General features: G+C 49.0%; 2 protein-coding genes across 4 annotated transcripts; one reads left to right on the top strand and one right to left on the bottom strand.

Moving 5' to 3' along the window:
- The first annotated feature begins 25767 nt into the window (after positions 1–25767).
- CCNJL (cyclin J like) lies at positions 25768–128085 on the top strand. Of its 3 annotated transcripts, XR_009407415.1 has the most exons (8): positions 25768–25942; positions 26339–26453; positions 51601–51634; positions 54081–54294; positions 75743–76045; positions 77190–77349; positions 78801–79750; positions 128019–128085. XR_009407415.1 is itself a non-coding variant. In XM_059417291.1 (7 exons), the coding sequence occupies exons 2-7, from the start codon at positions 26395–26397 to the stop codon at positions 79222–79224; spliced, it is 1194 nt and encodes a 397-aa protein (XP_059273274.1). In that variant the 5' UTR covers positions 25768–25942; positions 26339–26394; the 3' UTR covers positions 79225–80939. The 3 variants fall into 3 exon arrangements, 2 of the variants coding, with proteins under 2 accessions (XP_059273274.1, XP_059273275.1); XM_059417291.1 differs by lacking the exon at positions 128019–128085 and having other exon boundaries at positions 78801–80939; XM_059417292.1 differs by lacking the exons at positions 51601–51634; positions 128019–128085 and having other exon boundaries at positions 78801–80939.
- Positions 88192–92810, bottom strand: FABP6 (fatty acid binding protein 6). The gene is made up of 4 exons (XM_059416548.1): positions 92741–92810; positions 91393–91568; positions 90124–90213; positions 88192–88245 (listed from the first exon to the last, which is right to left on the bottom strand). Exons 1-4 carry the CDS (start codon positions 92805–92807, stop codon positions 88192–88194), a joined length of 387 nt encoding a protein of 128 aa, XP_059272531.1. The 5' UTR covers positions 92808–92810.
- Positions 128086–142173: the final 14088 nt, after the last annotated feature.

Here is a 142173-nt window from a genome sequence, read left to right as displayed (position 1 = left end):
TGTCTCTGGCTGCACTCAGTGACCTCCGAGTTCCCTGCCAGCTTGGAGAGGCTACAGTTTCATGATCCACCAGTTGTGCTGCCAGAAGCTTCTCTCCCAAGGTGAATGGGTTTCTGGAACTGACAGATGGAGGCCAAGGGACCTTGGTAACACACATTGGCTGTAACGCCTAGGCAGCAAGAGCCAAGTCCTCAAGGCTGCATCTTAAACCCTGCCAGGCACCTTCCCCTCTGGCCCAGACCCAGCCTGCAGGCAAGCTGAGAAGAGGAAGAAAGATGGTCAGCTAGTCCCAGGTGGGCATGGCCACAGCTGGGTGTTGCTGGCTGTTGGCCCCATTACTGGGGACTGATCCACTCCTTCGAAAGCATCTAGAGCCTCAGAAGATGGGGGATCCCTCCAAAGCCAAGGCTTCCCAGAAGTCAGGGGTGACCATGCCTGAGGACTAGGTAGTGAAAAGAACCAGGAAGCATCCCTCACCGGCCCCCTTGGGGGCTCCTTGTCTTCTTGGAAGTATTGCTGCCTGGATGAATATTTGACTTCTTCCCCTTCCTCTCTCTAGCCAGGCTTGTGTGCTACCACTTGAAGCTGCCAAGTTCATGCCCCCATCCAGGCCCTGCATTTGTGATCCTTGGTAAGCTTAGAATGCCCTCGTCCAGCTATTGTCTTGGCAACTCTGGGCCTGAAACCCAGGCCTGGCCACTTGGCAGAGCTATGAGAGCAGACTGTGAGTTGCAGGGCACAGAGGCAGGCCATGCCTGAGCCCTTGCTCCTCCCACTTGCCTCTTCCCTAACATCTGGGGGGCCTTCCTCTGTCCCCAGGGAGGCCAGGCCCACCTGAACCAGCATCACGATGGCAGTCTGGGGATTCAAGTCACAAATGCTCACCTGACCCTCTCTGAGTTCAGGACTGCACAGCCATGGGAGTCTGGGAAGAGGTGGAGCAGCGAAGAATAAAACCACCACCTCACATCGGTGGGCTGCTTCCTGGCTTTTCCAGGCTCTCCTAGAACTATTGTCTCATTTATAAACATAGAATCCGACAGCCCCATGCCAACCACATATGTCTCCCTCGTTATAGAAATAAGAAACTTAGAGGACCAGAGATGGTATGCTTATTATAAAGTCATGCGATCTCAACTCCAACCCAGCCAGTTTGGATGCACCTTTGAGTCTCAGGATAACTCTGCAAGATTGGCAGAGCAGACCATCAGCCCATTGGACAGATGAGGAAGCAGAGGTGCAGAGAAGAATCAGTCCACCCAAGGTCACCCTGGACCTCACTGGTGAACAGAGACCAGAAATCTGTACTCTTGGCTCCTGCCACCATTACACTGCAGAGCCCTGGTTCTGAAGGGCAGCGAGAAGGGCGAGAAGACAGGTGGGACGTAAATAATGTGAGCGGAAGTGAGTTCAGGGGGAAAGCTGCTTTTAGGACTGTGAATTGGGAACTTCTCAGAACTAGAGTTTGCCCCCAAAGGTCAATCTCAGCCCAGTGTTTTTCCTTCACCCCATGAGTCTCAGTGTTTTCATTTATTTAAATGGCAATAAGTGATAGAACTTACTTCATAGGGTCATCATGAAGATTAAGTGAGATAAAAGCCCCCAAAATGTATGACCTATCCTTAACAAGCAATAAAGAGTAGTTGCTATTTTTATTTTAATTGCCATTATTATAATTTCCATTATAATCATAACCATTCTGGAAAACAATCCATCAAAACAGCTTCTTCCAGTAATGGGGCCTCATTTCCAGCCTGCTGGGCTCCTAGCTGGTAAATCACCCCAGAGGGAATCTATCCGTCTTTGCCCCTTCCTTGTTTCTTCCTTGAAATACAGTGGTGTGCTGGAGGCAACCAGTACTGGCTTCGAAGGCCCTATTGTTAAATTTTCAGGAATTTTCTGAGCTGGTAGTTCAACACAAACATAATTAAAATTAAATTATATAAACCGCTGGGAGCCAGTTCTTCATGGGTCTATCTCACGTTAGTGGGTCTCATAAGTAGAGGCACTGACTCTTCATTCTGGGCTGTCTTTTCAAAGTTGTTTATACAATGTCTTCTTCCAGAGGAGAGGGCAGGTTTGCTTATCATCCAGAATAAGAAAAATAACGTCCACCTCTGAGCATTGCAAAAGATGGTAACTTACCGGAAAAAGAGATTCAGGGGGCACCTGGGTGGCTCAGTGAGTTAAGCCTCTGCCTTCAGCTCAGGTCATGATCTCAGGGTCCTGGGAGTGAGCCCCGCATCGGGCTCTGTGCTCAGTGGAGAGACTGCTTCCCCCCTTCCCCTGCCTGCCTCTCTGCCTACTTGTGACCTCTCTCTTTCTGTGTTAAATAAATTTAAAAAAAAATAAAAAAGAGAGAGAGAGAGATTCAGGCCCCTAAGCTCAGGCTTCCTCTCTTGTGTTCAACCTGCTGCTTGTGCAAGTGCCAGCTGGCCCACTTTGCTTCCGCCCTGTGGGAACTGGGGCTTAGGGAACTAGTGCAAGATAATGCTGACACTCTGATTACCGCAGCTGCTGTGAGTAATAAAGGCCTTTGTCTCTGACCTGGGAGTCTCATGTCTTCTGTTGGCATCTGTGAAACTGACAATTTGTTAGTTTACCGGTAGAGTAGATTCTTAGAACTTCCGAAGTTCTTGATGTAAAATTAAATAAATTACACTGAAAACAAAGGTAATTAATACTCCAAACTCCTACTACATTTTTTTTTTATTATCTATACTTCATCTATGTAAGTGTGGAGATACAACGTATTGGTGTGCTTCTGAGCATCTCCTCCCAACTCCGCGTTCAGTGGTACAATATAGGTAGCTTGAAATCAACTATGAAAGTCGTATTTTTACCACAGAAATTGCCCTTCCTCATCTGGAACCAGTTGTGAAACATTTACTGTCACATCACTGTCGAAATCCTACAAATCTCTCCCCAGCAGTTCTCAAATCTTCACGTTCCTGAGGAGCTTGTCAAAATGCAGGCGGGGTGTCTAGGGAGCTCAGATGGTTAAGCGTCTGCCTTCAGCTCAGGTCATAATTCCAGGGTCCTGGGACACAGCCTCCCCTCAGGCTCCCAACTCAGTGGGGGTCTGCTTCTCCCTCTCCTTCTGTTGCTCCCCTGCTTGTACATATGTTCTCCAATAAATAGTCTTTTTTTTTTTTTTGGAAGATTTTATTTATTTATTCGAAGGAGGTGCAGAGGGGGAGGGGGAGGGACAAGGAGATTCCACAGGGAGCAGGGAGCCTGACAGGGGCCTCTATCTTATCACCCTGAGATCAGGAGCTGAGCCCAAATCAAGAGTCAGACACTTAACCAACTGAGCCACCCAGGCACCCCGATATTGAAGAAATTCTTAAAACTCAATAGTAAAAAAGCAAGAGATCCAATTAGACCATTGGCCAAAGACATGAAGAGACATTTCACCAAAGATAAACAGATGGCAAATAAACACACACAGAAATGATGTTCAAGATCATTTGCTATTAGAGAAGTGCAAATTAAACCCACAACATCACTAAGCACCTATCAAAATGGCTAAAATAAAAAATAGGGACGATACCAAATGGTGGCAAAGATGCTGAGAAATGATCATTCTTCATTGGTGGTGACGTAAAATGGCACAATCCCTCTGAAAAACAGTTTGGCAGTTTCTTTTGAAAAGTAAACAAGCACTTACCATACAAGCCAGCAATTGTTCATTGGTGTTTATCCCAGAGAAGTGAAGATTTGGGTTCACAAGTACAAAATTGCAGGGGCACCTGGGTGGCTCAGTCAGTTTGTGTCTGCCTTCAGCTAGGGTCATGATCCCAGGGTCTCAGGATTGAGCCCCACATCCGGCTCCCTACTTAGCAGGGAGCTTGCTTCTCCCTTTCCCTCTGCTCTTCCTTCCTGCTTGTGCTCTCTCCCTCTCTCAAATAAATATATATAAATATATATTAAAATATATAAAATATTTTTTAAAAATAAGGGAAGGGTTGAATAAACTCCATCTCATGGAACAGTACTCAGCGATAAAAAGGAACAAACCATGGATACATGCAACAACAGAGGAGAAGAACTGTAAAGAAAATATCTCATCCCTTTGGCCCAATAGTCCTACCTTGAAGAAGTGGGATGCTAAACACAGACAGATTACTTATGTAAATAAAGATTAAGATTAAATTAAGATTATTTATGTAAATAAACACTAAGTATATACATGTTCCAGGCTCTGTTCTGGACACTGGGGATAAAGCTACAAAGAGAATAAAGACTCCTGCCTTCATGGACCTTCCAGTCTAATAGAGAGAGGGGCGATAAACCAGGTAAACAGACACAGCAGTATGTTGGATGTTCCTGAGTACTATGAAGAGAAAATGAAGTGGAGGAGAAAATAGGAGGTTGGTTGGGGTGGGTTGCATGTTTGGTAAGGTGTTCAGAAAAGGTGTCACTGCAAAGGTGACATTTGAGTAAAGACCTTTTAGTAGGTGACATGCGAATATCTGAGGGTATTGTGGGGGAGGGGGGACATTTCAGCGGGAGGGAACAACACATGCAAAGGCCTGAGACAGTGTATGGCCAAAAAGCCACTGTGGCTGGAACAGAGGGTCAGGCAAATAATGGTGGCGCAGGTCATGTATGGCATCGTGTCGTGGACCACGGACCTGATACTGGCTTTTACATGGAGGTGGAGAGTGATCTGGAGTGTTTTGAACAAAGGGTTTACATAAATGATATACATGTAAACAAGAAATAGATGCAGGCCCAGGTCCCCCAGCAGAGAGCTGGCTGGGTGGGCCAGATCTGACAGCGTTCTCAAGTAGGTTTCATAGTGATCAACAAAAAAAAGGGAGTGGGGTAGAAGTCAGCTCCAGAGAAACGCACATCTTTGAACCTAGTTACAATAAATTACAGATAAGAAATAATCCTGCGGAGGAGGGAAGGGATGTTTTCCCTCTCCGTTCTCTTGCTGTGCTCTGCCAGGCTTTGGTTCTGCTGGATGACATGAAATCCACGAAGCACGTGGGACTGGGAAGTGGGACATCAGCCGGCTGCAGCTGCCCGTCCTTCCTGCTTCATCTCCACCCTAGGTCCAGATACTCCTATTCCCCTAAATGCCTTGCACACAGCTTCTCCTTTCTAATGGATGGATGGATGAATGGATGGCTTTTATTTTTTTTTAAAGATTTTATTTATTTATTTGACAGAGAGAAATTACAAGCAGGCAGAGAGGCAGGCAGAGAGAGAGAGAGAGAGGAGGAAGCATGCCCCCTGCAGAGCAGAGAGCCCGATGCGGGACTTGATCCCAGGACCCTGAGATCATGACCTGAGCCAAAGGCAGCGGCCTAATCCACTGAGCCACCCAGGCGCCCTGGATGGCTTTTATTTTTAAGTAATCGTACCTACACCCAACATGAGGCTCATTTTCAGTACTTCAATCTTCACAACAACCTCATCAGCCAGGTCCTATCTGCTTCCTTACATTTTAAATCAACACCAAGAAAAAGAATTTCTTCCATTTCATACTTTTTCCATTTAAAGACTAGCACTACCTCTTCAAATGGGTCCATTTGAAGACATATTCTCAATACCAGCGATGTTAAAAAGTGAATGACAGAATTGAGGAAATTCAGAGTTATAACCCCACTCTGAAGGTAATAAAGTTGAGGCTCCTATACTTAGAGGTGTAAAATCGGGGTGGGGGGAAGCAGCATGAAATCAGAGACTTGAACACACAATCATGGATCCTGGCCCCAGTTCCCTCGTTTTAGTAACTGGCAACCCCATCCACCTATGTGCTTAGCTCAAAATTGTTGGGAGCATTCCCTCTACCACAGTATTGAGAAGGAGAGTTCATCTTAATCCTAAATGAGCAGGACCTTGGCTGGACAGATGGAGCCTCCTACCACAACTACCATCTGTTGATTTTTCGCTCCATGGCCCAGCTCCTGAATATTGCTGATACGTTTTAATCATCAAAATCTATGTGACTTTGCCATTCAACTTATTAGCATCTCTCTAACTGTAAAACATAGGAATAAAATATTTTCCTTAGGCAAATTTTTAAATAGTATTGAAACTTGAAGGAAAATGGGCCACGGCCTTGGGGACCCAGCACGCACTGATAAGTTGATCCATTCGGTTGTGTGTTTCCAATTAGTCAACCACAGCTTGCCGCTTGGCAGATACGGGTAACAGATGAAAAGGTACTTTGTGTGTCAGCATTAATGCCTCACTGAAAGCAAGTCAGTAATGATTTGTAAGAGGAGGCAGACATCAAAGAGAAAAACCACCATATCATCGGGGTAAGCAAGGGTTTCTGTATTTAAATTGAAGGATGTGTTTGGAAGTGTTTTTGGCATGCTGCTTATTATAAATTCCTAGTGTTGAAAGCAATGATGACTTTTCACTCTTGCAGTGGTGAACTAAAAAAGATACTTTTATTTACGTATGCCTAAGATACATATATATTTATTAATTATCATCTTTGTCTTGGATTTTACTGTTTTATCTTCAAAGCCATCTCTTATTTATAGGGATTGCAGTTTAATCACAGGTGCTGGGGTGGAGGATAGTACTGCAGTTAAATTTGCCAGGTCTTTCTTGGGTTTTAGTGCACTTAGAATACTTGTGGTCATGCTAGCTCTTGTTCAATGAGCCCTTACAATGTGGGGGTCTTGTAAAAAATTCCCCCCAATGTCACCTGACCTAATTCCTCGCTCTCCAGCTTCGATTTCATGGTCCAACATTATACTCACTCCCTTCCACAAATGGCCTGAATGTCCTTATCTTCTCTTCCTATTATTCTTCACTAACAAAACCTTGATCTGGCCATGCCCAAGCCTCTCCTTTCTCCATTCACTTATTCCTAGCTGGATGTTGAAGAGAAAAAACTGTGCCGATTGACCTCACTTTATTATTTTCTTTTTCATTTGGCATCACTTTAAATTCATGTCTTCAAATCTCAAATAGCACGAAATGTAGCTTAGCAATTCCATCAGCTTCCCTCCCAGACCCCCAGCATTCTCAATGAAACGTTCTTGAGGTGGGAAACAGCACAGCTGGTTTGAGGACCTGAGTGATGGAGAAGGGAAATTGCGGGGGAGGGGTAACACAGAGGTTACAGGGGCCCAGATCATGTAGGTCCTTGTGGGACCTTAGAAAGTTGCAGCTTTTATGTTGAGTGAGTTGGAGGACCATCGGAGGAGTGGCGAAATCCAACTCAGATTTTAACAGCATCACTCCAGTTACTGTTTTGAGAACAGACTGTAAGGAGCAAGGACAAAATCAAGGAGAAGGAAGATGATTGCAAACACCCCAGCAAGAGGTGATTGTGGCTTGGTTCCAGGTGGTTGCAGGGAAGGAGGTCAGACGGAACCTGACTGATGCTGCCTTTGAAGGTAGAGCCAACAGGGTTTGCTGACGATACACACGTGGATTACGATAGAAAGTGAAGGTTTGGCCTGAGCAACTATAAGGCTAGAACTGCCCTTTCCTGAGAGGGTAGAGGCGGTGTGGGAGGAACAGTTTCAGAGGGTGAGGGCGTGGGGAGGGGAGTAACCGAAGACTGTGTTCCAGACATATCAAGTTGGAGATATCTATTAGACATCTCTCTTAGTTTCCTAGGACTTCTGTAACAAGTTAGTGCAAAGTTGGGGGCTTCAAAGAACAGAAATTTGTTCTCAGTTCTGGAGGCCGGAAGTCTGAATACTAAGTGTCAGCAGAGCCATGCTCGCTCTGAAGGCTCTGGGAGGACCTGCTCTTTGTCTCTTCTAGCTTCTGGTGGCTGGTGGCATTCTTTGATTTGTGGTCACACTGCCTGTCTCCCATAGAAGCAGGAGAGAGCCAAGGGACTATGATGCTGGAAGCCAAGTGTCTCAGTCCATTCAGACTACTGTGACCAAGTATCATACACTGGGTGTGTCATAAACAACAGAAATTTTTATCTCATGGTTCTGGAACCTGGAAACTCCAAGATCAAGGAGTCAGCAGAATCAGTGTCTGTGGAGAGCCCACTTCTTGGTTCATAGACCACCATCTTCCTGCTATGTCCTCATATGGAAAGGGCAGATGCTCTCTGGGGTCTCTTTCATAAGGGCACTAATCTCAAGTTCCTGAGGGCTCCACACTCATGACCTAATCATCTCCCAAAGGCCACATCTCCAAATACCATCACACTGAGGTTTCAATATATGAACTTGAGGTAGACACAAACATTCAGTCTACAGCACCAAGTGAAGACACTGTCACAAAAAGGAAGACATGATCCGCCATGTTGTAGCATGGATGATGCAGCAGGAAAGGTAGGCTTAGGACCAAGAGTGGACCATTGGCTTTAGCAAGATGGAGTTCAGGGGAAGTTTTTTGGAAAGAGTCATTTGGGAGGAGGAGCCATTAGAGGCAAAACATGGCTGGGGAAGATTCAAGAGATAATAGGAGGCTCCATCTTTGCTGAATCTGTTCATTAGCTCTAGTAGCTTTCTTGGAGAGTCTTTGGGATTTCCCCTGTGCAGGAAAAAATTTGGAAACCGTGGTGATGGTTGCACAACAGTGTGGATGTGATTAATGCCACTGGATCATACACTTACCATGTTTAAAGGAGCATATTCTGTGTTATATTTTAGGACAATAAAATGTTAGAAAATAAGGCTGGGTGAAAAATTAGAGGCAGTGACTACTTTGAGAAGTTTTGTTGAGAGAGATTTTGTTGAAAGCCAAGAGAGGTAGCAAGGAGGGAGATTTGAAATATTTCTTTCCTAAGATGGGAGAAGTTGTAGCATGTTTCGATGGCAATGAGGGTGCCCCCCCGCCCAGAGGGACAGTTCCTCTGTAACAACGGGCAGGAAGGCAGCAGAAAGGCAAGGAGGAATGCCAGGGAGCTTGGGCAAGTTCTTTTCTGACCGCTCTTGTTTTCCCAGTGAGATTGTGAGGCCATGTCAGCAGTCTAGAGTGAGGATAGGAATAAGGTGTTGAAGGTTGAGAAAAGGTGTGAAATTGTGGCCATGGTTCTCACAGGGGTCTTCAGACCAGCAGTGTAGTCTCACCTGGGTACTGTGAGAAATGCAAATGATCTGGCCTACCCCTTCTTATCAGGGATTCGGGACCCCACAGAGTGGGACCAGATATCTATGTTTAATAAGCCCTCCCGGAAGGTCTGAGCTTGGTCTGGTCTGGCCTGAGAAGGCCCAGCCTATTGAAATGTGTTATCATTGCTGGGCATTAGCAACCCTATGAGGTCTTCAGACCTGAGAGGCTGGTGTCCTTGTTCCAAGTGTGGGGTCTCAAGCTGGGCTCTGTTATAATTCTTCCACTTAGTTGTGTGATCCTGGGCCAGTCCCTTGACTTCTCTGGCCCTCAGTTTTCTCACCTTGAAAATGCTGATGATAATAATTCTCATGAGAATTAAATGATTTATTCTATAATAATGACTTATTCCACCCTTCATGATCTCAGGGTTCAAAGATCCAAGACCCAAGTCAGGCTCTGTGGCAGCATGGAGTCTGCTTGAGATTCTTTCCCTCTGCCCCTTCCCCTGCTCTCTCTCTCTCTCTGTCTCTCAAATAAATCTTTTAGAGTGAGGCCTTCAGCATGGTTCTCTGTTTTTATTGCAACATCTAGTTGCCCAGGGACAGAGTAGATGACAGTTGCATTCTCTGCAAGGCTGGACTCTTGCCAGGTAGAAGTCATGAAGTGAGAAAAGGCAGCAGAGTTGAGCATCTGGACAACAAAAGGGTTTAATGATAAGCTCTGGAATCTGCTGTCTACAGAAGCAATGCTTGGGCCTGATAGCAGGTGCGTGGGACAGTGAGAACGTGGAGGACCAATGGATGGAGGGCCCAGTGGGATGGAATGATTGTTGGAGTTGAGGGGCTGGAGGGGTGAGCTGGGAAGACAGGTGGGTGGTTTATAGTGTGTGATGCCTGAAATGGATGGTTTACAGTTATTAGCAATAAATTCAGGGTCTGGGCTGAGTGTGAAAGACAAGATCGTTGGAGAAGCTCTCAGGAATTGAGAGTCTTGGACCTTGGATCATGACCCACGATAATGAAGCCAATGAAATGAGCACAAACTATGATAAGACAATGGTCAGGATAGTGACGATGAGGCATGGCCTCAAGTCCTCAAGGAATGAGGAGAAATGCCTTTGGGCCTTAGGACATTGAGACAACGTGATCTAGTCGGATGATGTAAATTTCTAAGCAGTGACAGTTTATGACGGAGGGAATGAGAATGGTTTGAGTGTGCCAGTGAGGCACAAGGAGGTCACCCCCCACCATTCAGGCCCCCTGGTATGAGGGGAATAGAATAGAAAACAAATCCAAACTAAGGGGGAAAAAAATCCAGGGTAAGGAAGCTAGAGTGGAAGGACATTCTCAGAAAGGAGCCAGGTTTTAGGTAAAGGGAAAACAAGAAGAGAATACTGAAAGAGATTGATAGTATAAGTTCATTCTCTGTGCCATTCAGCTGGGTGTGGAGACAGTGAACAAAAGTGTAAAATATCCTGTCCTCATCGACTTTCTGTTCCACCTGGGGAGACAGAGTAAACAAGATTGAAAAAGTCAAATACACAGTCTATTAGTGCTTAATATTAGAAGAAAAAAATAAAGCAGTGGAGAGAGAGTACAGTGTCAGTAATTGGGAATTGAAATGATAAAGGCCCCCTGAGAAGGTGACATTGAGTAATGACTTGAAAGATATGGAAAGCTGACCAGATATCTGCGAACAAGAAGAACAACAAGTGCAAAGGCCCTGAGGTAGGAGTATACCCAGAATGTCTGAGGTAAACAGAGGCCAGTGTGGTGGGAGCAAGTGGAGGGATGGGGGTATCACGCTGGTGGATGAGATCAAGACGGAAACAGAGAAGTGGGCCAATCATATAGAGCCCTGTGGGTATCAGTAGAACTTGGCCTCTACTCAGAGGAGATGGGGAGCCACTGAAGACCTTGGGAAGAGGAGAAATGCACTTTGACGAGAAGATTCTGGCTGTTATGTGGAGGGCAAAGTGGTGGGGTAAGGGCTGATGTAAAGAGACCAGTTGAGAAATTTTGGCAAAATCCCACCAAGAGTTGGTGGTGGCTTGAACCCGGGGCAGTAATTGGGCCATGGCCTCAGGAGTCCAGACAACCAGTACATCCTTACTAAGAGCGAGCAGGTAGGGAGAGGGTGGGGGCACAGGAGCAGTAAGAGGGGGCACAGGTGTGTTGTAGAAGCACCTCCAGTTTCTTCTGGTTCATAGTGAATAAGGAAGCAAACTGCATATGAGGTGGGAGAGGAAGTATCAGGCGTTTGCAGGAAGGGAAAGTATAGTCATCGAGGAGGGGGGAGAGAAGACGGACCAGAGCATTGGTTCTCAGACCTGAGCAGCTGCGCATGTCAGCCTCACCTGGACAGCGGCTAATGCAGACCGCTGCCCTGCCCCCCAGCGTTTCTGATTCAGTAGATCTGGTCTGGGGCCTGAGACTCGCATTTCTTCCAAGCTCCCAAGTAATCCTGATGCTGCCGTCCAGGAACCACCTTTGAGAACCACCTGACAGGCGGTACAGCCAGCTTGCCCCGCAGAAGGGAGCACTCACTTGGGCTTAATGACCGTGACTTCACTGAAGGCCATCAGCGCGGCTCCATTCTTGTCCAGTCACGCTCAGCTGGCCCAGAGCAGCCAGGTGGGTTTCACCGGGTTTGAAATTTAGCCAAAAGGATGCTACAGATCATGAGAAAGGTAAATGCAAAGGAGTGGTGGGACTGATCGACCTTGGAACTAAATGCAGACAAGGTGAGAGGGATGTGAGACCGTGGAGCGGTGACAGGATCCAGGACTTTGAGGCACTGGGGTCTGAGTCCTAGCAGGAGTGAACTGGAAGTTGAGGTTAGGGATGGGGTGAGATCCTGGCAGGGGGTGGCCAAGGTGGGCTGGATGACGGGGTAAATGGAGGATGGGGGGCTCATGGGAAGTCCATCAGTCTTCTTGGGCTTTGAAAACACCAAGACTTAAAAGAGGACCTGGTTAGAGAGAGTGACAGTGAGAGACAGTGAGCCAGGAGCCAAGGTCCTCAAGCAACGAGGTGCTAACCTGGGGGCCGGGAAGTGGCCACAATAAGGAGTGGTGGCAAGAGCTGTACTCTGATGACAGGAGGTCCAAAGCCAGAAGGTTTTACAAATGACAGAGGAGGAAGGTCTGGCATGGGGGAACAAGGAGGAGCCCCCCCACTCCAGGGCCCCCAGGGCAGAGGCAGGAATGGCAGCAGGGAGCAGCTGAGTACCTGAGCCAGAGTCTATGTCCTTGTCCTCGAGGCACACATTAGAAACAGCTGGGGACTCAGGAGACCATACCCGCGCCTGGATACCAACCCCCATGTAAGATTTTAATGTTAATAGTCTGGTGAGGTGCCTGAACTTTGGAGGGTTTTCAAGCCCGGGAAGAGATTTGAATGTAGCAAGATGGGGAAGGGGACACTAAGGAGTCTGAGGATGTGGGGGCTTTGCCTGGGATGGGGGTGGGGCGCCCTGCCAGAGATGGAGAGAGGATTGGGTAAGAGCTGGCTTGAGGATCTGAGTCTGGGGGACGGAGTGGAGGCCTGGGCTGGAGGGGGCTCGAGTCCCTGATGTGGTCTCAAGACAGATCATGATGGTGGTGGGGCTCTGACTGTCGGGGAGAGGGAGAGATGGGATCTTGCCTGGAGCACAGAGAGGTCAGTGTTCCCCTCTTCACCAGCAGTGGGGGCCTGGAGGCTGGAGGGACTGGCAGTCCTAACAGAAGGCCTGGGGCTCTGGGGCCCGCTTCCCTCCAAGTTTCCTCCTCCCCACATCCGATCCTTCAGTGGGCTCTAGTGAGGCCGACAAAGTACCAGGTAGAGCCTAGCTTGTGGAGTCAGAGGGTCTTGGTTCAAGGTGACCTTAGACCTTGGTCTAGGTGACCTTAGACGAGTTACTCAATCTTTCTGTGTCTCAGTTTTCCAATCTGTAAAATGGGGCTAAGAATAGGACCCATCTGCCTAGGATTTTGAGAACATTGAATTAATTTACAGATGGTTGCTCGAAGAGTGTCTGGCAAACAGTAGGCCCTTGTTCTTTGTAAAACATACCCCAAATCTTCTCCCTTTATCCATCCCCATTATTACTACTCCCGTCTAGGCCACTGTCAGCACCCACCATCATGGCTGGGAGTCCTGTTTTCACACCCTCCCTGCAGAACCACAAAACTCCAAATCAATCCATGCCACTCCTTTGCTTAAGTCGTCCTATGGCCTCCCATCCGTGGCATTTAGAATAATGCTCCTGGATTATGATGTCCCTCACCATCTGGCCTCCTCTCCAACTCATTTCCTCCCCCACTAAATTCCTAATTCACTCACCTTCTTCTTCGGTAACAGGCCACGCACTCTCCTGCTTTGGACCTCTGCCCGCTCCTTCCACCCCAGATCATTCCTTCCCCTAGACCACGCATGGCTGCGTTCTTCTTCCCCCTCAGGTCTCAGCTGAGGCTTTCCATGACCCCAGTGTTGTGTGACCTCTGGTTATTCATTCTTTTCATGACCATTTAAATCCTGCTACATGGTACTGGCTACCCTCTTGTATTTTTTCTTTCTTCTTTTTTGAAAATGCCTGTGCTACTTTGAATTTCCCTGAAAACAGAGACTAAGACAAGGCTCTGAGTGTGGATGTGCTCTTTGGAAGATGTTACCAGAAGCAGTGGGTGAGGATGCAGGGAGAGTACATGGGCTGCCTCAGCGAGAGGAAGGTGTGAAGTCAGCATCAGCCTGTTAGCCTTACTGCTGAGGGGGAGGGGTGGCATCTCACCAGGGCGTCCGGGAAGCATGTGGAATACCTCACAGACTTGTTCTGGCTGAGGGACGGGAGGCTGGAGCCTTGAGCCCATCAAGGGGTTGATGGGCTGCCATCCCCCGTTGGCTGAGGGCTGCCTTTGGGGCATTATTTCCCTGACTTCCCGGTTGTGCTAACCTGAGGGTCAGTCTAATTCTGGCAGCCAGAAGCCCAGCAGCCCTTCCCAACACAGCTGTGGCTGAACTCAGAGACTGGCTACGCCACAGGCTCTGGGGTCTGCTGCCTGATGCATTTTGCCCTCTAGAGTGTAAGTTGTTAGTGAGTGGAGAAATCTTGTGTCCCAAGAGCCCAGCACAGTGTCAGACAGATAATCAGTATTAGTAAATACTAGTTGAAGGAATTTAATTCACCCTTTCTTCCATCTACAGGTATTTACTATTGTTATCTGCATTTTTACATTTTTTAAAGTTTTTTTTTTTTTTTTAATTTTGAAAGAGCATGCAAAAGCAGGGGGAGGGGCAGAGGGAGAGGGACAAGCACTCCCCACTGAGCAGAGCCATATTAGGGTCAATCGCAGGACCTAGAGATCATGACCTGAGCTGAAGTCAGATGCTTAACTGACTGAGCCACCCAGGCTCCCCTTAAAAATTTTTTTAAGTAATCTCTATGCCCACCAGAGGGCTTGGGCTTATCAACCTTACAACCCTGATATCAAATGTCACAATTTCTAGCTCTAAATCTGGAATCATAGAATGCCAAAGCTGGGCGTGAGCTCAGACGTCTAAACACATCTGCCCCCACCATGGACTCAAATTCCCATTGACAGATGGGGAAGCTGTGATCTGAGAGGAGATGTTACCTGCCTATGGTCAGTCACACAACAAGCTAGGGCAGAGGCTGGCCTGCGCTTGGGTTCCCAGGGCCTTTGAACATGTATGCCAATGGGTTCTGGAAGTCTATCTCGAAGGAAGAGAAAAGAGATTTGACTATATATGTCCTGTAAATTATAAAAGCCCAACATAAAACATAAAGACAGTAGGAAAAATATGTGCAATAAATTCAACAGACTAATTTCTGTTAGTTTTAGTATGTAGTCAGCTCTTCCGTTAGCAAAACCTCAAAAGAGAGATCAAGGACAGTTTGCAGAAAAACTGCAAATGACAGATAATCACATTTTTAAATTCCAGTCTCAATGAAGAGCAAAGAAATGTGAACTAAAACAATGTGTTTGATTTCATAATCAGTTTGGGGGAAAATCTAATATACTTTTCTCTCCTTATTTTGTTTGGTGAATGCTGACTTCATTTTGGTGAGGGATCAGGGAAGCAATCACTTTTCTGACATTGTATTGACAGGAATGTGTTTTGGTAGAATCTTCCTGGAGCTTGATTTATCATCTTATTTCAGAAGCCATAAAACTGTTCATACCCTTTCTCACAGCAATTTCCCTTCTAGGAGTGTCTCCTCAAGATATGATTGGAGAGCGTAAAAAAAGTATGTTTTTAGGATTTTTAACTCATTGTTGTCTATAATACACAGAGAAAAACCAGAAACAATGTAAGATTTACCAATAGCCCTTAGTCATAGTTTAAAATATCCAACAATAAAAGATTGGTTCGATACATAATGATTTATCCATCTGATAGGGACTTAATGAGATCAGGAAGGCAACGTTTAAGGGAAAGAAGCTTGCTGGGGAGAAGAAAAGTCTCACAGCTCTTCTGGTCTACCTTCTGATATTTCTGATAGCATACTACACAGCCATTACAGATATTTTTGAAAGATATTTTTTCAAGGTATCTCATGAAAAATGCTCCTAAGATACTCTGGGGCTTAGAAAGAGCAGGACACAAAACGATGTATACATGTGATTACAACTTAATGGCGACATGGTCATTTTGGCTCACACCGATCCAGTGCCCTGTAAACACCAGGTATTATCCCACTTGATCTTCATATAACTCTCTACGGGAGGGGCTGTTCTCATCCCCATTTTGCCAGTGAGGAACCTGGGGTTCAGTCACTAGCTGAGAGTAGCAACGAGAAAGAAGCAAGGCCAAGACTGAAGGCTGAGGCAGTATCACTGAGAGAGAACCTGGTCTTACCCACTGAGCTGTGGGGAGGCAGAAAGGCCAGGGTGGGGGAAGGGCAGTACCTCAGAAACGTCCCTGCTAATAGGGTTAAGGTCCTTGTATCAGTAGATAAACACTTCAGTCTTCAGGTGCTCGGAACGAAAATTGTGGAGGTCTTCCTGATTCCCCTCTTTCACACGCTACATCTGGTCCCTCAGCAGGGCCTCCTACTAGCCTTAACTTCAAAATATGCTCCGAATCTGGCCCCTTCTCACCTCCTCCACCAGGGCCACCTGGAGCCTCTGACCTAGTTTTCCTTGCCCCCATTGTCTCTGTGCACCCTGCCCCCCATACCAAGAATACCATGTGATATAACACAGTGGCCTGGTGCTGGTGGGAGGGTGGGGTTGTTTAGAATCTCAATAATATTTTTGTCGTGCTTAGGAGGAGAGTGATACTTGTGTCATCAAAAAAATTTTTAAATAGAAGACTGCCCAGCCTCCCCTCCCCCTCTCTGGCCTCAGAATCCCCAGGTGGGTGGCTGCTACCCTAATTCCCAGCCCTTCACCCTCAGGTCTCTGCCCACTTGGAAGCTTTGGAAGCACCTCACAGAAGGTGACCTATTGGCGCCCTACTGCAGGCCATCAGGACCTTCCCATCTTGAAGGCCCCACCTGCAGGCCCCAACAAGCTTGTCTGGTTGCTGTTTACTGTCCCAGTCTCAGTTTCCTTCCTGTTCATTGTCTGTCAGAGGAGGGGGTCTGGCAGGCTCAGGGGCTTTGAAGTTAATGGCTGCTTTTATTTCCTCCTCCTGGAATCTGGGTCTTTCTTAGGGTCTTGTGCCATTGTTCCCCACAGACTCCTAGTCAGTCTGGAAGGCTCCTTACCACACACCTATTCCAGAGCTCACAAACTAGGGCTGATGTGCAGTGTGGCCACATGGCATTTTTTTTCTTAAAGCCAGTGTTTTAAAAGTTAAGGGGTACCTCAATTTCTTCTTTTGTTTGAAAAATCTTACGGTCTGGCGGTACCAGGCCCAAATTCTAGAGCTGGAAGAATCAGAGAGTGTTGAAAGGGCCTCTTCCTTTGGATGCGCCCAGGCTCTGGCTTCACAACAGCCCCCCTCACCCCCATATTGCTTCCCTTCACCTACCTGGTTCCTCCGCCCTTGACCCTCACAGAGAGAAATACTTCTCTATCTCCCTCCCTTTTTCCAAGTGTGTCAGGGGTTGAGGGTCAGGGAAGGTAGACCAGGAGAGCTGGGAGACTTTTCTTCTCCTCAGCAAGCTTCTCTCCCTTAAACGTTGTCTTCCTGATCTCATTACATCCCTATCAGATGGATAAATCATTATGTATCGAACCAATCTTTTATTGTTGGATATTTTAAACCGTGACTAAAAGCCACCCAGGTGCCCAACCACCTCCTTTAAATCAGGCACTGTGCTTGTTGTCTTCAAGGAGCTGACACTGTGTGAGGGTAAGTAATAATATTGGTGGGGAAAAAGAGAAAAGTTTCCCCCAGGTGTTATCCAGGGAGGAGGAGGGGTGAGCTCAGATTAAGTGATAGGGCATAGAATGTCTTTGGGAGGAAACATTCGTGGGTGTCTTAGTCCACTTGGGGTGCGATAATACAATACCGCAGTCTGGGTCACTTACAAATGACAGGAATTTCTCACAAGTTCTGGAGGCTGGGAACACAGATCAAGATGGTCCCAGTATGGTCATGTTCTGTTGAGAGCCTTCTTCCTGATTCACAGCCAGCACTTCTCGCTGTGTCTTCACAAGATGGAAGGGGCTAGAGATCTCCCTGGGGTCTCTAATCCCCTTCATGAGGGCTCCACCCTCATGACCTAATCACCGAAGGCCCCGCCTCCTAATACCATGGCTGGTGGGGTTAGGATTTCAACATACGAATTTGGCAGGGAGGGGGCGGGTTATATGTTGGGGGACACGAACATTCAGACCATAGCTGTGGATTGTCCTCAAGGAGGACAGCGGCAGGGGTTGGGTCAGCGACATGATTTGCAGGACCCCGTGCAAAATGAAAATGGGGCTTTGGGTCATAACGCAGGAAAATGTGCTATTGAGGGTAGTAGACTATGAAGGTTTCTCCTTTCTCCTGCCATCTCTCAACTTGCCATGGATTTTCCTAGTTTCTAGTTAATGTTCTAAATAAAAAAACTTAAAATATTAGCATGGAGGTTTTTTGTTTTTGTTTTTTTAGGATTTTATTTATTTGACAGAGAGAGGAGCAAGAGAGGGAACACAAGCAGGGGGAGTGGGAGAGGTAGAAGCAGGCTTCCTGCTGAGCAGGAGGAGCCTGATGTGGGGCTCGATCCCGGCACCCTGGAATCATGACCTGAGCAGAAGGTAGACGCTAAACGATTGAGCCACCCAGAGGCCCCAAAATATTAGCATGAGTTGTACTGTTCATCTTTATATTATGCAATGTCACTTTTCAATACAAAAATAAGAGTATTTAACTCCTATGTAGAATCCCAGAAGTTACACAATTCATGTTTCATAGCTCATATGTGCACATGTATTTAGTTTGTACAATAATGGTAGAAATGCTGCAAAAAGTTAACTTAATCATTCTTAATTTCACTTCTTTTTGTTTATTTTCTTTTTTGTTCTGCTTTGCTTTTGTTTTTAATAAAAATTGTATTTAAGGTGTACAACATGATACTTGTATATATATACACACACACACATAGTGAAATGATTACTGCAAGTCAAACTAATTAACATATCTCCTCACATAATTACCTTTTTTTTTCTTGTGATGGTGAGAACACCTGAGATCTATTCTCTTACCAAATTTCCAGTATACACTGCAGTGACTATTGACTACAATCACTGTCCTATACTTTAGATCTCTAGAACTTACCTATTCTACATAGCTGCAACTTTGTACACTTTGAGCAACATCTTCCCTTTTCCCCCCACCTCCCTGACCCCAGTAACCACTATTCTAGTCTCTGCTTCTACGAATTGGACGTTTTTAGATTGCACATATAAATGATACTACATAGTTACTTTTCACTCTGTAACTGGCTCACTTCACTTTGCATTATGCCCTCTGGGTTTATCCGTTTTATCTATATGACAGCATCTCCTTCTTTAAGGCTGAATAATATTCCATTGTATGTGCGTATTCTCTATTCATTCATCCGTCCATAGACATGTAGGTTGTTCCCATGTCTTGACTATTGTAATGCTGCAATGAACTTCTTGAGATGTGCACATCTTATCAATACTCTACCTTTGGCTAACTGATGGCTAAGGAAGGGCAAAAAGGAAGAGGAGCAATCGGTCGTCCCATCTTTTCCTTTTCTTTGGTGTCACAGATGTGGTTGCCCAATACAAGGAAACAGCACTAATAAGAAAGGAAATGAGAGGGATCCTTGGTCATTCATGTGTCTTAGAACACTATTGCCTTCTGTTATAGGTTGAATTGTGTCTCTCCAACTAAAGATGTTGAAATCTTAACACCCAGGATGCCAGAATGTGACCTTATTTGGAAATAGGGTTATTCCAATGGAGTTAAGATGAGACCAGACTGGAGTAGGGTCTCAACCCTGTGTCCCTGACTGGTGTCCTCTAAGAAAACTGTGAAGGTGGAGGCAGAGATCGCATTTAGGCGGCTGCAGAACAAGTGACATGAAGGACTGACGGCCACCCCCAGAAGGCACCAGGAAGCATGGCCTCTTGGGATGCCTCCGGGAACGCCCATGTCTAATAGGTCTAATAGGTCCACTGAAATTCTGTGCTCATGAGACATGGAGAATATCATATGGGAAGGGCGGCAAGGAACAGCAGACAGTCTCCTCGGCCCACGTGCCCGCTCCACTGTCCCCTCAGACTTCATTTACAAACACCATTTTGAAAATAAAACTCCAGAATTTCCGGCAGTGACGGTAGGGTATTAAACCAAGTACAAGGCCCTTCTGAGCACTGGTCTGTGCAACCATAGGTTACACACGTGTGAACTGGCCTCCAGTGGGGAGGGAGATTTATTTGTCTACTTTTTGATCTTCTACCTTTTTTTTTGTTTAAAGATTTTGTTTATTTTACAGAGATACACAGAGAGAGGGGGAACTCAGCAGAGGGAGTGGCAGAGTTAGAAGCAGGAGCCTGATGTGGGACTCGATCCCAGGACTCCGGGATCATGACCTAAGCTGAAGGCAGCACTTAACTACTGAGCCACCCAGGTGCCCCTACCTTTCTCTTTTAATTAAAAAAGTAATATGGGCCAGCTTTCCAAATGTCCTAGGTTTTGAGCTCTGTTTGCAAAATACTGTCTTTTTATTCTTCCTGCCTGGTTCTCAGAGATAATCTATAGAGTTGTATCTCAAGAATTTCTGGCCAAGGATCATAAAGGATTTGGCCAACGTTCTTCTGATTATGTACAGCATACTTCTAGAAACAGTTTGAGAGCGTTGGCTTGGTTTCTGGTTAAAGACCAAAGGGGTAAGTAAACAAGGCTTATGTCTTTAGGTTTATGGTCCAGATGTCTTCCTTCTGTCCCTATAAACAGAGCCAGCCTTCATGAGTCGAGTTCTAAATGAAGAAATGCAAACCATTAAGACTCAAAAGAAACACTGCTCACAGTATATGCTTATCTTCCCCTGAAAAGCCGAGTGCCTGAAGAATTTTTATCACTGACCCCCTTGACCCTGCAGGGTGGTCATGCCAGCAAAAGGCTGGAAACAACCTAAATGTCCAGCAGAAGGAGACTGCTTACATGTCTCATGATGGATCCATTCGCTGGGACACGGGATAATGCGCGTCTCTGCAGCCACAGGTGTGGGACGAGGAGGAAGTAATAAGGTGCAGAGGGATGTGGACCGTAGACTGTTGTTCATGTGCAAGGAAAAAGGCAGGAATGTCTAAATTATTAAATGCACAGATCACTTCTGGAAGGAAACATAAGGCGTCAGTTTTCCTCGGGGAGGAGAACGAGTCCTGGGACCAGAGTGAGAAGACAAACATTTCGCCCTACATATTTTAATGTGAGAGCTTGTATCCCATGAAAAAATGAGAGAAAAAGAAAAATTAAAGTGAGCATCTGGTAATATTAGATTGACTTGTCCACTGAAGAAGAGGGGAAAGGCCAGAGAAATTTTCTTTTTCCTTATTTTATACAGAATATATAAAATTTATATAGGAAGATAGGATGGTCTTGCCCTGAACCTTTGATAGGTAGGATGGTCTTGCCCTGAACCTTTGGCTTCCAACCTGTGGGCTTCAGAGACTGGGGGTGGGCAGGTGTTAAGTGGCTCACAGTGAGCCCTTGATAAAGGTTTGGTTTTGAATGAATGACTGAGTGAACCAACAAATACTTCTTGGCTTGGGTGGGATGTAGTGGCGGGAGAGTAACTAATTGTGTGGTTCCGGGTTGGTGGCCGGAAACCTCTCCTGCTAGGAGCACAGACGTCATTTCTCCCTGTGGACAGGGACTGACCACCCAGACCATCCGTGCATTGCATATTTGTTCTTCAGAGATATCAGGAAAAAGAGAGTCTCCTGTGAATGATACGCAAAGGACAGCAGAGTACCCATGACTTCCTGAATCGTCTTAAAATCGCTCCTGGAGAAAAGCCAAGTATCTGCCTCCCTGGGCCATACGACAGAACTCCCGATAAGGAGAGCGGACATTCTGGAAAAGAGGAGTCCAAGTTAGTGAATCATCAAGGCCTTTCTTCATTTGGTGGACCCTGCATAGAGAGATGATAATGCAGCTATGAGGAAGGAACAACAGCAACACCGACAAAAAGCCAAATCATACCGTGACTTGTTATTCAGTGGAAGGCCCCACCAGTGAGCAAGGACATCATGTCATTTAAAAAAAAAAAAACAAAAAACATTGATGGGGCACCTGAGTGGTTCAGTTGGTTACACGTCTGCCTTCGGCTCAGGCCGTGATCTTGGGGTCCTGGGACTGAGTCCTGCATGGGGCTCCCCGATCAGCAGGGAGTCTGCTTCTCCCTCTCTCTCCCTCTGCCTTGCTCGGTCTTTCCCTCTAAACAAATAAAATCCTTTTTTAAAAAATTGGCTTTTTTTTCTGATTATAAAAGTAATACATGTTTCTTGTAGAAAAGTTAGAAAATACAGATGTTGGGGCACCTGGGTGGCTCAGTGGGTTAAGCCTCTGCCTTCAGCTCAGGTCATGATCGCAGGGTCCTGGGATCGAGCCCCACATCGGGCTCTCTGCTCAGCAGGGAGCCGGCTTCCTCCTCTCTCTCTGCCTGCCTCTCTTCCTGCTTGTGATCTCTGTCAAATAAATAAATAAAATCTTAAAAAAAAAGAAAATACAGATGTCCTAGAATAAAAAGCAAAAGAAAATTTCCCATAATCCCACCACTCTGATTATAGTTAATATTTTTACAGATATTCTTCAGTTTCTTTTGTGTATGTGTTTCACCAGTCCCTGTTCTAATAGTTTGGTACAATAGAAAAAAATGTGATAAAACTCCCTGTAAAGAAACCTTTGTACTCATCTGCTTCTTTCTTTTTAAATAAATTTCCAGGGATGCCTGGGTGGCTCAGTTGGTCAAGCTTCTCCTTCAGCTCAGGTCATGATCCCACAGTCCTGACATCGAGTCCTGCATTGGACTCCTTGCTCAGTGGGGAGCCTAGTTCTCCCTCTGCCTGCTGCTCCCCAACTTGTGCGTTCTATATCAGTCAAATAAATACAATCTTTAAATTAATTATTAAAATAAATTTCCAGAAGTGGAATAGTTAGGTCAAAGGATACATTTAAATTTTTTTGAGTTTTATCTTTTAGTAAGAGGGTGTTAATTTATATTCCCAACAACACTTACATTTGTCAAATTTACACGTTGTGTTTCTAAAAATCCTCAACAAGGATGTACCACACTGTTTCTTAAAAAAAATTTTTTTTTAAGATTTTATTTATTTATTTGAGAGAGGGTGTGACTGGGGAAGAGGCAGAGGGAGGGAGAAGCAGATTTTCTGCTGAGCAGAGAGCCCAATGTGGGCTCCATCCCAGGACCCTAGGATCATAACCTGAGCCGAAGGCAGATGCTTAACCAACTGAGCCGCCCAGGAACCCCTAAAAATTTTTTTTGTAGTGTCTTTGCTAGTGAGTATGAACATTTTCAAAATGATACTAATCCATTTGAATTTCTTCTTTCACGGCATGCCTGTTCATCCATTTCTGAATTTTGGTGTTAGTGTTTCACGTAGTACTGATTTACAAGAGGTCCAAATAGTAGTAAGACAAACTTAAGTCACGTTTGTTAAAAACATTTTCTCCAATTGTCATTTGCCTTTTCAGTGATACTCGACATGTCTAAGTCTTGCACACTCATTCAAATATATATACTCATCCTTTGGTTTCTTCCTGTGCTTTGTATCTGGGCTTTCTCCTCTGAAATAATTCACCTATGTTTTCTCTTAATTGTCTTGTGATTTTGTTGTTGTTTGCTTGTAGTACTTTGGGCTTGATAAAGCTAATTTATAGGTAGGGACCCATAAAATGGAGGCTACCCTAGTGACCTGTTCCACATCACAAACCCAAACCTAAGTCAGACTGCACTCTTCCGGAAACACCTGGCAGGGAAACCTACATACACCAATCATGAATCTCCAAATTAGCTTTAGCTAGTTTACCTTACCTTAGAAAATTCCAGGACCGGCTAGCCTTCTAAGGAAATCCCCATCCTCCTACTGAGCCAATCATACCCTGCTTCTGTATTGCCTTTTCTAACATCCTGGAAAACTTGTTCTTGCCTCAGATCCCTTCAGAAGACAGCTCCGCTGCTGGTGAGGCACTGTCTTCCCACCCCCCCACCCACCCCCCGCCCCCCACCCATGGACTGTCTTCCCTTGAATAAAGGACATCAAACTTGTCACTAAATTTTTTTAGTCATTTGACAGGTTCTTATATTTACCTTGGAGATGGTTTAAATAAATCTCTATAGTTACTAATTTCCCCAGCCTAATTTATTGAAGAATTTATCCTTTTCCCCACAAAAGTGAAATGCCACACTTATTTAAGGATGATACTTAAATATCTTGTATACGCATCTTGACTTCAATTATTCCACTGATGCTTACCTGCCCATTGTTGTACCAACACCACACTATTACAATTGCAGCTTGGCAATATGCTCTAAGATTCTTAGTTTTTCTTCACAGATATTTTTCCCTTTGAGTCTTAGAAAAAGTGTTATGTGTCCTCCCTCACCCACCGCTATCTATCTGTAATCATTAGAATTTTATTAAAAGAACTAACTTGAGGGGCATCTGAGTTGCTCAGTTGGTTGAGCATCAGACTCTTGATTTCAGCTCAGGCTTTCAGCTCAGGACTCTGAGTTCAAGGCCCAGGGTGGCCCCACGCTGGGCACAGAGCCCACTTAAAAAAAAAAAAAAAAAGTTAATTTGAGTCAAGTCAGTATTTTCACCTCCTTCTATTTCTCCAAACCTTTCTTATTATGTTTCAACTTTTCTAATTTTTTCATTAACAGCCTGCACTTAACAGTAAATTTATTCCTAGGTATCTTATACTTTCACAAGAGCATATATATATATATCATATATATACATACACATATATGTATATGTATATATATACACACACATATATATTACATATATATTATACTACAATAAATATATGTGTTACATTAAAACTGCTCTTTAAGCTCCAGTTGAAGCTTATCAATGCTGACTTAAAATTTTTTTTCCAGGTAGGTTATGTGCTTGCGGGAAATCAGAAACTAAAGATTCTTTAGGCATGCCTATTTTTTGTTGTTGTTGTTGTTCTTTTTTTTTTTTTTAAGATTTTATTTATTTATCAGAGAGAGAGAGGGAGAGAGCGAGCACAGGCAGACAGAATGGCAGACAGAGGCAGAGGGAGAAGCAGGCTCCCTGCTGAGCAAGGAGCCCGATGTGGGACTCGATCCCAGGACGCTGGGATCATGACCTGAGCCAAAGGCAGCTGCTTAACCAACTGAGCCACCCAGGCGTCCCTGTTGTTCGTTTTTTTATACTTGTCATGGCCATTATCCTTTTACACGAATTATCTTATGTGATAATACATTATCTCCAGCAGGCTGGTGCAATTTTTATTCCCATTTTACAGAAGAAGGTTCCCAGCCTCAGAGTGTGTGAGGAACTTGGCAAAAAACATACACTTTGTAGGTGTATTTGAAACACATATGTAACTCTCCAAAAGTAACACACACACACACACACACACACACACACACAAAAGTCTGCCAACAGGACAGCTCACAGATGAGCCAATAGATCAGCTGATTCATGGGAGTGCCTTTCCGAAAACAATCAGCTGAATTAAAATAACAATGCTTTCCATCCACCGTACCCTTCCAAAAGACAGGTTTTCCTCCAACCTAAGACGAGATCTACACTCTGCAGGAACCTGATAAATACCAGTTGGTATACTAATCCTCCTTTAGAATTAAGGACTCGTGGATAACCAAGAGTGGCTTTTCTCGAGCTTTCGTGGGAACTGTCCGTTTGGGAATCTACCTCCGGATAGCAGGACAAGTTTAGGGGAAAGAAAGAAAAAAAACCGGAAAGAAAAAACAGGTGAAACCTACGTAAGGCTGGCTACAGAGAAGCACGCGGGAGACAGAACTTTCTGGGGGCATCCTGCCCGCGCGTTTCACGCGTGGTGCGCGCAGGTGGCGCTGCGGTCCCTGCGCTCCGCGTGCAAGCCCACGAGGCGCCCGGGAGGCCACCCAGAGACTCCGCGAAGGTGAGAGGAAGCTTTCCACCCAGGCAGGGGAGGAGGGCGGGCAGGAAGCGGAGCCAGCCCTGGCGAAAGAAAAGACTCCAATTCCCAGCCCCCCGCCCCGCGGGGGTGCGGGCCGGCGGCGCATGCGCGACGCCCGGCCCCCAATTCCCCCAGCGAGGGAGGGAGGCCCCCGGCGGCCGGGAGGCTGCGAGCCGCGGCGGGACCCGAGCGCACACAGGGGCGCGGCGGCGGGGGCGAGCGGGGCTGCGGAAGCGGCGGCGGAGAGCCCCGCTGGTCCGCCCTGACGCGTGCAGGCACCCGAGGGCACCGCCGGCTCGGCCCTGATAGGGGCCTGGCGCCCGCAGCCCCCCACGGCCGAAGAGGGATGCGTGAGTTTCGCCCCGGCTCTAGGGCAGGATGTGGGAGCAGGACAAAGGCTGGGCGGCGGGGGAGGAGTGGGGGACGGCGAGCCGGTGGCCGCTGCCGGAGCCCCAGCCTCGGGCGACCTACCGGAGCCGACAACTTTCTCTGCAACTTTTGCAAAAAGGAAGATAAAAATTCTGCCAGTTGTTGCACAGCTCCAGGTCGTTCCGGCTCCCGCGAGCAGAGGGCAGAGGGGCACCGTACCCTCGCCGGGACCGGAGGCGACCACCAGCTCCGCCGAGCGGGGCAGGAATGGGCGCCCGTTCGGGCCGCAGCTGGGGACGAGCTAGGGTAGGGGTGCCGGGGGTCGGAGCCGGGGAAGGGGGAGTGCTGCGGCTACTCGAGTTGCCGTGTCCACACAGGGTGCGCCCTGAGGGCCCGGTAGCGTCGGATCGCTGCGCTGCAAACCCGATGATGGATGAGCCGTGGTGGGAAGGGCGCGTCGCCTCGGACGTCCACTGCACCCTGCGCGAGAAGGTCAGTTCCTCCCCGCCGCGGTCGTGGGGCTGGGCATTTAATGGGGTCTCGATTCGATGTCCTCACGTCGTCCCGCGTAGGTGCTCAAACTCCCGGTGCCTTGCCTTCGTCCTGCCCTTCCCCTTCTCCCGGAGTGTCGTGGGGGGAGACATTCGAGATTTGGAGAGTTTTAACTGGTCTTACTTATTAAGAACCCAGACGGCTCAACGGAGATAGTCACTAAACTCCTTAAAGCTGCGTTTGTATTGACAGCTGAGGTAATTTTAAACAGTGCGTTTAAAAAAAAAAAAAAAAAAAAGGCTGTGTATTTATTTTAATGTGAGATTTAAAAATGTATATCTAGCAAGTTCTGCGTAGGCTAGATGGTAATGATTCCCATTGGTTGTAACGATGTAGCAGTTTAAGATAGAAAAAGTTGTGACTCGATGTAAAGAAATAATAGGTAAATGAAAGTACGTGGTATATATAGTTATGCCCCCCTCAAAAAAAAAAAAAAATCTCTGGGATGGGACTGAATAAAATTGAAGAAACACTAGTCTAAAAGAGAGGTTGCAGAACTGGGAGAATCTAGGGAGAAAACAGACACTCCCCTCCCCCTGCCAGTTTGCCTCTGGGGGCAGCTGAAATGTGATCCCTACACTCACTCCCCTCACCTTAAAGGGAGAAGTGCTGATGGGCACGGAGAAGGTAGAACTTCCGAGGTTGGTGGCATGGCCTGTGTGTCTTGCCTCCTGTTTCTGGGCTGAGACTGGGAAGGGTGGTATGGGGAACAGGTGTGAAATAGAGGAGTGTGTTGGTTTTCTTTCTTTCTTTCTTTCTTTCTTGAGATTTTATCTATTTATTTGACAGAGAGAGAGAGCGTGCATGAGCAGGGGAGAGAGGAAAGGCAGACCCAGTGAACAGGGAACCTGATGAGGGGCTCCATGTAGGACCCTGAGATCATGACCTGAGCCACGCAGGTGCCCCCTGTGTATTGGTTTTCTAGGGCTGCTGTGACAAGGGGACTTAAAACAACAGAACTGTGTTCTCTCACAATTCTGGAGTCTAGGAATCCAAAATCAAGGTGTTGGCGGGGCCATCCTAATCCTTGGAGTTCCTTGACTTGCAGATGCGTCATTCCAGTGAGTTTGGTTGTCACAGGGAGTTCTGTTTATGTGTCTGCCTGTTTTCTCTCCTTGTAAGACCACCACTCATTGGAATAGGGTCCACTTTAATCCAGTAAGACCTCATCTTAATTAATTACGTCTGAAAAGACCCTCTTTCCAAATAGGACCACCTACAGAGATTATAGGTGGACATGAATTTGGGCCATAGGTAGATACTATTCAGCCCAATATAGGGAGGGAGAGGTCTTCCTTGTGGGGTACCTGGGTCCCTACACAGACAGGTCCCACAACCAGTGCATTTGTATCCATTGTCTATGGAGTTCTGCTTAAAAAGTCACCAGCTGTTGGGGCATCTGGATGGCTCAGTGGATTAAGCCTCTGCCTTCTGCTCAGGGTCCTGGGATCGAGCCCCACCTTGGGTTCTCTGCTCAGCAGGGAGCCTGCTTGCCCCTCTCTCTGCCTGCCTCTCTGCCTGGTTGTGATCTCTCTGTCAAATAAATAAATAAAATCTTAAAAAAAAAAAAAAGTCACCAGCTGTTGAGGATTTTTTCCCCTCAAGGAGGGAGTGGCTGTTTTCCATTATTATTATTACTAACTTTTTTTCCTGTACCTATTAATCTACCTCTGTCTGACCTTGGTTCCCCAGGCTGTAGTTTTTTTCTGCTTCCTTTGGTCCTCTTCTGGGAGGGCAGAATGGCCAGGGTGCAGCCCATTCGGGTCATCTGGAGAAGGAATCCGGGTCTTGGTGGTCAGGTAGAAAGCAGGGATAGCTGTTGGTATACCAGGCAGTCTAGTCTTGGTTCTTTCCCAGAGCTGGTGGCTAAGTGAAGTAGTGAGAACTGCCATGGAAACTGGGCTTCCTTGTCTCTCATAGGCTTGAGTGTAGTCAGTTCTGCTCAGATCTTGGGAGCAATGACTGTCCTTGATTTGTCCCTTTGATGCAGGAAGGCTTTCTGCGAGCAGCATCAACTGAACTAGCTCAGTTACCTGAGGAACCCCCCCATGTTTCATACGAGCCTTCCAGCCGCTCAGAGGAGCAGGGGCTGACAGTCCCCTGTTAACTGTGCCTCAGCCACACTGTGGTGCCATGGTAATTTCTTACGGGCTACCCACCTCAGCGAGGACACATATGTCCAGATTTTACAGGTTAGAAATAGAAGCCTCACCCAGGGGTTGATGCCCGGGGTCTTTTAAGGGCAAATCCCACGTTTCTTTGGCTATGGTGTCCTACTTCCTCAATATATTAACTATTTTTCTTCTTTATTTCTTCTCTCTGCTCAAAGAAACAGACGTCCCTTGAGACAATTTGGCTTTATGGAGAGTTTGCAGAGAAAAGTGAGGACTAGGGGGAACCCACACCAGCCTCTCACCTTTCTTAAGGAATGAGGGCTGGCCTTTAATTTTCCCCAGAGTAATTTTTTGGTAGGCGTCTATCCCAGTAATACGTTTCTAATGCTGTAGGACAACTTCGCAAGTGTCCGGCACTTAGTCGACCCTCGTTGTTTGTCACATGTTGCCAGGTGAACACAGAGCACGTTTGCTCGTGTGCTGTTGAATTGTCAGTCATTGAACCAGGCGCGGTTCTGCTCCCTGACAGATGTAGGAAGCAAGGCTGATCACAGAGATAATGGGAGCCCCACTTTGTCAGATGTGCGATTCCAGAATAACATTGTACTAGCGCGTGCAAAATGTGACCCTGTGGAAGTGAACTGTGGTGTTGGATGCGAACTAGTTACCATGGTCAGACTCTGAGCCACTTGTTTAACTTCTCGAAACTTGGAACCTGGCCCCATTGTCCATTCTCCCCACTACCACCAGAACTTAGATCGTGTCGGTTCCCTGCTTAAAGATCTCCACTGTCATCCTGTTGCACTCACAGTGACCTCTGCCTGTAGTACCTGACACGTTGGGCCCTTGCTCTCGGACCTTATCTCCTCCTCCTTCGCATACTGACCTCCTTTCTCTTCTTTGAATGAGTCCAGCTTTTTCAGCGTCTCCGGGCCTTTGCGCACTGGCTGTTCCCTGTACTTGAAGTCTGTATTCCTCTTTTACTGTTCTCTGTGTCTCTCCATCAAATCATCCTGATTTCTTTCCTTTATAGTATTTGCCAGTACCTGGCTTTCTTTATTTTCTGTTGATTATCTTATCCCCTGCACTAGAATGTATGTTCTGCAGGAATTGGCCTGTGTCTGTCTTGTTCAGTGCCAGTGTCAGTATCCAGAATAGAGTCTCCCTGATCTGAGCAGAGTGGCAAGAAGAATGAATCTCCTTTGGGATTTAAAAAAAAAAGGTTTTATTTATTTAATTGTCAGAGAGACAGGCAGAGCGAGAGAGGGAACACAAGCGGGGGAGTGAGAGAGGGAGAAGCAGGCTTCCCGCGGAGCAAGCAGCCTGATGTGGGGCTCGACCCAGGACACTGGGACCATGACCTGAGCTGAAGGCAGATGCTGAATGACTGAACCACCCAGGCGCCCCTCCTTTAGGATATTTTATAGGAATGTTAGGAGCGAGTGAGGACCTGAGAACTTGGGAGATATGTCACATGACAGGCACTGTGTCTTTCCACTTAATGATTGTTAAATGTGAAGCTCAGTGTTCACATTGATCACTGCTTTCACGTAGTGTGTGGTCAGAGTAAGGCCTGGGGCTTGTGACCACCCTCGGAAGGCTTCACAAGTGTGACAGGTAATCCTTATGAAGAAAGGCATCATTATCCCATTGGGCTTTTGGGTGGCAGGGGGTTGAGGCTGGGAAAGCCTTCAGTTTGCCAAAAGTCACGTCCTTGGGACCTGACAGCTAGACACCATCAGCAAAATCTAAGCAGTTAGCCTAAAGCATCCTGACCATGTGGGGGAGAATGGAACCCTCCTCCCGCCCACATCCCTCTGGAGAAATGTCTCCCTCTCTAGCTACTTTATTCCCATGCTCAGCCTTAAATTCCTCCCTTTGTCATCCTTCCTGGCTCTATTGCTTCTGCTGGAACCGACCTAGAACCCCTTTCTCCAGCTCCTTCCTACTGGGGGTTGGGCTGCCAGCCGGTACTGGGGTGGGGGTGGCAGTGGTGGTCAGGTTTCTTTCTTGTAACACCTGTGCCCTTGAACTTCAGTGAGCACGAGGCAGGGAACAGATCCTCACTTTTAAAGCATCACATCCTTTAATGTGTCTCTTTCAATGTCCGTGGTGGTTTTTTTCTTCCACTCATTCTTCTCCCTTAATTCCTTAAACTTCCCCACTGCAAGGCCAATGGTGACAGTGAGGCTGTTGGTGATGTTTCCCCATAACCAAGTGTATATATCCCCATGAGTATTCAGTTTAAAGCTGAGAGCCCATTAAAACCTGGGGCACCTGGGTGGCTCAGTCAGTTAAGCATCTGCCTTTGGCTCAGGTCATGATCCCTGGGTCCTGGGATCAAGCCTCACATCAGGTTCCCTACCCAGCAGGGAGCCTTCTGCTCTCCCCTGCTTGTGGTTTCTTGCTCTTGCTCATTCTCTCGAATAAAATATTAAAAAAAAAAAAAAAAAAACTGAGAGCCACCTTTTCTTTTTTCCCCAAAAGAGGAACCCACCTTAAGTTTAAAATTTAAGACCCCCACCCTCCCAAAGCCATGTGGACAAGCCCTACCTGGCATAATCTCATAGCTTTATCTTCGGGACCCTGGGGAACCTGTGTGCCAGAGGCTCCCTCCATCCTTTTCACCTCCTAGGGTCGGGGTCATGTGATATCTTGGGGGTCTTCTTGGCCTGCCCCAGACCTCCAGTCAGCCTACTTCCTGAAGCTTGCCTCATTGTGTCCTTAGAGAACTTTACCTGTCCGAGACACGTTTCATGAGCCAGTAGACTGACAGAGGACATTTTTACTGATCTGTGACTAAATTTATACAAAGCTCTTCCTATACACCATCAAGAAAAATGATGTTTAGTGATGATAATCTTGGCGGCTACTGTCTGTTGAACACTCACTGTTTCCGGTGGTGTGCCGAGCGTGCTCTGCTCCCCAAGCATTGACCCCGAGCGCTGGCATTGACCTTGTTTTTACAGATGGGTAACTACCACACTCAGAGGGTGTGAGTAATTGTTGAGAGCAAACAGATCATTGTATCAAAGCTTGTGCATTTACAAAATCATCCATTTTAACAAAGATTGGAAATCCATGGCACAAGACCATCCAGGCTCTGCCGTCCATGGCACCATAGGCTTTGGGTTTCAGTCGGTGTGATGATGACTCTCCATGTTGGGTTTTCTTTCAGCCATGCTGAGAAGCTAGCAGTCCTGGGCTTTGGCCTTGCCCTGGGCCTTGGAAGGGCTGATTGCCCGGCCGGGGCCTTCCTTATTTGGTCCTGGCCCCTCACCTCTGGGTGATGCTTCTCACCTTGAAGCGGTTTGGCCTCTGCTGTTACATGTCCCTGGGGTGGACATGGTGGTGTTCTGACTTGTCAGGGCAGGGGAGGAATGCCTCCAGGGCTTCTCTGACCTGAACTCTGACAGCTGGAGGTGGGAGAATCTCACCCCAGCTCCCCTGCCCCTGAGTTAAAGCCACATCGTTTTCTAGTGGCTTCTAAAGCATCACATCCTTTAATGTATCTCTTCCAATGTCCGTGGTTGTTTTTTTTCTTCCACTCATTCTTCTCCCTTAATTCCTTAAACTTCCCCACTGCAAGGCCGACATTTGACTTTTCATAGAAAGTGTTGATCCAAGTCCCTGCTCCGCAGTTTGACTGGGTCACGCCCTCATTGGTTTTTCTATTCCCCTCCCCTCCTTTGGGGCTTCTGCACACCCAGGAGTGAATTCTTCCCAAATCAGGAGCCCAGACTAGATCTACCAATACCAAATGCTCTTGACACTGGCCACAAGATGTGTCTGCCCAGCTTAGTTCCAGAAATGTGTCATTTAAGCCCGTCAGACCCCATTGGCTGGTTTGGATAAACCCTTACCTACTGACAGAGCTGCCTACGGTTGTGGTCTTCAAGGGAGATCCTAAGCTGTTGGCCCTTAGGGCCCCTTCCTGGAGGTCGAGGTGAGGCTTTTAGTATAAACAGACTTCCCTGCAGCACTGTTGACAAGGGTAATTGGGCTTCCCCCACTCCCCCACCCCTGGGTTGTATAGAGAGGATGGAAGACGGATTGGGAAATGGCGTGCTCAGTGGGCCCACAACACTCACCTGAGGCTTGGTCTCACTGCACCTTACCTGTGGAAGAAGCACATTATTTTGGAGTCTTCCTTTCGCCGGCCCGTCAGGATGGTGTGACACCTGCCTCCCAGGTGTCCCAGAGAAAATACATGGATATGGGCGTACTCAGTCAGCCTTTGGGGCCTCATGGATTTTGGGGTGGGGCAGGGGTTGGCAGGTGCCCCAGCTGACTGAGGAAGCCTGTGCCAAGTGAGGGAGGACGTTTCAGGCTTTGAGCTGGCCCTGTGCCTCTGCCCTTGACTTGTTCTTTGTCTTCCTAAACCACACACCCCCTTGGGTAAAGCGAGCACAGCCAACGATTCTCTCGTATGTCTGAGCACCTGGCAGGTGACACTGTGGGTCTGCAGTTTTCTCTCTTTTTGTTTTTTTAAAGTTCTTAAACCGGGTACACACACACACACACACACACACACACACAGTGGGGTGGGGTTTTTTTGCTTGTTTGTTTAGGAGACTGCAAAAACAAATAAAAGCAAGCAGAAGAAAGTCAAGTTCCTCCTCCAGTCCCAGCACTTGGAAGTAATCTCTGTTGAAACTTTGGGTTAGGTTCTTCTCTTCCTTTGTGTGGATGTCATCATCATCATGCATTTTATTTTGTTTTCTGTGTTTTGTTTTTTTGGTAAGAGCGGGGGGGGGGGAGGGGGGAGAGCTTGTCTCTAAACACTCTGTTCATTTCACAGTGTATCATGCCCACATTTCTGTATCATTCTTCTGTACCCAATTCCTGGTTATTGGACACTAGCAAAAAAAAGTAGAAACAAGTGATTGTGCTTATTTAGAATAATTAATATGAGAACATGGTAACAAAAATTAAGCTACACAAAACGGTAGATAGTGGGGCACCTGGGTGGCTCAGTTGTGTGTTGAGTGGCTGCGCTGGGCTCAGGTCATGATCCTGGAGTCCTGGATTAGGACCCTTGCTTAGCAGGGAGTCTGCTTTTCTCTCCCTCTCCCCTCCTCCTACTCATGCTCTCTATCTCTCTCTCTCTCACACACACACACACACTCCCTCTCTCAAATAAAATCTTGAAAAAAGAAAAGGGGGTAGATAGTGTATAGGCTTCTTTCCACCCTGTTCCGTTGCACTGGTCTCCCTTTCTAAAAGGTACCACTGATCCCAGCTTCTTGTGAATCCTTCCAGAGTTATTCTCTGCATAAACAAGAACACCTCTGTGTGTGTGTATGTGTGTGTGTGTGTGTGTGTGTGTTTTCTAACACAGGTGTAGTAAAATTTACACTTCTTGTACCATTTGATTTTTTTAATGTATATTTTGTAATAATTCAGATTTTATCTGTGAAACCAGTGAACAGAATCTACATGATGAGGACGGATTTTTTTTTCTGTCTTTTCTGCTCAGTTATATAATAGATACTAATAAATTTTTGTTGAATAAATGGCTGAGATATTTCTTTTTGGTCATTTTTATTTTTATTTATTTATTTATTTATTTTAAATATTTATTTATTTATTTGACAGAGAGAGATTACAAGTAGGCAGAGAGGCAGTCAGAGAGAGAGAGGAGGAAGCAGGCTCCCCGCCGAGCAGAGAGCCCAATGCGGGACTCGATCCCAGGACCCTGAGATCATGACCTGAGCCGAAGGCAGCGGCTTAACCCACTGAGCCACCCAGGCGCCCCTTTGGTCATTTTTAATCTAAATATATATATTTCATCTTACAAAATGCACTGTAGGGATGCCCGAGTAGTTCAGTCAATTAAACATCTGCCTTTGCTCAGGTCATGATCCCAGAGCCCTCCATTTGGCTCCCTGCTTAGAGGGGAGCCTGCTTCTCCCTCTGTCCCTCTCCCCTGCTCATGATTTCTTTCTCTTTCAAATAAATAAAATCTTTAAAAATAAGCCATTGTATAATATATTTCTAGAACTTAATTTTTTTCTTTCTTAACTGTATACATTAAATAACTTTTTATGTCATTAACTATTTTTCTATGATGTCATGCATTGTGTTTAATTGTGTGGATACACGGGGATTTGGTTGGCTCATCTCCTTGGATAGTTAGGTGGAGTTATTACTCATTTTGAGTTAAAACTGAGTTACAGTCTGCAGTAAGATGTACAGATCTTAAGAGTACATTCAGTTTACAGTGCACGGTGAGTTTGGGTAAATGTATGCAGTCATGTAACTACCACCATATTCAAGATACAGAACAGTGCCAGAGCACCTAGCTGGCTCAGTTGGTAGAGTATGTGGTTCTTGATTTCTGGGTCATGAGTTCGAGCCCCACTTTGGCTATTAAGATTGTTTAAATAAATGAACTTGAAAAGAAAATCGTTAAAGGGGCACCTGGGTTGCTCACTGGGTTAAGCCTTTCCCTTTGGCTCAGGTCATGGTCTCAGGGTTCTGGGATCAAGCCCTGTATCGGGCTCTCTTCTCAGTGGGGAGCTTGCTTCTCCTCTCTCTCTCTGCCTGCCTCTCTACCTACTTGTGTTCACTCAGTGTCAAATAAACAAATAAAATCTTTTTTTAAAAAAAATCCTTAAAAAAAAAAGATATAAGCATTACCAAAAAATACAGAGCATTGCCATCAACCTGGAAAGCTCCAGTGTGCTTCTTCTCAGTCAGTCACTCTCCATCCTGCTCCCCAGTCCCAGGCCATGGTCTGCTGTTTGTGGATTGTATTTGTCTTTCCTGGAGTTTCATGTAAATGTAGTTACCTGCATGGACTCTTTCCTGTCTGCCTTTTTCTATTTTGCATAATGTGTCTGAGGTCCATCCCTGTTGTTATGTCTGTTAGGAGTTTATTTTTTTCCTGCTGAGTAATACTCCATTTGTTTATGTGTATAACACAAGTCTTTGTTTGAGGCACTCCCTAGTGTACATTTGATTATAAATTGCACCGTGGTGGTGATCCTAGTCTGTCTGTGGGTATGGTCTTGGGAATAAATTCCTAAAATGAAATTGTTGGTGACAGGGTAAAATGTTAAGAAGGCACATTGCCCATTAATAAATTTCCTGAAAGATTGTGTCTGTTTGCACTTCTACCAATGGTGTGAGAGAGTGCCTGCTTCCTAGCAGCTTTGCGAGACCTAAGTATTGGATTTTATTAAAAAAAAAAAAAAAATCAATGCCCTTTGGATAGGTCAGAGGGTGTCTCCTGGCTGTGTTTGAAAGGAATGGGAACCCAGAGTGGAAGAAGCTCTGGAGGGGAGTGAGAAGGGAACTCTAAATAGATATTCCCAGGACCTGGGGAGCCCCGTCTGTAGAGGGAACCAGCCTGGGGCACGTATCAGTCTGGGTGAGGGCTGTTGAGGTCCTCTCCTACCTTGGCTGGAAAATGCACTGTGCTCCTTCTTAGACCACTCCGTGTGTGGTGCCACTGGCCCCCAAGGAGCAGTTCCTTAGAAATTGAATCCTTCTTGAGGCCAAATTTGCATTGTCCTGAGGTTTGGCTCTCTTGGAGGTCACAGGAGCAGGCAGAGCCAGAGGCTGGGCATTCTTTGGGATACAGACATCCACACTGTATCACGAGCTACCCAATCCAGAAATGACTGGGCAGTGACTTGGGTGTGTGGGCTGAGGCTACAAGGATGGGCAGGGAGGGTCATTGAAAGAGAAGCATCAGAAACTAGATGCAGTGACTGTAAGGAAAAGTTGGAAAGAACCTAAATACCCATCAGAAAGGAATTGGTTTTACTGTGATTGGTCTAGTACACTAAAATATGGGGGGCCCATGAGGTATGACATTATGGAAGACAGCTTGGCACATAAACACTGCTGGTTTTCTGATCACTGTGAAAAACCCTGACAACTCAGAGCATGTCTGACTCTGGAGTGTCCCTCTGTTTTAATTTTTTAGGATAGAGATTTTTAAAGATACACAAAAGTAGAGAACAGAGTAAAATGAATCCGCATGTACCCTCCACCAGGCTTAGTACTTGTTTCATCTCTGCTTCAGACAGCATGTCAGTTTACCCATAAATATCTGGTAACAGACTTTTTTTTTTAATGTAGCAACCATGCCATTATCACACCTAACAAAATCAACGACAATCACTGATAATCCATTACTGTCCGGTCCGTATTTACCTTCTCTACGGGTCTCAAAAATGGCTTTAATCATTGGTTTATTCAAAACATTATCCAGATAAGGTCCACATATTACATTTCTTTAAAAAAATTAACTCTTGGGGTGCCAGGGTGGCTCAGTCTGTTGAGCGTCCGACTCTTGATTTTGGCTGAGGTCATAATCTTGGGGTTGTGGGATCAAGCCCCACCATGGGCTCTGCATTCAGTGATGGATCTACTTAGGATTCCCTCTCCCTCTGCCCCCCACCAGTAAAAAAAGAATTTTTTTTTTTAATTACTCCTAAGTTTTTTATTTGCTGTGGCCTCCCTGCCCACTCTCCCTGCCCAAGTCTCTTAAAAACATTTTTTTTCCTGTAATGTTGACTTTTGGAGAAGCCAGGTCATTTGTTCTGATAAATGGCCCCTACCTTTGATTTGGCCTGTTACTTCCTCATGGTATCATTTAACTTGAGTTCACGGTTCACAGTTTGTTTCCTATACTTTCCTACTTTTGTGGGATTTGAGTATGTTGTAGCCTGCTTGCTGTCAAGCTGTCGGCTCAAACAGCACTTCTCAGAGAAGCCTTCCCTGACTCCCCGACGAGGTTGGGCCTGGGCCCCTTATTGCATTCTCAGACCACCCCGTGTTATTCCTTCATTGCTCAGCATGGTTTGCAATTACACAGTTCTTAAGGGGAATATTTGATTTAGAACCAGCTTCCCCCCATAAAGAGCAAGCCCGTCAGGGCAGTCTGGGGCTATGTCTCTTCAGTTCCAAGCAGAGTGACTGTTGCACATCAGGGATGCTTATCTGGAGTCTCTGCCCTACAGCCTACCCATTGTCTTCCCGGACTTCACTGTTGAAACAGGCTTATGGGGTGGGTAGCATGGCTCCCAGTAACTCCATCCTGCTGGTAGAGAAGAGGCCTCTGAGAGCTTAAATGCTCAGCCAGGGTTTCCCTCTTAAGTGGGAGAGCTGGGACTTGAAAACCGTGGACATGCTGTCTGGAGTCTTAGGATGGCAGGAGAACGGCAGCCAGCCTTGAAGTCAGCGATGGCGTAACATGAACTTCCCTTCAAGCGATCTGAGAATGTGCGGGTTAGTGGCCTAAAACGCTTGGCTCTGAGTTGATATCTCTTTTTTTTTTTTTTTTTAAGATTTTATTTATTTATTTGACAGAGAGAGATCACAAACAGGCAGAGAGAGAGGAGTAAGCAGGCTCCCCACTGAGCAGAGAGCGCGATGCGGGGCTTGATCCCAGGACCCCAGAGGCTTTAACCCACTGAGCCATTCAGGCACCCCTCTGAGTTGATATCTCTTGTCAGTATCTCCTTTGGAGCTCATTTTCTGTTTTGAAATAATACCAGACTTACAGAAGAGTTGCCAGCATGGTACAAAAATTGTGAACATTTTATTTAACATGTTTGCCTTACCCTTCTCTCCTTCCATCTTTATTCATTTTTTCTTCTAGAACCGAGTTGCATGGGGTGCCTGGGTGGCTCAGTGAGTTCTCTGCCTTCGGCTCAAGTCATGATCCCAGAATCCTGGGATCAAGCCCCAAGTGGGGCTCTCTGCTCAGCAGGGAGTCGGCTTCCTCCTCTCTCTCTGCCTGCCTCTCTGCCTACTTGTGATCTCTGTCTGTCAAATAAATAAATAAATAAAATCTTAAAAAAAAAAAAAAAGAACCGAGTTGTAGGCATCATACTCCATTATCCCTTAACTCTTTGGGGTTCATTTTGCATGGGATTGGCCATGAAGTGGTTTCTGGGGGGCATTTTTGTCAGGCCACTAGGGACATCTTCCTAGGTGTCAGGAACCTCCCTGGAGGCCTATTTGGGGAGGAAGGGATTTTAGTACTCTGGTGAGAAGGGAGAAAGCCTAGGGGCCACAGGTAACCTTTCTAGACCATGAGTCTGGGGAAGGCAGAATTCTGGCCGATTTCCTTGGGCCATCTCCATGACCTCATTGGCAGATAGCCTCTTTATTCAGCATTTACTGAGCCCCAAATACAGCCTGTAGACCTATAGGGGGCTCTGCCAGGGTAGTGTAGACTCAGCCATGTCCTGGGGACCCCCAACAGTAGTGTGACAATAGTCCACATTTATGGGTGCTTGCTTGACAAATACTCCCTTCCACAACCCAAGTCCTCAGCAGCCTCCTCTAGTATGTACTATAATTATCCCCTTTTTACAGCTGAGACATCCTTAAGTGTAGCTAGTTAAATGACTTACCTAAGGCCGTACAGCTAAGAAGATGGCAGAGCTGGGATTGGAAAGTACACAGCCTGGCTCCAGAGCTCACCTTGTTAACGGCTGTACAGATGGTGATACCTCGTTGCCTAGAGATGTGTGAAAAGCTTCAAAGAGGAGGTGCGGTTTGGGCTGGGTTCAAAGAATAAGCAGAAGCTTGCTAGGCGGAGGGAGGTGGAGGGAGGTGGAGGAAGTTCATCTCCCAGAGCCCAGGGCAGTGTGTGATGGCCACTCAGTGACCTGCGAAGGGCAGTCTAGTGAGTAGGGGAGGGGAGGGAGAGAGACCAGAAGCTTTGGCTCTGGGGAGGTGGGGCTCCCAAAAGTGCAGATGTATCCCATGAGTGCTCAGAGTGCTAAGAGGAGGGGAGTGCTAGATCACTGGGAAATGGCCTTGGCCTTGGAGACCTGTGTCTTCATCGTTGGTGATGATCCAAAGAAATGGCATCTGAGCTAGGGCAGGAAGTGGGGAGACGAGAGTTTTAGGAAATAGAGTCAAAGGACCAGTTAGCAAAAGGAGGGAAGGGTTTCAAGTTTCTTACTAGTTGGAACAAAGTATTTTTCCATTGCTGTGCCTGATTGGCTTTTTTCACAGTGAACATGGTTCTTGGAAAGCTCTTTCTCTGGGAGTGCCTGGGTGGCTCAGTGGGTTAAAGCCTCTGCCTTCGGCTCAGGTCATGATCTCAGGGTCCTGGAATCGAGCCCCACATCGGCCTCTCTGGTCAGCAGGGAGCCTGCTTCCCCCTCTCTCTCTGCCTGCCTCTGCCTACTTGTGATCTCTGTCTGTCAAATAAATAAATAAAATCTTTAAAAAAAAAAGAAAAGAAAAGAAAAGAAAGCTCCTCCTAGCGTGTGCTAATTTCGGTTTCTTCTTTAAAGACTTACTTTAGTTAAGGGAGTTGATGTGTTTTGGGTGCTTGTGATAGGCCAGATGCTGTTAAATGCTTGGTGCACATTCTCTCATTGATTATTAATGTTGCTTTAAAAAAAGACCAGTTGGGATGCCTGCGTGGCTCAGGTGAGTAAGCGTCTGCCTTCAGCTCAGGCCATGATCCCGGGGTCCTGGGGTCAAGCCCCACATCGGGCTACCTGCTCAGCAAAAAGCCTGCTTCTCCTTCTGCCTATCTTGTGTTCATTCTTGGATTCAACATACATTGTTTAAAAGCTGATGACATGCCAAGCAGTACCATCTCCTGGGAATAGAAGTGGTGAACACAACTATGTTCTCTACCTTCACGGAGCTTGTAGTCAAGCATCAGGCTCACATGAAGCACATGTAGAGCCCAGGTGGGTGTCCTGCTATGTCCCTGGGAAATCTGAGACGACGATAAGTCTGGAAATGGGGAATTCACTAGACCACTAGGCTGCCTCAGGCTGGGTGGTGGAAAGCAGTAGAATTTTATTCTCTCACAGTTCTGGAGGCTAGAAGTTCAAAATCAAGGTGTCTGCAGGACTGTGCTCCTACCAGAGATTCTCGGGGAGGATCCTTCCTTGCCTCTTGGTGCTCCTTGGCTTATCGCTGCGTTTGTGCATTCTTGGTCTCCATCTTCACCTGGTCTTCTCCTGCATCTCTCACTGCCCAGTCTTTCTCTGTATGTCTGTGTGTCTCCGTTTTCTGTTCTCATGAGGAAACCAGTCATTGTGAGCCCACTCTAATCTAGTACAACCTTGTTGTAACTGGGTCAAGACCCTATTTCCCAAAAAAGGTCACATTCTGAGGTTGTGGGTAGATAGGGATTTTGGGGAGAGATTACCCAACTTAGTACAGGGGGAAGCCTTAATTTTTCTGTGAATTCTCAGAAGAGTCCAGTACCTGTGATCAGCTGACCACAGTGGCAAAAATCCTGAGCAGTACGTCAGCAGGGGAAGCTGGAGAGACTCAGGGGTCGTGGTCATGCTTACCCTCTTAACCTGTTTTGGGCTCCGTGGTTGGGTCAGGGTGCCAGAGGATCCATTAGAAGGAGTCTGAAAATTGAGGAAGGGACCTGAAAGTGTCATGTGATGAGCTATTGAGGCCACCACTTAGGAATGGAGACCCAGGAGGGAAGATTGATCCAGGGTTGGACCTGTTATAGAGAACCACCCATGCACCTAAATAAAGGAGGGTGTGGGAGAATGAGGGGCACCCCCAGTTGAGAAGGTGTGAGGGATGTGGTCATATCGAGAAGCTGCCGAAGTGAAGAACTTGGAGGATGTTTTATAAAAGGCCATGAGTGTTGTCTGTGGAGGTCTTTGGAGGGGAGCAGAGTGGGAGAGGGACTGCAGAGAGGCAGGTGCACCTGTGTTTGGCCACGGCTGGATACCCAGACATTGTTGCAGGGCCTGTCACCAAATGTGCTTTGGAGGGTAGAGGCTCTGGTTTCTGGGAATAAGGTGTGTCTGGAGCTGGCCCACTCGTGGGTTCAGGGGGCCCGTGATCCATGTGGTGGCTTGTGGAGACCTTTCTGTCCACTGGAGGTACGCTACCGGCCAGAGGTCAGCAGGAGGGAATGTCACTGGCATTGTGGGCTCCATGTGCCACAGGCCACCCTCTCTGAGAGTGTTGAAATGGTTTTCTCGCAGAGATGTTGGTTCTTTACCGAAAATACCCCCTAGGGCTTTATGAAGCAATTGGGGCGGATAGGGGAAGGAAGGTGAGCCTCGGGCCTCTCAGGGCCTCCTAGGTCAGTAGCGTGCACTCCTGAGGCCTCTGAAGAACCAATCTATCCCCCTCCCCTTTCTTTTTCCCTTTCAATTTGCAAGTCTCCACTTCCTGTTGGTCACCTTGGTTACACATGGTGTTTCTTCATGTCTTGCTACTCTTTGTTCTCAGGCAGACACGATCCCTCAAGCTGTTTCCCAACCAGCTGGCCCCGTGCCTGGAGGCCCAGCCTCCCTAGGGAGGCACCAGTTGGCAGCACTGAGACGAGAGCATGGCGGGAAGCACAGAGGAGACCAGTGTGGTTTTCCCTCAGTGGCTGGTGTGGGAGAGCAGCTCAGCCCCATGCTGCCTCTTGGGCCATTTATGAAGTGGTGGTCACACACAACACAGCATCACACGCCAGGTCCCTGGGCCAGTTCCTCTGATGTCCCAGTCCAAGCTTTGCCACTAACCTGCAGGGTGGCCTCCGTTTTCTGGGTACCCGACCGATCCTGGTGGTGGTACCGCTAACTGGGCCCACCTCAGCAGGATGAGTGCCGGGATGGAGAGCCCAGGAGTAACAGTTGTCTGTAGGTGAGTGAGAGGAGTGGGGGCATGCGTGTGTAGAGAACCAGCTCTGTGTACATGCTCATGCTTACCTCTCAGTGCTGCGATTGCTGGTGAATCTAATTTTCTTTGTATTGATATATGTGTTTCCTAAAATTTCTGTAGTAATGAGTTATTTTGTAATTGGTTGAAGATAACATTACTTTGGATGGAAAACACAAACCTAAACTATCCCATGGAAGCCACAAAACCATGTTACAAGCATGGAGTCAAAAGACCAGATTCAGAGCCATCACTTACGACCTTAAGCAAGTTCCATAGCCTCTCTGAGCTGTCCTTGTCTGGAATACCAGGATGTGGAGCATCCCCACCTCACGGGTTTGTTGGAGGATGAGAGGACTGAATGCATGGGACACAGTATCTGGCAAATGAGATACATATGTATTTGAGATGATGTGTGCAACACATGTATATAAAATGGAAGCTTGTCTAGAACTATTCATCACAATGGGTGATTCCAGATACTTGTGAAGACCAGAGAGGAGTTATAAAAGCCTGGGGATACTGAATTCTAGGGGAAAGAGAAAGCTCTGTCCTTGCCTTGAGGTGGCATATGCCTCAGTCTACCCAATAGGAGATGATTTCCAAGGAAGAATCAGTTGTGGCTTTCCAAGGAGGATTGAGAGTTGAGTTTCTATAGAATATATAGAAAAGATATGTGTACATAATATATGAGGTGGGGCAGTTGGCAGGTCGAGGGCGGCATTTAATTTGGACCCGAGACCCTAGACATGGGGCAGGGCACTCAGCCCTTGGCTGCCTGGTGGCATCTGTAGCCTCTTGTGCTGGTCCTAGGCTCCTAATATCCATGGCTTTGTGGAAATTCTTACCAGGGCAATTCTGCGGGGAGAAGCAGTGGTTTTTGATCTCAGCGAGCTTTTCAGTAAATCTCTCGGCTTAGCATCATCGACTGATTGGGAGTTGAGCCAGGAATTTTCTCGGGAGTCTCACCTTGCAGATGCATTGGGGTTTAATTTCCCTGGCACACCCATGCCCAGCGGCCAGCATCCTGAAGCACCATCTCCCAGAACTCTGGGAGTTCTGGAGTTCTGGGAGTTCCCAAGCTCTCTGGGTTGTTGTTACTCTCCCTGCACCCCAAAAGGAAGGGTGGTAAGGAAGATCTGTGGGTAACCAGATTTAATTGGGAGTGTCCTAAAACTGTGTTCAAGTTTTTTCCCAAACAAGTGTTTCAGGGCTTCTAGTGAGGTCATACATGATCCCTTTTAGGAAGGAACAAAGTAGGATGCAGTATAAAGTGTGGCCCACAGATCTCTGTTCTTCAGGGAGTGAACCTTGGGTCTGGGATGTGATGGAACACACATTAGGAAACATTGCCTTGGAAATGACTGAGTGCAGAGTGCATAATTTACCATTCTTGAAGTCCCCTGTAAAACACTACCTGCTTCCTCTGTGTTCACCCTCTGCTGCTGTTGTGTAGACTGAGGCACACACCACCCCAAGGCAAGGACAGAGCTTTCTCTTTCTCCTAGAATTCAGCATCCGCAGGTTTTTACACCACCTCTCTGGTCTTCCTGAGTATTTGAAATTGCACATTATGATCGTTTCTTTCAAGCTAAGATCAGGAACAAATAATTTTTACTTACCTTTTCATTTCAAATATTTGTCTTTGTCCAAATTTGAATGTTTTGTTAATTATTAAGGGTCTTTTTTATGTCAAGTATTGGGGTCACAGAGCTGAACAAGATGAAACCATCCCTTTCCTCATGGTAATTACAGTTGAGGAGTAAAGAAAGACACTAAAAGTGGATGGATAGATGGATGGATGGATGGATGGATGGGTGGATGGATGGAGAAAAGTTCTAGATGCTTGAGGAATATCTGACAGGGCATGACTAGGATGTACTTTTCAGAGGTGACTTTTGAGCTGAGATCCAAAGGAAGAGTAGATTAATAATGAGAAGTAAAACCATAAGGCATTTAGAAACAACTCAGTGTAAGACACCAAGGGTTAAAATGAAGACTTCCCTTCCTCCCTTAATAGGAGAAACCAGGGGTGACTGGCTGAACGTTTATAGTGCATGTGACCTTCAAACTTCTCTGAGGTTAGCCTCAAAATGCCGCCAGAGCCTGTGTGTGAAGAACACAGGCTGACTTTTCTCCCCCATCTGTCCTTCAGCAATGACAGGCGAGGGTCCCTGCCTGGCTGTCCTGGCCGTGTGCTCGGGGCCTGTTTAACTAACTACACTTTAGCCTGGCCTCACCCGTTCTCCCATGCACATTTGAGCCTAGCCCAGGTGTAGAATATTTGCCACCTCTGCCAAGGTCAGTGCCTCTGTGGGGGAGGGGAGAGCAGTGGCGGCGAGATCTATGCCTGGAATCTTCGGAAGCCCGTCCAGGCAGCCCTGCTCCCTCTGTGTGCATCCCAGTTTGGGCTTTGTAGGCCTTGTGATTCACTTGTCCGCGGCCTTTCTGGGAGCACTGTCCCTCTCAGATAATCCTCCTGCTTTGCAACCCGCAGACAGAGCTCTTCTTCAGCAAGCAGAGTACTTATTAAAGGACTCAGCCTTTTCTGGACATGTACCAGCTACCTTTCCCCCAGAATGGTGCCCCTAGTCACAGAAGTGTCCTGTGTCATAGCAGTCCCCACCTCTCCCTCATTGGTTACCCTAGTGAAGGATTCAGGGCTGTATAAGGGAAACTGTGGCAAGGCAGGGATAGCCACAGGCAGAAAAAGCATTCCCCCAGCTGGTGTTGGCTGAGGTCACTCCTGTGTTCATCACGAAACACTCTCTGTCCATTCATTCATTCAAACATTCATTCACTCATTCAGCAGACACTCATTAGCCCTTGCTGTGTGCCAAGTCCCAGGGGCACGGCCAAGACATGGAGGGAAAAGTGACTCCCTCTCTCTTCCAGAGGTCACATTCTGCAGGATGGCGGGAAGAGGACAGTTACTAAGCAAGCAAACCCCTTGCTCGACAGCCACTGCGCAGTGTGGGAAGAAAGGGTCCTGTGGCATGGGAGGGAGGTCAGGGAAGACCTCTCTGATAAATGACCAGCACAGACACCGCAAGGAGGAGAAATGGCCCAAACGTCCAGAAGGGGGTTCTGGTGAAGTCATGACACAACCTTACGGTGATAAAACGCTCGGCAGCTGCTGAAAACATGGTTTCTGGAGCTGTCTTGAAGGGAAATTGGGATACCCTTGTAGGTTATGATCCCCTTTTGTGGACATTTGCAGAGAGAAAACATCTGAAGAGTCCATGTAAAACTTAACAGGACTTCTCTGTGCACGAGGGATCAGAAGTGATATTGGTTACTTTTTTCTACTTTTGGAAATTTGTTGGCGAATATATGATTTATAACTAGTAAGGAGGAAAGAAAAAGAAAGATCACTGCTTCCGGGTTAGACTTGGGTGGGATCTTACGTCTTGTGTGGACGAAATAGGCTAGTTAGCACAGTGCTGGTGTGGGGCATGGTCTTATGAAAGGGCTGATTTTCTCACAGTTAAGATGTGGGATTGCCAGGGAATCCTTGGAAATACATTTTGAGTGGGGCCTTAGTACAGTGGGTGTCTAGTCTCTGCCTCTTTTTCTTTTCAGATTGGAAACACAGTCATTGAAATTCAAACTGGTTACACATTGAATGGTTTTTTGTTGTTGTTGTTGTTTTTAATTTCAGTCGTTCTTTTGGAAGTTATTTTTAAATTTGTTTTTAAGGTTTGTTGGACATACAGCGTTCTGTTAGTTCCAGCTTGTACAACACAGTCATTGGATAGTTCTATGCATTAAGCTATGCTCACCATCATAAGTATAGTTATGTCTGTCGCCATATAACATTATTACAGTGTATTGACTGTATTCCCCATGCTGTACTTTTCATCCTCGAAATCATCTTTTTTTATTGACATTATAGTAGTTTCAGGTGTACGACATAAGGACCAAATATTTGTATATATTGGGAAATGATCACCACAGTAAGTATAGTGTTCATCACTTCACGTAGTTACATATTTATCTTATAATGAGAACTTTTAAGATTGACTCTCTCAGCAACTTTCAGAAGTACGAGCCAGTATTACTAACTCTAGTCACCATACTGCACATTACATCCCCAGGATTTATTTACTTTGTACTTGTAAGTTTGCGTCTTTTGACCATCTTCACCCATTTCGCCCATCTCCTACGCCCTCGCCTGTGGCAACCACCAGTCTTCTCTGAGTTTGTTTGTTTGCTTGTTGGTGTGTTGTACTTCAAGTGTTTTTTAAGAATCCAGTGTTGAAAGCATGAAAATAAAAATCACACAAGATCTGAGCCCTCCAGAATACTGCTGTGAACATTTTTTGTCTAATAGTTTTTTCTTGTCCTTTGTTACAATTTTTTTTTTCATTATTACTATTTTGAAAAACCAAAATAAACTGCTTTGGTAACAGAAGGGGTTTTTCGTAAAGATGGATTCCGCCTCCCGCACCTGAGCTCCTCACTGTCCTCTGTCCCTCTGTCCCATCCTGCTCCTCTCTGAATAGGGAGGACGGTGTGCTCTCCTGTCGGACTCAGGTGATGACGGGCCAGGGGCTTGGGAGGCGGAGTTTCTGGAAGCCCCTGCCTGTCCTGGTGCCCTTCGTCATTGATGCCCTCCTGCCCCCACCCCCCGGACTTCCTGCTGGCCACAGAGATGTTGCCCCTGTGCTGCTGAGAGGAAGGTCATTCTGCCTGGCCGGGTTCCTGCCCCTTTCCGCCCACACTGGCTGCTGAGCGCCTGCCAAGTGCCTGCCTAATCCGGGAGGGCTTTACAGGCCGCCCCTCTCAGGCTGCTCTTTTGTTTCTGGAATCCAGGCCCCTCCGGAGGAGGGGCTGGCTTCGTGCACCCTGGCTGCTGGCGGCCAGGGCCTTAAGCTGCCTTAGGTCAAAAGTGCTGGGGGAGGAATGCGGATCTTTAAAGCAGAGCCCTTGCAATGAAGACCTTTCCCCCTCTAATTGGGTTAGGGAAGGAATCAGCTGCGCCCTCCAACTAAACCAGGGAGGCACGCTGGCATTTCGTTTGCCAAGGAATCACCCTTCTCTGCAGCAGAAACCCAGGCTCAGAGCCCCTGATTGCATCTGGCTTGGGGTTCTCTGGAAGACCTGGGGTGGGGGGTTGGTTTCCTCTCCCGTGGAGGCCCTTCGGCCCCCTAGCCCCCCAGCCCCCCTGTAAACTCTCAGGTAGGGAGCTTCATTCCACCGGCAGAAGCAGGTTCCTTTGAGAGTCCAAAGAGCTTTTCACAGAGGCAGATAAGCTCAGTTTATCTGAAGTTTGATTGCCCCGCTCGAGGAAAAGGCCACTAAAGCTTGCTGATTGCCCTTAAGTGCCATGTCCTTTGCAGTTGTGGCAGCGTGACACTCATTTTTTCCGATGATGGTGCCGGGGCTCAGAACTCACCAGGTTAATCAAAAGTGGGGTTGGGACCCCCCAAGCCGCCTGACTTCTGTGCTGGGCGGTTCCCCAGTGAGTGGGGACGGGAGTGGACTGTTATGGACAGTTATGCAGGGAGGTGCATAACTGATTCATCCTTGTTCTTGTTTTTTTAAGACTATTTTTTGGGGCAGTGTGAGGTTTGCAGCATTACTGAGCAGAGGATACAGAGGTATTCTGTACCCCACAGCTGCCTCCGTTTCCACATGCCCCACGAGGCAGTACCTAGTACCTTTGTTCCAGTCACTGAGCTCAGTGACACAGTGTCGTCACTTAAAGTTTTCGGTCTGCTTCAGGGTTCTGTCTTGGCAGTGCACGTCCTGTGGGTTTGGACAAATATATGATGACGTGTGTCCGCCATCATAGTAGGTTACAGTCATTTTCGTTGACCTGAAAATCCTCTGTGCTTGGCCTCTTCTGTCTGTCACCACCCCCGCAGCCCCCAGCAGCCACTGCTCTTTTTACCCTCTCCATAGTTTTGTCTTTTCCAGAATGTCATATAGTTGGAATCCTGTTAATATGTAGCCTTTTCAGATCATCCTCTTTCCCATCGTTATGTGCATTTGAGTTTCCTCCTGCCTTTTCCTGACTGTCCTTTTTTACTCATGCCCGTGGTTCTGGACCAGCTGCCTCGGTGCCGGGCACACACCGGACTCTGGGACAGTGGTATAGGCCACACGGACCTGACCCCCATCCTGGGGAGCAAGAGCTTAGCTGGAGGACACGTAAATAAGTAAACTTTGGCCATGAAGAGTAGCATGCTCTGAGAACCAGGGGGACCTGATTTGGAATGGTCAGAGGCCAGAGAAAACATCTCTTAGGAAAGGATATGTTACCTGTCAGAGAGAGAGAGCACAAGCTGATGGAGGGGTGGCAGGCAGAGGGAGAGGGAGGAGCAGGTCCCCACTGAGCAGAGAAGCTCCAGGGGGATTGGATCCCAGGACCCCAGGATCATGACCTGAACCGAAGGCAGGCATTTAACCGAGTGAGCCACCCAGGTGCTCCAGGAAAGGACATTTAAACAAGGACACGGGGAAGGAGCAGAAATGGGTTGAAGAGCCTCCCAGGGCAGCTGTTGTAGGTTTCAGAATCCTGCCCACTTTTGGCACCAGCTGTCTGCTAACTCCTTGATGGGTATTGTTGCCCGTTCCAGAGGTCCATAAGTCTATAACTTTCTCTTTCTTTTTCTTTTTCTTTTTTTTTTTTTCTTTTATGCACAAATGGCTTCCTTTGAGAATCTGCTCAAGCCACTGGACCCTTCCCCAGAAAGGATACCGAGGGAAGACCTACAGTGTGTTGCTCTGAGCTCTGTTCTGCCAATTCATCCAAGAGAAAAGTCCAGAAGCTGTTAAGTTTGGCTGAGTTGAGCGGGGAGGGAAGTCCGGACTTTGCATGTCTTCCTTGTTGTGTGGTGGGACTTTGACCTGCCTTGATGAGGGCTGTGCAGACTGGGCCGAAGGTCAGTTGTCTGATGTTCTGTAACCAAGGATCTGTGAGTGTGGTTGCTTCTTGTCAGGAGCCTCCGAGCTCTTGGCCGAGAGGAAATAGCCACAGAGCCTGCAGGTTTGTAGGGGCTGCTGGAGGGTAGAGAGGGAGACTGCTGTTGGAGCTATGGTCCCCCATTGGCTGCTGCTCTCAGCCATCTGGCCGTGGTCCTGGAGGGGCCCGGGTCTTCACACATAGTCATCCTGCCGGTCTTGATGCCCTGCTCAGAGCCCTTCCATGGCTCTCTGGTGCCCTCAGGACAGGCTAGATATTTTAGCAGGGCACATAAGATAGGACTGTGCCCACCATCCCCGCCCGCTCTGTCCAGGCACACCCTGCCTGTCTCTCTGTTCCAAGTGCTTTGGATTCCCTGGGAAGAACACCTGTGTAGCTTTGCAAGTGCTGCTTTTCCTACGTCTTCAGCAGGTCAGTCCCTAGACATCCTTCAAAATCTTGGCCGGATACATCTCTCCTCCTTGAAGTCACCACTGACTGCTCCTTTGTACCGAGAGGCTCAGGGCATTTGCTGCTCGCTGTAATTCAGTCCCTCATTCCTCCCTAGCTCTCCCCGTCCCTGCCTTCATTCCTTCCACAACTGAGTATTGGGCACCTGACAGTGTTCCCCAGTCACCTCAGGGTGGTGACTGAACGGTGAGGAGCCAAAGCAGACCCAAACCCTGCCCTCAGGGGGTTTGAAATCCCATGTTGGCCTCATAAATTCATCATAAATTCATCAGTGAAGATGAATAATACACAAGTCAAGTCTTTCCTTTAAAGAAGTTAAACTGATGATAAAAGGGCATCTCCATTATTTAAACAAAAAGAAAGATGGGGGAGCCTGGCTGGCTGGGGTGGTGGAGCTCTGAACTCTTGATGTCCAGGTTGTGAGTTCAAGTCCCACATTGGGCATGGAGATTACTTAAAATGAAGGGTTGAGAAAAAAGATAAATTGAAAGTCTTGTGGTCTCAGATCTGGTGCAGATTAAGTAAAGCCTGGGGTCTCAGGACTTTTTCAACCTCTGTTTCTTTATGTGTAAACATAAGGGAGAGGCAGTAATTTATTCACTTGGGAGCACCTTCTGTGAGCGGAGCTCCAGGGTTCCTGGGTTCTGTGGGGGAACGCATCAGAGGAGAAGAGGTCCCAGCGTGCAGGCTCATGTCAGGCTTCCCTTCACTGGGAAGGCCTTGCTCCCTCAAAGGTGTGCAAGGCAGTCACTGCCCCTGGCTTTCCTTTGTAGTATGGGTCACAGTTTGAACTTGTGTAATTGCCTTATCATTTGATTTCTAGCTCTCGCTTACTGGGCCATAAACCTCGTGAGAATGGGTGATGTGTCCATCTTCTTCTTTTTACACAGCTGTGTTGAGATATAATTCATATGCCATAAAAGTCACCGTTTTCAAGTAAACAGTTCAGTTGCTTTTAGTGCATGCAGAATTGTGCAACCATCAACACTATCTAATTTCAGAATCTCTCATGATCCCAAAGAGAAACCCCATATCCACTAGCAGTCACACTCCCCGCTCCCCATTAACCTCTACGCACCCCTAGCTCCCAGCAACCAGTGATGGACTTCATGTTTATATGGATTTGCCTATATTGGGTATTTCATATAAATAGGACCACAATATGTGGTCTTTTATGACTGGCTTTTCTCTACATAGCATGTTTTTAAGGGTCATGTTCATGTTCTTTCTTGTGGCCAAATAATATTGCACGGTGTGGATATCCTGTGTGTTGTGTACCCATTCATCAGCTGGTGCACGTTCAGGTTGTTTCCATTTGGAAGCTACTGCCACTGCCGGCTGGTTGGGTTCCACAGACCCCCCCCCCCCAAAGTGGGTCCTTAGCTTCTCACAGGAGAGATATCAGACGTGAGACAAGAGGAAGTGAGAGCAGTTTGGTGGAGACCTAGAGCAGATAAAGAGTGTCTGGGAGACTCAAAGGAAAGAAGAGTGAGTCTCATCTTCTCCTGTAGTCTGGGTTTTTATTGAGGATGGTGGTCTGGTGCAGTGTCTTCTCAGGCATCCAGGAACAAAGAGAAGTATTTAGGTGTCTGCCAGAAGGCTCTTACGCCCTGGAGCCAGGAGTCTCGGTGACTCATCGGTCTTGGAAAACTGTTCAGGATGACCCTATCTCTTCTCTCTTTAGATGTTATCTGTTGTGCTGAAAGACTCAAGAAATCATTAACTCCTTGACCTTTACAAGGAGGACAGCCATTATCTGTACCGTAAGGTGTGTGTGTGGTGGGTCGGTAGGTCCTCACAAGAGTAGAGGCAACAAAAAAGTAGTCTTTCTTAGGGTCCTTCTAGTTTCCCTAGCTCATGTTGGCTAATGCTGCTAGAAGCATTACTATGCAAGTTTTTGTGTGGCTGTAGGTTTTTAGTTTGTTCACATCCTCACCAACACGTGTTTCTTTTCTGATTTTTGTTTTTACAGTGGCCATTGTGGTGGATGTGAGGTGCACTCTCAGGTGATTTTGATTTGCATTTCCCTGGTGACTAAGTGTTGCATATTTTCTCATGAGCTTATTGACCATTGCTGTGTCTTTGCAGAAATATCTATTCCGCCCTTAGCCCATTTTTATCTATCTATTTATTTATTTATTTTTAAAGATTTTATTTATTTATTTGACAGAGAGAAATCACAAGTAGATGGAGAGGCAGGCAGAGAGAGAAAGAGGGAAGCAGGCTCCCTGCCGAGCAGAGAGCCCGATGCGGGACTCGATCCCAGGCCCCTGGATTATGACCTGAGCCGAAGGCAGCGGCCCAACCCGCTGAGCCACCCAGGCGCCCCCTTAGCCCATTTTTAAATTGGGTTTTCTTTTTATTGTTGAGTTGTAGAAATTCTTTATATATTCTGGATACAGCCTCCTACTGATACACGATTTCCAAACATTTTCTCCTATTCTGTGGGTTGTCTTTTCACTTTCTTGATGTTATCTTCTGAAGCATGAGAGTTTTAAATTTCGAAGTCCAATTTAGATCTTTTTTTCTTTTGTTGCTTCTGCTTTTGGTGTCCCTATCAAAGAAACTGTTGTTGAAGTCCTAAAGATTTGCTTCTGTTTTCTTTTAAGAGTCTTACGGTTTTAATCTTAAGTTTAGGTGCATGTCTGTCTTATTCTAGATTATATCCCCAGTGCCTGGAATAATGTCCGATATATAGAAGGTACTCAATACTTACTGAGTCAGATGAAGGAATTAATTTATCTTGGATGAAGGTGCCTGGGTGGCTCAGTCAGTTCAGCATCTGCCTTTAGCTCAGGTCATGATCCCAGAGTCATGGGATCAAGTCTGGCTCTCTTCTCAGTGGGGAGCCTGCTTCTCCCTCTGCCTCTCTCTCTCTTTCTCTCAGAAATAAAATCTTAAAAAAAAAAAAAAAAGTTAAAAAAAAAATATCTTGAATGAATGAATGAACAGATATCTCTTGTCCCAGAACTGTTGCTCCCTACGAGAAGCCCTAGGGCTAGGCAAGCTGCATTGCACAGGTGAGGAGCTTCGGTTTGTTTTAATCTTGCCCCCAAGGAACCAGCTGTGCGTGAGCTCCCTCGGTTCCTTTTCTGCCAGCTCTTCCTTGCCCATTTTCCCTCCATGTTGTTTCTCTTTAGTTTCTCGACTGGACAAGATATACTACAGCAGGGGTGCCTGGGTGGCTCAGTGGGTTGAAGCCTCTGCTTTCGGCTCAGGTCATGATCCTAGGGTCCTGCGATCGAGCCCCGCATCGGGCTCTCTGCTCGGTGGGGAGCCTGCTTCCTCCTCTCTCTCTGCCTGCCTCTCTGCCTACTTGTGATCTCTCTCTGTCGAATGGATAAAATCTTTGAAAAAAAAATATATATATATACTACAGCATTTCCTCAGTAAATCGTGTCTGGCCTACTTTGGTTAAATTGCAAATAGGGTAGGTATATAAGGAAATTTTTCCTGTCCTAAAAATCTTGGTTGGTTTGATATTTCTTTTGTTGGCTTTTCTGGTGTTAGAGAAATATGTTCAGATAACACGGCAGTGTCCAAATTACAAAGTAAAAGTTGCCTCCTGGCGGGGAAGTATGTTTGGAATTTACATGTGGGGAAAAAAGTGTATGTACAAGTGGAGAGCATGAAGGTAAAATGAAAACTAAGGATCTGGGCGAAGGGTATTTTAGGAGTGCTTTGTACTCTTATTTTAACAGCTTTCTTTGTACATTAAATATTTTTTTAAAAGTTCTCTCTCACAGTCCCACCCACAGAGGGAATTAAGCCGGGGGACCCTTAGAGGGTCCTGTGTTTACATTCACTTTTCTTTTTTTTTTTTTTTTAAAGATTTTATTTATTTATTTGACAGAGAGAGATCGCAAGCAGGCAGAGAGGCAGGCAGAGAGAGAGGAGGAAGCAGGCTCCCTGCTGAGCAGAGAGCCCGATGCGGGACTCGATCCCAGGACCCTGAGATCATGACCTGAGCCAAAGGCAGCGGCTCAACCCACTGAGCCACCCAGGCGCCCCCTTACATTCACTTTTCATCTCCTCCTCAGCTGTTGAGGAGGTGACAAAGATGAAGGCCGGTGACCGAGCAGGCACAACTTGGTGAAATAGTACAGCCAGAATTTGGGTGCTGGTCCCCGAGCCGCAGGCCTGTACATACTCATCTTTTCCCCAGGGAATGACTGTCTTCGGGGCCTGTTATCTCCATCACCTGCCTCTGTCATCATATTCTTGGCACGTCACGGGCCTGTGCTCACTGAGGGCAGATGGGAGGTGGTCCAGGGGTTTCTGGAATGCGGGGGGTATGGCTGCCATCCTGGGACTTGGAAACAGATGAGTTATGGAGGGAATTGCTGCCCGTAACCAGCCAGCAGGCAAACCCTCATGTCTCACTTTTCCCGGGCATCCGAAGCGCTCAGGAGGCAGCCCTGACCACCCACCCCCATCCTGCCTGTCCTGCAGGAGCTGAAGCTGCCCGCCTTCCGAGCCCACTCCCCACTCTTGAAGAGCCGCCGATTCTTTGTCGACATCTTGACCCTGCTGAGCAGCCACTGCCAGCTGTGCCCTGCAGCCCGGCACCTGGCCGTCTACCTGCTGGACCACTTCCTCGATCGCTATCACATCACCACCTCCAAGCAGCTGTACGCCGTGGCGGTCTCCTGCCTCCTGCTCGCAAGTATGTGCACTCGCGGCTTCCCACCGTCCCCCTCCTTGGAGCCCGGGTGCTCCCGAGTCATTTTACATTTCTGAGGTCTTTGCATGTCTTCTGTGTCTGTCCTTTGCTGAGTGCAATCTGTAGTCATAATAATCACCATTTTCTTCAGCATCAGTAATATCCTGGACTAAGCCATGAGGATTTTCGTAGCAGATCTTAATGAATCCGCACAGTGACCTTGGAAGACAGATACTTGTAGTACCCCCCCATATTACCAAGGCACAGAGAGATTAAGAAGCTTGCCTCGGGTCATCTAGCTTAGTAGATAGCAGCCAAGATTTGAGCCCAGAATGGCATGATGACAGACCTGTTCTCTGAAGTCTGTGGCCCCTGCTTCCTGGCATAGGGGCTCTGAATATGCTGGAAGGGAAACCTGAGCAACCACCCTTCTTAGAGATGTGACTGCTTGACCGGGGCCCAGCGGGACCCATTGTGTGGTCACTAGGCCTGGGCACTGGCCGCCTAGGATTTGTATCTTTGAGCAAGGCCTCACAAAACACGCAGTGTGGTTTTGACCTCTGTCTGTCTGCCTTGGTGGAGATGACCACGTGGCTGTGCTGCTTGGGTCATGCACTTAAAACACAGTTTTGTCCTGCCATCCTGCCCTGGTTTACCAGCAGTCTGAAGAGAGGGATCAGCTGTCCAGGTCCTGTCTGTCTGACCTCGTGCATCTCCGGCCAAGCCCCCTGCTGTCGTAGAACTTTGCACACAGCACACACTGTCTCTTCTGTCTGGAGAGCTTCCCCTACACCACAAACCCGGCCCACCTGTATGGTCCTCATTAAATGTCACTGGGCCCTGCATCCCTGAGAAACCAACCCCCACTGCCCTCATGAGATAGCCCTGGTACACGTTTCCCTGCATCGAGTACATTTCATTAACACCCACCTCCCCTGAGAAAGAGCTTCAAGGAAGGTAGGGAGCTGAGTACATCACAGGGCCTCCAAAAAAAAAATGTTGGTGGAGTAAAGGAGTGAATGGAGCTAGGGGTTCCTTTTGTGCTAGGTCCTGCGCTTCTCCAAGGTGGCCATCTGTGGTCATCACTCTTCCTTGACGTCTAGTGTTTTCTCCATAGAAATCAGTTAGATTTGACATTCTCCTCCATGATACGTAATAGTCCTGTTTTATTACATCAGCCGTTCCCGAATCCTTGAGTCGCACGGGTGCCGCAAGAAGATGGTACCCGTTTTCTCCTGTGGCTTTGTCTGCTCTTGGCACACTGCCATGAACCTCTCCAGGCGTGATCACCCAGTTCTGGAAGCATGGCTTTTGAGTTTTAAACACTCTCATTTCCCGCCACGGCACCGTTCACTTGCCGTTACTTGTCACCAGTCCCTTTCGTGGCTTGCAGTTTACAGCCGTCCCTGTTTGTGATTTGCTTTCCCTTGGGCCAGCTGCATTGGCTGTGTTCTGCAGAGAGGGCAGCCTTGCGGGGTGGGAATCTGGCCTGCCTGTTCCTTCCAAGTCCCAGATCAACATGCTGCTCTCTTCCATCCTGGGCTTACAAGGCATCCCCGCTAGCCTCAGCCTAGGGCAGAACGGGCATCGCGTTTCAGGCGGCCCGGGAGGAGTCTGCACCGTGGCCTTTGGCCTGCTGCTGTCTGTGATCTGTGGGCTGCATCCAGGCCCCATGGGGGCAGGGGACTTAGATTTCCACAGGGCCGTGCAGGCTGTCCCCCAGCGTCTGTCTGGGGAGCTGGGATGTGAGGCACACACTGGGGACTCCTTTGTGCTGCTGCCGCCATGGTGGAGGGAAGGGGGCCTTTCAGACGGAGAGGCAGACGCCAGCCCCCTCCGCCCCCCCCATGTCTGAGGGGAGCAGCCAGCCTGGAGCAGCAAGAACGGATTTTGTAGGACACCTGCCATATGCTCAGAGGCCTCCGGAAAGAAAAGTTTCCATGACAGCCTGAAACCCTATTCATTGCTTCCTCCCCTCTGCCCAGGCTGACTGTCAGCCACAAGGGGGGGGTCACCTTGCCTCAGGAAGCTTGGAGTTCTGCTAATTCAGTACCAAATTATTCTCAAGAAGAGGTGTGGTTCCTGTCCCTGACTTTCAGTTCTTTGGGTTTTAGAGCTGCTTCCAGATAAGGGCCTTGGCACAGATGGAACCTTCTCACCTACATACATTCCCTCTGCCCTCATAAATGGGGTCGGTCAAGGGGTCCATGTCCACAGGCCAGTGGAAGGAGATGGGAAAAGCAAGAGCCTATAGGTGGTTTCATGGCGGACAAGTGGCAGAGCCGCCCCTTGGTCTTCCTGTGCCTGAGTTAACTGCATTCCCTATACAGGAGAGCACCCCACTCTAATTATAGTCTGGCTATAAGTATAAATCGGGTAGAGACGCTCTCTCCACTTTCTCCATCTTATACAGCTTCCCATCCCCTCTGTCTTTTTGTTGGTGTTGCTGTAGTTGCTTAATTAAAAGGATAATTGGACATCCTGGAGACCCCACAACTTCCAGGTGAGTTGGCTTTGACAGGACTCCTTCACTGTCATCCCAGAGGCAACAAGCTTTGTTGTTTACCCGTCCCTTTCTGTGCGCCCAGGCCTGGGCCAAGCAGGGAACGATCTTCCCAGCCAGCTTACGTGGTTGTGCCATCATCTGCCCATTCTTGAGGTTCAGAGAGGCTGAGTAACTTGCTGAGGGTCACACAGCTCAGAGTTTTGTTTATTCTTTTTTTTTTTTTTTTAAGATTTTATTTATTTGTTTGACAGAGATCACAAGGAGGCAGCGAGGCAGGCAGAGAGAGAGAGAGAGAGGAAAGCAGTCTCCCTGCTGAGCAGAGAGCCCAATGTGGGGCTCCCTCCCAGGACACTGGGATCATGACCTGAGCTGAAGGCAGAGGCTTTAACCCACTGATCCACCCATGCACCCAGAGTTTTGTTTATTCTTAATTGGGGTAAAATACATAACAGCATGAAATTTACCATCTTAACTGGTATAAAGCATACTGCTTCATGCTATTTAATACATTCACATTGTGGTGCAACTGTCCGTCCCCTCTCTTTATTCCAGAACATTTTCATCACCTTGAAAGGCACCCTTGGATCCACCAAGTGGCTGCTTCCCACTCCTTCCCACTCTCAGCCCCTCATCTGTTTTCCGTCTCTCTGGATTTGCCTCTTCTGGATACTTCCTCTGAAAGAGTCACACAGTCTGTGAGCTTTTAAGTCTGGTTTCTTTCCCTTTACCTCACTTTTCAGGGTTCATCCAAGTTGTAGCACACATCAGTGTTTCATTCCTTGTTGCGCCCGAATAACGTTCTGTCGTAGGACGTACCGCCGCTTACCCTTTCATCTGCTGATGGACATTTGCATTGTTTCTGCATTTCGGCTGCTATGACCAGTGCTGCTGTGGACATTCACTACCAGCTTTGTTTGAACACCTGTTTTCAGTTCTTTTAGGTGTAAACTCAAGAGTGGAATTGCTGATTAGAATTGGCTCTTCAATGTTGAACTTTTTAAGGAAACTCAAGAGTTTTGCTTTTGCCTGGCTCAGAGATGACTGGGGGTTGAGTCCTTGGCCCCGGGCATGGAGCAGCCTGAGGTAGGAGAGAGGATGGGAGGAGCGCCTGGGTGGCTCAGTGGGTTAAGTGGCTGACTCTTGATTTCAGCTCAGGTCATGATCTCAGGGTCCTGGGATGGAGCCCTGCCCCAAGCATGGAACTCGTTTAAGATTCTCTTTCCCTCTGCTCCCTTCCCCCTTGCATGTGTGCTCTCTCTCTCCCTGAAAAAATTGAAGAAAGGGGAGAGGGTGGGAAAGAAAATCAGAAGAGCCAGAGGCATGACCAGGGTGGCCTTTTTGCTAGGACAGTATGACCTTAAATATAAGACATTATTATGATGATTTAAAAAAAAGACGTGGCGCCTGGGTGGCTCAGTAGGTTAAAGCCTCTGCCTTCGGCTCAGGTCATGATCTCAGGGTCTTGGGATCGAGCCCTGCATCGGGCTCTCTCTGCTAAGCAGGGAGCCTGCTTCTCTCTCTCTCTCTGCCTGCCTCTCTGCCTACTTGTGATCTCTGTCAAATAAATAAAATCTTTAAAAAAAAAAAAAAGTATGAGATACATTTTTATAAAAAATCCAGGTAAGTAGCACTTGTATAAAAAAATTCGTTTCCCCCAAACCTGTTGTCCTGTTGCCACAGTTTGCTGTGTATACTTCCAGACCCAGACTTACTTGTGTTTTTTTATAATTAGGAAAATAAATCTATTTTTATTCACAAGGAGGAAAAATGAATCCTAGATTATGCCCATATGAACTGCCCCGTAAACAAACGTTTTAAGATTCCCCCTTTGTCCCTTCTTTTTCTTTTCTCTCTCTCTGTAACCCTAGTTCCATCATACTTTCTCTTCTGGACCGTGAGCCCCATCCTGCCCCTTGCTGACTACTTCTAGGAAAAGCTAAGGGTGACACGTCTGTTTCTTGGGGTAAAGTTCTGACTTCTAGGATTTTGTAGGTGAAGCCGAATCCTCTGCTACCCTTCATCTCAGCTATCCTCCTCCCCAGGAGAGGGAGGCATCAAGCAAGAGGGTGGTCACGTGCCCTTTTTGCAAGACACTGGTCCCCCTATGGAGCAGGGTCCTTGAGCCCAGAGTGAATCTGCCATGCTGTGCTACGTGTACCCAGAGAAAGGCTCCTTTTCCTACTGTACATTTTTATTTATTTTTATTTTTTTAAAGATTTTATTATTTATTTGAGAGAGAGAGCATGTGCACAGGAGCAGAGGGAGAAGGAGAGACAGGCTCCAGCAGACTTCACATGCTGAGCTCAGAACTCAAGACGGGGCTGCATCCCATGACCCTGAGATCATGACCCAAGCTGAAACCAAGAGTCAGATGCTTAACTTTCTGAGCCACCCAGGTGCCCCTTTCCTGTAGATTTTTAAAATTAGAAATGGTATATTTACTGGGGCAGTGAGATCCAGAGAATAAAGTAAAAAACATGTTGCCCATCCCACTTGCCAAAGATAGCTTCTGTGTTTTCCAAAACCGAGCTGGTGTATTTTTCAGAAAAGTTGTGTGCATGTACAGGCACATGGTTCTCATGATTCAAAGATTCTGTACTTGAGAATTTTCCTATTCACTAAAATTTATTTGTAACCTCAAAAGTCTGTATGTACAGAACTTGGGCAGTCATTTGAGGACACGGGCAGTGACCCCATACACCCTGTGCATGTTCGCAACTGAGGTCGAATAACGCAAGGCTCTGGCTTCTTGTTTTCAGCTCTTGGACCTACAAACGAGGGTCCTTTTCTCTGTTTAGTGCCACACTTCCTCGTTTTTGTGCTTGTTGGTGGTTTTACTGTCCTCAAGGGACGCCTTGGTGGCTCAGTCACTTACGCGTCTGCCTTTGGCTCCGGTCATTAACGCAGCGTCCTGGAATGGAGTCCTGCTTGTGGGATCCCTGCTCAGTGGAGAACCTACTTCTCCCTCTTCCTTTGCCTGCTGCTATACCTGCTTCCGTGCTGGCTGTCAAATAAATGAATAAATCTTTAAAAACGTAAAAAATAATACAGCCCTTAAGGAGCTCCTGGCTGGCTCAGTCGTCTGAGGGTCTGATTTCAGCTCATTTCAGCTCAGGTCCTGATATCAGGGTTGTGGGATTGAGCCCTGCCTCCGCTCCATGCTCAGCGAGGAGTCGTCTCTCCTCTCTTTGTCTACCCTCCCCACAAGCACATGTGCTCATGTGCTCTTACCCCCCCCCCCGCCATAAAATAAGTAAGTGGATCTTTTTATAAACAAACAAACAAATAAATAAATAAATGGGCCCCAAGCATCACGCTGTCTATCATTCCTGAGCACAAGGCTGTGATGTGTCATACAAAGAAAACAATGTGCTGGATCAGGTTTGTGCGGGCGTGAGTTCTCATGCTGCCAGCTGTGGGTTCGGTGATAATGAATCAGCAGTCTGTTGACCAGAAATACACCGGTTCGGCATTGATCGATGGATGAAAACATGACAGAGGCTCAGAGGAGCCTAAGGCTGTATGTGCCCTGGGAATGTGGTTCTGTGTTCGTTGGTACAGTGTCCCCAGGGCCTTGATAGAACACAGCTTCTGTGAATAAGCAGAATGAGCTGTGTCCTTACGCAAGGGGGTTAGTACCAAAAACGCGTTCTTTGTAGTCCATCAGGGAGCGTCTTTCCTGTCGGTCTGCAGGGTTTACCTTACTCTCGATCGATCACAGAATTCTCTGTGTCATAAACACTGCCGTCTGTGGGATGACTCCTGTCGGTGGACATTTCAATTGCTGTCCATTTTTTTCGCTACTATAAATAAACAGTATGACAGCAGCACTCCTTTTGCCTGTAACTCTGCCAGTGTAAGTAAGTGTGTCTGTGAGAAGACTGCCCCACCGTGCCATTGCTTTGGTCAGAGGTGTGTGCATTCTGTGCATTTCAGATTCGGATGGGTAGTCCTAAATTGCTTTGCAGAGGCTTTAACTAACAGATGATGAGATCCCTTTTTTCTTAAATTGAGCTTAATTTCTGGGAGCCTTTGGAACCACGCTTCTCCACCTAAATAAACCACCAGAAGAGTTGCAGTGTCCCTCCCCTTTGCTGGCCCCTCACAGGTGTCTACTTGTGGCTTTTCTTCTGTGCTCCCAGCAAGGGGTGCATTCATGTCCCACCTGTCTGCCTGTCCTGTCCAGCATGCCCAGATGAGACATGAGCTCCCCAGACCCAGTGGATTTTAAGACTCCTTAAGCCAGAAATCAATAACCTCATCTCTTAGCAAAGGTCCAGATAGAAGCCATTGCCTGTCTAGGGCTTATGCTCTGGACCTCAGGAAATTCTAGGAGAGGCCCTTATCTCTCCCAGTCAAACACCTTCACTCCCCCTCAGTCACCCCTGCTTTGATTACTTAGCAACTGCTGCTTCTTCCAAGCAGCTTCTTTGACAGCAGGGCAAAGGGGGTGGGATGGGGTCTCTGTTGGAGATCTGGAAACTTGAAAGCAGTGTTAATCCCTCCTGGTAGACAGGAGTAAGGAAGGCCTGAGGAGGTTAAGCACACAGCTCTTCCCCCAAACTGGGAATGCTTGAGATGCCTCTAGGGCACTGATTGTAGCCAGCAGATGCAAAGGGGGCCGTTTTCCCAGGTGTCCTTTTTTTAAGGTGTACTTTAGACAAAGCTTAAGATTTATTTACAGGATTAAACCTTTGGAAGGAAAGAAATATGGCTGCCTCCCTTGACAGGAGGTAATTCGTGTAAGGGTGGTTAGTAGCAGGGGTGCCTAGGTGGTTCAGTTGGTTAAGCATCTGCCTTCAGCTTAGGTCATGATCTTGGGGTCCTGAGATCGAGTCCCACGTCAGGCTCCCTGCTCAGCAAAGAGCCTTCTTCTCCTTCTGCTGCTTCCTCTGCTTACTAGCTCTCTCGCAAATAAATAAATAAAATCTTTTTAAAAATACAAAATAAATTGAAAAAAAAAACTTTGAAAAGAAAGGTGGCTAGGAGGAGTACTAGCATTTCCTCCCTACCGTGGCCTTACATTTCAGGAATCGGGATGGCTTTGACATTCCACATGTGCATTTCATGTGACAGCCATCAATTATTTCCTCCAGAAAGCTGCAGCAACATCGATGTGCATCTCCTAATCAGTGGCATTTCGCTGGCAGCCACACAGCATGGGGCGCACTGGAAAAAATGGCCTGTCTCATGAGGGTCACACCAAGTACATCCGGGCCCACGGCTCTGATGTTGCAGGGAAGTGAGTGAGGACATGGTGACTTTTTCCATTTCCTGTTCCCATCTCTGCAGGCTGGCAGGCTTATTTAGAACTATTTTCAGGGAAAGGATTCTGGGTGATGTGTCTGTCAGAAAGCCGACTGGGCCAGAAACTCAGAAATGTTGTTTGCTTTATAGCAGGTTTAGTGCTCAGGCCTGTTGGTCCAGGGCCTGAGGTTCTGGGATCCAAGTGGGGTTTTGGGGCGGGGGGTTGTGTGTGTGTGTGTTTGGGGAGAATAAGGGAGGAATCTTAAGATGCATGGGTTAGTTGAAAATGGGAGTGTTAGGAGCCCTTGACCCCCAACATGGGCAAGTTGCTCAAAAAACATTTATTTGACTCTACTGTATACAAGAAGTTGTGTATCTGGGGAGGCGGTGGCAAACGAAATATCTACAGCCCTTGTCACTGAAGATAACTCAATCCACACACTTGATACCTACTATGCACTGAGCCTGGGGTACCGTGGGGCACAAAGCAGATCAAGTCCCCGTCCTCATGTTGCTTAGGATCTGAAGGCATCTCCCAGAGAAGCAGCCTTCAAGCCAGGGATTACCAGCAGGGCTCTGGGCACCTGCCCAGCCCAAGCCAGTGGCCCTTCTAAGAAGATCTAAGTGTCTTTACTTTCAGGAGAATAGCCTGGCCTACGTCTTAGAGGGAAAAGGACCAAGATTGACGTCAGGTGCCTGTCTGATCTTCCACATTTACCTGCAGCTTGGCTGCTGGGAGCTGAGTGTCTTTCTTCTCGTTTACTTTAAACTTCAACCCTCTCTGGATGTGTCTTACCATACCTTGTCGCCTGTTACATCCAGGATTGCATTTAAATATTCTCCTGTTAATGCTGAAGTGAAGAGGCAGACCTATGGGGTTCTTACTCATTGGGCCACTCCCCACTGGTAGAGCCACCGCTGAGTTTCCAGAGCTTTTGCTCTGCTGGTCCCAGCAGCCTGCGCTTTGCTGGGAACCCCCACCACCACCACCACCTAGTCAGCGTGACTCAGAGTCCTACTAGCAGGGCAACGTCCACTTGTTTTAAAACTTTCAGACTCAGCCCATTATACCCTTGGGTGGGGAGATTAGAGATGATTTTTTTCTTAAGATTTTATTTATTTATTTGACAGACAGAGATCACAAGTAGGCAGAGAGTTAGGCAGAGAGAGAGGAAGAGAAGCAGGCTCCCTGCTGAGCAGAGCCCGATGCGGGGCTCGATCCCAGGACCCTGGGATCATGACCTGAGTCGAAGGCTGACACTTAACTGACTGAGCCCCCCAGGTGTCCCAAGGTGATTTTTATGTTAGTTGTGTTTGCCTGGATTTTCAAGATTGTCTTAAAGAAGTATCTGTTGCCTCTTCCTCCTGAGTGTTTAATTACAGGCATGTCAGTGTCTAGACAGGAAAAGTGTCTTCTTTGTCACCGACATGTTGGGGTTCCTGGAACTCTTCTAGGAAACTGTGGGCATTTGTAAAGCAGATTCACACTGAGATAGTCTTGGACTAAGGCAGAATCATGTTCTGGAACCTTCTTTGGCAGTTATTCTGCTGCTTCTGGCTTCTATGGTCCCATCAGTGGCATCCTCTGAGAATTTTAAACTTTTTTTTTTTTTTTCCAGTGGGAGAGTGATATTTCTTCTTTGTAGAAAATTAGAAAATAGTGAAAACAATCAAGATTAAAATAAGGGGCTGGCTAAGTTGGTGGAGCTTGCAACTGTTGATCTGAGTCGTGAGTCTGAGCCCCGTGTTGGGTGTGGAGCCTACTTAATTAAAAAAATATAATAAAATAAATTACTTGCAAATTCACTACATTATTTTTTTCTGTAATCAAAATTTGGGGGTGGAGGGCAGATCCTGGCCCCAGTGATCAGGGAAGGGTAATACTTGTTTATATGCCAGGCAGGGTTTTGAGTTCTTTGCACGGGTTTACTCATTTGATCCTCAGAACAGTCTTATAAAATAGACCGTTGGTGGTTAGGTGACTTGCCCGAGGGTATGGGCATCTCCCCGAGTCCTTGCTTTCAGCCACCACACACAACAGCCGCCTTTGTCCTATAGCTAGCTGGATGGCTCCCTTCCATGGCCGCCCCCGGGAAGACAGGCCAGCAGGTGGCGAGGTTTGCTAGGAGACTCCTGGCTCTTTGTGGAGCCTGCGGACCCACGTGTTGGCTGACCAGGGTGAACTCCTCGGTCTTCAGGACCAGGTCTCTTGGCTGGAAGCCGCTCCCCTTCTAGCCTGGAGAGACGTGGCCGACGTGGCCTCCCCTCCTCCTTTCCCCTGCTCCAGCGGAGGTGCCGGGACCCCTGATGTCCACACCTCTAGCCCTGCAGGCCAGGAGGACTCGCTCCTGGCTCTCCCTGCAGCCACAGCGCCATCAGGCCTGGTCCCGATCGGCCCCCTGCGAGCTGGTGGGGTGCATTCCGCGGAGCAGCGACCTCTGTTACTGGAGAGAAGAGAACGCCGTCCCTCTGCAGGAAGCCCTTGCTCAGCCGCGGCCCCAGGTGCCAGTTGTGTCCCTGACAAGGGGCCTCTCCCCCTGCCACCCCGGCTCTTAAGTAGTCAGGGAAATAATTCGTGAACCAGAGTGCAAAGGAGCCCAGGAATTGCCAGAGCCACTGTGTGACACCATTGTACCCATGGCTCCGTTCTGAGACAGGGAAGTCCTCGCCGCCTGACAGGAAGCCAGTGTGTGACCCAGCTGGCCACATGCCACCTCTGACCTGGGAGGCCCTTTTTACGATTTCCTCCTGAAGAGAACAACCACCCACAACCTCCCCTCTTGTCTCTGGTTCCAAAGTAGGACTCGGGAATTGCCTCAGCCCGTCAGAAATGTGCTGTCATTCCTTCCTTGGTTTGCTCATTCATTCATCCTGCCGGTATTTGAGCCCTGCTCTGTGCAGACTGGAGATGCAGCCGTGGGTGGAGCAGTCTGCTCTGGGGGAGGAGGGAGACAGGTGCTGAGAGGAGGGACACAATGTAAAGCAGCTTGTGGACGGGGCCAGGTCTGTTGTGTGCTCCATTGTCTCTGAGGCTCGGTGCCTGGGACACATATCCGTGTGGAATGAGTCCTCTTCAGGGACAGGGACTGTAGACATTGCTGCTACTCACAGTCTCCCTGGGGCTGTCAGCCACTGTAAGGATCTTTCTTTGCCTCCTGAGCAAGGATGAAACTCACCCAAGCCTGGTCCCAGGTGCACCTTCATGCCAGGTCTCCCCAGCTGTCCCCAGAGACCAGAGGGTTTTTCTCCAGGACATTTCCTAACCTCCAGATCTCTGCAGCAGGTCAAGGGGGAGGGGACGCTCCCTGCTGCCCGCCCCTGCTGTCGGCTTCACAGATGCCTCCCTTTAGCTGGAGGGTTTTTCTGCTCCATCCCTGGCTTTTTCTCCCCCCTTTATCAGACCCTGTCCAGAAACCAACCTGTCATTGTCCCTGTGACTACAATTGCACAGTTGGCCCCGAATCGACAGAAGTGCACCGATAGCAAGGACCGGTGTTGGTGGGGCGCCGGGCACCATTCCAGAACACTGAGCTCTCACGTCAGTTATGCCCGTCACAGGGGCCAAGATGTTGAGACTTTGCGAGTGGCTGGGCCTCTGTAGAAGCCGGGGAAGTCCACCATAAGAGTCATCATCATGCCCTCTCTGCTGCTCCGCCAAGCAAAACAGCCTTTGAGAGGGATCTGTCCTCAGAGCAGTTTCCTGGCTTCTCCATCAGTCACTTTGCTCAAAGTCTGTCTCCCGTGGCTCCTGAGAAAGACGGTGCCTGCTGGACCTATGAACGGTGTCCCTGAGGGAGACAAGTATGAAGCCCCCTTCTGGCCTCCAGTAACTACAGAAAGCCAAGGAATTTTTTTAGTGGAAAAGCTAGTTTGGGTGGCTGGGTCGGGGTATGGTTCCTTATTACAGAAAGTGTCCCCCGCAGAGATGTGCTCTTCCACATCAGTCCTGTCATTGGAAGAGGAGAGTGGGTCCTGTGGAGCGTACACATCTTCCATGGAAAGGCTCTGGGATCGGAGTGCTAACTAAAGCAGAGGGGGGATGAAGACGAGAGTGGGTGTGCAAACAGGGCCTTTAGCTGGGGAGAGGGCAGGGCACAGCTGGCCTCCTGCCCGCATCCACCATGCACCCAGACAGCCGTGGAGACTTCCTGGGATAGCGGGGACCCCGTGACTGCGAGATGCTCTGGACTGTGGAGCCATTTATTCATTATTTAAGGAAATAAATTTGGGGGCACCCAGATGACTCAGTCATTAAGCATCTGCCTTCGGCTCAGGTCATGATCCCAGGGTCTTGTGGTCAAACCCCACATCAGGCTCTCTGCTTGGCAGGAAGCCTGCTTCTCTCTCTCCCACTCCGCCTGGTTGTGTTCCCTTTCTCACTGTCTCTCTCTGTCAAATAAATAAATAAAACCTTTTTTAAAAACTAAAAAATAAATAAATAAATCTGTATTAAGTTTCTGTGGGATGCTGTGCTGGGTGAAGGGGCGCTGTGATGTTCTTAGGAGACTCACAGGAGCCCTGCCCTCCTGGATCAGATAACCAGATTTCCAATTTTCCTCTGTCGCTGACCAGCTGGGTGGTGGGAACAATGGACTCGGTCCTTCTGAGTTCCTGATTCCAAGTGGAAGACACTCCCAGCCCCCAGGCTTACTACTGGAATGCACTGGGAGACTGGCCCTCCCCAGCGGCCAAACGCGGCGGTCCCTGTGCTCCCAGAGCTCAGACCCTGGTGCGTGCGCATTCTGCCTCTTGCTGGCCAGCTCAGTGACTGGGAATTCCTGCCCCTGTAGGGAGGACCCATCTGGGAAAGGCTGTGGGCCCTAGAGTCCCCTTTGCCTCCCTCTCTGAACCTTGGAACTTCCAGCCCCAGAGTGGAGTTCAGGGTCACAGTCCAGGGGAAAGAGGCTGGAGCCAATCTACGTCCAACACAGCTGGGCCAGTGGTATCGGCAGCCGGGGTGGGGGAGGGTTGTTGGAGGGGACCTTTTATTGAGTTTATTTTTCCCCTTTCTCAGAGCCTGTAAGAATATGGCTTGGGGCACCGGTGTGGCTCAGTCGTTAAGCATCTGCCTTTGGCTCAGGTCATGATCCCAGAGTCCTGGGATCAAACCCAGCATTGGGCTCCCTGCTCAGTGGGGAGCCTGCTTCTCCCTCTGCCACTCCCCCTTCTTGTGTTCCCTCTTTCACTGTCTCTGTCAAAAAAAAAAAAAAAAAATCTTAAAAAGAAAAAAGAAAATCTCTTGTAGCGCTGCCTACCAAATTTGGTTCATCTGTACCTTTCAGGACTTTAGAAGAAGATTGCAGATTTGGGGTGCAAAGGATGAATACCATGTTCTGTAACTTACAGAGCAGCAGCTGCTGCCATTTATGGGTGCTGTCTATGCCCGAGGCCTAGAGCCAGTCACCGTGCCCGTGCTGTCCCAAGCCTCCCTACTACCACTGTTGGCGGTCTGGGTTTCCTGATGATCACACCAGTTGTATCTGTATTATGGGGGCAAGGATGGAAAACTGGCACCTGAGCCTGAACTTAGGAGACTTTTAGGGAGGGCATTCCCAACCTGTTTTCAGTCAGGGCCTTCTTCAAAACCTGGGCTCTCTCTGGTCACAGAATTCTCTGCTTTCATTAAATATTCTCAGCTCACATTAAATATTCTAAGCTCACATTAAATATTTGCCCCTTCTGGTGGCCACTTCTTTGCCCTCATAGGAAGGAAGAATCTGTGGAAGAAAGAACTAACAGCCAAAAGGTCTGCATTCAGCTTGGTCCTGCCCGGGAACTCATGGGCCTGTCCTTCTACCCCTGGGTACCGGGGAAAGCTTCCCCTTGGGCTTCTGCTACCTCTACTGCCCAGCCCTTCCCAGTCACCTCCGAAGCTGTTGGGCCCACCCAGAGGGCCAGGTGAGACTGGGAAGCCTCTGGAGTGGTTCTTTATCCCTTAACGTTAGCACCCTACAGAGTAGGACAGAGGGCTTCTGAGGGGTGTGGGATAGCCATGGGGGTCTCATTTCCTAACACGATTTTGTTCTCGTTCTCAGATGACAAGGTGGGGGGGCTTTAAAATAGGAGAGTGGCCCTTCTTGGGGAATAGTAGCTTTGCCTGTTTTTAAAAGCATGCAGTTTAGGGTGTCAGGGTGCTTCAGTCCCTTACGCGTTTGAATCTTGATCTCAGCTCAGGTCTTGATCTCAGGGTCGTGAGTTCAAGCCCTCCTTTGGGCTCCATGCTAGGTGTGAAGCCTATTTTTAAAAATATTTTTAGGGGCACCTGGGTGGCTCGGTTGTTGAGGGTCTGCCTTTGGCTCAAGTCGTGGTCCTGGGATCCTGCCCCACGTGGGGCTCCCTACTAGGCGGGGAGCCCGCTGCTCCAAACTCTACCCTCCCCTGCTTGTCTGCACTCTCTCTGTCAAATAAATAAAATCTTTTTAAAAAAAAAAAAAGAGAGAGAGAGAGAGAAGAACTGCATTTCTTTAGGTAGGAAGGGGGTCCAGCTGTTTAAAACCTGGTTCTCCTTAGCCAAGAACTGACCTCAGATTGGAACCTAGGTCTAGCTCCTAATTGAGTCTGTAGACAGGCATCCTTTTTTTTTTTTTTTTTTTTAATCTTATTTATTTGACACAGAGAGAGAGATCACAAGTAGGCAGAGAGGCAGGCAGAGGGGAAGGGGGAAGCAGAGAGCCTGATGGAGAGCTGGAGCCCAATGCAGGCAGGGCTCAATACCAGGATCATGACCCGAGCCAAAGGCAGAGGCTTATCCCATTGAGCCATCCAGCATCTTGCTGGACCTGAAGGACTGACTGGGGCGGGACGGGGGGTTCACAGGGAGCAGTGTGTAAAGCCACCTGCTTAGTCATGGATGAGCAGCCCTATGCCTGGATATCACAGATGGCGCCCCACTGACGTTTTACAGAATTCTACTCTGCACGTGCACTGTTTCATATTGGAATTTTTCTAAAGGGCGTCGAAATGTTGATGATTGTTGGAGGTAGGTAACATCTTCTTGGGGGTTCATTATAACATTTCTCTCTTTTTGGTATATTTAAAATTTTCCAAAATAAAACATTCTTTCAGCTATTAAAAATACTGTGTCTCTTGGCCCTCATTCAGAAAAGTCAGGAATTCTGTTTGCCCAGCTTGAGGCTTGTTTGCTAGGACCTTGGGTGGAAGAAGAAAAGCCAGGCTTTGGAGGAGTCAGTTCATAGAGACAGAAAATAGAATGGTGGTTACCAGGGGAGGGGGGAGCAGGGACAGTGAGTTACTGTTTCATGGGGATACAGTTTCAGTTTTGCAAGATGAAAGGCGTTCTGGTGATTGGTTGCACAACAGTGTGAATGTCCGGAAGACTGCTGAACTGTGATGGTTAAAATGGTAAATTTTATGTTATGTGCATTTTAACACAACAAGCAAAAATGCTATTAAAAAAAAAAAGGGATGGGACGCCTGGGTGGTTCATTCAGTTAAGCCACTGCCTTCCGCTTAGGTCATGATCCCAGAGTCCTGGGATCAAGTCCCATGTCGGGCTCCTTGCTCAGCAGGGAGCCTGCTTCTCTCTCTGCCTCTGCCTTCTTGTGCCCGGCCCACTCTATCTCTTTGACAAATAAATAAAACAAAATCTTTTTTTAAAAAGGGGGGGGGCATGAAAAGCTGGCCTGTGAGGGTCCCTTTGGAGGCTTGCTGAATTGACAGCTGTCTTGCCTCTGTGGTTGATTAGGCCACTTGGCTAGACTCACTGTGGTCAGCACGGTAATTGTGTGACCTGCGTGGACTGGCTGCGGCCTTCCAGGTTGTGCACCAGCCCCCGGAGAAGCGGGAGGAACCGTCAGCCAGGTGTGCAGAGGGCTCTCAACAGCATTCTTCACAGGTTCCGCTGCGCTGAGGGCTCACGTGCTTCTCTGCCTGAGCTCCAGACCCAGAGTGAGTGCTTAGGGAATTTTAGGATTTAAAAAAAAAAGAAGTCTTTAAAAGTATGTCGATAAGGTTCCCCCTGCTCAAATTTGGGTGGTGTGACCATCCAAAAAGAAAAATGTAGATGGGGCGTCTGGGTGGCTCAGTCATCAGGCATCTGCCTTCAGCTTGGGTCATGATCCCAGAGTCCTGGGATTGAGCTCGGGCCTGTATCAGGCTACCTCTCGCACTCCCCGTGCCTGTTTTCCCTCTCTCTGTCCAATAAATAAACAGATAAAATCTTTTTTTTTTTTAAAAAGAAAGAAAGTAAAATGTAGATAGAGTGATAGAATTGTTAAAAATTCTTTTTCGGGGGTATTGGGGTGGCTCAGTCCTTAAGCTTCTGCCTTCTGCTCAGGTCATGATCCCAGGCTTCCTTCCCCGGGGAGATGTGCTTCTCCCTCTCCTACTCTACCCGCTTGTGTTTCCTCTCTCGCTCACTCTCTGTCAAATAAATAAAATCTTTTGTTAAAAAATACTTTTTCAACTCCAATGTAATTATTTGTTCAGGAAAGACTCATTTGTGAATGCCAAAGCATTGAGTTAGGTTGTTGGAGGACAGGATATTCACGGAGTCTGATGGTGCCACCTCACAGATTCCTTACTAATTTCACAGGAAAATGGTACCTTTAAAATGGAGAGATCTGGTGTCCCCACCACCTTAACCAAGTGATCTAATGTGGCATCGCTATTGCTGGGACAAACTGACATGATGTAACTCCTGATGGGATCCGGTAAGAAGCGACAGAACATGGCCTCTGTAGTTTCCTTACCCAACCTGTTGGGTGCTGAGGAGACAGTCCAGAATATGGGGCGTAATTTTTCTTTTTTCTTTCTTTTTTTTTTAAGTAAGCTCTAGGCCCGACGCGGAGCTTGAACTCAACCCTGGGGTCAAGACTTGCGTGCTCCACCACTGAGCCAGGCAGGCATCCCCAGAACGTGGACATTTGAGAAGAAAATGGGTGCAGATTCACCCAGAGTCAGTGCCATGAAGAGCAAAGCATGGAACTAAACAGATGTAACAGGCACCATGTGTGAGCCTTGTCGAATCTGGATCCAGAAAAACAAAAAGTTCCAAAAGGCATTTTGGGGACTGTTGGGGGAAAGTCAGATGTGGATCGAGTATGAGAAAATGCTGTTGCAGAGGCACCTGGCTACTCAGCCAGGAGCCTGCAACTCTCGGTGGAGGATGGTGCGTTTCAGCTCCCTGTTGGGTGTGGGGCCTACTTCAAAAAAAAAAAAAAAAAGAGAGAGAAAGGAAAGAAAATGTTACTGCATTAATGCTGATGTTTGTAGGGTTGGTTATGTAGGAAAATGACGTCAGGCATGGATGCTGTCCAGGGGTGGCATGTCACGTCTGCAGCTTGGCTAGAAATGGTCCCTCCCGCAAAACCAGTGTGTGTGTACACACACACACACACACACACACCCCTCAAATGTGACTCAGAGTCAGCACTTGGTAAATCTGGCTAAAGGGCCATTTGTGTTCATTGTTAACATCATTTCATCTTTCCTGTGGATTTGAACGTTTTCCAAATACAACGCACGTTGAAGGAGTCATAGTCTGTGAGTGTGTGGCTCTGATCTGACTTGGAAAGACTCAGACGTTTGTCCCTCACACATCCCGTGGGACCTGCCTGAAGAGTTCCAGGCATTTGGTGTCAATGCATTTTGTCGATAAGGAGCAAGCGGCTGAGTGGCCGCGCTCGGTGGCCGAGGCACCCGGGACAAAGGGCTGGCGCGCTCTTGCGCTCTCGTCGTGGGAGGAGGGGAGGCAGTGTCCGCCAGGCACGTGCGGCACCAGGAAACTCATAAAATCTTTTCTGGCCACGAACTGTCTCCTGTTGGGGAGTAGCTGCTCAGCTGGGGTCTGCCGGCCAGCCGCGAAGAGCAGGAACTACGAGGTCACTGCTAGATGTGCAGCGAAGTTCTCTGAGCTTTTGCTCTGACAAATGTCAGGTCCAGAGCAAACTCACTGAGGATTCAGACCCCGCTCTGCCTGGCCCTGGCCTGCAGCAGCTTCTCCAGCCTGGGGAGCAGGTGAATTCAGATGCCTTAGTAATCCATGGCCCCTTCCACTGGAGGGTAATCCTTTAGGGCCTGGTGACGAGGGAAAAGGCAGAGCTCTGAAAGGTTTGAAAAGCTCTGAGGGCAGGCAGGAAACTAATCTCATTGAGCACAGCTGCCGGTCAGAGCAGATTGCTGGGCGAGGGTCTTAGCACCACCCCCAGGTTGATACACGCTTTTGCTGGGGCTATGACCTTCACGGTGCCACCCTCTGCTCTGGGGAAGAAATGAGTCCCTGTATCCCCTGAGTGACTGTGAACAGAGTTGGCTTAGTTCAGCACAAGGTTCAGGGAAAACATCACAATTTTGCAAAAATATTTTCTCTTTCTTTTTAAATTGCACAAAGATAGGCTCATTGGAGAAAAAAATTAGGGGATGCAGGTAATCTGAGAGAATCAGAGGACAATTAAGATGGCCTAAAATTCAGCTATTAAGAGAATACCATTCATCCTTTCAACGAATATTCATGGGGCAGTTACTACCAGGCAGTGTGCTGGGACCTGGGGGCAAACTGCAGATGGGTCACACGAGATTCTTGTCCTCAAGGGCTTCAACCTATTTAATGACCTATTGGTTAGGTGCTAGTCATTAATATTACTAGTTGATACTAAGTAGTCTGAGCATGAGAAGTGCCTTGATGACATCCGGTGGCCTCGGAACCGGAGAACGCATGATAGGGTGAGTGAGGGGTGAGTACTCCCAGCTGGAGGAAGGGTCCCCTGCTTAGGGAGGGTGTAGGGGGCTGTAGGAGGCTGGCAAGGCCTCGTCAGCCAGGCCCCGCCCCAGCGGCTCTTGCCCCTTGGGCAGCATTGACCTTGCTGTTCCTGCTTGAGTTGCCCTTGTGTGCAGGACAGGGGAAGGTGTGCGCCCTGAAGGTGGCACCCCGCCAGGCTTGGGTCCTGACGTTAGAGCTCCGGAAGGAGAAGGTCCGGGCTTGTGGTCAGCTGTGGAGGGGCCACTCTGCCGTCTCTGCTCCTGCCCGGCAGAAACCAGGCTTTGTGTCACACCGTCTTTGCCTGCGTAGTGGCCTCCTTACGGCTCTCTGAGAAGACATAGATGCTTGCTTCCCAGAGGCCGTGTTTCATTTCTCAGGGACATTTTTTGAGGTCTGCCTGAGATGTGCATTATATCTGCTGTAAGGCAGCCTGAAGTGGTTCCTCGCTTCTCTCTCCTGAGAAGGGTGGAAATCTGATGGGAACTGGGTCACGAGGAGCTCACTGTGGTGCACAGGTGTGTAGATGGTTTGTCGTGCTTTTAATCGGCGCAGACAGACGCGTGCTTTCTGAGCTCAGCAGGCTGCCCCGTCTCTCCTGACACTCACTCAGCTGTTCTGTCTGCAGTCAGCTTGGGCTCAGAGGCCACAGGCGACCACGCTGAGGCCAGGCTCGGGAGTCACTGTGTTGTGAGGGTCAGGTGGGACGGGGACTGTGGTCAGGGAAGGCTTCCAAGGGGCAGGGATGTGGGTGAAGGACAGGGAGAGAGGTTGGCAGAGCGAAGAGGGGAAGGGGAAGAGTGCCCCAGGCAGGGGGCTGTGTAGATGAAGGCTGGTGGGCCACCGGGGTTGGGGGTGGGGGGTGCTTCAGAGAAGGGCACGGACGGAGCCACAGCCAGGTGTGTGTGGTTTCTGCAGGGCCGGATGGGTTAAGGCTGGGAGGCCCGTGGCGGCCCCACCTGCAGAGCCTCCCACCGTGCAGGCCGCCCCTGGAGCTCCCCGCCCCTGCAGAGTGCCAGGATTGCTGTGTAAACACCTCGGTTCCCTTGACCCTGGAATGGGGTCGCTGAGGCTCGTGTTTAATGTGTGTTTGTGTCTAGCCCCATGCGGCTCTGTTTCATGCCGTTTGTTTCCAGGACCTTCCGGTATTTATTCATGGTTCCTTCGGTTCCTTCAGTACCTTCTGAGCTGTGTGACGTGCCTGTGTGGGGGGGTTTCACATCTTTTTGCCGCTGCCATTTGATAGGAATATATCGCAGTTATCTGTTCCTGCCAAACAGATTGTGCCCACACTCGGCGATCTACACAGCAGTGATGTGGGTTGCATGCCTGGCGTTTCCTCTGCCATTTTCATCCGCGCTCATTCATCCAGCCCCGGAGGGACGTGGCTGGAAGGGCTCATTTGTGTGTCTGAGAGGTGGTACTGGCTGTTGCCTGGGTACCTCTGTTCTCCTCGTGGTCTCCCCACCTCCAGCAGGCTAGACCTGCACTCCCAGCATGGCACTCCAAGGGAGGAAGGAGGAAGTCCATAATGTCACACCCACACCCATTTTCTCTAAGATATAATTGACATTTAACGTTGTATTAGTCTAGTATATGTGCCGCTGAAGCGAGCACATCGTTGTATTATTACACAGTTATTATTACACAGTTTCACGCGTGTAAAAACCAGTTGATCTATGTATGTATTGTGCAGTGATCCCCAAAGTAAGTTTAGTTAACATCTGTCACCTCACATACAGTTTTTTTTCTAGTGATGAGAATTTTTTTAAAAAAGATTTTACTTATTTGAGAGAGAGAACATGTGCGAGAGAGCACAAGCCCCGGGAGCAGCAGAGGGAGAGGGGAAAGCAGGCCTTCCCACCGAGCAGGGAGCCTGATGCGGGGCTCCGTCCCAGGACCCTGAGATCATGATCTGACCTGAAGGCAGAGGCTTACCTGACTGAGCCACCCAGGTGCCCCTGGAAGTTTTTGCCTTTGGAACACCTTCACAAGTTTCCCCCACCCCTGCCTCTGGTAATCACCAGTCTCTTCTTTGTGTTTATGGTCTAGCTGTTTGAGATTCCACATATAAGTGAGATCATACATTATTTGTCTTTCTCTTCCTGGTTTCTTTCACTTAGCGTAATACCCTCAAGGTTTATCCGTGTTGTTGCAAATGGCAGGATTTCCTTCTTCATAAGGCTGAATATTATTCTGTTGTATATAAAGACCAAATCTTTACCTGCTTATCTGTCAGTGGACACTTGGGTCATTTCCCTGTCATGGCTATTGTAGTCCGTGCTGCAGTGAAGGTGGGGGTATGGATAACTTCAAGATAATGTTCCCTTTTTGCCTTTCCTCCCTTTCTTGTCTTCTCCCACATTCCCCACCTACCCATCTTTCCTAGGCTCACCTCCGAAGCAAACCGTTTCTGAGGGAATCCAAGCTAAAAACCTGTTGACAGGGCTTAAACCCAGGGCTGAGGGGATGGGGAGCCATTGTTGGGCTTTTCTACATGGGGGGGGGGGGGCAGGGTCAGATTTGTAAGGTCATTCTGACTCTGGCTGTCTGACCCCTGACCTGAGATTGAACTAGTGAGGGCCAGACGGGATTGGAGAGAGGGCTCCGTTATTTCCCAGGCCCTCGCTACTGTCGCTAATGGCCACTGAGCACCTCCTGTGTTCCACGTGCTGGCCTGAACATGTGGTGTGCACATCCTCATTGTCCCTGACAAGCTTTATGAGGTTTAGTTTCCATTTTACAGAGGAGGCAGCCGAGGCACGGAAAGGGTGAGACACCTGGGCACGATCACGCAGCTGGAAGTGATGGCTTGGGGAGCCAAGCCCTAGTGTGTCAGATCCAGAATCTGTGTTCTTGGTCCCTTGGCAGTAGGTAGCTTTCTGTCCTCCATGCCTGCACTGTCCAGGCACTTGAAGGTGGGTCTTTACCTCTTGGGGCAGGCAAGTGCCGTCTTCCAGTAACCTCTGCTTCTCTCGCAGGTAAGTTTGAGGATAGGGAAGACCACGTCCCCAAGCTGGAGCAGATAAACAGTACAAGGGTCCTGAGCGGCCAGAACTTCACCCTCACCAAGAAGGAGCTGCTCAACACGGAGCTGCTGCTCCTGGAGGCCTTCAGTTGGAACCTCTGCCTGCCCACGCCTGCCCATTTTCTGGACTACTACCTCCTGGCCTCCGTCAGCCAGAAGGATCAACACTGCCACAGCTGGCCTGCCACCTGCCCCCACAAGACCAAAGAGTGCCTCAAGGAGTACGCCCACTATTTCCTAGAGGTCACCCTGCAAGGTGAGGCCCGACGGCCAGACCTGTTCCCCTTTCCCAACCACACAGAGGCATGTCCACGCACGGAGTCCTTACTGAGGAGAGCCCATCCACCCAGAACTCTCCTACTTCACAGGGGTCCACAAGGGGTGGGCAGTGGGTCTTCCAGCATTACTGATACTGTGTAACGATAAATAGCAGCTTGGATACCGGCGGCTGGCACCCTACTGATGTACTGATCACCTGCTAATTTTTCTTATGATCATTAGGTCTTAGGTCATTCCAGAAGAGCTGTCATTGTACAGGTAGGGTGGGGGAGGGGTAAGTTTTAGTAATAATGTTTAACAATAAAGTTACCCTGTTTGGGGACATTATTTGAATTGACTCGTCCCACTGTCTTAAAATCCAAGTATCTTGGTATCTTAAAATACCAGGTCAGAAATACTGTTGATACAACCACCCCCGATAACCCGCCCCAAACCAAAATGGTTCCGAGTAACAAGATCAACAATTAGGATATCAAGCATTAGTGGAGCATATACTGTGAACCAGGCCACTTATTTTAGTGCTTTGGGTTATATGATGTCATTGGAATTTCCCAGTGACTCCGCATGAAAATCACTCTGTTATTCTTGTTTTACAAATCTGTTTCCTCCACGGGTGCTCAAGAGGTGAAGTAACTTACCCAAGGTCATTGCTAAGACTTGAATTGAAGGAGTCTGGCTCTGTGCCGGCTCCTGTCACCGTAATGCCACCTGCTTGACTCTGACTTTAACAGGCCGATGCCGAAGTTGTCAGAAATGATAAGCAGTATAAGAACGAGGACACACTCATCCCCAGTGTCCTTCGTGAAAATCCTGGGCCTCTGAGGAGTTGGCCTTTGCACATGAGAAGGGCCGGCTTCCCCGTGGTGCCAGACATGTTAGTAGGACACTAAGATTCATTTCATGCCGTATCCGTGTACCAAAACAGCTCATGGATTCCTTACATACGTGTAGTTTTGATTGGCCAGTCATAGGTCCGTCGAGCTGAGGGGGGAGAAGGTTCCTCACCTTTAGTTCTGAGTATCAGATGCTTATGGCTGTTCACTCATTCAGCAGGTTTTTATTGAGGCCCTGGGAGCCCAGAGCGAGGTTCTGTGGTGCTGACGGCCATGGTTCTCTTTCAGATCATATTTTCTACAAATTCCCGCCCTCTGTGGTTGCTGCGGCCTGCATTGGGGCTGCCAGGATCTGCCTTCAGCTTTCTCCCTACTGGACCAGAGACCTACAGAGGATCTCAAATTACACCCTAGAACATCTGAGCACGTGCATTGAAATCCTCCTGGTGTAAGTTCCACCCCCTGATCTTTCCGTGTTTCTGGAACTTCCAGGCACTTGCCCTCGAGACCCATGTTACACAGTTTCTCAGAGTCAGAGGATTGTGGTGGCTCCCCTAGGCAGTGTCTCCCGTAAAGTGAGCCATGGTGACAACTGATAGAATTGAGGTTTGCAGAGGTGAACCTTCCTGTTTTGGGTAGCTCTGGGTTTGCAATGTTAAGGTCAAGGGGTGGGGGAAAAGAGAAACTGTGTGTGCATACCCTTCTGAGTGTCTGGGCTGTGTGCTCTGAGCCCCGGTACATCAGTCAGCCTTATGGATGGTTACACTGAATGATTACACTCGTGATAAGCTACTTTCCTTAGACGTGGCCACAAAGCTGACCTCTTAGCCAGCTAAGCTCAGAGGGGCTTAACATAAGAGGCCTCAGTGGGAATACTGGGGAGGACATACTGGGTGTATCAGAGAAGGTGCGTAAGGGCAGCATAGATCCATCGCTATGAAACTGGTATTGAAGGAGGAAGCGTTCAGTGGTGACCTCAGGGAGGAGACAGAGAGAACTGAGAAGTCCCCTGAGCTGCACCCCTTTCCTCTTTCGCCCAACAGGTGGCAGCATTTGCTAGATGCTGGCCCCACTCACCAAGGGGCCAGGCCCCCTCCCCCACCCAGAGCTGCCTCCCAGCCTCCTGGTGAAGGAAGCTTTGCTGGTAGCTGGCTGCCTTTGTGTTGTTCTTCCAAGCCGTCCACCCTGCTCCCTGGACCTTGTTTTAAAATCTGTGTTTATCGAAGGTGCTCAGAGCCAGAGCATATCTTCTGGTCTGAATGCAGATAGGTGCCCCCAGATTTGCAGCCACCAGCCCTGCCTCTTCACCATGGTGGTGGCTTCTGGGATGCCCAGCTTCTCAGATCCGAGGCCTCCCTGTGCTCCAGTCTTAACCTGAATCTCTGTTAGATTAATGGAATTGTTATTTCAAGAAGTTTTATGGGAAGCTTTTTTTAAAGATGGAAATAAACCTGTTGATCCCCTTTTCAGAAGGTGAAACGTAGGCCCCAAGGGTGGCTGGCTTGAGATCTGTTCGGGGGTGCCTCGAAGGCAGAGGTTTTTCTCATCAGCTGCCGGGCTATCCCTCCTGGAGCTTGCGCTCAGCAAGGGGCCGGATGGTAACCCGGAATTTATCATCTGGGGGGTTGACTGCTGAGATGGGCCAGTGTAGTAGCTTAGAGGACAGCGAGGCTAGTCTCCAGGGGCCAGAAGGGGTTTCTGTAGGAAGCAGATCCGGGCTTGGTCTGAGGTCTGAGTTTTGTCAGAGAAGAGCGGTGACGGCCCTGCGGGCAGTGAGCATGGGCTGGGCGCGGCCGTGGGGTCACAGCACACAGATCTCGAATTCCACTTAGGGGCTCACTCAGGGGTCTGCTGCTATGGCTTTTGACCTCAGGTCTCACCCAGGTCCTCTCCTTTCAGAGCTTATGACAACGTCTTCAAGGACGCTGTCGCAGTCAAGAGCCAGGCCTTGGCAGTGGTGCCCAGCACAGCCCCTGCCCCCACCCAAGTGCTGTTCCAGCCGCCCGCCTACCCCAGCCTCAGCCAGCCAGCGACGCCGGGCCTGGCCTCGTTCCAGACCCCCGTGCAGGACCTCTGCTTGGCCTATCGGGACTCGCTGCAGGCTCACCGCTCCGGGAGTCTGCTCTCTGGGGGATCCGGCTCATCCCTCCACACCCTGTACCCCACCCTCCAGCCCCTGGATGTGTGCCCTGTGTCCCTCCCCGCGCCCCTCCGCGTGCAGATGGCCATCACAGCCGAGCCCAGGCACTGCCTCACCACCAGCTACGGAAGCAGCTACTTCAGCGGAAGCCACGCGTTCCCCACAGGCTGTTTCGACAGATAGGGCACCTTTGGTCCCCACAGGGAGGCCTTGGAAACTCACCTGGGCAGAGGAAGAGGACACGGTTCAGGGGAGCTCAGCTGAGTGAGGCAACGGGGAAGCCGTCCCCACAGAGCCTCGCTGACTTCGAACACAGAGGGTTCATGTTCTTTTTAATGAAAGCCAACAAAAGAGCAAAATAGTCAATGCCATCCCTCCCCCGAGTGAATTCCTCTGGAAAACGTCTTCCACATGTGCAGCTGGGGTGCAGGGGGACGGCTCAGCCACAGTCCTCTGGAGGAGGGACCCGGTGGAGTGAGAAAGACCTGGTAAGAGGCCAGGAGACTGGACACCGGTCAGTCCACGAGCATGTCTGGTGTCTGGCATCAAAGACTTTATTCCTTGCCGGCATCGGTGACACTGAACAAGGAGGGACTGCCTGACGTGTTCTCAGGACCCCCGGCAGATGCCGAATTTGGTGCTCTTTCCCTGGCTCCGTACAGAGGAGCCTGCGTGTGTTTTTGCCTGAGCGTCTGCCTTCTAAGGCACGGTGGGTGGTTGTCTTGCTTTTGTTGTTAAATCTAAAACCTTATTTGGCTTTTTAGATATTTCACCCGCTGCTGCTTCCCGAAGTGACTTAGCTTTCTGTTCAGTAAGATATCTTGTTTACATACTGTATCAGGGATTTTATGATACTTGAAAATTCCTTAGGAGAAGAAAAAGGTAGATTGCCACACTGCCTGTCGCATGCAAGCTGTAGGTTCGAACCCAGCTTATAACAGCAGAAAATGCGTTTTCAGAAGCTTGTGGTTGGGGAAAGCCAGTTTCCAGGCTCTCACTTCCAGAAGATTCCACGTCTTGGATGCTGTGTTCACCTGTAGAACTTCAACAACCACCCAGAGGAAAAAAGTGATTGAAGGGTAGACAAGGGTTTACCACTAACAACCCCCACCTCCCTCCACCATGGGCTTAATGGTGCACGAGGTTAAACCCAGCCGTGGCTTTGAGTTTGGCTAATAGGGAAGGATAAAAATGTGGAATATTTGCTTCATGCCAGCTGACTTGGGGAGTGGGCTCGTGCATGGGTATATGTCACAACCACTGAAAGGCAAGCGATTGGTTGGATCGAAAGCCAGTATTTGGGTCCCTGCCGCAATTGGGCTCTCAGGAAGACTCCTGTAACCGTGTGCAATATGTTTCTATTCTGACTCATGGCTTGTGCTCATTGTTTTGTTTGTTTGTGTTTTTGTTTTTTTTTGGTTGGTTTGGGGTCAGGGGGACACAGTGTTCACCCATCAGAACTGGGGTGCAAAGAACCACAGAAGCAGTTTTTGTTTGTTTGTTTGAAGAAGAACCCATCTCGGTTTTCTTGGCTTCCGAGCCAGTCCAGGAGACTGGCTCAGGGCCTGCCAGGGAGGCAGCTACATGCTGCTGAGTTGGATCCGAAGGTGATTTCCAGAGCGAGTGGAAGCTTCCACGTAGAAGCAGAATAAGAAGAGGTGACATGGATAAGGGCGCTGCTGCCCCTTTGTCACTCGAGTGTGGGATAACTACACGTTCGTTTGTTGCTTTTCTCTTTTTCGTTTGCCAACCTCCTTCTATTTATGTGAAACTGGTTTGGATTCCAAGTTAATATGTCCATCTGTTCTGGGACTGGGGCTTGTGAGGGGCCCCCCAGTAGAGCTCCCAGCCAGCCCAGCAGCAGAAGAAGGCATCCTGCAATAAACATGTCACCTGCTCTTGGTCTCTGTTCTCTTCCTGCCCTTGTCCTCTCTGCCAGCCCCCGGGGGTGTCTTCCCTCCTGCTGGGAAGTTGACGGGGGGTCAGGGGGATGGGGTAGGTGTGGGCTACATGAGACTGCCCGCCTTGGAGCTCGGTGCTGCCCCCCGAGTTGGAGCTGGGCCTCCTTGGGGACACCCATGGCGGAAGTTAAGGTTGGACACCCCAGCTCTACCAGTACTGGTCACAGTTCTCTCTCCACAGAAACGGAACCTGTGATATATGTAGCCAGAGGGATGCGTTGTAAGGAATTGGCTCACCCAGATGGAGCTGACAGGTCAGGAACTGTGGAGGACAGGCCAGGAGGCTGGGGTCCAAAATGTGTGGGGCAAGCCAGAAACTCAAGACTTCTGCCACAGTCTCTGGGGGAGAACTCCTTCAGGGGACCTGTTTTTGCTCTACAGCCCTCACCTGACAGCATAAGCACACACACACACCCGCCATGCGCACACACGGAGAGTAGTCTCCCGTACTTAAGACTTACTGATCGGAAGGGTCTCAGTCACATCTACAAAATGCCTTCCCAGCAACACCTGGACTGGGGTTTGACTAAACGGCCACGCACCGCAGCCTGGCCAGGCCACCACGTACAACTCACCACAGCCACTTGCTGGCTGTCGGGAGGCAGCTGCCTCCACAGCCCTGAGCCTCCATCTTCTCACCTTTTGAAGTGGGGGTGATAACACTCCCCCCAGAGGGTTCTCCTGAGGATTAAGCGACGTAATGCATGTTGGAACCAAACATGAAGTCCCCTTCAGGATGCACCATTGTTTTATATGCCAGTAAGAAGAATTAAAGGAAAACCTGCCAAGTAGACCAGGGCACCGTGTTTAAGATACTGCTGATGAAACACTGCTGTCAGGAGGGTTACAAAGTAAAAATTTATGTACCATAGAGTCGATGATGGAATTTGCTGTCAACCCTTCTAGGGATGCGGTGTAAGCGTGGCGCTGAGTGGTTCTCACAAAGCACGGATGCCTTCAGTGAGGATGGGAGTTGTGGGGAGATACATGTTCAGGGCATGAGGCTGAGGTCCAGCCCCCATAGCTGTTTGGGAACCACGCGTGTTGACAGGGCAGGGCAGGGCTGGGGATAGGATTCCCTACCTGCTGTGTGCAGGCCAGGCGAGGCAGGAGGCTCTAGGTTTTGGGAATTCGACAATAAGGCAAGTCATGGCTCTACCAAGAGCACCCACTTCACTATCCCTCTGTCTTTAGGCCTCAGTTTCTCCACCAGTTACTTTAGAGCTGGTTGAGTAGTGTGGTTTTGGGCTCAAGAAGGGGACTGAGCCATAGAGGTCCTGGGCTCCTGCCCGCCTTTGCCCCGAGGGATCCTCTTGTACTTCTTCCACCCATGGGCCGTCCGTGTTGGATTTGATTCGTGCCCATGCTGGGCAGTAGTTCGGAAAGCTTGAAAAAGCGCAGAGATGCATTGAAGGCCCCTCCGGGGCTGACCTGGTTCATTCCAGAGATTTTCAAACCCGAGCAACCTGCACACTGGCATGGGGCATTCTCCAAGAGGAGTGGGGTCTGGAGATCTGCATTTCTAGCTGGCTTCCAGGTGACTCAGACTCGTGTTTTCTCTGACATTCCAGCGGAGGACTTCACACAGGGCCTGCTTTCTGGCCCAAAAGACAGAGGAAGGAAACCGCATGCCTGTCTGAATTTCTGAGCCGCCTGAGCTCTTGACGTAGACCTTCTTCCATCCTTGTTTGTTCTATGCAGTTCTATGCAGTTCTTTCTTTGTTCTATGCAGTATTTCTTTTGCCAAGCCGTGTGGAGGCTTGGGACATGCAGATGCATTTTCCAAGGAGAACCTGCTTCCCTTTAGGTTTAACATCGTAAATGCCTGGATTTGCGTTGGGGTCAAGGTTCCACTTCCTCATGCCTTTTGAGTTCAAACTCCGCCCCCCGCCTCCTGTTCTGCCACCAGCATGCTCCTCTCCCTTCATCCTTTCCATCCGTGATTCTCAGCAGGGCCCATTCTTGGCCTCCTGGAGGACGTTTGGCAATGTCTGGAGATGTTCTGGGTCATCACTAGTGGGGTGGAGGGTGGCAGGCATATAGCGGGTAGAGACCAGGGACCCTGCTGAACATCCTACAGCCCAGGATGGCCCCCACAAAAAAGAACAGTCGAGCCCAAAGTAACAGCAGTAGAGAGGTTAAGAAGCCTCAGCATGTGTTACCTCCCAAAGAGGTCTGTAAGAACCCTAGTCACTCGTTACTCTTATTTTCTTCATAGCTGTTAAAGCCATCTGAAATGATCTTGTTAGTTGGCTTACTTGGTTTGATGGTGGTGCCCTCAGCTACCTTCCCCCAGTAGAACATGAAGGATATTACCACCAGCTGACGGTGGCATGAATCATAGGTGTTAGCATTTATTGAGCATTTACTGTGTACAAAGTGCAATGCTAAGGAATTTGCTCCTCTTGTTGATAATCATCCTAGTAACGCTACAAGGTAGGAACTATTATTAGCCGTATTTTACAGATCAGAGAATGGGGGCACGGAGAAGTTATTTGCAGTGAGGAAGGCAGGAGTCACAGTTCACACCCTGGCAGTTTGAATCTGTTCTGCCGCCTTGTAGTACCTCATTCGAGGGCTTTGGATGAGTAAAAGGCTCTGTAACGGTCCCAGCTCACCACTGCACTCACCTGGTGGGGAAGATATGACAGGATAAGGGATATGGGTTCATAAAAGAAAAGGGTTGCCAGCCGTTTGTTCTCCTGATGGACGACGTGGCAGGCAAGCTCAGCAACAGAAATACAGAAATGGCTTCTTGCACATCTGCCCTAGGCTAACGTGATTTATGGCTCCAGCTGTCTTCCCCCAGCAGGCTTTGATCTGGGAGGGTCCCCGAACCCCATGTGAAGGTGGAGAGCTGGGACCAGGCTGGGCCTTTCCCAGAGCATCCCCTGGGAGGAACCCTGCCTCTGGACTGGCTCTGCCCATCCCTGGCACCACATGCCTAGGAAAGAATCTTACCAGCCCTCATTCACTTCATTCTCGGTTTCTCAGGGAAAACCTCTGTGACTTGAATTTCCGCAGAAAGGCCATAGCATTTCGCAGGAGTCTCAAGTCCAGATGCCTACCAGGACCAGGCAGGAAACACAGTGAGTCCAGCTGAGTGACCGACACAGCATGATGCAGTGGGTACTGCGGTGAAACTAGCGTCTCCCTAGAGGATGTGGCTTCTACTCTGCTCTGGTCAGTTAGTACCTTTCAGGGACATAAGCTCCACATTGCTGAACCATCAGAGTTCCAGAGCCACTGGAATCTGTACTTTCTAGGAAACCTACTAATTTTTCATTTAATTTAAAATTAAATTTTAAAAATTCTTAACACAATAGAAGACCAGTAAAATACATTGTAAGTTAGAATAGTTCTTTGGCTGGAAGTGTGAAACTTCTAGTATATAGGTGAGAGCATTGGGCCTCAGAGGTGGAAGGTCGAGTTTGTCTGATCTTAACTAGATGACCTTGAAAAAAGCCACCACTCTGCTCTCTGTCTCCCCATTTCTAAGGTGGGAAGGCTATCAGCTTGGGCTTATGGTAACTAAGCATGGAATGTACAGTATCATTATTCAACAGTGAGCTCTATGAGATAGAGTGTAAATAATTGGGCCTCTCCCTTCTTTGGGAACTCAGGTGAGTTTCTGAGCTTCACTTCGGACCCAGCTCCAGCTTCTAAGGAAGAACTCGAGTGGTCTGGCTTCTGCTGGGCCAGCTCTGACCAGTATTTCAGGCTGCTGCCCTGGATGGACACAATGGGCAGGATACACAGGAAGTCATGCTTTCTGCAAACATGGGAGGCTTGGGACCCAGAAGAGTCTCCAAAGTCCTTTGTGGCTGGGGAGCACTGCACAGGGACAGTTCTCTAGTCTCCATCCTTAAGGGTACAGTTCAGGAGGACTGGCGTAGGGCCCAGCGGTCCTTTTAAGAGGACCCTCAGGAGATGCTCGGGCACAGCCAAGTTTGGACACTTTTTCTGCTCTAAATACTCTGGCCCTACCTGTTCCCATTCTCCCCAGTAGAACTGCAAGAGAGGCCCTTAGAGCTGTTTAATGAGCGCTTACAATGTTCCAGGGCCTGTATTTGACACTTCGCTCATGCTCTCTCTCTCAAGAGCTTGTATTATTACCACCGTTTTCCAGACCAAGACACTGGGGTTCAGGAATGCTCTAGGTCTCAGTATGGGTAAGTGGTAGGAATTGGTTTCAAATTTAGAAATGCCTGTCTGAGGAACCCAAGTAGCCTCCAATGCCATGTCACCCGTAGATGACATAACACTCGGCCACCAAAACCCAATCACTTGGATCTCACTGCCCACCCTTCGCCCCGCCCCCACAACAGACACTCCCACCTTGTCCTCTTGGGGCGTCAGGTGGGTGGTGGAGCGCCACCTAGTGGTGGTCTGTGAAGATGGCTTTGAAAAGCGCCGGCTTCGCTGGATGAGCTTTCTGGGGGGGAAGCAGTTACCCACCCCGGAGTGAAAGAAATGACTCCCACGGGTCAGAATGAAAGTCACGAAGAGACTGGGATACGGGGCCCCCGAATTGAGGCCTGTGGAGTGGGGAGTCACTATAGTATCTTGGACAGTGCAGCAAAATGACGAAGCTCTTCTTTCTGGAAGCCCATGAACATGGGTTTTTACCCTAACTAAATCTTTGCAACTTCCCCATGACCCGGGAAGGAAAGGTCCTCTTGCTCCATGTTGCACACGGACAAGGTAAGACCCACAGAAAGCCAGCAGCTTGTGCCTGTGCCTGGAGTCAAGTGAAGGAAGCAGCTAACCCTCTCATCATGCTGGTTGGGAATGGCGGTGGTGATGGTGGAGGTGATGGTGGCTGGTCATGGTGGCCACAGCTAACTATTTAGTGAGCTTGTAGCATGACAGCTCTACAGGTGAGCACAATTATTATCCCCATTTTTAGATGAGGAAACCGGCTCAGAGGAATGGGTGAACTTACCCCAAGGGGCAAAGCTTCTAGGCCATGGAGGAGGGTGAAATATTTCAAAGCCTGTCAGTGTGTCCCCAGAGTCCAAGCTGTCAGTCAGCCTGAGAAAACCTCCCTGCCAAGATGCCGTCAGAGTGATGCTTTCCTCCAGCTCGCTTTATTACATCTACCACCTACCCCCCGCCGCCCCTGCCCCAGAAGCTGGATTGAGAAACTGTAGCCTCCATCAGGTGGCAATACCCAAACCCACATTATTCTCAGAGACACTTGCTGTCATGTGACCGTGGGCAATTGTCTTCCCCTCTCTGAGCTGCTGTTTCCGTACCTGTGAAATAGAGTTTAAACTAGTTGAGCTCTGAGGTCCTGCTTTTCTATGCGTGTGTCACTGTAACAAAACTGGCTTAAGAATTTCTCCCCTGCTAACCATTTGAATTTGTCCTTGAATCAGTCGCCAAAGGAAGAACAGTCTCTCTCCTCTCCTCTCCCTCCTCCTCCTCCTCCCTCTCCCTGCCTCCCTCTCCCCACTCCTCCCTCCCCTCCCCCCTCCTCTTCCCTGCTCTCCTATTCTCCATCCTCTCCCTTCCTCCTCCTCCCTCTTTCTCTCAATCTCTCAATTTTCAGCCTAATTATGGTTAACTCTCTGTTATTTAGAGACTTATTATCCAAGCTCATTATGAGTAATTATTCAGTCTGGAGGGGAAACAGCAACACTGCTAGTTTAATTTAATGCTTACCTAGTTCACTTAATTAGCAATAAGTCTTGGCAAAACGATGGAATGCACAGGTACTGGCTTGGTGGGGGCTGGGGGGAGGCTGAGTGCTGTTCTTGGGAAGATAAACAAGTTTCAGGGCAGAATGTGGGAGGAGGCAGGAGGGAGCTGCCAGTAAGCTGGGCCATGTCACCAAGGATGGCCTGTGACAGTGAAAGGCTGTTCATGACAGAGGCTGGTAGCACTTATGAGGCACCTGCTGTGTGCTAAACCTTGTGCAAGGCACTAGCAAACCTAATTTCTAAGGCCCCATATCTAGGACTTGGACAATCGAGATAATTTCTCATAGCGGGTACATTCTCTTTTCAGTAGCCTTGCAGTAATTTTGATTTCACCAAGGACAGTGTGGCTTACTTGATGCTGCTTTTCCTGTTACATCTGTCTTCACTTAGGGAGGCCTCAGGCTCGGGGCTTTAACGGGATGTAGCTGTTGTCCAGTTTTGGCCTTTTTTGATAGTTTTCATCAGTTTGTGGAAAATGATGTTAAAATGTAGAAGTGATGTAAAGTTTCTATTGTAGCAAAAATAAGTGAATTGTCATACAGAAAAATATAGGGTAAGAAGTCAAGGAGGGGTCCTTGGGGGTCTAAGGAGGAAGGAGAATGGGAAAAGGACCATTCAGTGCTCTGGGTTAGGGATTCTCTGGTCAGGGCACAAGCCGCCCTTCCCCCCACCGTGCCCACTCCCATGCCCTGGACAGACAAAATCAAGCAGGGATGACCCAAAGCCTTCCTCAGAATCCTGGACTCAGCTCTAGGAACCCAGCAGGAGGTCAGACCACCTTCAGACCACCTTCCCCAGCCAGCTGAAGCCCCTCACAGTGTGTCCCAGGCACCGCTGTCCAAACTAGGACATCCCAGGTCCTTCTTGTCCCTCTTGGCACTCCCATGGCCCCCTTGCCATCTAATACTCTCTCGTTTCTCTTCAGTCCTTTATTGGTCCTCCTGGCCCCCTCGTGTGCCACTAGGTAAACTGAGGCCCAGAAGGATGCCTCCACAGCCAATGAACAGCAGAGCCACGGCCATGCCAGAACACCTTTCTGGCCAAGTGGTAGTGTCTTCCTCCTTCATCTGCCAGCCTTGGAGGCCAGCAGCAGGACCCTCTCCTGGAAGTGTCCCCCACCACCACCTGATACTCCTGCCCTGCGGCCCACATGAAGAGTCAGTGTGTTAAAGGAGCCCTGGGTCTCTACCCTCAGAGAAGTGGATGGCAAGGGTGCCAGGAAATGTGCCCACCCTGCTTCTTGAACAGCAGGGGGTCGGGAGTATTGCTGTCCACATTCAGGCCTTCCTCTGCCACACTGCTGAGCCCACAGGGGTCTCAGGGCCAAGGTTTGCCCTGTGTAGCCATCCTCCAGCCTTTCCCACCCTTACCCAGCTAGAAACTGCCCCACGACACCAGAAAACAAAAACAAAGACAAAGAGGTTCAGAGCAAACAGAATGTTTTCTTCTTCCAGCTTTCCTGGTGGCTTTGGGGCCCTGGCTGCTCAAGCCAGTCTCTTGCTCACACGCTCATAGGTCACACCTCCGATGGTGGAGATCTGAAAGAAGCAGCCAGAAAGAGGGAATCATTGCAGGGGTCCCTAAGTGAGACCGAACACAGCTCGGGGAAGACAGGCCTCCAGTCCCAGCCGCGAGTAGAAGTGAGCAGGTCGCACCACTTCTCTGAGCCTCAGTTTCCCAATTTGTTACACGAGCTCCTGTGTAGACTCAGCGAGGCAAAAGTGCTAAACAGATGTGAGGGCTGACGGGGCTCTTTGTATTGTAACCTTCCATCTGTCCACTGAAGTTCCACCTACTCCAGGCACTTCCCTTGTGTTACCCCATTTAATTCTCCCAACAATGCTATAGGATTGTACCCATTATAGAGGAGTGAATACTGAAGTCTGGAGGAGTCAAGTAACCCCTTTAAGATGGAGAGGCCACACTCAACTTCACCACACAGCATTTATGGGGCACCTAATCCGTGTGCATGCCTCTGCCCTTGTGCGTGCGTGTGTGTGTGTGTTCGTGACAACCCTGAACTCCGGGCACTGCTCACAGCACGCAGACTCCATAGTCAGGAGCCTCTCGGAAGCAGGAAACAGGTTTCTTCAGTTCTGGAAGATTGATCCTCGTCTTGGACACAACCTGCTTCTGGTTCTGCCGCTCTGGGTGCTCCCCACACACCTCACAAGCTGGGAGCTTTGCTTCTGGGAGTCAGAACCCACTGGCTGACATTTCATGTAACAATGTGTCCAAAGCATTTATAGATTTTCTAAGAGGTTAATTTCCATCCAGGAAAAAATGGAGAGTCACTTTTGTTCTTTTATATATATATTTTAAAATACTGTGCATCTCTTTAGTTGTAGATTTTATTTATTTGTTTGTTTGTTTGTTTGTTTAAATTAAAGGTCCACTAGCCTGGGGAGAGCTGGCAGAGAGCCTAGTCTAGAAGTCAGCCTTTGGGACCTGCCTCCACCACAAACTAGCTTTGTGGCTTTGAACAAGTTACTTGTTATCTCTGAGCCTCTGTGGCCTCTCTGTAAAAACAGAATAATGGGAGGTCATGTCTCCTCTTCGGTTTCTAGCTGGGTTTGAGATGAAGGAAAAAGAATACGAGGGAGAAAAAGAGAAGAGAAGATGGGGGAAGGGGGTGGCAAACCCCACCTCCCGCATCACTTCCCTTCTGGAGAGTCTTGGGGAGGGCAGTCTGGACCCCAGGGAGCTCTGGCCCAGGACATGTGCTCCCAAGGGGAGAATGAAGTATGGAAGAGCCTACCTTTGCTTTTAACTTCACATCCATTTCTTTCACCTAGGGAAAATTCTGGAACCCCAGGGGAAGAAACGGAAGTGAGGTGAAGGGAGAGCAGCCCCTCCAGGCTGTGTTGACAGAGCACCGGGCGTGGGAAGGGTCCAGCCACAGATGTGTGTGTTACCCCTGCCAGCATTTTTTCAAAGGTTTAATTCATTGCCAACGTTTAGTAGTCTGAAGGTTTCACAAAGAAGTGCAAAGTTCTAGCTTCTCTTAAAAAATCAGAAGATCTAGCAGGGAGGGCTTGAAGTCCCTTGGGGGAGTGGAGCAGCATGGTGGCTGCCCTTTTGGGGCTCACCCAGACTCCCCCCTTGGTTTAAACTCGGAGGAGGGTCCCATGGGCTTCCACGCTTGGGCCGCTGAGGCGGCAGAGTCACTGCCAAGCGTCAGTTCCCAGCGCTGTCAGAGAAGCTAGGTGCCCTCCAGCTAACCACTCAGCTCCTAGCCCCTCAGTGCCCTCACCTGGAAGATACAGGGAAACATCCCTACCTAACAGGGTATTGTGAAGGTTGAATGAGATGATGTCCCCCGGGCACTCTAGGGGCACATGGGAAATGCCCCTAGAGCCAGGGCTGGAGGCAGAAGAATGTTCTCATCATCGTCCCAGGAACCAGCAGACACTCACCTCCACCAGCTTGTCATCCACAATCTCCGAGGTCTGGCGATAGTTGGGGAACTCCACCGTGATCTTCCCACCCTCCATGTGCACGGTGGCCTGGAAGAGAAGCATAACACGGAACCTGAACTGGCAGAGGCCCCCAGATGTGGGCCAGTCCCCTCTGGGACTGGACTTGGCTCGGAGGTGCAGGACATAGACGACACACACAAGTCCCTCAACCTCGCTGTGCCTCAGCTTTCTCACCTCTGAAATGGGGGTAGTAACGGTACCTCCTCCAGAGTTCCTAAGAAGACTAGGATTTCATAGGACATATGGGAAGTGCTTAGAACAGTGCCCCACACGTAAGGAGCACTCCTTGTTAACTGTGGAGTCGGTTAGGATCCTTATTGTTAGGATAATGATGATGTCATCTCGGATGTGGATTGCAGCATTGTCATTGTAAGCAACCTAAACAGCCATCCGAGCTCTCCACCAGTGAATAACCTCAGTGTCTATCAATGAGGGCGTGTTAAAGGAAGGGTAGCATTACCATACTGTAAGATACTGTGTGAGCATTAAAAAGAATAAGGCAAATCGATCCGTGCTGACACAGAAGGACATCCTGAGAAATTAAAATCCACAAGTGCCAGAAGATGAACTTTAGGAGCACTCATTCTGTACCGTGGTAGCCATGGCTGGGGGCGATAGAGGGGACCCAGCATCGGTGGAAGATCTGCGGGATCAGGTTGGGTTAAGAGAGGACAGTCACCTTTTACTTCTTTCTTAGTAAGATTACAGTTTCGGACCCACGAGAGTCCGATTCTAGGGCTATGCATCGGTAGGCTACGCAGGAAGGCAGCCCGAGCAAATGGTTATGGTCTCTGAAGCCAGGCTGCCTGGGCGTGAAGGTCTGCCAGCGCTGTGTGACCAGGGCCACGTGACTGAACCCCAGGGCTTAGCCTAACTCCCTCCTCTGTAAAATGGGATAGTAACTGCTGCGACTTCGTAGGATTCGCTGCATTAATGTGTGTGAAGTATTCAGCAGGTGTGTGGAATATACATTAAGTGCTTGGCAAGTGTTAGCAGTTTTTAACAGTTTTGTTAGTGTCTGTTAGAGGCCGAAGCATTAAGAACGGGGAGTGGCTAACTTGCTGAGTAACTCAAGCGCTTAAGGCTGGACGCTAGACTCGAGAACCGAGCCTCAGTTTGGGGTGGAGCCCCAGGGAACAGGTTTGAGACCAAGAAGTTAGCCAGAGGCTTAGGGAAAGAGGGAAGGGCAGCTAGTGGCTCTCTCACCTTGAACTTCTTGCCTCCCATGGTCTCCATGTCACACTCCTTGCCGATGGTGAACTTGTTGGTCATGGAGTGGCCGCCCGGGTAGTGCTGGGACCAGGTGAAGTTCTGCCCGTCCTGCTGCACCTCCGTGACAATCTTGAAGTTTCGGCCCTTTTCGATAGCATCACTGGGGAGTCCTGGACCAGGGATGAGCAGAACAGCATGTAAGAACTGCTGACAGCCTGTGGCTCTGGGGGAAGACTTTCCTCCCTGGTGCTGGCTAGCATGATGGTCAAAAGCACAAATCCCAGTTCTACCATGAACTAAGAGCTTGGATACCTTTCTGAGCCTCAGTGTTCCCATCAACAAAATGGGGGTAATAAGGTCCATTTCACAAGGCTGTTGCGAGGATGAAATTAAAGTGATTGTGTCTTGTAAAACTCCTGGCATATAATTGACAATAAATACTAGCTGCTCTTCTGACAACACTATAACACAAATAGAACAGACACTGCCACACTCCTAGGGTCTTAGATGAACGGGACCATCAAGACTGTCTTCTAACACTGGTGTTTCACAGATGAGGCAATGAAGACCCAGATCAGGAAACGGGCTTTCCAGCCTCTCCTCAGAGGCTAACAGCAGAGCCAGGTCTACCACTGAGACTGGCCCCATTGCAATTCTACATGAGGCTGTTGTAGGTGACACCAAGTCACTGTTCCTTCTGGGCCACTCCCAGTAACTGACTCAGAAGGGCTCTTGTCTCCCCGAGGCCCCAGAGCGCACGTGCCCTGCTCTCAGGGCCTCTCCCTTGGGGCCTCCCTCTGACTCTTGACAATGGCACTGCCTCGACTTAGAGAGTGCCCCAGGATTTCTGCAGGAGTGTCATGGCCACGGTCCCATGGGTTCCTCACAATGGGCGCTACAAACGGAACTGTGAAGGGGAGCAGTTTTCTAATCTCGGCCCACAGTTCCTAGCGCAGTAAGAGGCCCATGTTTGTTGAATGGCCAAATGAATGCATGGCTTGTCACACCTGGCCTCTGGGTCACCTCTTCCCCAGCACCACTCATCATCTCATTACTGGGTCCTGGGTGCTCATCATCTCTGCCCCTAACTGACAGCGTGACCTTGGGCATGTCATGCTGAGGCAGCCCATCAGGAACCCGGGCTGGCTCTCGCCTGTAGCAGGTCTTCAGTGTATGTATGAATGAAGGAGTAAACCAGTCAAGTCTGCACCTCACCAACTACTGGCTGTGTGTCCTCAGACTAGTAACTCAGCTTCTCTGGGTTGCAAGGAGTTTGGGTTGGTGGCCCCAAGCTGGCTGTGACAAACTAACCCAGGGAAGGGGTCCTCATGCCCTCACTCACCAAGGCGCTTCATGAACTCATCATAATTTTTGTCGCTCTCGAACTCGTACTTGCCACTGAAGGCCATTCTGCTGGGACAGCTGGAGGATGAGGAAGAAGGGTCGTGGTGCTGAGGGGCCCGGCACCCCAGCTTATAAATTGTCGTCACACGCTGGGGCTCGGCCCCTAAGTCACCCCACCTCTCCCTCCAGCCCTGAAGAGGAAGCAATTGCTGTTTTACAACATGGGCAGGACCTAGCCCAGCAGAGCCTTGAGGTTGTTCACCTGGGGGAGTGCTCCCTCTGCCACTCCCAGCAAGGGCGATGGCAAGGCCAGAGCTTCCGAGGTCTCAGCCACCTCTGCCCTCCCTCCCTCCCTTCATCCTTCCCCTACCTTCTAGCCATGCTCTGCACACCCCTTACTTACTTGTTCAGCCCCTCATTCATCCACCAAAGCACAGGGAGCACCTACCGCTTGCAGGACAGGCACTGAGATGACACGGATGGACGAAACATATGCCCTCACCCCAGAAACTTCCAGTCTGGTTCAGAGACAAAACACAGGACTGCGGAGGACCCTCATGCAGGCAGAATGTGACCAGTCCCTAGACAAACACCGATGTGTGGCCTGGGGCACAGGGAAGGAGCAAGCCGGCAGCTGGGGGGCGGGGAATCTTGGCTAGGAGATGGCATTTGATGCTGATCCAGAAGAAACCATAGGACTTGGATGTTTAGAGAAACAGAGGGTTGGAGAAGGTGGGAAATACAGGAGACAATACTCTAGGATGAGGGAACAGTGTGGTGGAGGTGGGAAGGGCCATGACGAAAGGAAAAATGAGTTTGACTGCAGCAAAGAGCCCTGCAAGGAGAGACAGAAGCAAGTGCTGGTAATGCCAGCAAGGTCAGGCAGCAGCCCAGGGGCCCAGGGAGCAGCTTGGAGCAGGAGCTGCCATGGTGCACCGAAGACCCGCCACATGCCAGCCACAGGCCAGGAGCTCGGTGGATTGTGTGTGTTGTTCGAAGCTCACAGCTGGCAGGGTGGGGCTTCAGACCCCAGACTTCCAGGTCCTGTCCCACCTGTCTTACAGGACTGCTCCCTAGATCCGACTGACCGTGCCTTCTCTGAGGACTTTCCTTTTTCTTATTATTAACTATGAAAATTTTTGCAAGTCGGTCTCCTTTTCCAGAATCAGCTCTGCGTGAATCCCCATCATTTCTTTCTTTCTTTTTTTTTTCTTTTTGAATCCACATCATTTCTGTCTAAAGCAGACCTCACCACAGCTCTGGGACCCAGTGATTTCTGAGCAGGTGAAACCTACTTTGCCCCATTTTGCCAGTGTTCAGTCTCCAGTCTTGGAATTCCTTACTCCTGCCAGGGGCCTTATTTTTTAGAAGACCATAAACACACACACATACACACACCCACATCCTCATCATCTTTATCATTGTCACGGATTTTCTGATAAGTTACATATATTAACATTTCATAAGTCAGAACAAGTAACAGTCCCGTCGCTTGGCAGAGATGGTCCTTGATAATAGTTTGTATCTATCCTTCTGAACTTAAAACATACATATACTTCTTATGTAAATGAGACTATATTGTACCCGAGTTTGTTTGCTTTTTAAATTTTATTGATTTGTTTTGAAAGAGGGCACAAGCAGGGGGAGCAGCAGGCAGAGGGAGAAGGTGAAGCAGGCTCTCCACTGAGCAAAGAGCCCAATGCGGGGCTCGATCTTTGGACCCTGGGATCATAACCTGAACTGAAGGCAGACGCTTAACCCACTGAGCCCCCTGGGCAGCCCTGTAACCTCATTTTTATGTAATGATATGGGTCCATGTCTGTATCATGACATGAAGGTAAATCCTTTTAAACCCTTTGAGTTCATATTCTATTGTCTGTATGTTGTGATTTACATAGCTATTGCTGGATTTTCAGGTTATTTCTAAACTTTTTCTATAACAAATAACTCTGAGATAAAAAATTTTTCAGGGGCGCCTGGGTGGCTCAGTGGGTTAAGCCACTGCCTTCGTCTCAGGTCATGATCTCAGGGTCCTGGGATCGAGTCCCCGCATCTGGCTCTCTGCTCAGCAGGGAGCCTGCTTCCCTCTCTCTCTCTCTCTGCCTGCCTCTCCATCTACTTGTGATTTCTCTCTGTCAAATAAATAAATAAAATCTTAAAAAAAAAATTTTTTTTTCAGTTTTATGCCCTTGACAGTCAGCAAATAGTTCTTATCTACATTAACTGTCTATAGATTTTCAAAAGTGGGGGTGCCTGGGTGGCTCAGTGGGCTAAGCCTCTGCCTTCCGCTCAGGTCATGATCTCAGGGATCTGGGATCGAGCCCCACATCGGGGTTCTCTGCTCAGCAGGGAGCCTGCTTCCTCCTCTTTCTCTGTCTACCTGTGCTCTCTCTCTCTGTCAAATAAATAAATAAAATATTTAAAAAAAAAAAAAAAGTGGTGGCAGGTACTCAGGCAACCAGCCTAGAGAGCTTGTTCGGTGATTCTTCATTCTCGTGGTGTTTTCTGGACAACCACACACCGAGACGGGATGGAACATTCCTTATTCCTTTGGCCCAGACAGCTTTGTTGAACGCGGCATGAATGTGCGTTATCTGGAGTTCCCATCTCTTTCATGGCATTCTTTGAGTGCCCGAGGGGCGCGCTTCCTGAAACCCACTCTGTGGACGCTCCTGTGAATGGTGATGCTGTGTTCTCCGGTCACGACCCCCTGCCGCCCTTCTTTGCCGGAGCCGCTCTGCCGGGGCTCGGTTGGAAAGTTGAGATAAACGTTCTCTTTCACACCCTGGTATACATGTCAGATTATTTACTAAAGGATGAATTTCTAGATGGGAAATCCGTGGAACAAAGGGGTTTTGTATCTATGTTTATATCTGTTACTCGGCTGCCTGCCGGAAAGCCTGGAGCCGTGTCCGCTCGCACCTCGAGCATGTGAGGATTTCCCTTCTTCGATACTGATGACGACAGAGCAACGGCAATAATGGCTACATTTATCAGGTGTTTATTATGCACTGGGCACGCCGCTGAGTGTGTTACACAGACTACCTCATTCATTCTTCAAAGGGAGTTTATGAAGTCAGAGTCATTTTCCCCATTTTGCCAAGGAGGAAACAAGGCTTTAGAGCAGTAACTTGCCCAAAGCCACAGAGCCCCTGTGGAGAATGCCAGCAACTGTCAACAGCATCTAAAGACATTTCCAAAAATCCTCCATAACCCATCGCCCTGACTCAATAAGCGTTCCTTTTCTTCTGCTTTCTTCTTCACTCTTTCGTGCTTCTGTCTCCTCTCTCATCCTTGTTTTCTTTATCACAGACCTCAATTATGGCAGATGAATAAGGGCTATAATCACTACATAAATGCAATACACCTCTCTATTTTTCTTTGCTCAGCATTAGTTTGAAAACACAGTCCCATGTTTCCATGGAGCGGCCACGTTTATTATTAGAAATGGATGCATAATGTTTACTGGTGGACTTTTGGGGGGCCCAGCTTACTCCATTAAATGTGAGACCACAGTGAGTTTCTTTATATGATTTTTTTAGAAAGTGTTTCCTTGAACTAAAGCCCCAGGATGGAATCACAAAGTTATGGGATCTGGAATATTTTGTTTTTAAAGATTGATTGATTGATTGATTGACTGATTTGACAGAGAGAGGGTGAAGGAGTAGGGTAGAGAGAGAGAGAGAGATGCAGACTCCCCACTGAGCATGGAGTAGGGTCTCAATCCCAGGACCCCTAGACCATGACCTGAGCCGAAATCAGGAGTCCAACGCTTAACTGACGGAGCCACCTAGGTGTCCTGAGGTTGTGTTCTTTACAGTGCAGGCTTGTGAAAGGAAAGAAAGTCTTGTGAAAAATAGAAATTTCTGGGCTCTGACCCTCAGAAGTTCTGAGTTGGCAGGTGGGGGAGTCCTGGAATCTGCCTTTGCTACAGTTGTGCTGTAGTGGTTGTGCTGCAGTTACCCTGAGAAGCTCCAAGCCAGAGGATGTGCAAAAGAGCCAGTAGGATGGACCACATAGCCTCCCCGGGGCCCCACCTAACTTCCTTTCCCATTGACCTCCTTCTGCATTGTCAGAACTGTTTTTTCCTCAATAGCTGCTCATCCAAGGTCAGCATCAAAAGCAAGGCAGGCGTGGTGGGGGTGTGGGACAGGACGACATTGGCACCTGGACGCCTGACTCAGCGGTGCTCCTCTCCCCTTCATGGGAGTTTACAAGCGCATCTGACCCTCCATCCCCCCTCCCACCCATGCCCTGCCCCTTTCCCTTTTCAGCTGGGGTCCACCTGTTCCTTCAGTTACTCATTGTGAACCTTCCAAGAGGGATAAATTAACTCAAACTGCCTCCATATCACAGTGAGGTTTTATGGGGCAATTGAGCTAACAGAGCGACTCTACCCAAGTGGAGGTCAAGAAGAGCCCCAAGGCTAATACCCTGAGCCACCCCCACTTCCCACCTGGACTCTGGCTCTAGTGTCAAATCAGCCACCATTATTCTGAGAGTAACTAGCCTAGGGAGTGAGAAATGTAGATGCTTTAGTCCCTGGTTGGAGGAGAAGCCCTCTGCCTAACCTCCCCACCCCAGGACCTTCTAGCACCTTGCTTGGAGTAAGTGATTGACTGGGGTTACACATACCTTAACCAAACCTCCTTCCACTTCCTTCCTCAACCAAAAAATCTGCAAGTGCAACTTGGAGTTGATCCTAGAGTGTCAAGGCTCAGTGGGATCTTTGAGGACAATTTATTCCATGATTGATTTTCCTAGCTGTGCTCTCAGGACTCAGAGAGAGGCTAAGAAACTCAGCATTCCCTCAGGACACCTAGTTAGGACTTTGTTAACATACCATTTAAAGCAGACGTGTTAGAGACTCTGAGGCTAAGAGGACAGGGTTTGAATCCCAGATCTGCCACTCACTGGCTGCGTGACCTTGTACAAATCATTTATCTTCCTGTGTTTCTGTTTTCTCATGAGTTACTTAAATAAGTTACTTAATAGGTGCCTGGGTGGCACAGTCAGTTAAGCGTCTATCTTTGGCTCTGGTCATGATCCCAGGGTCCTGGAATGGAGTCCTGCATCAGGCTCCCTGCCCAGAAGGAAACCTACTTCTCCCTCTCCCTGTAGCTCCCCCTGCTTGTGCTCTCTCTCTCTCTATCAAATAAATAAATAAAATCCTTAAAAAATAAATAAGTTAATTTTTGTAAAGCATTTTTCACAAAGCCTGGCATACCTCATTTCGTTGTGCTTTACTTTATTCTGCTTTGTAGATGCTGCCCTTTTTTTTTTTTTAAACAAAACCCCATGTTAAGCAAATCTACCGGTCCTATTTTTCCAGTAACATTTGTTCACTTTGTGTATCTGTGTCACAATTTGGTAGTTCGAGCAATATTTCAAACTTTTTCATGACCATTATATTTGTGATGGTGAGCTGTGATTCATAACTATGACTCACTGAAGCTCTGATGATGGTTAGGACTTTTTTTTAAAGATTTTATTTATTTGACACAGAGAGAGAGAGAGCGAGAGAGGGAGTACAAGCTGGGGAGCAGCAGAGGAAGAGGGAGAAGCAGAATCCCTACTGAACTTGATCCTAGGACCCTAAGATCATGACCTAAGTCGAAGGCAGGCGCTTAAATCACGGAGCCACCCAGGCACCCAATGATTAACATTTTTAGCAATAAAACGTTGTCTTTTCAGACAGCCGCTACTGCGCACTTAGTAGACCACAGCATAGTGTAAACTAAGTTTTATATGTGCTCAGAAACCGGAAACGTCGTCCAACTTGCGGTGGTCTGGGACGGAACCTGCAATGTGTGTGAGGGTTGCCTGTGTGTAAGTGTTAGGTCAGTGTTGCCAGGACTGGCCAGTTGTGCGGCTTCACTGCTACTGTGTCTGGTCACCAGCTTTGCAGTCATAGTCATCTCCCTTTCTGCTAAGTGTCAGAAGCCCCAGAGTTTGGTCCTCATTCTTGTCTGTTCTGGGAGTACTCACGCCCCTGGTGAGCTCGCCTGACTAAGGCTTTAAAGACCAGCTTTATGCAGATGCCTCTCCAACTGCTCATCTTAGACCTCCCCTGCGGACGTAAATCCAACTGACTACCTAATAGCCTTGCCTCATGTCTTATGCCACCTCAAGCTTAACATGTCCCACAGCCCTGGTCTTCAGCCCTCAACAAAGCCTCCTTGATTGCACTGCTCCAGCTCAGCTGGTGAGGAATCCGAGGGACCAGCATCTATTCTAAACCTGCAATGTGCTAAATGTTTGACAGGAGTTAATACTCAGTTCTCTCAACCAAGTGGTTGGGTAGGTCCTGATATCATCCCTACTACGTAGATAAAAAAACAGAGGCTCAGAGATGTCACACTCAGGTGTGAAGTGGAGATGACAGTCTGGCTTCAGGTCCCTGCCCTCATGTCCTCTGACTAAATACAGCAGTTTAGTTTGGATGGAGCTTCCAGAACCAGCCAGGTATTGGAGATCATTGTTGATCTTGCCATACTTCGAGAGTGATACCAAAGTGCCAGGCACCATGCTGACTATTTGACACAGGGCACCTCGAACTTCCAAAAGAGCTATTATTATCCCTATTTACAGAAAAGAAAGTCTAGGCTCAGAAAGGTTAGGTGACTTACCCAAAGTCACACAGCTTGTTGTTGATGATGCTTGTATTTGAACTCAGTTCTCTCTGACCTGAGGGGTGCTGAACGCCGCTGTGGATCCTGCCAGATCTCCGATGAAGCAGAAAGTCAGTCTCTGGTTCTAATGGCAGAGTTAGGACCCATGCGTTCATTCATTCATCCAATCTGCATTTCCTGAGCACCAGGTTGTGTGTTAGGGGCAGCGATACACAGCAAGAGAAAGCAGTCCCCGCCCCCAGTAAATGAAGCTCCAGCCTCCCAGATGATCCCCTTTGCCCCACTCCACCCCCTAATTTTAGGCTCACTTCCTTTCCTATCCAACCGGTTGATGCATCACGTCCTCTGCCAGGACCATCAATTGGGCTGGGCTGGGCAGTTTGTGTCAATGTTCATTGGTTACTTTGGCTTCCTGGGCCTCATCCTTGAACAGCCCCCCGCCAAAATTGTCTTTCCACCTTCCATCTCCAGGACTGCTGTCTAGAATTTTTTTTTTTTAAAGATTTTATTTATTTATTTGACAGAGAGAGATCACAAGTAGATGGAGAGGCAGGCAGAGAGAGAGAGAGGGGGAAGCGGGCTTCCCGCTGAGCAGAGAGCCCGATGTGGGACTCGATCCCAGGGCCCTGAGATCAAGACCTGAGCCGAAGGCAGCGGCTTAACCCACTGAGCCACCCAGGCGCCCCTGCTGTCTAGAATTAAAAGGAAAGGCCCAGTGCAGTGGAAGGGAGGGCAACACTGCCACAAATTCATGGTTGTCCCTCAGTCAAGTTTCCAACACTTAGTAGTCTTTCCCCTCATCACTGGATACTTATCAGCTCTTACCAAGTCTTGTACATCATTCCCAACACCCGAGTCCACTGCAGCCCCAGCCATCACTTTAATGGCCATATAACAATCCACAGTACGGATGTATCCCAACTTATTCAACCAGTCCTTATTGTTGGACAACAGGAAAAAGTACATGCATGAATGGGAGACACCACGATGGGGAGAAAACAAAGGCATTATTGAAGACCATGAGTTAATATGAATAGTATTATTTGAGGAAGGCAGGAAGAGGCTGAGGTTCTAGTAGAGGTTCATGGGTCCTGAGATTTATGGAGAGAGTGAGCTCCAGTGAACCGAGCAAGGAGGCAACATTCTGAACACATTTATGAATGTTCTGGAGTGGGTCCCTGGCTTTCATCAGGTGTTCCAAGGGGGCCTCCCCAAAAGTGAAAAGCCACTAATCTGGTCTATAATTTTTAACATAAGCACTGATCAGAAAGGCCCAGAGAATTTTTTAAAAAGATCAGTGAAGTGAAAATGTGAGTTTAAATCCCACAAAGGCCTGGGTTCAAATCCTGGCTCTTCAATTTCATTTGTATACCTCTAAGTAAGTTACTAAAAGTTTTTGAACCTTTAAAAGAGGAATTTAGTGGCATCTGGGTGGCTCAGTGGGTAGAGCACACAACTCTTGATCTTGGGATTATAAATTTGAGCCCCACCGTGGATGTTGAGACTACTTAAAAAATAAACATATAAAATCTTAAAAAAAAAAAAAAAGATACCCATGGATCATAAACCAGTCTGGGGCCGGGGTGGGGGGTGCCTGGGTGGCTCCATGGGTTACGCAGCTAGCTCTTGATTTCTGCTCAGGTCATGATCTCAAGGCCCTGGGATCCGACGCAACAAGGAGTCTGCGGGAGGACTCTCTCTCTCTGTCTCCCTCTGCCCCTCCCCCTGCTCATCTCAAATAAATAAGCAAGCCAGCACAGGACAGTGACCTCAGAGATGGTACTAGAGATGAGATGGGAAGTCCTATAGCCTTCCTTCTGCAGGGCAACCCCTCACTGGAAACAGTATCGAGCAGACAGGAAAACCCTTGTTTTCTGTTTCTGCTCTGTCTCCGATGGTTCCGCTCTATTTTTGAACTGATGGAATGTCTGACTATTGCAGACACAGACCTCCAGGTTGCAAATAAAGAAACCCACTCGAGCTGGCCTAGGCCAAAAGGGGGAACTTACTAGGTTAAACCATATGTAATTGCTAATATTTGATCTTCTTGACCTTACAAAACAAGAATTTCATACGGTTCAATCTAATGTACGGATGCACAGCCGACTTGGAGAACCCAAGGGGTAGAAATGGAGACAGGGAGGAACCAGGACCAGGAACTGGAAGCGCCAGGAGCCAGTTCTTCTGGCGTCATGGGCAGCTTCTCTCTCTCTGTGTACTTGATCCTGGCTTCCTGCTGTCCTTTTTCTCCTGCCCGCCCGCACCCAGACCTTCAGGGCCTTCTGAGCAACTAACAAAAGCTAAGTCAGAAGATGTAATCTGATGGGTCCATCGTGAGTCAGGTGTCTGCTCTAGTCCAGCCGTCTGGGGGCAGGAAGGCAGGGGTCTTTAGTGCAAGCAATGGAAACAGATGTGAGCAGAAAAGAAAGTTATTGAAAGATTATAGATTAGATCACAGAATTGTCAGGCTTGGAAAACAAGCCCAGACATGAGAGGATAAGCAGCTAGAACCATGGCCTCAGTGACATCACAGCAGTGCTTTTGTTGGGATCTGCTGGGCTGGGCAGTTTGCGTCCTTATCGATGGCGACATGGCTCACTGGCATTGCAGCCACCGTTGCCCTGGGCAGTGGGTATGGCCTCCCTAATCTCCCAGTGCCCCGCACTAGAGTCTCTCTTTTTTTAAAAAAAAGATTTTATCTATTTATTTGACAGAGAGCACAAGTAGACAGAGCAGCAAGCAGAGGGAGAGGGAGCAGTGGGCTTCCCGCTGAGCAGAGAGCCAGACTCAGGGCTCCATCCCAGAACCCTGGAATCAGGGCCTGAGCTGAAGGCAGACATTTAACCGACTAAGCCACCCAGAAACCCCGGGGAATGGATTCGCTCATCCCTGCTTCTTTGCATCACCAGATGCAGAGGAAATGTCCCAGTGGGAGTGTCTGATTGATCCGAAGTCATAAGCAGGTACCTCATTGCCACTGGGTGAGGGGCACAGGAGTTATCTGGCCTTTGCAGCTTCCTATTAGGAAGTGAACCCCACCTTCCACCAGAACCATGCAGTGGTTCTGCATAGATGAGGCTGCAGACACTCCAACCCACCAACAGGGCCACCGCCCGCTCGGGTGGAGAGGGACAGTTTTTGAGGAAGGGGATTGCCGGAACGGGCAGATGCCCAGAAAATGTCCACAACAGTGACCTTTCCCCCAAGATCCTGCCCAGCTCCTGTGCTGTGTTCTCCAAGAAGCCTTTTTCTGCCCCTAGTGTAGTCCACCCTGGCCAGGCTTCCTTCTGCTTATAACCTGCAGGGGATTGAACTGTTACTGCTGCTTTTCTACCTGAGATTGAAGCAGCAGGAGAGCAGGAAGTTTGCCACATGCATCTCTGTAATCAGTACAGACCACCCAGAGCGGACCGGTGGTAGGACTCCAACCAGTCCTTGCTGGTCGACTCAGACATTAGTCAGGGCTCCTGCAGATGCACGTAACAGACACTGATTCTTAGGGATCAGCGAACAAAAAAGAAATTTCTGGGGAGGGTATGGGTAGCTCATAGAAAGGTTGGAAAAGCGAAGCCACCACATCTCAAGACGGCACATAGCCCCAGGCAGCAAGAAGGTAAGATGAGCGACTCACCTTCAACGGTCCCTCATCCTTACAGTGTTCCACTTAAGACTCCGATAACCAGCTTGGCCAACTACTGGCCGTTACCACTTGGGCGGGCGACTAAACTTCTGTGCTTGGGTTTCCACGCTGGCAGAATGGGGCTAAAACAGTCAAACCCATCTGCCGGGAGGATTGGTAACCCCGTACATGAAGACAAAACGCTCGGAAAGGAGACGGCACCTGCTCTTAATGGAGAGAGGGGAGTGCACGTTCTTTCAAGAACTGCAGGTCCACTCTATGATGCCTTAGCTACTAAGGCCTGGAAAGGAAGACTGCTCACCCCGACATCTGCAGGATGATCCTGCCTGGGGTGGAGGAGGAGAAGTGCAGGAAGCAGCTCCAGCAACATCCAAACAACCTCACCTCCACACTCGCAACCCCAGCAGCCATGACCCTCAGAAAATATGGCTTCAGGCCAAAGTCAGGTGCCAAAAGGTCTTCATCCAGTTGCCTGTGCAATTATTCATCCTCCCCTCTCCTGCTTCTGGCTAACTGTGATTAATTCCTGTGGCCATCATAGGAATCACTCCTAATGAATTTCTAATGAACTCATTTGGTGTTAATGCAGTATGTAATTCCGCAGGACACTCATTATAATTTAGCCTTATTAAGTCTCTAGTTATTGGAAACTACTATTGCTCTAAGCTCATAAGCAGGAGAAAAGTAATTATCCGGAGGAGGCCGTTAAATTATGGAAAGGATTGGACATTCGGAGAAGGCTGGCCAGTGGCTACTCCTATTTTTTTTGTTTCTCCTTGGGCTGTACTGCTCTGTGGAGAGGAGCCAGCCGTGCAGGTCTTTGCGCTGAGGCAATGGTGCCCTCTCTGACCTTCTGTTCAGGGATGTCAGAGCTGCACCGGCTGCGGCCTGTGTGGTGAGAGTTTTAAGCCCCATCCAGAGGTGGCCCTCTTCCCAAATGGTCCACTCGTCTCCCGCTTGCGTCTGAATTTACACCGCCCTGGCAGATGCTTGGGCCTTGAGGCTCTGTTGCCTCTGGGGGAGGTGTCGTGTGCCACACCTCTGAGGTCACAAAGGGTGACAGATAGGCTATCTTATCTGAACATCACGGCATCCCTGTTATTGTCATTAAACTCCTTTGACAGATAAGAAGATTGAAGTGCACAGAGGTGAAGCCACTTGCCCAAGGTCACTGGGCGCCAGAGTGGCAACGGAAGCTGTATCTCCAGGGGTGCCTGGGGGGCTCGGTCGGTTAAGCGTCTGCCTCCGGCTCAGGTCCTATTCCCAGGGTCCTGGAATGAGTCCCGCATGGGGCTCCCTGCTCAGCAGGGAGCCTGCTTCTCCCTCTGCCTCTGCCTGCCACCACCACCACCACCCACCCACCCCTGCTTGTTTTCTCTTTCTCTCTCTGTCAAATAAGTAAAATCTGAGAAAAGAACCCACATTTCCAGACCCCCCAAGTGAGCTCTCTCTCTCCAGCTCACCTCTCATATACCGCCTGGCACATTTCTCATGCACACATGACTCACATTTCCTGCCTAGATCAGCCATCCCTTGAGGTTGGAGCTATGTCTGTGACCCCGTTACCTGTTTGACTGGCCTTGGTCTAGAGGATGGGCTGCCAGGCCCCCTTGGTAAGGGCAGGGCACGCCCCCTGAAGACCTGGAGTGTTCTCTCATGCGAGAGTTCATGTAGTTCTCTTCTCGCCTCTCCCTGAAATTTTCTCCCGGTTTCTCACCACCAGCTTTATTACTTTTAGCTAAAATGTAGGGGCGCCCAGGTGGCTCAGTTGGTTTAGCAAGTGCCTTCAGTTCAGGTCGTGATCCCAGAGTCCTGCGATCAAGGCCCGCCCTGGGCTCCCTGCTTCTCCCTCTCCCTGCCGCTCTGCCTACTTGTGTTCTCTCTCCATCTCTCTAATAAGTAAATAAAATCTTTTTTAAAATGTAGATTAAACTTTTTTAAAATTTGAAATCATTTTCTCCTGGAGATAAAAGTAACCTGTGCTATTTGAATAAAATTCAGAAAAATGCAGAAAATTCTAAAGGACATTAAGGATCCTCTGTAACCCTCTCACTCAGGTGTAACTACTGTATAACAGTTGGTATAAATATCTTTCAGCCTTCATGATATGCACGTATAAACACACATATGAACATTTTATTCATGGGATTCTACTCTATATATTTGTATATACTATATGTATATGTACTATTGGGAAATTTTTTTAAAAGATTTTATTTTTAAATCATCTCTACCCCCAATGTGGGGCCTGAACTCACAACCCCAAGATCAAGAGTCACAGGCTCCACTGACTGAGCCAGCCAGCCAGATGCCCCTGGAAATTGCTTTTTATTAAACTTGGGAACATGAAATTTCTGAAAGATGAATTTACATTGTCAAAGAATAAAAGCTAACTTCAGAATATTCTCGGCAACTGCTCTGGGTTAGGAGAAAATATAGAAGAAGGGGAATTTAGAAAATAAAGCCCAAAGCATCTCATACACAAGCCAGAAAGGCAATGTGCTTCTTGCTACCTTATCTTCCACAGCATCTCCTTCATGACTGTGCATATCAAGGGCATGGGAAGAGCAATGGGTAGCAGACGAAGGTCTGAGTGCAAAGTCACATGGCACCGGGGTCAGGATGAGGGAATGGGCCATGGGAATTTAAAGGTAAACCCAGGGGCCTGACGTGGCCCTCGCCCAGCTCCCCAGCCTCATTTTCTGCTGTGCCCTCCTTCTTTAGCTACAAACTCATTATCACTGGACTCACCCACACCACCTCTGCTACTTTGCACCTACTTGCCTTTACACATACTTTTCTGTCTCTCTAGAATGCCCAGTGGCATAAATGGTGAGAACTCACTTTTGTGCAATACCTAAGTCCATTGTTTGCCTAGAAAGTAAGCAAAGAAAACTCCTTAGAGAGCCAAGTAGGTTTTGGGTCAATATGGAAGGAAGTGTTGGGTGGTTTCCACCCCTTCGAGGTGGAAACAGACTCCTCCCTGCCTTTCTTAGTGCTGTGTTCAGTTCGGCGTCCATGACCATGGAGCCGCTGTACACACGTAAGGCACACTGGAATTGACCTCCTGCTTCCTGGGCTGTGTTCCAGTCTGCAAGTCCCTCTTTCCTAACTCTTTCCAGAACTTTCTGTCAGTCCTGGGTGAGGTGCTGTTGGCCTCTGCCTGTGGTTTCTCATCTCGCTCACAGCCAAGCAGACTCTTGGAGCTGTGGGTATGTTCATCATGGCTGTTCAGACATGGTGAAGGCATGGGCGAATTTGTGTTGATAGCAATGTGACCAGTATGTGTATCTTTGTGCCTCTCTGTACAGAAATGCGCATTGCTTAGGTGCATGCATGTCTGTGATACTGTAAGAGGAATGCACACATGTGTGAGAAAGTGTATGTATGTACACATACATACTGTAGCTCTGTGTGTCCCTGTAGCTCTGTGTCCCTGTAGCTCTGTGTGGGAGAATGTGTGCTCTCCCTGTGTATAAGGTGTGTACACATGTGGAGTGTTATGCACTGGTGTGTACATACAAAGCAGAGTGCGTGTGTGTTCAGCTGTAGTTTTCTGTGAACGGCTCTGGGTCTGTTTGTACACAGACATGTGGGAGTGTGTGTTTACTGAAGGGAAGAGAGATATTAATTGGATGCCTAGACTACAAGTAAAAACAAATAGAGCACTAAAAACCCTCAAACAATAGTTATTATCTCACATAACTGGAGTTTCAGAGACAAGGAGGAAAGGACTCTCAAGCTGACTGAGTGCATTGATCAAAACATCTTTAAGAAGCTGTGCTTTTAGGGCATCTGGGTGGCTCAGTGGGTTAAAGCTTCTGCCTTTTGCTCAGGTCATGATCCCAGGGTCCTGGGATCTCGGACTCTCTGCTCAGCAGGGAGCTTGCTTCCTCCTCTCTCTCTGCCTGTCTCTCTGCCTACTTGTGATCTTGTACAAGATCACAGATAAATAAATAAAATCTTTAAAAAAAAAAAAAGAACCTGTGCTTTCCACCTCTGAGCTGGGATGCAGTATCCTTCTGGTCACAAAGTGACTGCAGCATTTCCAAATCCCACACTGAGACACTAAGAATCCAGTAACAGATAAATGCATCTTTGCTTTTGGGGTGACTTTCCTAAGAAGGAAAACACAAGTTTTTCCAGAAATCCCAATCCTATTCCCTGCTCCCCACCAGGCAGCCATGCCTCATTGCTAGAACTTGGTCACATGGTCAAAACTAAATCAGTCTCTGTTAAGAGGACAGAGACCACCAAGTTCCACTTAAACTAATCAGGACACCCCCTCCTGGAGTTAAGGATAGAATTAGCTTTTTAAAGCACAAGGCTGGGGCACCTGGGTGGCTCAGTCAGTTAAGCATCTGCCTTTGTCTCTGGTTATGATCTCAGGGTCCTGGGATCCAGCCCCACATAGGGCTCCCTGCTCAGCCGGGAGTCTGCTTCTCCCTCTCCGTTTGCCCCTCCCCCCGCTTGTGCTTGCTCTCCCTCTCTTGCTCACTCTCTCAAATAAATAAATAAAATCTTAAAAAAAAAAAGGCACAAGACTGCTTAGAGGAATGTCAGTCATTTGACAGAGTTCTGTCAGGACAGCTAATGGATGGGGTACCTGGGGCTCAGCTGGTAGAGCTTGGAGCTCTATCTCTGGATAGTGAGTTTGAGTCCCACATTGGGTGCAGAGATTACTCAAAAAACAAAAAAACAAACAACAACAACAACAAAAAAAAACGTTAAATATAAAAAATAACTTACAAAGAAACAGGGGCACCTGGATGGCTCAGTCAGTTAAGGGTCTACATTAGGTTCAGGTCATGGCCTCAGGGTCCTGGGATCAAGCCAGGGCTCCCTGCTCAGCGGGAAGTCTGCTTCTGCCTCTGCCCTTCCCCCCACTCGCTCTCTCATTCTCTCTCTCAAATAAAATCTTTTAAAAAATAAAATAAAAATGTTTTAAAAAAGACAAATGGGAACGGGAACGGATGTTGCGTAGACAGGTGTGTGCGTGTATGCAAGCACGTCTCTGAGTCTACATGGCTTGTGTGTATGACATACGACTGTATAATGTGTATGGGTGTTTCAGTGATCCATTGTTGTATAACAAACCATTCCCAAACACAGTGGCTTAAAACAGCAAAACTGTGGGGATTCACAGTGCCTGGATGGATAGAACATGACTTGTACATGCCTCCCCAGCGGAGACTCCTGGGAAAGCAGAGAAGGAGTGCCCTGAACCCTGGGCCTCCTCTGAAGTTTCTTGGCTGAAGGCGGCTCAAGGTTCTCGACTAGGGAGTCAACACAGGCACGGGCAGCAGTCACGGACTTCAGGAACTCCTTGCCTTGCACGTGGCGGATTGATTAAACTCACAATAAAAGCAGAGCTAGAGCTCAGCTCGAGGCCTTTTGCCTCTGGAGCATCGACCTGCAGGCCCTCTCCTTTCTCCTACTTTGGTAGGAGAAAAGTTCTGGAGTGAACTTTTCATTTGCCGTCTCAGGGTTTACCGACCAAACCTGACACAAAACCTGATCAGTCCCCATAGTTCTGTGGGTCAGGAATTTGGACCGGGTATGCCTGGGGGTGGTCATCTCCACACAGCATCATCTGTGCTGACTCATGACGCTATATTCCACTAGTCACTGGGCTGAGCTGGAAGGCGGAGGCTTCCCTCCCATGTTTGAGGTAGTGCTTCTCTGCATGGCTCCTCTCTCTCCTTGCACGATGAGCCTGGGCTTCTTCACAGCATGGTGGCCTCGGAGGCTGAGCTTCCTACACAGCAGCTCACTCCCAACGAGGAGGAAGCAGAGGCTGCCAATCCTCTTCAAGTCTGGATTTAGAAATCTCAGAGTGTTACTTCTACCACAAATATTCAGGCGGAGAGAAATAGAAGTGACCGTTGGAGAGGCAGAAAAGCACGCACGTGCAGAGGAGAAAGGAATCCACGGCCGCCATCTTTGGAAGTGGTCTACAACAGGAACAAAATGTATTGAACGTGAAGGTGGGTGTTTCTGAGAGTGCGGATCCTCGTTTGCAGGCATGAAACAAGTGTGGCTGTGTCTGTGTCCGTGTGCATGTGTCTGTTAACACCGGCGTGCCTGTTTATGTGCACATATGTACCTGTGGGTGGCAATGTGTGGAGCACTGTGCACGCACACATAAGGAGAGGTGTCCATGAGTACCGGCACACATGTTCCCCTGCACTAGCGGCACACACAGCAGGGAAAGCTGATGGAGTGGACCTCCCCTAGCTGTGGACTTCTGGGTAGACATGCTGAGCCTGCAAATTCTGGCCTGGGTAACAATCTAATCATTACTAGGATTTTATCCTTGACTAGGAGACTGTGGGTCTCAAGTTGGGCAAAAGGCTCAGCCTTTTCCACATCCCTGGAGCCACACTGCTAGCCACAGAGGAGGAGACCCCCTACCTTTGTTTTGATTTCCTGAGATCCAGAGGTTTTTTCTACCTGTGATCTCCTATCCCAGGCCTGCCCTTGGGGCTGTAAATCTCAGGACAGGACTTCAGAGACAGTGGGAGGCCCAAGCTCAAGGCTGGTCACAGGGTGGTGCTGACCCCCTGGCTTCTCTTTTATAGCACATTTCCCGGTAAAGAAAATCTGACAGAAGGGCGGTGAGCAGGGAGGAAAAGACATGGATGGAGCACTACCTTGTGTGTGTGGTCCCTGCGAGTCCTCTCTGGAATTTCACTCAGTCGCCACAGCAAGCTCTGAGGCAAGGACTCAGTGGGTCTTTTTGCAGGTAAGGGAAAGGATGCTCAAACATCCCACAGTCACACCTTTTAAAGAGCAAATGGTTTTGATTTGGATTTCCCTGATGGCTAATGATGATGAACATTTTTTCATGTGTCTGTTGGCCATTTGTATGTCTTCATTGGAGAAGTGTCTGTTCATGTCTTCTGCCCATTTTTTGACATGATTATCTGTCTTTTGGGTGTTGAGTTTGAGGAGTTCTTTATAGATCTTGGATATCAGCTCTTTGTCTGTAGTGTCATTTGCAAATATCTTCTCCCATTCCATGGGTTGTCTCTTTGTTTTGTTGACTGTTTCCTTTGCTATGCAGAAGATTTTTATCTTGATGAAGTCCCAAAAGTTCATTTTCACTATTGTTTCCTTTGCCTTTGGAGATGTGTCTTGAAAGAAGTTGCTGTGGCTGATGTCAAAGAGGTTACTGCCTATGTTCTCCTCTAGGATTTTGATGGATTCCTGTCTCACATTGAGGTCTTTCATCCATTTTGGGTTTGTCTTAGTATATGGTGTAAGAGAATGGTCGAGTTTCATTCTTCTACACATAGCTGTCCAATTTTCCTAGTCCATATATACAATGGAATATTGCTCAGCCATCAGAAAGGGCAAAAACCCAACTTTTGCATCAACATGGATAGGACTGGAGGAGATTATGCTGTGAGTGAAGTAAGTCAAGCAGAGAAAGTTGATTATCATATGGCTTACTTGTGGAGCATAAGGAATAGCATGGAGGACATGAGGAGAAGGAAAGGTAAAGTGAATGGGGGGAAATCGGAGGGGGAGACGAACCATGAGAGACTGTGGACTCTAAGAAACAAACTGAGGGTTTTGGAGGGGAGAGAGATGGGGGGGATGGGTGAGCCTGGTGGTGGGTATTAAGGAGGCCACGTATTGCATGGAGCACTGGGTGTTGTATATAAACAATGAATCTTGGAACACTGCAGCAAAAACTAATTATGTATTTTATGGTGACTAACATAACACAATTAAAAAAAAAAAGAGCAAACTGGAGTGAAGAAGAGGGGGATGGAGGGGAGAGAAGGTACATCATTCTTCTTTTGCCACCAATTCCTTTTCATTAAGGAGAGTCTTAAAAATCAGGGTGCCTGGCTGGTTCACTCAGTAAAGCATGTTGACTCTTGATCTCAGGGTTGTGAGTTCAAGCTCCGTGTTGGGTGTGGAGCCTACTTAAAATAAATAAATAAATAAAGTTATTTTTGGAATAGGTAAGATATTCCTAAATTTCAATATTCAAGAATAAGAACAGGGGCTACAAAGCAAATTCCCCCTTCACACTCCTGGCCCCTCTGCCATTCTGGTCCCCATGCCCTGCCCAGGCAACAGAGCAATCCCTTCTAATGTATCCTTCAGAGCAATGTGACGCATATACACAAACATGTATACACTTATGTGTGTTTATATATTCTCCCTGCCGGTCACGCTTTGATTTTTAAATTTAGTAGAGCTTGAAGAATGTTCCATGCTGGTGCCAAAGAGGTCCTCCTGCTGTTTTCCAGCAGCCTGGTGTTCCATTCTGGGGCTCCATCATGTATTCGAGCAATCGCCTAGTGAAGGAATGTTTAGGTTGCTTCCAACCTTTTGGTATAACAAAGTAGCAGTGGAAAATGTGCATTATTCTGTTCCACATCTGTAAAATTGTATCTGTAGGGTCAAGTCCCCTGGGTCAGAGGATGTGCTGGAAGCTGGCAGATCATGCCCTGCATGGTTCATTCCACCCCCCTCACCACCGCCCCTCCCCCGCCTCTGACATGGGTGAGAGCATCTCCCAACCTCCTCCAACTCCCAGCTCCATCCCTGTGCTGTCTTTGAAGGGAGGTCGGGTATAGCCAGTCAAGGAGGGAGGGTGGAGATGTACCCAGGGAGGGAGGGGGGGACATGACAGACACTTGGAAAAGGTCGTAGGACATCAGCTGATGACAGAGACCTCTCCCCAAGATAAGGCAGCACCCTCTGTGCCCAATGGCCTCTGCCCACATGTGCAGGAAGAACTGGGGCCTAGAAATTAGGAGATGGGATTCTGGGTCCAGGGCTCCCACCTCCACTTACGAGGAGCTGTAGACAAGCCCCTTCCATAACGATAACAGCCATCTCCAGGCAGAGCTCTGAGCTGGCACCTCTGCAGCCTGAGTTCAGAGAGGTTAGGGAACCCACCCAAGGTGGTCCAGCCCTTACATCACAGAGTCAGGATTTGATCCCAGACTTAACACTGTGTTTCATGGCCTTGGTGCAGTGAGGGACTTAAAGAGCAGCTGGTTGGGGTAGAGCAGGTGGGCACGTGGCCCCCTCCATGGAGAAGACTGTGTCAAGTTCCACTTCTTGCCCCAAAACCTGAATCCTCAGCAGTTTTCCTGATTTTTCACGCTGGTTTTGGGGTTCAGCCAAGGCAGTGAGCACCCTAGTATCTGGTACTAGGGTTTACCACAGAACGGGGTACACAGTGGGTTGGCTGATGGAGATGAGGGAGAGGTGTTTAGGTGAGTGGTGGGGAGAAGCTGGGTAGGGACAGAGAAGCCATAGCAGGTAGGACAACAGGGCTAAAGCCAGGAGCACCCTCTCCTGCCCCAAGCCTCCTGCTGCCCCAGGATGCCGAGACCTGGAGCGCCCTCTGGTGGCACACTCTGCAGCCTGGCCAGCAAAGGCACCCGGGGAGGTTGGGGGGCAGTCTGGGTCCAGGGGAGAGAGGCTGCGCCTTTCCAATCACTATCCTCTCTGGCGGGCTGGCCGGCCTGCCACTATATCCAGGAGTGTCCTTCCTTGGAGGAAAGTCAGCTTAAGCATAGTAACAACGAGGCACTCACACAAAGAATCACAAAGGGTTCACTGGAAGGAGGAAGGGGACTCTTGAAGCCATGACTGGCCCATCAGAGTTACAGGAAAAGTGTAACAAATCTCACAAATGTCCTCTCCACTGTAACCTGAGACATCCCAGCATTGGCACCCATGCCGTCTCTGCGCCTTCACAGAGCTGCCTGGGTGAGCATCTGTTGCCCTATCACCAGGGGCTGGACCAGCCTCAACCTGTGAGCCCTGCTGAGCTGGAGGACAAAGCCTGCAGTGAGACACAGAGTGTAGAAAGGGGCTCTGAGACCATCTTATCACTTATTCACTTGTCTATTCAATAAATCTTATTGATCCCTACAATGTGCAGACGCACGGGGTCTGGGGATGTGGAAATTAAAAACAGGCAAGGTCTCTGACTTCTGGAAATCCAGAGTCCAGGCTGGGAGAGGCAAACAACAAAGGGACAAGGTCAAGAGTGCTGGGGACACTATACAACAGGGTGACGCACCAGCATCTAAGGAGGTCATTTTCACACTGGTGGGCAGGGAAGGCCTGGTAAGAACACGGGGTGCAGACACTTCAGTGCTTGGGACGCAGGACTGCGGATAGCAGGCTCAGGAACTAAAGGCAAACGTTGAGCCCTACAAAAGCTGGATTAGGGTGGGGGGGCCAGCTCAGCAGATGGCAGAAACAGAAGGAAGGACAGGGCGGGGCGAGAGAAAGAGCAAGAAGAGCTGGGGTCAGAGAGGGCAGGAACCACACAGGCTCCAAGACTGCGCCAGAGGTTTGATTTGATTCTGAGGGCTAAGGTGGTCACTGCAGGGCTCCGAACCGGAGGACAGCACGATCCGATTGGCATCTTTAATAGGCTGTGCCTTTTGCTTTGTGGAAAGTAAAGGATAAAAGGGATGAGGTGAAAGCAAGAGGCCAGCTAGGAGGGGAGTCCAGGTGTCGAGACACAGAGGTGGTTCTGCAGTGGGGCAGGAGGAGTCATGTTCTGATGAACCTGAGAGGCACAGTGGGCAGTGGGCAGAATTGCTTGGGAGGGGCTGGGAGAGCCCAGAGCGAGCTGGGTGCCTTCTCTCCCACTCCATGCCCCTTTCAGCCTGGGTCTAGGGCCTACTGAGTCATCTCCCTCAGCTCACTTCCAGCAGGGGAAAAGGACCTTACACTCCACTGCCAGAGGTGCCCTCCTGCTGCCCCCCCCTCGCCCCCGGGCTGTATCTCCGGTGGGTGTGTTCACTAGGGACCTTGGGACCAGAGGTGCTCTCAGCCTTCTATAGCTCTCCATTTCCTCTCTGGGTCTCCCTCTCTGCACCCCACTTCCTCTCTCTCGCTCTCCTCCCTCTTTCCCTCTCCCCATCCTTCCCTCCCTCCCTCTCCCTCTCTCTCTCTCTCTCTCTCTCTCACACACACACACACACACACACACACACAGTTTACTGCAGCCTTAACAGAAGGAAGTCTGCAGCACAAACAAGGGGTCTCCTGGGACAGAGCGAGAGGCGCTGACTGTGGACTTTTCCAAGGAGTGGGAGGCAGCCCTTTGCTGGCTTCCACATTCCATCCTCCTGCTGCCTCCATTGTAATGCCCTCCTGGTTGGTGCAGCCAGAGGCAGTTTTGTCTCCAGCCACTGGGCAGCCTCTGAAAGCATTTTGGTTATGCTGACTGCAGAGGGAAGGAGACAGGCATCTAGTAGGGAGAGGCCAGGGATCTGGCCCCCAAGTCAACCCTCCGTGGGCTTGCTGCCATCAGAAATGGAAGAGCCCATCCTCTTCTCCAAGGTCCTGCTGTCCTCACGCTGCCATGACTCAGGGGGCAGCCATCTGTGGCTGCGTTGCTCCCTTAGTCCTCTCAGCAGCGAGGTAGGTGGGACTACCTGCCCAAGGTCACACAGAGAGAGGCCGTGCAGGTCCTCAGACTCCAAAACCAGCCTCCTTCACAGGGTGCGTCACTGTTGCTATCAATGCGACACTTTGTTTCAAGTGAAGTCATACTGGGAAGTCCAGGGTACAGGAGATAAAGTAGGGCTGCCTAGGTTGAAACAGCCTGCAGGATTCTCAAAGCCCCTTCCGTCCCCCCACTTCCATCCTCCCCATGAAGCCTCCGAGGCCATCTCTCTACTCGGGACCACTGTGCAGGGCAGCTCAGGCTGTGCTCTGCGAAATGGGGGACACCATTCCTGGGGGTTACTTCTGGGGCTGGTGGGGCTATGGCGAGCTACCTCCAGGGCAGGGGTGGCAAACAGGTGGTGTCTTGAACATGCATTGCTGGTTAGATGAGGTGCCGTGAGTAACTAACGAGGAGCAGAAGGGGGGCAGGGACAGCTGCGAACGCTGAGGCTCTGCCTTCCCTGGTCTAAGAGATGGGAAATTCGAAACTGAATTTTACAAGATGCCTTGCCACTCTCTACTCCTTACAACTCCATGGTGACTCGAAAATGGAGATATCACCACAGCTTGAAAAAAACCCGCCCAAGGCTGGAGGCTTAGCTACACTGTGGTGCCTGAGAGCCTCCAGCATGCCCTTTCCCAGAACCCGGGCAGGTTTGCTTTTTTGGGTGCTTCTACATCACCTGATACTGACCTAGCATCCTATGTTTGGGCAGAGAGGGGCTGTCATTGAGATTTTTTCCCCCCATCTCCACTATCCTTCGGTGGGAAAGGCTTGTAGCCAGAACCGGCCAGAGGAGCCAGACTGGGGACTGGCGGGACATCTTCCCCCTCAGGGCCTTGGCTTCTTGTTCTCTTCTTCCTCTGTTTTTTGTTTTTTGTTTTTTTTTTTAAACAAACTTCCCCCAACATGGGCCTTGAACTCACGATCCTGAAAGCAAGGGTCTCATGCTCAACTGACTGAGCCAGGCAGGTGCCCCATAAAGATTATTTGTTTGTTTTGATTTATCAGGTGCTTTTTTTTTTTTAATAAAGATTTTATTTATTTGAAAGAATGAGAAAGAGCATGAGAGGGGGAGGGTCAGAGGGAGAAGCAGACTCCTCACTGAGCAGGGACCCTCAAGTGGGACTCAATCCCAGGACACTGGGATCATGATCTGAGCAGAGTTGCTTAACCAACTGAGCCCCCAGAAGCCCCCCACTTTTTTAAAGTAAACTCTATGCCCACCATGGGGCTCAAACTCATGACCCCAAGATCAAGTTGCGTGCTCTACTGACTGAATGAACCAGGTAGTGCTGATGCTTTCCCTAATTTTTTCTTGAAAATCGGTCCACTATAGCGCATATCTCAATAGGTACAAAAGGGTATACATGACGTGTCTCCCTGTCTCTCCTCCCTGGAGGTCAGCTGCTGCTGGCCCTTCCCTGGGCTCTTCTCTCTGTGGTATGTGGCCCAGAGAGGCCTGCAACCTGCACCTCCTGGCCTCTCTAGCCACAGACAAGGGAGAACATCCCTCTTGGCAATAGTGGCCTTGCTCTGTAGCTGGGTCCAGGCAGAGGGATGGAGGGTGTGAAGACAGAGGGCCAGGATGATTCATCCCAGGCTGGAAGATTCCCAGGCTCTGGGCCACTAGGGAAACCCCTGCAGAGAGAACAGACCAGTGCCTGCTGTCCTGCATTACAAGGTCTTTGCTGGTCCTCCTGGCTAGACCCCAGGGATGCCACCCGGCTTGAGTTAACAAATGCACAGATAGGGAATTTCTTGGGAAGGCAGAATTTCATATTTTTCTTCTTTTTTTTTTTTTAAGATTTTATTTATTTATTTGACAGAGATCACAAGTAGGCAGAGAGGCAGACAGAGAGAGAGGAAGGGAACCAGCCTCCCTGCTGAGCAGAGAGCCCGATGTGGGAATGTAGGGCTCCATCCCAGGACCCTGGGATCATGACCTTAGAGGCTTTAACCCACGGAGCCACCTAGGCACCCCAGAAACAGAGGAAGAAGAGAAAGCCCCAGTTTGGGGTTTGTTGCTAGGGCCCCTGGATGGGGAGGTGGCCAGGCCAACAGCACACAGAGTAGGCCCCGGCTAGAAAGGTGGAAGGGCTCTGGGTCTCATCCCTTTGTCATAGCCTCAGAAATATGAAATTCTGGGGTGCCTAGGTGGCTCCGTGGGTTAAAGCCTCTAAGGTCATGATCCCAGGGTCCTGGGATGGAGCCCCACATTCCCACATCGGGCTCTCTGCTCAGCAGGGAGGCTGGTTCCCTTCCTCTCTCTCTGTCTGCCTCTCTGCCTACTTGTGATCTCTGTCAAATAAATAAATAAAATCTTAAAAAAAAAAAAAGAAGAAAAATATGAAATTCTGCCTTCCCAAGAAATTCCCTATCTGTGCATTTGTTAACTCAGGAAACAGGTACATTTTAAAGATTTTATTTATTTCACAGAGACAGACACAGTGAGAGAGAGAACATAAGCAGGGGAGAAGGAGAAGCAGACTTCCTGCAGAACAGGGAGCCTGATGTGGGGTTCGATCACAGGACCCTGGGATCATGACCCAAGCAGAAGGCAGACACTGAACGACAGAGCCACCCAGGCACCCCAGGAAACAGGTATTTCTTAAGCTCCTGCTTTGTGCTTGGCACCATGCTGGGTGCTGGTCAAGTTCCCTGCTTCCCTGGAACAGCCAGGCCTATGGCATGTGTGTGAGGTGTAGACAGGGAAATGGGTGGACAGTGTAAAATGCTGAACTGGGACCTACTACCCGGCCTACCATCAATGTGGGGTCTGAGGAGCCAAGGAAGTCCTCCCGGTGGAAGTGGTGTGCAAACTGAGGTCCAAAGACTGAATCAAAGCCAGGGAGGGTTGGGGGTGCAGTGCAGAGGGAGTCTGGGTGAGAGGCCCAGCTCTGAGACAGGGTATGGGGACTTCTGGTAGGATTCAGGAGCCATGTGAATAATCTCCAGCTGCCTTAGAGCCTGGACCCATATATAGTGTCTGGTCTTACCAGGTGCACCTCTCTCTACCCAGGGGACCAATGCGTCACTAACCCGGGACTGAGTATGGGTTTTTGTGGTTGCCCTGCTGCACTGGCTAACACTGGGCCAGGCACGCCATCAGGTTCTCTTGAATGGTTCTGGTACAAGTTCATGATCTCCCCTCAGAAAAGGACAGAGATCCAGCAATGAGGAGTTATAGCTCATCCCCTGGGGGAGGGACCCAATGCCGGAATGTCAGATAGCAGGACTGCCGGAAAGGAAGAGAACAACACAAGGCTTGTGATAAACGGGGGTGGGGGTGGTCAGGGAAGCCTGGCTGGGAGGGTATCCCTGGGCCATCTCCCCTACAAAGCCCTGAGGGTGAGGTAAGGGGGGGGGGGGGCCTAGGAACAAAAAGAAAGCCCTTGAGGCTGGAGTGAAGGGAAGGAGGCAGGAGGGGAGGTCAGGGTGGAGACAGGGAGGGACTAGGGAACAGCACCCTGTAGGCCAGGTAAGGTTTCACCTGTTATTCCAAGTCCATGAGGAAACCTTCCAAGTTTCTTTTCTTTCCTTCTTTTTTTTTTTTTTTTTTAAGATTTTATTTATTTATTTGACAGAGAGATCACAAGTAGGCAGAGAGAGAAAGGGGGAAGCAAGCTCCCCGCTGAGCAGAGAGCCCGACATGGGGCTCGATCCCAGGACCCTGGGATCATGACCTGAGCGGAAGGCAGAGGCTTAACCCACGGAGCCACCCAGGTGCCCCACCTTCCAAGTTTCTAAGCAGGGGTGTAGCAGGACTTGATCTGCACTTTTATTCTTTAATTTTTTAAAAAAAAGATTTATTTTAGGGAAAGAGAGAATCTCAAGCAGACTCCCCACTGAGTGCGAAGCCCCATGCTGGGTTATCTCACAACCCTGAGTTCATAACCTGAGCAGAAATCAGGAGTCTGACATTTAACCAACCAAGTCACCCAGGCACCCCTTGATCTGAACTTTTAAAAGATCACAGCAGCCCCAAAGATTCCGGAAATATTTCCAAGGATGAATGAAAACAAGTTGCCAATATGTTGGACGTGGCTGGAGGGAAGGGAGGAGTCCTAGAGGGCTCCTGGATTTGGGGCCTGTGCAGCACTTACTTGAGCTGCTGTCACTAGAAAGAGCTCAGTTTGGGAGTCAGATAGCCCCAGACCTCAATCCGTACTTAATGTTTTCACGCGTTGGTTTTTCTCTTCTGAAAAATGTCAACAAACTACAGTGACAGTTGCACATTGACGGGGTTAAGGCTAGTCCCTTTGATGAAGGATAATTGGAAGGCAGGTAGGGACAAGATGCCACCCACCCCCAAGAGGAAACCACCCTTAAAAGGATTTTACACCACCCTGGAAGAAGCCCTCCACCCTTTTCCATAGCCTAGATAGGTGACAAAAGTCTGATTGGATGACAGGTGCTGGGAGGGCTAATCACATTGAAACAGTCTGCCAAGTAACCCACAAAACCCCCTAGACTTAGAAACTCTGGTGGCGACCCTTTCAGGTCCCCCCTCCTCCGTGGGAGTGCAGTACAATCACTTTGGTATCGCTCAGTAAGCCTTGCTTTGCTGACCACCATTCTGTCTGGTCCACCTCTTCAAAGTGTTGGTGTGACCAAGAATTATAGGCACGGACAGAAAACCAAAGAGATTACAGATGTCCAGAAAAAAAAAAAAAAAAGCTGTCCTAAGGTCCCATACCCAGACTAGGTACCTCCAAGTTTGCTCAGAGGAAAACAAGATTAATAGAGGCTCTGAAGACCAATGTAACACTCCCTTCCGATCTCAGCTCCCTGACCATGTGACTCTTGATCTCAGGATCATGAGTTTGAGCCCCACATTGGGTATAAAGATAACTAAAAAATAAATAAAGAAAGAAAACCCAAATGAATAAAGAAACTTAAAAACTTAGTTCTGAGCCTCAGTTTCCTTACCTGTAAAATGGGATTATGGAATATGCCTATCTCCTAGGCCTGAGATGATTTTAAGTGAGATACTACACAGTGATCACCTAGCACAGTGCTGTCACAGTAAGCACTCAGAAAAGGGGGGAGGGGAGTGTAGGGCCTATCCCCTAAGTCCCTATGTTCTGCTGGGGACACATAATCAGCTACAGAACAACATACACAAAAAACAACACCTCATTCATGCAGTATCTTCATCTGTGGTCTGACTTCATCCCTGCAACCATGCTGCAATCTGTCACTATTTTGCAGATGAGGAAACAGCTCCAGAAAGGCTAAAGAACCATCTGCAAAGCTCCCACCGCAAAGCCTGGGCTGTAAACCAGGCTTTGTCCATTGTTGCCTGTGGCTGAGTCGTCTGTTCAGTGCAGTGGGCTAGCTAGGAATGGCTTTTAAGTTTTTTTAAAAATACATAAAAATAAATTTTCTTGACGTGTGAGAATGATAAATTCAAATTTCAGCTGCCATTAACAAGGTCTTTACATAGCCTGGCTCATTTAAATGGCTGCTTTGCCACAAGGGCAGAGTTGAGTAGTTGTGACAGACAGGGTAGGGCCTACCGTATTTACTCTGGCTCTTTATGGGGGTGGGGGAGAAAGCGGGCAGACCGCTACTGGGAGGCACAGCTGTACTTGGACAGTTCTCGCCCCAAGGAGGCAGAATAAATGCCATCCGAAATAAACCAGGCCCCACTCCAAGGCCATCCGGGAAGAAGAGTGTCAAATCCGAAAAAGGCAGGTCATTCCAGAGACCCCTCCAACTTGGAGGGACCTCGGAGAAATCGAGTCCGGCCGCTGCTTTTTAGGTGAAAAAACCCGAGGCCCAGAGGCAGACGGCAACCTCCCCGAGACCATCGAGCACGTGGCGGGCAGCCAGCGTAGGGGTGGGTCGGGTGGAGGGCTGCCTCCCTCCCCGCGGGCAGATGCGGGCCAGCACCCGGAGTCAGAGTAGTTGGTGCTGGGGAGGGGCGGGGCGGGGCCTCTTCAGTTCAGTTGGGCCCCGGGGGGCTGCGGGGCGCAGGGTGGGGAGAGCGGGCAGCCCGCCTACCCGGCGGGAAAGAGGAGGCGCCTCCGCTAGGCCTCCGCCGGCCCGCACCCCCCTTGCTGGGCCTCCCCTGCGCGCACCACCCCCAACCCACCCCCAGCTCTAAGGAGAGGCCGTGCCCAGCCTGCGGCTACCTGGGCGCAGGGATTTGCCCAGCCTTCTTTTGTCTTTCGCCTTTTGTCTTTCTATTTTGCAAAGCTTGCGGACACGCCCTGCTCCCCCGGCTACGAAAGCAGGGGGGACCCGCGCGGCGGGGGAGCGCGGGCGCTGGGACTCTGCAGGAGCCGGCGGGCGGGCGGGGCAGCCCTGGGTGCGCGGTGCCTCCCGCCGCCCCCGGGAGCCGAGCCCCGCCGCAGTCCCCTGATGCGAGCCGGGAGGGCCGCCCCGGGGAGTTTCGAAGGCTCCTTTCAATTGTCGCCTGCAGAAATAAGAAATGTAATAGCAAACATTTATTAAGGGCGGGGCTCAAGAACCGCTCGCTGCTCTCAGTTCGTTTTTGCCACCATTCGATCTTCCGCAAGCCGGAGCTTCCCACGGCGTCCCCCGACAGTCACCTGGAACCCTGGCCGCCACCAACCCCGCACAAGTCCTCATCTGATCCAAATCTCCAGCCCCTCCCGCGACTACCCTTCTCCGGGGCCCTTCGGAGCCGCAGTCCACGGCAAACTGCTGGGTACTCAGCCTCTTCTCCGCATGTCGCCTTCACCCCCACTGCCCTCAAACCGGGGCCGCCCCATCCTTACAGCCCTTTCAAGGGAAACTGTTAATTTTCCCACACAGTCCTGTCGATCAGGGCTTGCTCCTTGGGGAGCCTTGCAACCCGTTTCTCTTCCCTTCTCCCGAAGTCATTTCTGCCTGTGGACTTAACTACCACCAGCCCAGACAGCCCCAGCCCCACTTGTTACCACAGGGAAGGAAACACCTGAGGTCTAATAGCTGGGTTAAGAATTTAGGCGGGATAGATGGGCAGGAGGAAAAAAAAAAAATCCATAGTTTTAGTACTGGTCCCCAGAGGCCCAATAGTGAATTTGAGGCCCCAACAAGGCAGGCAGTTTTTATACTTTTTAGGCAAAAAGACAATAAATCTGTGAGGAATCGGCAGGACAAAGAAAATTTAACTTTGGAAACTTTAGGCGGTAAGGAATGCTAAACAGAATTTCGGCTGGGGGGGCAGTAAATCAGTGACAAGTACCAGGACTGTTCATACAACCTTCTGGGCTCTGAATTTCCCATCTCTGAGTTAGGATGTCTCTCCACCTCCTGGTACAGGGCAGGTGTCTCTCACGTGGGAGGTTTATTTCCTGCTCTCAAGGGGGACAGAGCAGGCTCTGAGTGTCCTCCTTACACAGGCTGTCCCTTCAGTAACTTTTATTTAAAATCAACAATATGTCAAAGTGGCCCATCTTGGCGCAACCTCCCCTTGGTCTCTGCATTACGCTCTCCTGCAAGCTGCTTGAAAGTGACTTTCACTGTCACCTTCCACCCATCTCAGCCCCTTCCTCCCTCCCTGGTATCCTTTTTTTTTTTTTTTAAGATTTTATTTATTTATTTGACAGAGATGACAAGTAGGCGGAGAAGCAGGCAGAGAGAGAGGAAGAAGCAGGTTCCCTGCTGAGCAGAGAGCCTGATGCGGGGCTTGATCCCAGGACCCTGGGACCATGATCTGAGCCGAAGGCAGAGGCTTTAACCCACTGAGCCACCCAGGTGCCCCCTCCCTGGTATCCTTAATTCTTATCACCAGCATCACAATTTTAGGGTCCTCATTCTCTTTAACCGGCACTTCCTCTCCCTCCTTTTCCCTGGTCTTCCCACCAGCATCTCTTCAACTTCATCCAGACCTCCAACCCACTGTCTCTGTTGGCCGCCTTCTCCCTTCCTTCCAAGGCCATCCACACACACCCAGTTCTTCCCAGACTCTCCACTAGTATTGGTTGTGTGTGTAGTGTTTCCTCTTGCCTAGAATGCTTTCTTTTTCTTTTTTTTTTTTTTTTTGAAAGACAGAGATCACAAGTAGGCAGAGAGGCAGGCAGAGAGAGAGAGAGAGGGAAGCAGGCTTCCTGCAGAGCAGGGAGCCCAATGCGGGGCTCGATCCCAGGACCCTGAGATCATGACCCGAGCCGAAGGCAGCAGCCCAAACCACTGAGCCACCCAGGCGCCCCCCTAGAATGCTTTCTTGAAACGCTTTTGTTCTCCTGCAGAAACGTCTTCTTTTTCCTTGCACGTCACCGGCTGACCCTTCTCAGTCTCCTGAACGCGTTCAGGCATCAGAATGTCATGTCCCTCGCCCCTTCCTCACTTGTGGTCCTTGAACTAGCTCTTAAATCAAGGCGTGTCTAGGTGATCTCATCCTATGCTGTGACAGCACCCCTAGGCTGTCACACCCACATTTCTTTTTTCATTTCTGACTTCTCTGGGGTCCAGCCACTAACTTGGCACTCCCACGTGGAGGCCTAGCAGTTGTCTCAAGGCTAACATGTATTCATCATAGTGACTCTGCTTGTTTCGTGTTGGCAGGATTCTCTCCCTGTGTCTCCCGTCTTGTGCCCCCCCAGTCTCCCCCCACTGCAATAAATGGCATTCACACCACGGTTGCTCAAGCCCAAACAAAGCATCGTCTTTGAAACCTCTCCTCCCTTCTATGGCCACAACCAGCCTCTCAGGAATCTTTGTCAATTCCAAATGCATCCTTGCCGGCCGTAGGTCTGAACACGCGCCTCCCAGATTATCACAATATTATCGCTGATCTCACAATATTATCACATTGCTTCCTCCTCGAGCCCTACAATCTATTCACATAGCGGCCAGAGGGATCCGTCACGTCAAACTGTCCCCCTGCTCAAACCCTGCGTGTGTCCCATTTCCTTCCAAGTCAAAGTCCCTACAGTGGCCCACAAGGCCTAATGGCTTGGGCCCTGTGACCTCTTACACAGTCCGTGAGGGTTGCTGTAACAAAATACTACCAAGTGCGGGGCAGATCGACAGCAGGAGTGTGTTTCTCACGGTTCCAGAAGCTGGAAGTCCAAGATCAGGGAAGCAGCACGGTCCACGAAGGGTCCTCTTCAGGGCCCGTCTCTGTGTCTCACATGGCAGAAAGGGGCCAGGAATCTTATCTCTGGAGCCCCCTTTATCAGGGCACTGGTGTCCTTCAGGAAGGCTCTGCCTCATGACCTAAGTATGTCCCAAAGGCTCCACCTCCTAATATCAGCGCCCTGGGGATTAGGAGGTGGACATGAAGTTTAAGGCCAGCACATGGGCCACAGCCCCCCTCTGACTCCTCTCTTGCCAGCCCAGTCAGCCACACCGGCCCTCCTTACCCTGTTCCTTCCACATGCTCGTTCCCCACACAGGGCCATTGGCTGATGGTCTCCTCTGCCTGGGAAGCTTATCCCCTCACCGCCTATATTCCCTCGATGTCACCTTCTCAGTGCGAAAAGAAGAGGCACTTTGGAAGTATTTCCAGAATAAGTGACACCAAATCCCCTGCAGCCTTTCTGCAGGGCCTTTGCTCATCAGTTCCTGTCCCCCAGGGCTGTGTCCCTCCAGAGTCAAGGCCCCCTCCCTGTGCTGGAGCCTGAGCTTTGCTCACATTTCCCCAAAGACACTTACTGGCTAGTGTATCTGGTGTCTGTCCCCTGACTTGCTAGATGAAGTTGGCATCTCCTTTCCCTGTTCTATCTGACCACTGGGAGATAGACTCTCAGGAAGTACTAACCAGATGGGCTTAACATTTGCATTACGATACTTTTCCCTGACCCTCCAACCCAGCCCTGAACAGTGAAGAGGGAGACGTTCCTTGAGTTTTCCATCAACTCTTCCCAAATAACTTCAAGCCACCACAGCCCAGAGAACCATCCATTCATGTATGTATTCAGTTAACCTCTGTTAAGCAATCTCCGCGTGCCCGGGACTAATGTTAGGTGCTGTATACATTACTTGTATATATCCGTCTAATCTTCACAACTCTATGACATAATGTTCTTACCCAATTTACAGATGAGAAAATTGAGGAACATGGTAGAAGTCTGGAGTCTGTTCTCTGCTAAACCTTAAGACCAGGAAGACCCAAAATCCAGACCAGAAATTCCAGCCAGACTCTGGGCAGAGCCGACTGGATGCCCCTCAGGCATTTCATACTCCACAGGTCACTAGCATTTGCCTCTCCCCCATACCTCTCTTCCATGACTCCTCACCACCACCTCCCCGCCTCCATCCGCCTGTCATCCTGGTCAGAAACAGGCCTCACAGATCTAATCCGGCACCAAAGCCCTCTTTATTTTGGCGACTCCACCAAGCCAACCTCCAGCGCTTGCCTCCAGCCCACAGCACCCTTCCTCCAGGTCCTGAGCTTCCTAAATGCGTAATATCCTGCAGCAGCTCCCCAGTGTCCTGACGGTAAAGTCCATGCTCCAGTCACTTGCTCCACTTCCACCTTGCTCTTCCCACCCTACCGGATCTAGAGCTCTGGCCGCAGCTGGGGCTGGGATTGGAGCACTGGAGCTGTCTTACACCTCTGGGCCTCTGCTGGGCTGGTCCCAGTTCCTCTCTCTGGACAAATGCTTATTGGACCAGAAGTCTCAGTTTAGCCTTCTGTGAGCCCTAGGACTAGATGATGCTGTGACAGCCAATGCTCTTCCCTACCATGGTGGCATTGCTTGTCTGTCCGTCCTGTCCCCCAAGCAGAATGTAAGCTGAAGTGCTGGGATCCCATTGGCCTTGCAAACAAAGGCCCGGCAGACAGGGCAGCTGCTCAACATTATAGGCAGTGAATGAGTGAATGAACCTAGGAACTAGAGAAGGATCAGTTTGGATACCAGGCATGGAGGTAGGCACGTTTACACGGTTGTCCTAGGATCGGATAGTCATACTCCTGCAGTGGGATGGCCCAGAGCCTTGGCTTTGGAGTGAGACCAATGGGTTTGCATCCTGTCTCTGGCAGTATTTGTGTGGGTGACGTTAAGTGGACTCCTTGGCTTCCCTGTGCCTGAGGTTTTCCACCTGGAAGGTAGGATGATACTATCATCTCCAGGTGGTTACAGTAAAGCCAGTGGGTGAGCAGTGCTTGACCAGTGCGTGACCAGTGGGAAGGGCTCTGCAGACAGTATTGATTAAAGGGTGGTTCTGCCTATTTCTGCGGCTTGGCAGAATGGTGGGGTGACGCTAAGGATTGGGCGAGCAGGTTGCCTGGGCCCAAATACTGACTCCCATGTATTAGCCGTGTGACTTTGGGCAGATGACTTCACCATTGTGAGCCTCAGTTTTGCCATATACATTGGGGTGATAGTGTGTTCTTCCCAGGGTTGCTGCGAGAATTAAATAAGATGCTGTAGAGCTGTTAGCCCGGTGCCCCGAGGGCGGGCGACTGTATTTTCAGCCGCAGCCAACACTAGCACACGTGGGTCCTGTGATGCAGGGAGCCGGCGGGAACCCTGGGCTCTCCAGGAGTGAGTTAGAGACCAGCTCCTTCTCTCTGCTGTTCAGGTGGCACCTCTCAGGAGCCCCGAAGTGCTGTGATTCTGAGTCCTGCCTGCTCTTTGTCATCCCTAACACCCCTGGGCACCGTCTCCAAGGAAACCCACTTTCCGAGGAAAGAGGAAGAGACCCCCTTTTCAACCCTCCAGCTCTGCTGCCTCAGCCCCCACGAAGGGGAAGCCGGCTTACTGGGCTTACTCGGTGACTCATCCCCAAGGGGTGGGGGGGGGGGTCGCCGTATTTCCGCCTTCCGCCTTCCCCTGGCTGCTAACGGGTTAAGCTGAGGCGCTAATGGAACCGACAGGAACTCAGTGTTAGCTCACTAATGGGTCGCCCCATCTGCCCTCCCTGCAACATAATACCTTCACCCTGGTAAAAGGCACTCAGGGACTTCCTGTTGGCTCCAATGTGCTGGTTTCTGACATCTTGAAAGGCAGAGGCTGGAGAGGGAAGGAGGTGGCTCCATGGAAGTGGGGACAGGATGAGAGAGGCTTTGAACCAGCAGTCAGGACATCTGTCTCTCATCCCAGCTGTGTGAGCCCGCACACACCCATTCCCCTCTAGAAGCCTCAGTTTCCTCGTCTGTGACCCCTACAGATTGTGCTATAAAGGTCTGGCTAGAGCAGACATTCTGGAATTTTCCAATCCCGTCACTTTGCAGCTGAATGTCCTTCCAGAATCACTGAACCCCCATAAAGTAGGGAGCACCTACTATGTGCTGGTCTATGCCAGGCACTGTGGACGGGGGCCTGGGTGTGCCAAGGAGGCACCGTCCTACCCCAGGAGCTCCCAGGCCCTGTGTTTTCTGCTCCAGTTTTTCTGTTTGCAAATGAAGGAGTGCAGAGAGGCCTCCAGGCTTCCCGAGGACCTCCTGTCTGCCAGGCTCAGGGCACAGAGCAAGTACAGAGGGCTGGAGATCTTCCTTTTTTTTTTTTAAGTTTTCTGATGATACCATGTTCTCTCCCCTCCTAGCCTTTGCACAAGCCATTCCCTATGCCTAGAATAGTCTCAGCTCCCCTGCTCTTTGCCTGTCTAACTCAACTTATTTCTCAGACCTTGTCTGCCTTTCTCCTCCCTTCCTTCCTCCCCTACTTCTAGAGCATTTACCATCTGCCAGGCTGTGCCAAGAATTTGGGATCCAGGAGTGAACAAGATAAACTTTGTCTCTGTCCCCTGGGAGCTTACAGATTCTTAGGGGAGGAAACAGCCAATTAATTCCACAAAAAAATAGGATACAGTAATTTAAGTCACAATGAATGTAAGCGGGACAGAAACAGGGCTGAGACAGAAGGTGGAGTGGGGGCACTCTTGGAAGAGGCAATAGCACGTGCACAGCTCAGAGGCAGGAAAGCAAATGGCTTATTAGGAGGGTGGAAGGGCCAGTGTGCTGGAGCGTTGGAAGGGAGGAAGGCAAGCGAGATGCTGGAGAGAAGGCCTAGCGGGAGCCGATCAGCCTGGAGGTCCTTTGTGGGGAAGCCAAGACTCCTCCCCCATGTGTGGGTGGGTGTTCCCCCTTTCCTTCCCTATCATAGCAGACATCACACTGGATCGTCACTGCTCATTTCTCTGACACCACCCCCCCACCCCAAAGAAACCACAACTTCCTAAGGACAGGGCCCTCTTGCTGTAAGAGTTGTACTCCTCCTTCCTTTTTTTTAAGATTTTTAAAATTTGGGCGCCTGGTGGCTCAGTGGGTTAAGCCGCTGCCTTCGGCTCAGGTCATGATCTCAGGGTCCTGGGATCGAGTCCCACATCCAGCTCTCTGCTCAGCAGGGAGCCTGCTTCTTCCTCTCTCTCTGCCTGCCTCTCTGCCTACTTGTGATCTCTCTCTGTCAAATAAATACATAAAAAAAATCTAAAAAAAAAAGATTTTTAAAATTTATTCTGAGAGAGGGGGAGGGGGAGGGACAGAGGAAGAGAGAGAATCTCAAGCAGGCTGTACTCTGACGGGGGAGCTGAGCCAGAGACGGGGCTTGATCTCCCAACTGTGAGAACATGACCTAAGCTGAGACTGAGACGGATGCTTCAAAGACTGAGAAACCCAGACGCTCCTCCGTTTTAATTTTTTTTTTTTTTTTTTAAGTAATCCACACCCAACTTGGGCTCAAACCTATCACCCTGAGATCAAGAGTTGCAAGAGCTGCATGCTCCACCGGACTGAGTCAGCCAGCCACCCTGCACCCTTGATTCCAGACTCACTGCATGAAGCAAGACACTTCTCTTCCGTAGAGCTGCCAAACACTGTCTCTCCTGTCAGCCCCGTTTCAGTTAAGGGCTCCACCACTCCCACAACATACGCAGGCATCGTGGTGGACACCTACATCTCACGGCATCACCTGGGCCACCGTGGGAGCTGCTCCACTGCTCTCTCTTCTACCTCCCCATCATACCACTCCCCTGCTTAGAATGTTGGCAAGTACATCTTTTTTTTTTTTTTTTTAAACTGTGCAGACTGAAAAGCAAAAAAAATAAAATAAAATAAAATCTTTTCCCTGGTCTACAAGTCCTTGCTGATCTGGCCTTGCCTGGGTCTGAGCTCCTGTCCTACGCTCACCCCTTTCCTTTTTTTTTTTTTTTTTAAGATTTTACTTATTTATTTGACAGACAGAGATCACAAGTAGGCAGAGAGGCAGGCAGAGAGAGAGAGGAGGAAGCAGGCTCCCTGCTGAGCAGAGAGGCCGATGTGGGGCTCGATCCCAGGACCCTGAGACCATGACCCGAGCTGAAGGCAGAGGCTTTAACCCACTGAGCCACCCAGGTGCCCCTCTCCCCTTTGCTTTTTTGCCACACCGATCATTCTCTCTCTCTTCTGATGCTTGCATATTCCAAGACTCATTCCTGCCGCAGGATCTTTACCTGTGCTGTTCCCTTCTTGTTTTTTGGTTTAGTTATTTGTTTACTGTCAGTCTTCTTGCTCTCAAAGTTAAATGGTATGAGAAGTCATCTGCCTCACTCAGAGCTGTAGCCCCAGAACCTGGCACATCAGAGGCTTTCAGTTTTTGGGTATTGAGTGAAAGAATTTATTTCTCTCTTTTATATGCCAGGCTCTGTTCTAAGCACTTTGCATGTAGGCTCTGACTGAATCTTGCAGTGGCAGCCCTGAGAGAGGAGCGGCCGCTTGAAGAGGGGAAGTGACCCACGGGAGGTCACGCAGTGAGGACGTCGTGGAGCCTGGCTTCAAACCGGCCTGCCTCCCAGGACCACAGTAGCAATTACAAGGATGTGCTGATCCCCATAACAAACTGTCCAGTCGTAAGAATGAATGAAGGAATGAGCAAATGATAGTCATGTGCATGAGTGGCATGCTTGAATGACAGACAAGCTCACCGTCTCTAACTCCTTGGGTCACTGTTTTGAAGCAGGAAAAAAAGCAGGGAGCATTCTCAATGACTGAGGGATCGTTGTGGGTGATGTCTTGTACCCAGTGGCCCTCCTGGTTCTCTGCTCTGCCTAGCATCGCTGTCATCAGCCTGTGCAATGGGGAACCCCAGGTAGCATCCTGGTAGCTGTGGGCTGCCCCACCCCCCACCTTACAGGGCAACTCTGCTATCTTCTGTCTCTGCCTGGCTGTCCACCCGCCTGCCAGCCAGAGCTTCTGAGCTCATCAATCACACTGCCGTGCTCTGCTAAGCTGTATCTGAGGAAGACAAGTCAGCTGAAGATGGAATGGGCCTCAGGCTCAGGAAGGAATGGAAGGTATTGGGGGGAGAAAGAGGGGGAGGAAGCCCAGAGAGACAGTCAAGGTCTGGATCCATCCCTGGCTCTGCTAAGGAGGGTCAATTGGGAGAGGAGGCAGGGGCAGGGTTCCCCTTAGAAAAGCAAGGGGGTGAACCGAAGTGGTGAGGAAAAGGCTGGGGTGGGGCTGGGGTAGTTTCCCATTGCAACTGAAATCCAATCTCCCCTGGTGCCCAGGGAGCGGACTGACAGCTCTGGGAGGGCGGGCAGTTTGTGGGGAGGATTGCCAGCAGGTTCAGCTGCCCTCCCACGCTGCTTGGCTGAGCCCTGGGGCTCTGCTTCCCAGCACCCCCTGCTTCCTCACCCCGGTGGGGAGGGGAGTGGCCGGAGAGGCTGGGCGGTCTGCAGCTTCACCCCTCCCTCTCCTTCCTCAGATGGGAGCTGTTTGGGATTGGGATTTGCACTCTCTCCCTGAAGAGGTTCTGCTGAAAGTCAAGATGTCTGAACTGAAAATTCCTGAGAGATGAAGCTTCAGGTCCAGAGAGGCAAATCGGCAGGCTTTTGTGTTTGTTTTGCTTTTCAGCCTGCACAGTTAAGAAAGAAAGAAAGAAAGAAAGAAAGAAAGAAAGAAAGAGTTAGTTGCCAACACTGAAACAGGAATAGATTGCACATAAAAATCTGATTTCTAGTTTGTCTTAAAAAATGCAAAGATATGGCAGCTTCGGGCTGGCTTTCCCAGACCTGAGCAGCGGTGGCTTCCTGCAGAGCCCACCCTGCTGCTCAGCCCTTTGCGCCCCCTCCCAGGCTTGCAGTGGGCTTGGACTTTTCCACCCCTCACCTATTCCAAACCCCTCCTCATTCACCTACGTGAATATGTGTGGTAGTATATGAAGGCTACAGGTAATACCGCCATCCCGGCACAAACCACCCCCACACTGAGCGGCTTACAACAACGTCGTATTACTGTCTCTTGGTTCACATGGATGGCTCTCACCTGAGGTCTCCAGCATGGTGGCATCGTGGTCACACTGTGGCTGGGGGTGCGGTCACCCAAAGCTCGACGGGAGCCGAACGAACGTCTCAGGTGGCTTTCTCACATAGCGGGCATTTGCTCAGATGGGGCTGTGGACCGCAGTGCCCACATGGGGTCTCTCCCTGGGGCTTGGGCTTCTCCCAGCTTGGGTAGCTGGGGGCTGAGAGTGTCCCAGAAGAAGCAGTGAAAGCGGACCAGATGTAGCTGCCTGACCTTGATGTCACGGGGTGGCACTCGCACTATTCTTTATAGGTCGCAGCAGATGTAAACCCACTGAGATTGAACAGGAGGCGACACAGACCCTACCGCTGTTGGGGCCATCTTTTAAAACAATCACAACATATATATATATCTCGAAGCTGAGAAAGAAGTCTCCCTTCCACCCCATTGCCTCAGAGCTGAATTACCCTCCCTAGTAGCCACCAGTAACCCACTTCCTGTGTGCCTTCCCAGGGAGAGTCCACACATACAAGGACACAAGCGCTCTGTCTACACAGATATCCACAGTATTTACTCTGGTGAGCCAAACACGATCCTAAACTCAGGAACCAGATGGATTCAGATAGCCTCTCGGGTAAGCTATTTGCTGTCAAACTCTTGCTGTTTGCTATCTGAAATGAAATGCAGGAGTCAAAGATTCCAATGATGCACCATCCTCTGCTATCTGAACCCTCATTATCTGAATTCAGAAACCAAACAGATTTGGATAGCAATAGATGCTTGTGTAAATATACATGAAAACACCTCTCCCCCACCCTAAACGTGAGCGTACTAGGCACACCGTTCTGTTCCTTGCATTTTTCACTTCACAGCGTATCTAGAAGATCAGACTATATGAACAGGGTCTCATTCCTTGTAAGAGCACAGAGCATTCCATTGTTCAAATGCACCATAATCTGTTTAATCAAATTGGCCACTTGCTTTTTCTCCCAGTTTTCTGATAATCGTCATCCACAGTACAGTGAGTAACCTTGTCCCAAGACCTTTATGCCCTTGTGTAAGATTACCTGTGTGATAAATTCCTAGAGGCAGAATTCTAGGTGGAAGGGCAGGGTTCCTGTGACCATCTCTCCTACATCCCAGCAGGACAGGCTCAGACTCCCCCTCTGCTCTTGTGTCCTGGCCTGGCTCTTCTGTCCTTGTTTCTGCTGTCACCTGTGGGATCCTGCCTGCTTCAAGGGCAGCAGGTGGCAGCTGCCTCCTAGCTCCTCATGTAGGAAGTTCAGGGGGCCTGCATCGGGGAGGGGAACAAGAGGACTCTGCATGGACAGAGATGATGGCCTTTGCAAAAGGAAGACGTGGGGAGCCGGGAGGCCCCCACCCGCTTGTCTGCCCCCTGATCTTGAGCAGCATTTGTGTCTGTCAGTCTCAGACCCCACAGAAGTTGCTGAGGAGAATCAGGCTGTTCTCCCTTTAAAGAGAATGAGAGCTTGCTTCTTGTTTGCAGGTGCAGAGCTATCTGTAGAAGCTTCCAGACGTGCAAAGGCCAAGAGGAGGAGATATCGTCAGGGGCACCAGTCGCTCTTTCCTTTGCTTTTCAGTGTCATGAGATGCTCACAGCGGCTGCTTGCTACTCCTGTGCTCACCACAGCCCTGAGCCAGGAATCAGGGACTAAATCCTTGCTCCCACAATGTGTGTCTTCCATTCCCATTTACGGCACAAGTGTCCTTATGTGCCCTGCATGTTGATGAGGTAGCTATACAGAGTGGTTCCCTGCCCTTCCCTAGCTGGGCTCAGCATCGATGGCTCAACATTCCCCAGGCTCCCCTGCCCACTGGTTTCCTATTAGGTCTGGCTCATGGGAGGTCCTGGGCAGGATGTATCTCCAGCACCAGCACTTCTGCAGTCTCTGGCAGTGACTCCACAGGATGGCCCCTTCCCTCAGGGTCCTAGCTGCCCCCTGCTCCTGTGTCGGGGTGGGGGGGGGAGGGGCATGGCTCACGGGCTACAGTGATACGCACTCAGCCTGGGGCGAATGGTGGTTTCCTATAGTTGTTACTCTCTAGGCTGCCCCACCTGTGCTTGGTTTCCATCTCTGCTAGCCTCTCTAACTGGTTGCTTATCTTGACTCCTTCTCTTGAGCTCCCTGCCCTGGGTTTCGATTTCCTGCCCGGACCACTACTGACGAATGAGTGAGCATGTGGAGGCAGGCTAGTTGGAATGTCTGGGTTCAAATCCCAGCTCAACCACATACTAGTTGTGAGACCCTAGGCAAGTCCCTGACCTGTCCATGCCACAGTTCCTTCATCTGTAAAGTGGGAATGATACTAGTACCCATCTCCTTGGCTTATTGTCAAGGTTCATTCGACCAGTAGTTTGTAATGTGCTTAGAACAATGCCTGGATATAGAAGCACAACAATAATATTAGAGTTTGTTTTTGTTTTGTTTTCCATCTTCCTTCTACTCATCCTAACTTCTCTGAACCAGGCTGTCATCTTCCTGATTTTCCAGACATGGAAACACAGGCCAGAGAGATAAAGTAACTAAAGCCACATAGCTGTAGCGACAGGATTCAGACCAGGCCAGTCAGATTCCAGTTGATGTCCACTCTAGTATGCCGCCAGTTCAGATCACATGCGGTGGCCAGGCTGGGGACCCGGGCAGGGCTGCCGCAGCTCCCAAGCTGACTGACAGGCACTGGGTGGTTTGGCCCACCTGTCACCGTAATCCTCTCCCCGAGCCCATCTTTGTAAGAAGCCAACACAGCCAGCAGCCCATTCTCCAGCTCAGGAGGAAAGGGAAGCATCTGTGTTCTGGAAGGGAACAAGGAGGTGGTAAGGGAGGCATAGAATCATTTTCACCTTCTTCATTGTTGTGACCAGTCACGGAGCACTTCTTATGGTGGCAGATACTGAGCTCATGGCTTTTCATGACAAACAACTTAAGATTTTTGGATCTGCGTATAACAAAGCCCACCATGATTGGCTTCAGGAAAATGCTAATGAGTTGGCTCCAGGAGCTGGGAAGTCCAGGAGTGGATTCGGTTTCGAGCGGCACATGGCGATGTACACTACGCCATCATCACCTTCGTCATCATCATTAAGGCCACCATCTTGGCTCTGTTTCCTTCTGAGAAGTAATTTCATCCAGAGACAGATGGACTTTCTCCAAACTCATGTTCCCCAGCTCAGGAACTTCAGGTGGGAGAGATCCTTCCCCAAGGCTGACTCTGGTCGACCTGCGGGAATCCTGAGTCCACCGAAGGGACCAATCGCTGTTGCCAAGAAGGGGATATCATAATGGGCTGGTATGACCAATGCCCCATCCCTATGTCCAGGAAGAGGCCAAGGCTCTGTGACTGAAAGTCTCAACAGGCCATGTAGGACAATCTAGATCCCAAGGAAAGGGAAATATAAAAAGAGAGTAAATGCATGAATTCATGACTATGTCACTAGTTATGCATTACTTTATTTAATCTTTACTATCATTAGCTTCATTTTTTAGAGGAACAGTCAAGCACAGAGAGGTTGAGCAAGAAGGCTACTTTTATGGGTAGAAGAAGAATCAATGAAACAAGATGGAATTGGAGGGAGACAAACCATAAGTGACTCTTAATCTCACAAAACAAACTGAGGGTTGCTGGGGGGAGGGGGGTTGGGAGAAGGGGGTGGGATTATGGACATTGGTGAGGGTATGTGCTTTGGTGAGTGCTGTGAAGTGTGTAAACCTGGTGATTCACAGACCTGTACCCCTGGGGATAAAAATATATGTTTATAAAAAATAAAAAAAATAAAAAGTTTCAAATGATGAAAAAGTTAAAAAAAAAAAAGAAGGCTACTTTTATCCATGATCGCTCCTGTCCTCACAGGTCCAGCAGAGCCCAAGTGGGAAGGGGAGAATCTAGTAGGAGTGAGAAGTGGGAGAGAAGATGGCCGACTTTGCTTTGGGCCCTGCCTTCAAGGACCTATAGTTATTTCCAACAGGAAGATCCAAGCTTTCTCTGTGAGCAAGGAGCTCACCAGTAATTGTGCTCAAGGACTCTGTTGCACCCTCCTAGACCCCGGACCCCAACTAGGATCTGCCAGCTTGTTTTCTTCTCTGTGGGCCTGAGTCAGCTTTGCCCTGGGCTCAGGTTTGGGGCTGAGCTATGTTGCTTGTTGTCTGTGCATTTGTGCATTTGGGAATCTGCCCTCCTCAGGGCCCGTGTGCCACAGCCTAGCCTCCCTGTTCCTGATGGAAATCCCCGACACCTCTCCCCGATCCAGCTCTGTACCAGACAGCTCCCCTGACAGGCCACAGCCTCTCCCATCTCCTGGAGCCTCTGTCTCGTGCTGTTCCTCTCACCTACCTGGAACACACTTCCTTTGCCCTCTATCCGCTGACTCCTCAACATATGGAATTCAGCTCAGGTCACTTCCTTCAGGAAGTTCCTTTGACACGCCTGCTGCTCTTTTCCTGCCATCGGGGCCTCTTCCCTCTGCTTATTCTTAGCCTTGTACTAATCACGTTCTGATGAAATTCTTTTTACTGGTTTGTCTTCTTCACCAAACCCTCAGACCTCTCACGGTAAGAACTTCGTTTCTGAATGTGCTCCATGACTGAGTGTTAAATTAACAGATGAATTTATCAAGGGCACTCCAGGGCCAGTGGCATTTGCTTTGCAGGTCTAGGGACTGACCGGGACAGCTTGGGGTGTGCCTGGGGATAGAGGCAGGTCAGGCACGCTGCCAGGATCTTCGAGTCTTTGTGTGGGCAAGCCTCTGATTTCAGGCAACCGAGGCAGATCTTCGGAGGCCCAGGTCTCTGCTGGCTTCTCTTTGCCCTAAAAAATAGATACAGTAACATTTAGTTCTTAGGCAAATTATAGAGTAAATCACAGACTTATGTGGAATGGCGGAGTCACGGACGCCGATGTCAAAGGGAGATTTTTTTGATTATCTAAAACATTTCCTGGGGTGCCTGGGTGGCTCTGTTGGTTAAGCATCTGCCTTCAGCTCAGGGTGTCATCTCGGGGTCTTGGGATCCGGCCCTGCTCGGTGGGGAGCCTACTTCTCCCTTACCTTCTCCCTGTCCCCTGATGGTAGGCTCTCTTTGTCAAATAGACAAAATCTTCAAAAACAACAACAATAACAACAAAGTTTTCCTATATTCTGTTAGGCTAATTTTTGAGGCCTGCAAATTAAACAAAAAAAAAAAAAAAAAAGAGAGAGAGAGAGAGAGAGAGAAAGAGAGATTTGATCACATCCAGACAGGAATTCACAGGAAAAAAATGACTCAAGGCAGTGGTTAGAATTTGGGATTCACACACCATGTTCCTAGGGGAATGGGAGAAGGGAGAAGGCACTTATGGGAAAACAAACGACTTTAAGGAAAGATAAAGGGGCCCTTAGGAGACAGATGAAATGATAGTTTGTGACTTTGTCTGGTTAGGTGGGGTCATTCCATTCTCTACTCGGTCTTTCCTGGTTGCTTCCCAGAAGGGATTTAGGACAATGGAGTTCTTTGGGGAGGCTATGTATTCAAGCTGATACGTCATATTGGGAACTCAAATGCCTTCTGCCCCCAAATAATTTTGGTGCCACAGTAGCATATCCTTGACCTCGTCACTGAAAAGTCCCAGGATTATGGGGTGCCTCGCTGGCTTAGTCAGTAGAGGATGTGACTCTTGATCTCAGGTTGTAAGTGTAAGTCTCACATCAGGCATGGAGCTAGCTGAGAAAGAAAAAAAGGAAGAAAAGAAGGAAGGAAGGAAGGAAAAGAAAAGTCCAGGAGTTAGATACTAAATCAGTTAAAGCTGAATCCAGGGGCTCAACCCATTTTATCAACTCTTAGGTCTCCATCTCTCTCTCATATACATCAGTTAATTAATTAATCTATTCCACTCTCCCTTTCTCCTCCTCGAATTCTCTCCCTCTCATTCCGCTATCTTCTGTGATGGCTTCATTCTCAAGAAAGCTCCTCCAGTGGCATGGCCAGATGGTTTCTAGCACCTCCAGATGTGCACCAGACCAATTGTTGGCAATTCCTTTTTTCCCCAAGAGTTCCAGCAAAATACCTTGGATCGGATCTCATTGGATCCAGCAAGCAGAAAAATTAGCTGACGAGCCACTCCAGGCCTGGCACACGTGCCCACCACCGAGCCAGGTGGGTAAAAAGGCCAGGTCAGCCTCACCCAAACTGCATGGACTAAGAGTGGAGGAGGGGTGGTTTCTGGAAGGATGACGAGGGTGCTACTAATAGAAGGAGTGGAGTGGATTCCAGGCAAGGGAAAACCACAGATGTCCTTTATAGAGAGAGAAGTCTACAGTGAGAAAAGCTGAATCATAGTCGTGGAATCACAGACTTACAGAAGGTTGGAGCTAAAAAGCCCCATAAAAATGGTCTCATGAAGCCCTTTTTGTGACAGCTGCTTGTCTAGTGCCCCAGGGAGTTCCGTGCTGTCTGTGGCTGGCTGATGCCTGTGTCCTGGCTGGCTTGGGGTATGGGGGAAGGGTCCCCCTGGTCCTCTCCCTCCCTCCTCACTGCTCTTCTGCTGGAAGATTCTGGGTCACAGCTGCCCACGAGGGCCCTTGTTCATGCTCCTTCCCGGTGAGCTCTGGACTCTGGCCATCTGCCAGCCTGGCAGTCAGCCACGCCGACCATGGACTATACACTCCCTCCTTGACACAGAGGCCCAGTGGGGAAGACATCCGGGTCTCCTCCGGAGCTAGAAGCCAGGCAGGAAGCAGGGAGCAGTACAGCCTGAGGCAGAGGCCTGGGTCCCTGCTGGGACCTAGGCTGCTGAGTCTCCCCCCACCTCCCTCCACCAGCCCCAGGAGCCAGGGCCCGCCACTTAAACCACAAACTGGAGCATCCTGTTCAGACGTGTTCAGACACTTCTGGGGCTTGGGGCCATTGTGCTTCTCCCCAGTGAGAGCTGAAAGCCAGAGGAAAAGACAGTTAACCCAAACAAAGCTCTACAGAGTGGAAAGGCCGGCCTTCCTCTCTCTCTCCCCCAATCCTCTGCTCAACCTGCAAAGGTTTGGAGGCTCAGCAGAGGCTGAACCGGATCTCAGGGAGATTTCTCTGTGGCTCCCGCCATCCTTCCTTCCTTCATGGCCTCCTTCCCGCTTCCCTTCCCCCTTCACTTCTCACATAGAATGTTCCAGCAAAAAGGGTGCTTTAAAAACACCAACTCCAGAGATTGCAGACTGGCGGCTCACAGTTCAGAACATGTTGTATTTGGCCCTCCCACTGTTTAAGAAAAATTTGAGCCAACATTTTGAAAATTGGGAGATTTTACATAAAAATTCACAGTCTAGCTTCTTGAGGAAGCTACGATCTGATAACACTGGGCCCGTGGGTCCACCTGGCCCCAGTTGGCAACGCTGAGGGTCAGCTGCTCCTGTGTATGGGGAGGGCCTACGGTCCCCTTTTGTCCTCTCCACCAAGACCAAGTGCCAGTTTCCATTTTCCTTCATGCTTGCCATTTTTGTTTTTATTACTTTATTTTTATTTTTTTTTAAAGATTTATTTATTTATTTACTTGAGAGAGAGACAGGGAGAGAGAGCATGAGCAAGGAGAAGGTCAGAGAGAGAAGCAGACTCCCCGTGGAGCTGGGAGCCCGATGCGGGACTCGATCCCGGGACTCCAGGATCATGACCTGAGCCGAAGGCAGTCGTCCAACCAACTGAGCCACCCAGGCGTCCCTGTTTTTATTACTTTAGATCTCCTGCATGGCACCATCAGAAATAGGAAATGAAGGGCTGACAGAGTGGCAGTCCTTCTGATTTAAGCAAATCAGAAGAGAAACGTTTCTATCATTAGCCCGGCCCCAGTGAGCATTTGGGTTTGCAACCCCAATCTCATGAACACCTGAATTTTGCCCAAAGACAAATCAGGGCTGAGAAACGTGCAGTCTAGTTTAGTGTCTTGGCCAAGGATGCATACCGAGCCAGTGGAAAGGTATCTGAACCCGTATTTCTTGGATAGAGAGGGCTTTGGGTTCCCTCCATCCACACCTGCCCCTCAGCAGGGATGAGGACGTCCTTTCGGAAGCAACATCACCCTTGTCTGTGTGCCTCTGGCTTAAAGCGGGAGCCTTTCCTGAGGAGACCAGCCAAAGCAGGATGGGCCTGGGGCCCCTGCTGTCAGAAGCCTTCCAGGAAGGAGGGGTGAGGAGGGATGGACAGAGGGCTGTGGTGAAGAAGCTGCCTGGGAGCGGAGAGCCCACTTGTTGTTTTCTGAGGCTGCGGGCTTTGTGCAGTGGTCTCTGGGAGACAGACATCATCTCACAGACAGAAGTTTTTATTGAAGCTTGCCGTTCAAAGAAAGAGCGGCGGGGGGAGGGCCAGAAGGTCTCACTCGTGGAAATGGCCAAGCAAGACCGAAGCCTACTGTAGGGATGTTGTAGGGAGATAAGAGGTAGAAAGTTTGGGTTGGGCTGAAGTTATTTTTTTGGAGGTCCTCTGAGAAGTTTTGGAGGTTTGGGGAACCCCCTAAAATCACAAAGAGCTGTGTGTCTGAGGATAGCATTTATGGCTCTTTTTCAGATTCCCAAAGGCTCGCATGAGTCAACAAATAGGTTATTGTGCAAATGGGCAGGTAGCTGGCCATGAGATGGGACAGTGCAACGTGAGGAGCACAAGTCTGCCTGTGCGTGGCCTGGGGTCTGCCGCTAACGGCCCCCCCCTCCCCATTATTGGCCATCAGCAGCATCATGCCAGCGGCCCCCTCAGCTGACCTCTCTCTGCCTCTGTTTCTGCATTTGTAAGACAAGGAAAATAATGGCACCTACTTTGTAGTCTTATTGTAAAGGTTAAGTGAACTTACAACAGTAGTTGACACAGGATTAACTATTATTGTTGCTAATACTCCCTTCAACTCTGAGCTTCTACTGTAAACAGATAGATTCATGCCCCTTGAATATGTGCAAACCTGGCAAGGCTTAGTATGGTCTTTCGTTTTTGCAGAAGGTGAAGCTATGATCCTTAGGCAGGACTCTTTTTTTTTTTTTTTTTTTTTTTAAGAGATCTTATTTATTTGACAGAGAGAGAGAGAAAGAGAGGGAACACAAGCAGGGGGAGTGGGAGAGGGAGAAGCAGGCTTCCTGCTGAGCAGGGAGCCTGATGCAGGGTACGATCCCAGGACCCTGGGATGATGGCCTGAGCCAAAGGCAGACTCTTAACCGACAGCACCACTCAGGTGCCTCTATTGATTTATTATTTTTTAAAATGATCTTTTTACCACACGTGGGGCTCGACTATGACCCTGTCATGTGCTCCACCAACTGAGCCAGCCAGATCTCCCTGTTCAGAACTTTCTTAACATGACCTGAGTTCACACTAAGTTAAAGTTAGGTAAACTTCTTATGGTCTTAGTTTCTACAGCTATAAAATGGGAGTCAGGACAGCTCCGACTTCCTAGGGTTGCTTTAAAGATTCATAATTCATTCATAATTCATTTGAAGCATTCAACCCGTGTCTTGCACCTATGAGAAAGCGCTCAACAAACGACAGGCCCTCCTTCTGGGTGAGGTGTTCTTTGTCAAGCTCCTATAGCCATAGGGGCCGGGTGTGCCGCACTGTACATACGAGTCCAGTCCTCACCCTGTAGGTTCCTGAAATTTCCTGTTTACTTCTACAGGCTCCCCTCGTAGACCTAAGGCTCTTGGGGACAAGAAACAGCGGCAACTGCAGGAAGTGGAAAGAGAGCGAACCAAGAGCAGTGGGTTCCAGGCCAGGCTCTGGCATGGACTGGCACTCTCTCTGCTTTATCTCAACATCTCGTTTGTAAGAAAGTGTAGCTAAGAATTATTCAGCCATTCTCTTGTGCTCATCACTGCTTACAATGATTAAAGGAGACAATTTAGGTGATACAAACACATTTATTTAACACTTCATGAAGCAGGCAGTCTCTATTCGCAAGGGCCCAGAGAATAGCAAAATGGGGCAGAAGGCAGGAAGCTTTTGCAGGGTAGAGAAGATGTGACAAGGAAGAGAAAAGTAGAAAATGCTTAAGGAACAGGAAATGAGTATAGAGCCCAGAGCTCCCTTGGCTTTCGGGGATTGGCTGCCTGGATAGACTGCATTTCGGGCCTGGCAAAGCATTTACACCAACACAAAAGCAGCCGCAATTTCCTCTCGCTGACTTGGCCCTCCCACGCAGGAGTGGCTCCATGCTGGGCCTAGAAGCGGATTTCGACAGCACATTGTGCCGACCTTCACGTGACTGATCTCCCTGAACCACAGAATAACTTTGTAAAGTACCTAGTAGTATTCTCCGTCTATTGTGCAGATGGGGAAACTGAGGCTCAGAGGTTGACTCCAGAGCACACAGGAGATAAGGGTTGGGGCTAGTTTTGGACCCAGAGCCTATGTATTTCACTGTTTAACACAATGATTTCTAAAACCTCAATACGCCAACCCCATATGCAGCTCAGAGTCACATCCTAGAAACGCCAATCTGACTCTGAGCCGTTTCATTCTCCCCACTCTAGCTTATCCACCTGACATCTCTCTTCTTCCTGCTTCTACCCTCAGTACTTCTGGGTTGCCTGGATACTGGGTTCCAGCAAAAGAGCTCCTGGTACCAAAAGCCCTCATTCTATTTTCTCTTCTTTTCTCGGCCCTGGAGATACGAACTACTCTTGGTCCACACAGCTAAATATATCTCCCTTAGGCTGATGGCTTCTCAAAAGCTACTGAAATAATTCACCTAAAGTGCCCATTTGTTGTGTGCTGATTTAAATAAATAAAGCTTGATCTCATCCTAGAGTGACTCTAGAGTGCCCTTTATTTCACAAATGTTTATTAAATGCCCTATGTGCTGGATACGGCCCTAGCTGTGAGGCCAGAGTGAATGATTTTCTCTCTAGCAGAGGGAGGAGGAAGAATGAAACCAACAGGTACCTCCATAAGCAATTTCAGGTAAGGGTAAACACCGTGAAAGTGAGATCTGCAGTGAATAGGTGTGGGAAGGGCTCTGTGAGGCAGTGTGGCTGCCCGCGGGTTTACACTCCAGCATGGCCAGCATTTCTCAGAAGACCTCCAGGAGGAAAGTATTACAACCTTTATTTTACCGAGGATGAATGAGGCTTCCAGAACTTAAAACTTTGCCCGTGTTGCAAAGCTCAGAAGTAGCCAACTGGGATTCGAACCACCTCCCTTATGCTCCAAGTCCCATAACTTCCCTGGTGTTGTGTTCACATTGCTCTAAAATGAGTGGGTTAGATGGGGCACCTGGGTGGCTCAGTGCGTTAAAACCTCTGCCTTCAGCTCAGGTCATGATCCCAGGATCCTGGGATCGAGCCCCGTATCTGCCTACTTGTGATCTCTGTCAAATAAATAAATAAAATCTTAAAAAAAAAAAAGAAAGAAAGAAAGACTGGGTTAGAGTAAGATGACTTCTAAAGGTCTTTCTTCTGAAGTCATATATATGGTTGTGGGGGTTGGATGCACCTGGGTGGCTCAGTTGGTTAAGTGTCTGACTCTTGATTTCAGCTCAGGTCTTGATCTCAGGGTTCTGAGTTCAAACCCCATGCTGGGCATAGAGCTTACTTAAAAGTAAATAAATAAAGTGAAATAAAATAAAATATACAAAGGAGATC

This window comes from Mustela nigripes, chromosome 12 (genome assembly GCF_022355385.1).
Source record: "Mustela nigripes isolate SB6536 chromosome 12, MUSNIG.SB6536, whole genome shotgun sequence".
Lineage (NCBI taxonomy): Eukaryota > Metazoa > Chordata > Mammalia > Carnivora > Mustelidae > Mustela > Mustela nigripes.
This window is presented reverse-complemented; position numbering and strand designations above follow the sequence as displayed.

Excerpts from the sequence above, each read along its gene's own strand:
- FABP6 (XM_059416548.1), bottom strand. The coding sequence starts at position 92,807 with ATGGCCTTCAGTGGCAAGTACGAGTTCGAGAGCGACAAAAATTATGAT. Across the intron at positions 90,214-91,392 it reads TGGGAGGCAAGAAGTTCAAG|GCCACCGTGCACATGGAGGG; the intron begins GTGAGAGAGCCA and ends CTTCTCTTCCAG. Across the intron at positions 88,246-90,123 it reads TGGATGACAAGCTGGTGGAG|ATCTCCACCATCGGAGGTGT; the intron begins GTGAGTGTCTGC and ends TGCTTCTTTCAG.
- CCNJL (XM_059417291.1), top strand. The coding sequence starts at position 26,395 with ATGAGCCGTGGTGGGAAGGGCGCGTCGCCTCGGACGTCCACTGCACCC. Across the intron at positions 54,295-75,742 it reads CTCCTGCCTCCTGCTCGCAA|GTAAGTTTGAGGATAGGGAA; the intron begins GTATGTGCACTC and ends CTTCTCTCGCAG. Across the intron at positions 77,350-78,800 it reads TGCATTGAAATCCTCCTGGT|AGCTTATGACAACGTCTTCA; the intron begins GTAAGTTCCACC and ends CTCTCCTTTCAG.